Genomic DNA, 118,576 nt, shown 5'->3' with positions numbered 1-118,576 from the left:
TTTAAAATAGTTTTGATAAATTAAGAAAACTCACCTAAATAACAAATATTCCGCAGTTGTTTCCATCATTCTGCTTGCTACATTCACCTTAAAAACCCATCTAGCTACATGTGTAATCTTTTTTTGAACATTAAGAACCTAAATGCTCAACTTCAAATGATTTTCAATGTTTCGAGCTAAATCATCTATTTTGACCTTGCTTAAACCTGAAGTCGAGTCAAAAACAACAAATTGACGTTTAGTAAAGTCTAAAATTATGAAAATCCAATGATCTCCGTTAAAAATAAGAAACAGAAAATAAAATCCTTTAAAGCTAACTTTTTAATAAGATTTATTTTTCCATTCTGTATGTTTGTTGTCGTAGATTTCTAGTAGAGAAGTTGAAAAAAAAGTACTTGTAGCATCTTTCATGTAAAATACAAAAAATAGGAAATCCAACTCCTATTTTAATAAAACAAACAAACCAAAATTTAGTTTTTTTTAAGCAATTTGTTTAACTAACTGAGTTTAAAAAATTAACGTAGTAAATGTGATAAACAAACAAAAAATTTTTGTTTACAAAGTTTGATAGCTAATTTCTAAACGCTGAAAACTATTAAAAAAGAACATAGGTATACTTATGGCTACAACTTTTAGAAAATTTGTGCTGTAAAAGTTGCATTAGAAAATAAACTTACATTATATCCAATCCAATTGTATGGCTTAAATCTTTTAAAGTCCTCTAGTTTAAGAAAAATTTCTGTAAAATAATACTTTTTAGATAAATTTTTTTTTCCCAATAATCATGTACATAAGTTCTGTTGACAACTTGTACATAACTGCTGGGCCCTCATTTTTCGCCAGTCATATTAAAAAGAATTTATCGGTTATAATGTGATACATGTATATATTACAAGTGCTTTAAAAACTCACTTGATGGTTACTTGCAACCTTGAAGTTTGATCAAAGTAAGTCCTGGACATGACATTAAACTGTTCTGGTGTATGACTCGATAACCGAAAGGTTTTTTCGTGCACCGGGTCCTTGGACCAAACTTTTTGAGTGTTTTTTTTCGCTCAATAAACAACAAAATTATCTTTTTTTTTGACAGTCTTTTTCCATACTGCCATACTTGCGTCTAATCGGTGTTTTTGTTGGTTCCTTACCTTGTCAATTTTCATTCTAACCTTCTTCGTAACTTTTCTGCAACTTGAAAGAGTATTATACTTCTTTATCTTCCCATTTAATTTTTAGACAAATCAGTGAGAAATCTTGTTATTCTGAGTTTCCGTTGGTTGGGAAAAATATTGTGTTTAACCCATTCACACCATGATTCTACAATTGAACTTATTGATCTATTTCTTTCACTGTTAGAATTTAATAACACCACAACGCACTAATACCCATAAAATAATCATTTAGGTATACAATATACTCTGGAAGATGAAATTTGTTTAACTCACCGGCCTTATCGGCGTTCAGTTCTTTTTTAACATTTTCAAATCTTCAAGAAAGTATTGTTTGAAACTACCTTTTAATACATTTTGGAAGTTTCTATCTAATAAATAAAAGTCCATGTTGTTTATGTTATCTTTCCTTTCTTGCTCGTCGTTTATCGTGTTTAGACCTTCAAACTTTTCTATTAACTGTTCGTACGCATCTTTAGTTTTATTACTAGATCTTTTTGGAAAACTTACAAAACATAAGTTTTTATAATAAAATAAAAGTTCATCAAGTGAAAATGCCGTTGGCATTTTTGCAAACCCACGTTGACACAATATTTTTACCTCAGATTTTTTTGTAATTGTCTTCAAGATTTTAATTATTTAGTTTGCCACATGGGCAGCACAAATGTAAATGATCGTATGTTGAAACTCTCTTTCTTAATTTAAAAAATGAGCCATACTTTTTCTAAATAAAACTTCAGATGCACATCGTTGATGCTATTTGACAAAACAAGCAATTGTGCCCAGCAGTAATAACTCTGGACTCTAAAAATATGTCTTTTGATTAAATCACTGAACGATCTTTTAAATTTATTTAACCAAGTCTGGAGGGACTCGGTTGTTTGATTGTCAGTTAAGTATTTTGTTAATGGCAAAGGTCAAAACCCAGTTTAAATAACTCCAATATGTTAAAAAATTTCCTGTTGGTCTTTATTAAATTTTTTAACAGTACCACCTGTAGCATCGAAACATCTAGCTAAAAACTATCGGACTTCATAAATGCCAACAAAATCTTCATAGCCTCACTCTTTTGGCAAACCATACTAAAAGGAAGCTAACTGAGAAGGCAGATGTAATTTTTATGTACGCCTTCTTGATGGATTTTTAGCTAGCTGAGAAAATAGTTTTTTCTGATGTTTCATTTGTCGAAGAGTGCCAGTTTTAGGTATTCTTGTTAAGTTTCCTGCACTTATCTATTTAAGTTTAGCTTTATCAGCCAAGTTTGCCATATATTCTCTGTATGAATTGTTTACCTCATAATTATTTTATAAATCTCCAGTTGTTTGATGTCTGTGAATTTCATCTTTTAAATGCTTCACTGTATCAATTTGATTAAATAAAAACGTAGTAGTGTTTCATTACTTAACACAAAATTGTATTTACAACAAGTTTTATATAGACATTTTACAGTGAAGTATAAGTTTTTACTATAGCCTTCTATTTTTATATTTTTTTGTAAGATGACAAGCGTAATTAACTTTGAAAAATTCTATGTATAACAAGTTTTGAATTGAAATAGAAAAGTTTCCTAATGAATCATACACCTGGCTTTTTTTAACTGTAATCGCAAAAGTTTCTGGCATTTTTTAAAAATTTTCTTTAAATCTCTTCTTCATTTTCACCTTGACTTTCTTCAGTGACTTCAATCTTTTCTTCCATTGCATTATTAGTTTGAGTTTGTTCTGTCCCTTCAATCTGTTTTCCTCAGTTGTTTCATGTTCAACACCCCACTTAAAGATCTTACATTTAAAAGGTTAGAAATTTCCTCAAAGTTTTTTTTTCCAGTTTATATTTCAAACCATCAATCTTATTTTTACTTGGTTTTTTATATGTGGTAAAAACATAACTTTTTGCAATCTGATAATCATTTTTTAGTGAACTCTAAGCTATTGCTTTCAATGAAATTGACGAACATGTCAAGAATGATGTTTTTTACTTTCATTTTGTCTAACTTAGCTAATAATAACTGGTAGCCTTAACTGGTAGTATTTAGAAATGGAATTAAGTAATATTCTATTAACAGTTCAAACTCAAGTTATTATAACTAAGTTAACTACTTTACCCTACCAGTTTAGGTTATACTAAAAATAATTCTAATTAGTATTATTACAATCATTTCTCGCGAATCTAAGCACTCGTTTGGTTAGTTTGGTTACGCATATATAATACTTAAAAAATACAAAAACAGTAATTTTTAAAATTTTCAATATTGTAAATTTATTGTATGTATTGAGTAAACGATATATTTAAATTTATAGGTATATATGTGAAAATTTTTCATAGTGACTTTTTTATCAAAATTTTTCATATTCCAGATTTTACCAGTTTTTTTTTTGCCTATTGTGTAAAGTTTCAATTATTTTCTAGTGTATATAGGATTCCAATTTTTTCTTTGTTACTATAATGAAAGGATGGTTTAAAGATAATTTAAACTAGTTGTTTAGAAATACACAGAGGGGATAGATTTTTTATCAAAAAGAGATTTTTAAATTTTTGGTTTGTGCCATCCATATGTTTTGTGCCTATTGAACTCTTTGACTTTGCCCTTATTTTTATAATATTCGATCCTTAAAATATTTATGCCTTGTAGTTTAATTTAAACTTAATAAATATCTTATTTATTTCTAGTTTGTTTCTTGCCAACATAAGCAGGGTTCGTGGGCGAAATTTTTTACATTTAGCCTGACTGAGACCAGTTTAGCCTGACATTTTTTCAAAGTAAAGAAATCCCCTTTAGAAGTCACTTTAGGTATTGGGGGGTCTTGATAAGTACTGTTGTAGTCTCCGACTTCAACCAGCGTTATCTCAAAAATATTTTGAGCTTTAAAATTTGCAAAAAGCAACTCATAGCTTAGTTACAATTCAATAAAATAAGACTAAATTGTGAAAAAGGTGACTGACCCCCGTATGCCCTTAACATAAAAAATTCAATGATAAGTTCTAAAATAAGTGTTACATCTAATCTATTACTAGTGTAAAACATTAATATATATTACTATACACAATTGTTCAATTTAATTAAGCACTAAGTAAAAACATTATAACCAGAAGATTTATAATAGAACAACGTGCATTGTCGTGTTTTATTAAAGTTTAAAATGAAACGCTTACACGAGTATTAAAATAAATAAAAATGTTTACTATAGTATTTTGACTAATACTTAAAACTGATACACAATTATAAATCCTAAACTCTAAATAAATACAGTGATTGTTGACGTCATATCAAATTTCAAAAGCTTAAACTTAAATTAAAAATAAACCTTTAATATTTTGTTCTTGAAAAGAAAAATGAATTGTACCAAAAATTTGTACTCCGACAAAACTTAGTACTTATATCTTAAAGCTAAGTTTTAGTATTGTGAATATCTCTAATAATTTAAAACAAACAGTAAATATATGAATAAACTCCTAAGAGTTTTTATCTAAAAGTATTCGGTATAAAGCGTTTAAATTAGAAATTAAAACAGTTCAACCAACTAAGCATTGAAAAACATAGCTGATGAAAACAAATTTAAACAAACAGCTAAGTTGTTGAACTAAACTGTAATGTTTAAACTGTATTTTTTTATGAACTTTCATAATTATAACGTATATAATTTACTCAAAACAAAATATGAAGATTATTAAAAATATATTAGAGATTCAACAAAAGTTTTTTAGTATTTATTTTTACAAATACTGACTGATTTTGTCTAAAATAACTAAACCTTTGTTTAGAAATAAATTCACATCTCAATTTGATCTTTAAAAAAATTCTAAATTATTTTATCAAAAATTGTCAAGCATTTGAACTGAGAAAAACTGAGATTCTCAAATTTTTAAATAAAAAAACTGATTTAGCCTGACGTTTTTCAATTAAAAAAAAAAAACTGATTAAGCCTGACTTAGCCTGATTTAGCCTGACGCGCACAAACCCTGCATAAGGTTTAACCTGTCATGCATGGTGTTAGAAAAAATCCTTTCTTAATTACTATGCAACACAAGTTTAATCTTAGGTGGACAAGAAATAAGGTAGAAACAAATACAGTAGCTTGCTTTTAGGAGAAAATGGTGTACTTCTTATAGCAAACTGTGGTTTCCATAGTCAAAATTGGCAGTAATGGATTGAGGAAAGAGTGCTTAACATTTTACTAGTTTCATAAACTATTTTTCTACTTATTTTGTTTATTATATGTCATGGTTACCATATTTTCAGGTCACTTAGACTAATCAGGATAATTCAGGTTAGCTTTAAATTTTCAAAAAATTTAGGTTACTTTGAGATTATTTTTATAAATTTTAAGATATAAGACTTTTGTAATACTACTTTTAGTCTTCTTATTAAATTTAAAAAAAAGCATTATGAACTCAGCGTTTTAATGCTAAAAAGTACCTATACCTAGTACCTACCATACTAGCAGTTTGTACCTAGGAAATGAGTAACTAGATAGCAGGTTACTGTATTATAAACCTAATGAACTTTTTTTTTAAACTTTTCACATAGATGTTTATTTACGAGCATAAAGTTAATTTTATAGGCAAATTTATTAATTTTTCAAAAAACATAAAACTTTAATGTCGATTATTTTCCTTATCTTAAAAGCTATCTAAAAATTTTTATTTTATTTTAGAGAACGCACCTTTGTCTTTAATTTAAAAAAAAAAATTTGGTTTGGGGATGGAATTATTTCATGGGGTCCCTCCAAAAATAAAGGTTTTTTTTTGGTTTTTTTCATTATTATTGTTTAGAACCAAAAAAAATTTTTTTTTTCCCTTATTTTGCATGTTATTTAAACTCTTAAATGTTTATTTTATAAATAATGTTAATATCTTTTATGATTTGGCCCCAAATCAAAATGATGTATATTACACTATCATTTGCCTTGGCCATTTCCTAGATAAAAAATTGATAAAAGGAAAAAACAAATTAATAAGAATGTGAATTACAACAAACTTAATTAAACTAAAGTAAATTAATTAAATTTGTTGTAATGCACGTTCTTATTAATTTGTTTTTTCCTTTTATCAATTTTTTATCTAGGAAATGACCAAGGCAAATGATAGTGTAATATACATCATTTTGATTTTGGGCCAAATCGTAAAAGATATTAACATTATTTATAAAATAAACATTTAAGAGTTTAAATAACATGCAAAATAAGGAAAAATAAAAATAAAATAAAAAAAATATTTATTTTTGGTTCTAAACAATAATAATGAAAAAAACCAAAAAAAACCTTTATTTTTGGAGGGACCTCATGAAACAATTCCATCCCCAAACCAAAAATTTTTTTTTTAATTAAAGACAAAGGTGCGTTCTCAAAAAAAAAAAAATATTTTTTAGATAGATTTTAAGATAAAGAAAATAATTGACATTAAATTTTTATGTTTTTTGAAAAATTAACAAATTTGCCTATAAAATTAACTTTATGCTCGTTGTTTATTTGAATGAAAACTATTTTTTTAAGCAAATAAATGGTAAAAGTCCCTAAACTGTAATAAATCAAATGTATCATAAGAAAACAGCTACTATAGTAGGTATATTTGCTACCTTCCGTTTTGTTACGCTCTTTTTCTGTGGATACAATGTGCGTAGATTCGCAAGAGGTGACTGTACTCTTTAAATAGTCAGCGTCTAAATTTTGCTAAATGTAACAAATTCAGCATAAGTCTTGTATAAAACTTAGAATGTTTAGAAATAAGTTTAAAAATATAACTTTATTCAACTAAATTTCTTGCTTAAACTTAAACAAATTTTTTAATTCTTATCTTCAATAGTTTTTAACATAACTATATAATGTAACTTTAACTTAAGTAGTAACTCAACAGTTAAAGTTTGCACAGTAATAACAAAGGTTGCTTAAGTGGCATGTAAAACTTATAATAAATGATATAGTTGTAAAAAAGTTATCGATTTCTACAAAAGCTAGTTTTTAGTATTTTTAGTTTCATAAAAAAGCAAACTTAAATTTAAATGATCTATCTAAATATTTCTCTTATTTTATCAGTACTTACTAAAAATGTTCAATACATTATAGCTACCAAAAAGATTTAATTTTAAATTATTACACCAAAAGTTGTATACTTAATACTTTAACTTAGTTTTAGTATAACTTATATTAAGTAATAACAAAACTAAACATGGGTAGAAAGTAACTTTAAAAATGTATTCTAAAAATTAAAAACCGTTTATTATATAATTAAAAAAGACTTTAATAAATAAAATTTGTTTAAATAAAGTTTGATAGTCAATTTGGGGGAATTACAGTATTTTATTACTAATTAATGAACTTTACAGCAAGATCAACAACAACAGCATCCGAGACAACTTACGACCGGTTTCGTCCTAATCAGGACTTATCAGGCAGGCAAAGTTGCGAGAAACCGCTGCTCAAATCAAACCAAGCGGGCTTAAGTAAAAAGCATTGAAGCGACCGTTTGTGGGTAAAGTTGAAAAAATTTACATAGCTAAATTATTCACAGCCCGTTAAGTATCTTATTACATAGTTTATTAAAATTATCAATTCGATTATGTTCTCACTAACAAAAAAAATTAACGTCATAGTTTTGAAATACAATAAATAATACGTAAATCACTTTTTATTTAAGTATTTGTTTAGGCTAGTATAGTTATTTCTAAGTTAAGTAGAAAAAAATAATTTAAAACATCACTCCTGACATGCTAGTCATCTTTACATGGAATTAGATCCGTCCTTTTTACTAAAATTTTATCTAAAATATCTTAAATATTTATCTGATATAAATAAGTCTATAACCTAAACTCGTAAGAGAAGGGTAATAAACTTTTATTGTAAAACTAAAAGTATATGATTTGTAAAGCAAAACTGTACTAAATAGTTTAGTTTTGAAATATTTGAATGAGGAATAAAATAGTTTAAAAACTTGTTTAAATACTATTCCGTCATTTCCGTGCAAATTTATTATAAACTTTTGCGATTGTCTGTTTAAGTAAGTCATTTATGACTAAACTACTTTTAGCAAAAACAGTTTTGAATAATTGTTTAGAAATTTTAAATAATTAAAGCTTTTTAACCTGCACGCACATGTTACTTATACTTTTAAGTTAAAATTATCTAAGTTAATGCAACTAAAATTTAAACAACAATAAAGTTAAGGATTGTTAAAGTTTTAAAAAAGTGAAAAAATTAGTTTAAAAATAGTAAATTTTCTCAGAACTATTTTTAAAATCAAAACCATTATATATAAAGTGCTATTTAATCTAGCCGTTCTGAAAATTTACTTTTTTTTTAATGACTAATAAACATCGACTAGACGCTTAACGATCTAATTAATAATAAATTACTAATACGTTTTATTACTGAAAAATTGATGAAAATTTGTCTCTGATGTTGATAAATAAAGTTCCCTTAAATAAAGTGGTTCAAAAACTTCGACTTTTTACGAAACAAATAGAAAACATCGACTAAAGACGTTGAAAGGTATAATTTAAAGAAACTACAATTGTTCAAACTCTGAAAACTTTTTTTATCGGATAAAAGTCTTTTACAGTAGTAAATGAATACAATACACTATACTAAATGTTTAACAAGAATTTTGTTATAAATACACTCCTTACTTTTATGATTGATAATTTTTAACACTTTTAAATTTATTTTAAGAATTTATTTTTAGAATAATAAATATTATTCTACGATTGTTGATCAGTACTTATCGTCGATAAATAACTTATTTTAACTAACTGTTTATTAACTTTTAAACTTTTGATGTTTTGTTTTTTTTCTTCGTTCTAATTTTTTTTTTTGTGTAAAAAATTCTATAATAAATTCACTTTTAAACTAGAAAAATGCTTGTATCATGTTAAGTATTGGTAACAAAAAATTAACAGAAATACCTTAAATCAAGGAATTTAAGTCAGTATTAGTTGTTAGTTATAGTAAATTATTACCTATTATTTTAAGGGCTCGTAATGCGTATTTAAGAGAAAGTTTAATTAAGCTTTATTATTTTATTGAGTTTTTTATTTTAGATTAAGATATTTAATTTGAATTTAAATAAGCTATACCTATTACAAATTAATAAACAATCAACTTCACCGCAAGATCAATAACAACAGCATCCGAGTCAATCCTTCGAACGGTTTCGTCCGAATTAGGACTCATCAGGCAGGAACAGTCGCGAGAAACCGCTGTTGTGATCTTAACCAAGCGAGCTTAAGTACAAAGTACTGAAGCGACCGTTTGTGGGTAAAGTTGAAAAAATTGACACAGCTTAATCGTTCACAGCCCAACGTCTCAGACATTGTCAGCTTATTGTAATATCAATAATTTGTCAATTTTTTTTTAGCTTTACCCACAAACGGTCGCTTTAGTACTTTGTACTTAAGCCCGCTTGGTTAAGATCACATCAGCGGTTTCTCGCGACTCTTCCTGCCTGATGAGTCCTAATTAGGAAGAAACCGGTCGTTGGATTGTCTCGGATGCTGTTGTTGTTGATCTTCCGGTGAAGTTCATTGTTTATTATCGATGGCTTAAAACATCTCAACGTTGTTGATGATGGCCTAAATAAATACTGGCTATTATAAATATCATCTTACGATTATTGATCAGTATTTATTATCGTCGATAGCATCCAGAAGGTTGCAGGTTTAAATCTTAGTGGTGTATTTTTTTTTTTGAACGAATTTTAACTTTATTTTATACAATGGTATATGTTGAAAATATAAATATATGTTTTTAATAAAAAGCGCTAATCCAAGATTGCTACTTATTGTCAAACATGTTAAATTTTAAAACGACTCCTTGGAAAATTTGAAACGTTTTTCAAGATTAAAGAAGTGTTTACCTTATTCTTTGAAACTTAAAAATAAAATAAAGCATAAGTCAGGGAAAACCATCTTAAGTTGATTAAGTTTCGTTTTTGTTGGCAGCTTAAATGATACACATGTTTAGTTATTTTGTACCCCAAAAAATAACTAAGATTTCATTACATTTTATAAATATTGTCATATCATAGTATAAATTCAGTATAAGTGAAATATACAAACCGAGGATTAGAATCCGTCCCCAAAAAATAACACCACCCACGATACTTCCCATCTCACTTAACTTTCGTACGTTATTTGTTTATTTTTTTTTACTTTTTTTTTAACCCTGACTCTTACCTTTTGGTCGATAAGCGATTTTCAGATTTTATTTTGCGGAAGAATTTAACAAATAATTAAAATTTACAATTAAATACTACAAAAGATAATAATTAAAGTTTTTGTCTCTGATAGTGTAGTTATAATTTACTAATTAAACATTTGAAGTTTAACTAGTTTTTTCCTTGATATTATAGTTTTAATATACTAATTATAGTAGGGTCTCCTTTTAATCTACAAAAGAACTTATTGGGTGCAGTATATAATAAAGGATTGCAGGGAACCAATTCTAGTCGGCAGGCTAGATTTACAAGAGCCATACTTATAAAAAGAATGTCATATCGTGCTGCGCAGTTAAAAAAATTAAGTAAAACAAATTTAAGAAAATTAAAAAATCATTTAAATAATTATTATTTAACATATTTAAAATATCTAATAATACGAATTTCAATTTTATTTATTGTTAAGTACTTAGTAGTTTCAAGTAAGGCTAAACAAAATATTACCTTAGTAAAAATAAACTTTAAAAAATATATAATGAAGTTAAATGGTTTAAAGTTTATAAAATACAAATTGACGTAATGTTTAAGTGTAAATTTAAAGTTTGAAAACTAACTAAATGTTAATGCTAGTACATATTACTGCTTATTGTTAAAAAATAGATTAAACCTTTTACAAAAACAAACGAACGATAAGAGCTTACAATCAGAGTTGGTAAAATGCTAATAGTTACTATGGTAATTCAGCAATGAAGCGTATAAACTTTGGTTTGTTTTAATTTAGTAATTTCACGCTCGAGTAAACAAAGCAGAGCTTTTTAACATGTCTGCTTACAATAATAAAATTAACCTTGTAAAATATTTGAGTTAATTATTACTTTAAAACTATTCAAATAAATATTAAAAAAGTCAAATCTAATAAACGATTTTTTTCTGCTTACATAAACTGCGCTTGAATGATTGAACAAATAAAGCTTTCAGAATATAAAGCTTAAAATAGTTCCAAGCTTGCTTAAAAATTAAAAACTTATTTTACTAGTAGTTATTTATCTATTACAATCCAGTGCGTTAGTATACAAGTATAAAAACCAGCGTCTAAATTATTTTCAATAAAAAATTCAAAATTTGGGGGTGCGCTGAACGAAAGGTCTTTTTATTTATTTTGGTCATTGGACCAATATGTCTTTTTGAGCACCTTTTTTTCAGTAAACAGTACCATTATCACAAATACTATAATAACTAATCTAGATTCAGCGATGTTTTGTTAAGACTTTTTAAAGTTTTAAAACAACTTTTTATAAACACAATATTCTATAAGAAATTATAAAAGTTAAAGTATAAACTCTTGGTATAGTTTTTTTCTAAAATAAAACAAGAATTTTTTCATTAAAATAAAAATTTAAACACCTTTAGTTCTTTAAAAACATTTGAGAAAAGCGTCGATAATTAAATAGTTTTACAAAACTTTCGGTTTACAATGAATAAAGAAGAGTATAACTTATCGTCTTTTTTCTAAATCTATCATTCAATGAATTCAAAAGCGAAGCTCACCGTTAACAAACCGTAGAGTAAAATTCATACTGATAGGTCGATCATACTTTTAAGTAGCGTTGGTGGACATCTTTTAGGCCAGTTTATCATACTAGCTAGACTCTAAGTATTAAATGACACTTAACTTAGCATATATTATAATATTTTTTATTAGATTTTAATCTCCTTGTTTTCGGTAAAAACCACTGTGTTTAGTGGTAAAAAATCCCCGGTAGTAGGATTGAAATTAATTAAAGTAACTTTCTGAATCTTACTGCCGGGGATTTTCTAAAACTAAGTACTGTGCTTTTTACCATATCTGCTTCCAGTCATCCCGAAGACAAGTTGAAACAATTTATAATAATTTTTTCTGGCTATCTAGGTAATCTAATGTCAAAAGTTATTAAGGGAGCAATACATTTAACAGCTGCAACAGCGTGATAAACTACTTGCCCTCAAAAAATAAAAGTTAAGAGCTTACCTAAATTTTGTTTAGGTAATTTTTGTTAAATAATTATAAAACAGTTAGAGAATATAAAAAACATTTTGGATTTCTTTTATTAAGAAATACTTTCTTAACTTTTCTTTTAAGTGGAAATCATTTCTCCAATCCAAAAGTTTAATTGTCACGAGGTGGTTACAAAGGTTTGATTTTTGGATTTTGTTTATGAGCATGTGTCAAAAACCATAAAAGCTGGATGATGCATCAATCTAAATCCTAAAACATTTTTTTTTTGCTGTAGATTATCACTTAATGATTAAGTCTTAATCTTAAACCAAGAGACTGCCAGTAACTTGAAGAATGAGCAATTTTTGTTTAAATGCAGTCTAAAAATTTTTTCAGTGTGATATTCTAAAAGTTTTATTTTTACATTCGATAAGGCTAAAAAAGTTTTTTATGTTTGACTAGACTTTTTAGACATGAATATAACTACTTATCTATTATCATTATAACAGACTTATTTATTAAGTTTTTTTTTTTTAAAGGTATAATTTGTTATAATTTAACTTGCTTATACCACAATTTATGAATTTACACATGTATATACGTGTAAATGCATGTTATATACATTTGGCTTTAAGCTGATTAAAATCTGGCAATTTAGACTTGTTTTTTACTATGATTTAAATTTAAAATTTAAATAAATTTAAACAGTTAATAATAATTATATCTATGTTGTTAACTATTAAAACATTTTTTTACAGATTTTACATAATTTTGTAAGCCTATACTTCAAATGAATTGTTAAAATATGCTTAATTTTTGTTTAAATACTAATACTAAACTGACGAGAGTTTTTGAAGTTTCTGTATAATAGAATTTAACAGTTGTGCAAAAGTTTCATACTATTTAAAATAATTTAATTATTGTAAAACAGTTTCTGAATAATGCTGTTCAAATGTAAAAAAGAGAATAAAATAAAGTAGTTCGAAATTTGTTGTATTGAATTACAGTAGGTAAATTTAATTAAGTAAAAAATTTATTGGGTTTAAAGTAGATTGTAATAGTTATAAGTTTTTACTTAAAAAAGTTAGAATTGATGCAATACTAAACAAACCGAGTAACACCAACAAAAATGTAGTAAATATTTTATTTAAAAGATTATAACTAACAACATAGAACATATTTGGATATTTAATTAAAATTATCTTGTTGGAATTTTACTGGCCAAGAACTAAAAAGGTGGTATTAGATCGAATGAAGAATTTTTAGAATAAAACTGATTTTAATAGCAATTTTTAGGGTACAAATGATCGGAATAAAAATAAACGGATGCAAAATAATTTTAGAAAATATTAAACGGATTAAATTTAATTTTAGAAGAAATTAATTCAAAAAGAAACGAATAGAGCTAAAAAAACTGATCTAGTGTTTATTGATTCGGTTAGGATTTAATATCGAATAAATCGTTTCTAACCAAAACATAATAAATATGATCATTTCTAACCCGATCAATTATAACCCGAGCAATTCTAACCGGATCAGTTAAAAAATTTCATTTGTAGATTTTTCAATAAGGATTTGTTTTGAAAATAAACTAATTTAAAAAATTCTTTATATAACACAATTTAGTTTATTTTGTCTCCGAAAAAATTAATGTTTATATTGCTTTATTAAACTTTTAATCTTAATTAATTTTATTCCAACTTATTATAATTTTTTTTAATAATTTTTTTTTATAATTCTGAAAATCGTGTAGTTTTAAAAAATTAAGATTAAGAATTTTGATATTAAGCAAAAAGTAAAAAATAAATAAAATAAATTGAGATCATAATAACTTAAAACAAAATTAGTATTAAAAAAGTTACTGTAAGTATAACAAGATACTCATTAAGTTTTGTTTTAGAAAAATCAATATAAGTTTTAATACAAAAAAAAACTTAAGGTTAGTTTGTTTATAATTTATATCATAGTTGAAAAAATAATAAAACTTAACAATTTTTTACTGATCGGGTTAGAAATGTTCGGAAGAGAAATGATCGAGTTAGGTATAACCGGGTTAAAAATGATCGAATTAGAAAAGTTCGGGTTAGAAATGATTAATTTTAGAATGATCAGGTCAGAAATAATTGAGAATGAAATGATAGAAAATCAATGTAATATGCTATCATGTGTTTTTAATTATAATTCATTTGATTATAATACTTTTCTCGTTGCAAATCGTTTGAATTAGAATTAAAAAGTAGGCAAGTATGTTGGTTGGAAAAGATAAGCTGAGAACTAGTTTTGTTTAGAAATTATAAGATAAATACTATTTTAGACAGAAAGTGATCAAGTAAAAATAAGTCAAATTATAATTGATCGAGTGCGACTTGATCAAAAATGAGCACCGGTTCCGTGAAACGACTAAGTGATAAATAAAACTTAACCTTTTATAAATAAAACCAAGTGTTTCTCGTCAAATGACACTGCTTATTACCTAATTAAAATATGTTTGTTTTTAAACCTTGTACTTTTATTGTAAGGATAAAAAAATTATGCATATTTAAACATAGTTTGAAACATATTTACTTACATAATTATAAATTTTGTGTCTTAATTCTAATACAAATTTATCTTTCACACTTAAGCTAAATTAGTCTCAACTAAATTCTATTTTAAAAACTGTTTTTTTTTACATGTAATTTTCATTTGCGTTTACTTTTTTTTTCATTTATGATTTGTGAACTATAATACAACTTTTTATCAATTTTTACTCAGAGTACTCATTTTATGTTATTTTTTTTAAACCATGACAATTTATTTGCATATTAAGTCGATTTGCTTCTTTCTTTTATTTTGCCAATCTTCAACGTATGATATCTTTCTTCTTTTTATTTTTTTTACAGCAGTAATTTTTGCTATGTTTTAATGAACATTTTTTTAATCGATTTAAATGTAACGTTCTTTGCAAAAATGGTACTTTGCAAAAGTAGCCAGCCATGCCTTTTTCTGAATACGGTAAGTAAGTTTAAAAATTATGCTTTAAAAAAACTATTTTATGTGTTCAGTTAAGCGTACTATTTAACATTATTACAGTTAATTATTTACTTTATTTAGATTAAGTAACTACAGTTATAAATAGCCATATTTAAATGTAATTGGTTGGTTTGGTAATGTTTTAAAACTTGAGTTAATAGATGCGACAAAACCCCAATTTTAGATAATTTAGTTGTTTCACAATCAAATTATTCCCCAGAAAACGTTTATTGTTGTAAGGGGTAGAGTTTGAGACTGATGTTTTTTTACCATAAAAAAATAAAAAAAAACATTTTCAACATTAATTACCTTTCTTTATACACAAAATTAGCTTTTGAGTGTCTAAAAGTCAAAACTTTGTTTAAAACTATACAAAATACAATTGTTTTTTCCAAAAATATTTTACTAACAATTCTTAATAATAATGTCACTTTATAGTAATAAAGTTTTTTGTTCCATTTCAACTTATATTTAAATGTTAAGTATTTTGTTTCTGTAATTTTCTTTCTGTATGCATTGCAGGGAAGTGTCTAGACTTTTTAAGCAAAGTAGCACACATTATTTATCTGTAATAGAGTGTTTTCTTTAGTAGCTTTTAATAAAATACTTAAGAAAATGAAGTATATGATTACTCTTATGTTATAGTGTTTTTTTAATGTATTGAAAATAAGTATTTGATTAAAAAAAACTGTAATATTATTAAACAACTTAAGTTAAAAAATTTTTTTTTTTTTGTTTCTTAAACTTATACAAATATTTTAATAACTAGCTTTCTCTGATAACTCTGATTTTCTCTGATAATAATTGCTACAGGATAACTCAAGATATTTTGAAATTTATGAAAACTTCAATTTACATCAGGATACTTTGATTTTTTTATTAACAAGAAGTTAGCAGTATGAAAGTATAAGTATGTAAGCGTAAAACATAATTTTTTAAAGCAATTTTCTTGCTAACTTTCAAGTACTTTATATTTATTTTTAAGATCTAAAAATTTACTTATGGCTTCTTCAGAGTCTAAACTTGCGGTAGGATGTATTTTTGACGATTTAAAGATTTTTAGTAATTATAAAAACACCTAAAAAAAAAACAACTCATACAACTGATTTGCGTAGGCTAATCGAATGAATTTTGGTTTTTGCAATTTTCTTGCTAACTTTCAAGTACTTTATATTTATTTTTAAGATCTAAAAATTTACTTATGGCTTCTTCAGAGTCTAAACTTGCGGTAGGATGTATTTTTGACGATTTAAAGATTTTTAGTAATTATAAAAACACTTAAAAAAAAAACAACTCATACAACTGATTTGCGTAGGCTAATCGAATGAATTTTGGTTTTTGCAATTTTCTTGCTAACTTTCAAGTACTTTATATTTATTTTTAAGATCTAAAAATTTACTTATGGCTTCTTCAGAGTCTAAACTTGCGGTAGGATGTATTTTTGACGATTTAAAGATTTTTAGTAATTATAAAAACACTTAAAAAAAAAACAACTCATACAACTGATTTGCGTAGGCTAATCGAATGAATTTTGGTTTTTGCAATTTTCTTGCTAACTTTCAAGTACTTTATATTTATTTTTAAGATCTAAAAATTTACTTATGGCTTCTTCAGAGTCTAAACTTGCGGTAGGATGTATTTTTGACGATTTAAAGATTTTTAGTAATTATAGAAACACTTAAAAAAAAAACAACTCATACAACTGATTTGCGTAGGCTAATCGAATGAATTTTGGTTTTTGCAATTTTCTTGCTAACTTTCAAGTACTTTATATTTATTTTTAAGATCTAAAAATTTACTTATGGCTTCTTCAGAGTCTAAACTTGCGGTAGGATGTATTTTTGACGATTTAAAGATTTTTAGTAATTATAAAAACACTTAAAAAAAAAAAACAACTCATACAACTGATTTGCGTAGGCTAATCGAATGAATTTTGGTTTTTGCAATTTTCTTGCTAACTTTCAAGTACTTTATATTTATTTTTAAGATCTAAAAATTTACTTATGGCTTCTTCAGAGTCTAAACTTGCGGTAGGATGTATTTTTGACGATTTAAAGATTTTTAGTAATTATAAAAACACCTAAAAAAAAAACAACTCATACAACTGATTTGCGTAGGCTAATCGAATGAATTTTGGTTTTTGCAATTTTCTTGCTAACTTTCAAGTACTTTATATTTATTTTTAAGATCTAAAAATTTACTTATGGCTTCTTCAGAGTCTAAACTTGCGGTAGGATGTATTTTTGACGATTTAAAGATTTTTAGTAATTATAAAAACACTTAAAAAAAAAACAACTCATACAACTGATTTGCGTAGGCTAATCGAATGAATTTTGGTTTTTGCAATTTTCTTGCTAACTTTCAAGTACTTTATATTTATTTTTAAGATCTAAAAATTTACTTATGGCTTCTTCAGAGTCTAAACTTGCGGTAGGATGTATTTTTGACGATTTAAAGATTTTTAGTAATTATAAAAACACTTAAAAAAAAAACAACTCATACAACTGATTTGCGTAGGCTAATCGAATGAATTTTGGTTTTTGCAATTTTCTTGCTAACTTTCAAGTACTTTATATTTATTTTTAAGATCTAAAAATTTACTTATGGCTTCTTCAGAGTCTAAACTTGCGGTAGGATGTATTTTTGACGATTTAAAGATTTTTAGTAATTATAGAAACACTTAAAAAAAAAACAACTCATACAACTGATTTGCGTAGGCTAATCGAATGAATTTTGGTTTTTGCAATTTTCTTGCTAACTTTCAAGTACTTTATATTTATTTTTAAGATCTAAAAATTTACTTATGGCTTCTTCAGAGTCTAAACTTGCGGTAGGATGTATTTTTGACGATTTAAAGATTTTTAGTAATTATAAAAACACTTAAAAAAAAAAAACAACTCATACAACTGATTTGCGTAGGCTAATCGAATGAATTTTGGTTTTTGCAATTTTCTTGCTAACTTTCAAGTACTTTATATTTATTTTTAAGATCTAAAAATTTACTTATGGCTTCTTCAGAGTCTAAACTTGCGGTAGGATGTATTTTTGACGATTTAAAGATTTTTAGTAATTATAAAAACACTTAAAAAAAAAAAAAACAACTCATACAACTGATTTGCGTAGGCTAATCGAATGAATTTTGGTTTTTGCAATTTTCTTGCTAACTTTCAAGTACTTTATATTTATTTTTAAGATCTAAAAATTTACTTATGGCTTCTTCAGAGTCTAAACTTGCGGTAGGATGTATTTTTGACGATTTAAAGATTTTTAGTAATTATAAAAACACTTAAAAAAAAAAAAAACAACTCATACAACTGATTTGCGTAGGCTAATCGAATGAATTTTGGTTTTTGCAATTTTCTTGCTAACTTTCAAGTACTTTATATTTATTTTTAAGATCAAAAAATTTACTTATGGCTTCTTCAGAGTCTAAACTTGCGGTAGGATGTATTTTTGACGATTTAAAGATTTTTAGTAATTATAAAAACACTTAAAAAAAAAAAACAACTCATACAACTGATTTGCGTAGGCTAATCGAATGAATTTTGGTTTTTGCAATTTTCTTGCTAACTTTCAAGTACTTTATATTTATTTTTAAGATCTAAAAATTTACTTATGGCTTCTTCAGAGTCTAAACTTGCGGTAGGATGTATTTTTGACGATTTAAAGATTTTTAGTAATTATAAAAACACTTAAAAAAAAAAAAAACAACTCATACAACTGATTTGCGTAGGCTAATCGAATGAATTTTGGTTTTTGCAATTTTCTTGCTAACTTTCAAGTACTTTATATTTATTTTTAAGATCTAAAAATTTACTTATGGCTTCTTCAGAGTCTAAACTTGCGGTAGGATGTATTTTTGACGATTTAAAGATTTTTAGTAATTATAAAAACACTTAAAAAAAAAAAACAACTCATACAACTGATTTGCGTAGGCTAATCGAATGAATTTTGGTTTTTGCAATTTTCTTGCTAACTTTCAAGTACTTTATATTTATTTTTAAGATCTAAAAATTTACTTATGGCTTCTTCAGAGTCTAAACTTGCGGTAGGATGTATTTTTGACGATTTAAAGATTTTTAGTAATTATAAAAACACTTAAAAAAAAAAAACAACTCATACAACTGATTTGCGTAGGCTAATCGAATGAATTTTGGTTTTTGCAATTTTCTTGCTAACTTTCAAGTACTTTATATTTATTTTTAAGATCTAAAAATTTACTTATGGCTTCTTCAGAGTCTAAACTTGCGGTAGGATGTATTTTTGACGATTTAAAGATTTTTAGTAATTATAAAAACACTTAAAAAAAAAAAAACAACTCATACAACTGATTTGCGTAGGCTAATCGAATGAATTTTGGTTTTTGCAATTTTCTTGCTAACTTTCAAGTACTTTATATTTATTATTTTTTATTTTTATACAGGTTTCAAACTTTCTTAGTCAGCTGGAAATATGTACAAAAACGTAGCTCTCGACGACCAAAATCCTTTTAATGGTAAAAAAATACTCAATCATTACATTTTAAGTAAGTTCTTATCAAGTAATAAACTTTGTGTAAAACTTTGCTGTATATACACTAGTATCATTTTAATAATCACTAGTGCTTAAAATTTATAATAAAACATACGATTGTTATAAAATTTACGGAATCGTAACAGGATTTCACGTTGCACTCGTTTACTGTTTAGATCTGATGAAAAGTTTTGAGCTAAAATCATAGTTCATTCTAGCGTTTCAGAGAAAGCTCTCATGGTCACGTGTTTTACTGATGCAACATTATTGCAGTTAAGATAAGGAGAAAATTAAGTGCAGACTAGAAATTACTGATGTAATGTTGCAATCTTTTTGATGTAATCACAGTTTCAATTACTGATGTAACGTTAAAATTTGTTTAATTAGGTATTTGTCCTCTATATATTGTATATGCATGAAGCATAAGAGAAGCATTGATATAAAGCAAAAAAAAATTATGGCTGTCAAATATGCCGTTAATAAATTCGGAAACACTGAGATATTAAAATAAATAAACAACTTTTAATAACTTTAATTTTAGGAGAACAAAGTATAGATAAGATAGCTACTGTTACTTTATAACAATGTTTTCATTTTTACAGGCTAGTTAGTAATTATTTCTTAAATCTCAGGCTAGATTTATTGACTTTATTAAATAGTAAAATCTTTTTTGGTTGTAATTTTAAGGCATATAACTTTGACTAACATCAATTTTGCGTAGTTTTAGTTTAATATAAGTGGTTAGTTATTAAATTTTTGGACACCCTGGTTTGTGTTTTTTTTTACCTAAATTTAGGTTAGTGGCAATCATAAATGAACAAATATAAACTTTACAGCAATGTCAATGTGTCTCGAGTATTTTCACAAAAAATATTTTTTTTTAATTAAAAACTATACTAGCTAATATAATTATAGTTAAGTACAGGTTTAATGTTTGTTATACTTGTATATTTTATATTTTAAATATTTTAATGTTGTAAGCTTACAACCTAAACTAAAGAGTTAAAAATTGTATTCAAAACTTTTTCTATAGAAAATACAGATAATTATTAATACAGTTATTTCCTTGATCTATTTAGTTATTTATTAAAAATATTAAATTTTAAATATTAAGTTTTTTCATAAAGTGCTTTCAAAAAAAAATTATCTTCTCTGTTTATACTGTTTGTTTTATAGCTTAGTTTTTTATTTTATAGCACTTTAAATAATTTGAAAATGCCTGTCAAAGTAAAGAAATTATCAAAAGTTGATAACATATTAAAAGACAAAGACTACCTAAAAAAAGTTGCAAAACAGTGCAATTTTTTGACTAAGTTAGACAATGATGAAAACCAAGCTTTTGAAACATTGTTTAAACAACTAGATATACAAAAAAATATTAAAACCAAGTATCACAAACGTACTCTAAAAAAGAGAATTAAAAGTATACTTTTCAAAAATGTTAGTTGTCAGTTAATGGATAAACCTATTAAGTTGAGAATCTTAAGTTGTTTGATGTAAAGTAAACTCCAATATTATATATTTATTGATAGCAATGTAATTCATTTAAACCAAATTTATAATTAAAAATTAAGGATGAGCTTCCTTCTGTAGCTGAAGAAGAAAATGTTAATACCAGTGAAGGAAAGAAATCAAGTGGAGATAGTAATGATGAAAATATACTAATTGAGCAGGTATAAATTAGTTATATGAATGTAGAGTACCTATTTTAATAAAAGCAATGTAATTCATTTAATACTTTATTTGTATGTAAACTTTAAGGATGAACTTCCTTCTGTAACTGAAGAAGAAAATGTTAATACCAGTGAAGGAAAGAAATCAAGTGGAGATAGTAATGATGAAAATATACTAATTGAGCAGGTATAAATTAGTTATATGAATGTAGAGTACCTATTTTAATAAAAGCAATGTAATTCATTTAAAACTTAATTTGTATGTAAACTTTAAGGATGAACTTCCTTCTGTAACTGAAGAAGAAAATGTTAATACCAGTGAAGGAAAAGATTCTAGTGAAGATGAAAATATTGAAAAGTTGTGGAATGAGCAGGTACAAATTAGTTAAATAAAAGTAGAGTATTTATTTCAATATAAGCAATTTAAATTATTCAAAATTTAATTTGTATGTAAACTTTAAGGATGAACTTCCTTCTGTAGCTGAAGAAGAAAATGTTAATACCAGTGAAGGAAAAGATTCTAGTGAAGATGAAAATATTGAAAAGTTGTGGAATGAGCAGGTACAAATTAGTTAAATAAAAGTAGAGTATTTATTTCAATATAAGCAATTTAAATTATTCAAAATTTAATTTGTATGTAAACTTTAAGGATGAACTTCCTTCTGTAGCTGAAGAAGAAAATGTTAATACCAGTGAAGGAAAAGATTCTAGTGAAGATGAAAGTATTGAAAAGTTGTGGAATGAGCAGGTACAAATTAGTTAAATAAAAGTAGAGTATTTATTTCAATATAAGCAATTTAAATTATTCAAAATTTAATTTGTATGTAAACTTTAAGGATGAACTTCCTTCTGTAGCTGAAGAAGAAAATGTTAATACCAGTGAAGGAAAAGATTCTAGTGAAGATGAAAGTATTGAAAAGTTGTGGAATGAGCAGGTACAAATTAGTTAAATAAAAGTAGAGTATTTATTTCAATATAAGCAATTTAAATTATTCAAAATTTAATTTGTATGTAAACTTTAAGGATGAACTTCCTTCTGTAGCTGAAGAAGAAAATGTTAATACCAGTGAAGGAAAAGATTCTAGTGAAGATGAAAGTATTGAAAAGTTGTGGAATGAGCAGGTACAGATATGTGTTAAACAAAATATTTATATCTTGTAATTCAAATTACTCAACATTAAAATATTTTTAGCAATCAACAACAGATGCTGAAGAAATCAACAATATATCTAATAATATAAATAAAGCAGAAGAGATAAATCCAGAAAACGTTAGTTTTATTTTTTGTTTTAAAATAAAAATGTATTTCGTTTTAATTATAGAATAGTTTTATAAGCTTAAACTATTAGGAGTACCTGGAACTTCCATACCTAGAAAAAGAATTAAAATATGACATTCAAAGAAAAGACATTGGACTTATATACAACGTTGCGACAGGACAACTAGCCCCTCAATATGCAAAAAATTTGAAAAACATTATTTTAACTAAGAACAGTCAGTGTTGTTTAAGAATTGATTATAGACATACCAAAAAACTTGGGTCGAAAAGAAAAAAAAGTCCTTTGTTTAAAGTTTGCGCTAGTTGTAAGAACGAGGGTAAGTAGCAATTAAATTGGTTTTAATTAAAAATTTTCTATTTATTTAATTAAATTCATATTTGATTTTTAGGTTGTCCTGCAAAATATCATATAACATTGAAACAAAATGGGGATGAAACTTTCCAATTAACTTCGATTCGCGAGAACGACATAATGCATTTAAAATATAAAAAGTCTTTTAGCCATGTAAAACAGCCCGAAAGGAGTGAATTGGCGAAGAGAATGCTAACGGAAAACTTAACTGGACATGACATTGAGAATGAAACTATAAAAAAGTAAGAAACTAATTAATCAATTTTGTAACGTGTTTAACAAACTTTTGTCTATAATTTTAGTGTAACCAACGATCAAAAAAAAGCCGGTAACATGACGAGACTTATAACAAGTACAGTTGCAAATAAAATTCTCTATGAGTTAAAAAGTAAGGAAAGTCTAGAATGGTTCACAGAACTCAAAGCGGTAAAATTAACTATGGCTTCTTGTGAAAAAGATGCTAAAAGAAAGTTTCCCGGGTTTGATCATATTCCAATATTTGTATTTAATTTTGAGATTTATTTAAATAAACTAACTATAATTAATAATTAGTTGTTTTATATAAAATAAAATATTTTTAGCTACGTGCAACAATTAAATTATGACGTGTTCAGTTTCACTATGTATACTGACGAAAGCTTCTTCATAACAAAAGAGCAAATGAAGAAAAGGCCGTTTATGTCGTTATTTCTTGATGCGACAGGGAGCGTTGTCAAACAAATGGACGGTATGAAAAAACGTCCGTTTTACTATGCTCTTTCGTTGGCAGGTATGCTATGTTTTAACAATAGTACCTATGTGTAGTAAAACTAGTTAATCACATACTATTTTATTTGTAGATGCTTTAGTATACAATTAGAGCTAAAGTTTTCTTCTACAGGTAATGGAAATAACAGACCGCCTATTCCAGTTACAGAGTTTGTTACTGCCGGGCACAGTCTTGAACATGTCATACCATGGCTTACGGACTTTTTTCTGAAACTAAAAAGGTATTATTTTAAATTTTCAACAACTATCTCTTTAATGTACAATAATTATATTATAAATTAAGAAATCTAATTGCAAATTCTAAACGTACAGGTTTACTAACTCCATGCCTTTTAAAATAGAGTGCGACTATTCGTGGGTATTCATACACTCTATTTGCAGAGCAGTTAATATTGAAACAATTGAAGCTTATTTAAAAAGGTGAATGCAAATATAAAATTTTAAAACAAGATATTTGATCATTTCTATTGTTTTTATAATATCTTCAACGACTTATGATGCTTTTTTAACTACGAATACACAAATATTACAAAATTTTTCATAATGTTTTATTCAATTAATAATCTATAGGTGTTGGAATGTAGTAAAAGAAGAAGAAACTTGGCCACGCAACAAAGTTGTCATTCATTTGTGCAGTTCCCACATCATTAAGGCAATTACAAACAAACTAGGAAAGTTGACAGCTAATAACGAGTTAAGAGAGTTTTGCACATTTGTATTTGCCAGGATGATAGACTCAACGAGTAAAAAGGAATTGACCAAATTATTTACTAATTTGTGCATTTTATTATTAAATGAAAATTTTGGGGATGATCAAAAGGTATGCATTATACATGAAATATGAATTTTTTTTTTATTTTTAAAATTAATATGATAAATTATTTGTTTTCTTAAAATATACCCGCTGTAGTTGTAAAAAACAATTAACATAAAACTACTAACTAAATGAAAATATAAATAATTTCAAGACCGCGTTAGAATATCTCAACCGCAAGATTCGTAATAAAAAAAAGGACGAAGAAAAAAAAGACAAACTTAATGAAAATAATAAAAAACAAGAAGGAAAAGGATATGATGAGTTTTGGCTGCAATACGATCTAAAAGAGGAAGAAGCTTGTAAAACAATGGCAGAAAAATCACCTTTTGGAAAACTATTTATCAAAATATACGAATTTTATTTAAATACTACAAGTAATGGCAAAGATCGTAATAAATCCCATTTGCCTGGTTTTATAAGAACTCTTGTCGTATTTTATATGCCTCTGGTTCCCTTGTGGACAGGGATGCTTCTGTATTCAGATAAAAATCGCCAAACAAGGTAATTTTTTTATTAAGTAATGAAATAGTATATTCTATAACATATTTACGATTTTTCAGAGATACGAACACATACGCCGAGTTATGGTTTCGTATACTTAAACACCAAATACTTAAGAAAAAAACTCGGCTTAAACCAAGTGAATTTGTTAGGATTCTTTATGAAGATATGAAAGGAAGGTACGTCAATAAATAATACAAACTTGACATAAATAAAGTTTTATCATTATTAAAAAAACAGATATTTCATGTACATGATGAGAAACCAGATGGACTTTGTGGACCTTGAGGAGTGTACTGGGAGAGATGGAACTTTGACATTAGAGGAGGTTTGGAACCGAGCAAAACAACTACCAGATCAAAAAAACAAAAAACAAAGTTCTAAATATTTTGCTCCGCCCAAAAAACTTGAAATAACTTCAAAGGTTCACAGAATATGTTTTGGTATAGAAAAAAAAGTGTTAAAAGTTTGTTAACTCTTGTTGTTTTAGGTATCAGGCATTTCAAAGTTGATAGAGAAAGGTAAAGGTAAAAAATCATATGAGTTAATCTGGTTAAATTTTCAGTTATAAAAACGACTATCTGCTACATATGCATGCTCAAGACTCCACAAGATACGAATTTGAATGAAGATGATTATATATGGGTTAGTTCATTGTTTTATGTATAATATAGATTTTCGCTGTAATATACAAACTAATATAAAAACCTAATTGTTTAACGTATCCTATCTTAGGTACAATGCGATAATTGCCAAAAGTGGTATCATAGTTGCTGTATTGACAATTTGCCTAAAGATATAGAAAATGTGAATTGGAATTGCGCATCATGTTCTTACTTGGGGTATATTGATAATTCACACGAGGAAAGTATGTAGCCACTGCATTTACTTTTCTGTTTCTATTTTCTGTTCATTTATTTTAAGCTAGGTTTTAATATAATTCACTTTTTTTTCAATGTAAACAGGTTCATTTTTAAGTCTAATTATTTTTAGATAATTTTTTTTATTATTAGTTTAATAAATATCTAATTCAAGTGAAACAAAAAACAAAATCAATAAATAAAACAATAATATTGAACTTTATATATTACAAATAATTACTTAAGTTTAAAAGTAATTATATTGTCGTATATTTTTATCTAAACTTTACTTTTATTTCGATATTTCTGCTTTCTGTACACAAAGTTCGATCTTCTTTTAAGCTTTATGTCTTAGCTGTTTTCTTTCATTCTTTCTAAAAAACTTCAACAAATTAATCTTTAATTTAACATTATATTTTTTTTACAAAACTATATTAATTCCAACCCAAAGCAAACTTGAATATGTTTTCTCAAGTGATTAACTCTATATAAGCGTTCATTTAAATTTGATTTCACCAAATAAAAATTCAATCGATTACCCTCAGTTGTATGAGTTGTTTTTTTTTTTAAGTGTTTTTATAATTACTAAAAATCTTTAAATCGTCAAAAATACATCCTACCGCAAGTTTAGACTCTGAAGAAGCCATAAGTAAATTTTTAGATCTTAAAAATAAATATAAAGTACTTGAAAGTTAGCAAGAAAATTGCAAAAACCAAAATTCATTCGATTAGCCTACGCAAATCAGTTGTATGAGTTGTTTTTTTTTTAAGTGTTTTTATAATTACTAAAAATCTTTAAATCGTCAAAAATACATCCTACCGCAAGTTTAGACTCTGAAGAAGCCATAAGTAAATTTTTAGATCTTAAAAATAAATATAAAGTACTTGAAAGTTAGCAAGAAAATTGCAAAAACCGAAATTCATTCGATTAGCCTACGCAAATCAGTTGTATGAGTTGTTTTTTTTTTTTAAGTGTTTTTATAATTACTAAAAATCTTTAAATCGTCAAAAATACATCCTACCGCAAGTTTAGACTCTGAAGAAGCCATAAGTAAATTTTTAGATCTTAAAAATAAATATAAAGTACTTGAAAGTTAGCAAGAAAATTGCAAAAACCAAAATTCATTCGATTAGCCTACGCAAATCAGTTGTATGAGTTGTTTTTTTTTTTTTAAGTGTTTTTATAATTACTAAAAATCTTTAAATCGTCAAAAATACATCCTACCGCAAGTTTAGACTCTGAAGAAGCCATAAGTAAATTTTTAGATCTTAAAAATAAATATAAAGTACTTGAAAGTTAGCAAGAAAATTGCAAAAACCAAAATTCATTCGATTAGCCTACGCAAATCAGTTGTATGAGTTGTTTTTTTTTTTTAAGTGTTTTTATAATTACTAAAAATCTTTAAATCGTCAAAAATACATCCTACCGCAAGTTTAGACTCTGAAGAAGCCATAAGTAAATTTTTAGATCTTAAAAATAAATATAAAGTACTTGAAAGTTAGCAAGAAAATTGCAAAAACCAAAATTCATTCGATTAGCCTACGCAAATCAGTTGTATGAGTTGTTTTTTTTTTTTTAAGTGTTTTTATAATTACTAAAAATCTTTAAATCGTCAAAAATACATCCTACCGCAAGTTTAGACTCTGAAGAAGCCATAAGTAAATTTTTAGATCTTAAAAATAAATATAAAGTACTTGAAAGTTAGCAAGAAAATTGCAAAAACCAAAATTCATTCGATTAGCCTACGCAAATCAGTTGTATGAGTTGTTTTTTTTTTAAGTGTTTTTATAATTACTAAAAATCTTTAAATCGTCAAAAATACATCCTACCGCAAGTTTAGACTCTGAAGAAGCCATAAGTAAATTTTTAGATCTTAAAAATAAATATAAAGTACTTGAAAGTTAGCAAGAAAATTGCAAAAACCAAAATTCATTCGATTAGCCTACGCAAATCAGTTGTATGAGTTGTTTTTTTTTTTTAAGTGTTTTTATAATTACTAAAAATCTTTAAATCGTCAAAAATACATCCTACCGCAAGTTTAGACTCTGAAGAAGCCATAAGTAAATTTTTAGATCTTAAAAATAAATATAAAGTACTTGAAAGTTAGCAAGAAAATTGCAAAAACCAAAATTCATTCGATTAGCCTACGCAAATCAGTTGTATGAGTTGTTTTTTTTTTTTTAAGTGTTTTTATAATTACTAAAAATCTTTAAATCGTCAAAAATACATCCTACCGCAAGTTTAGACTCTGAAGAAGCCATAAGTAAATTTTTAGATCTTAAAAATAAATATAAAGTACTTGAAAGTTAGCAAGAAAATTGCAAAAACCAAAATTCATTCGATTAGCCTACGCAAATCAGTTGTATGAGTTGTTTTTTTTTTAAGTGTTTTTATAATTACTAAAAATCTTTAAATCGTCAAAAATACATCCTACCGCAAGTTTAGACTCTGAAGAAGCCATAAGTAAATTTTTAGATCTTAAAAATAAATATAAAGTACTTGAAAGTTAGCAAGAAAATTGCAAAAACCAAAATTCATTCGATTAGCCTACGCAAATCAGTTGTATGAGTTGTTTTTTTTTTTTAAGTGTTTTTATAATTACTAAAAATCTTTAAATCGTCAAAAATACATCCTACCGCAAGTTTAGACTCTGAAGAAGCCATAAGTAAATTTTTAGATCTTAAAAATAAATATAAAGTACTTGAAAGTTAGCAAGAAAATTGCAAAAACCAAAATTCATTCGATTAGCCTACGCAAATCAGTTGTATGAGTTGTTTTTTTTTTTAAGTGTTTTTATAATTACTAAAAATCTTTAAATCGTCAAAAATACATCCTACCGCAAGTTTAGACTCTGAAGAAGCCATAAGTAAATTTTTAGATCTTAAAAATAAATATAAAGTACTTGAAAGTTAGCAAGAAAATTGCAAAAACCAAAATTCATTCGATTAGCCTACGCAAATCAGTTGTATGAGTTGTTTTTTTTTTTAAGTGTTTTTATAATTACTAAAAATCTTTAAATCGTCAAAAATACATCCTACCGCAAGTTTAGACTCTGAAGAAGCCATAAGTAAATTTTTAGATCTTAAAAATAAATATAAAGTACTTGAAAGTTAGCAAGAAAATTGCAAAAACCGAAATTCATTCGATTAGCCTACGCAAATCAGTTGTATGAGTTGTTTTTTTTTTTTAAGTGTTTTTATAATTACTAAAAATCTTTAAATCGTCAAAAATACATCCTACCGCAAGTTTAGACTCTGAAGAAGCCATAAGTAAATTTTTAGATCTTAAAAATAAATATAAAGTACTTGAAAGTTAGCAAGAAAATTGCAAAAACCAAAATTCATTCGATTAGCCTACGCAAATCAGTTGTATGAGTTGTTTTTTTTTTTTTAAGTGTTTTTATAATTACTAAAAATCTTTAAATCGTCAAAAATACATCCTACCGCAAGTTTAGACTCTGAAGAAGCCATAAGTAAATTTTTAGATCTTAAAAATAAATATAAAGTACTTGAAAGTTAGCAAGAAAATTGCAAAAACCAAAATTCATTCGATTAGCCTACGCAAATCAGTTGTATGAGTTGTTTTTTTTTTAAGTGTTTTTATAATTACTAAAAATCTTTAAATCGTCAAAAATACATCCTACCGCAAGTTTAGACTCTGAAGAAGCCATAAGTAAATTTTTAGATCTTAAAAATAAATATAAAGTACTTGAAAGTTAGCAAGAAAATTGCAAAAACCAAAATTCATTCGATTAGCCTACGCAAATCAGTTGTATGAGTTGTTTTTTTTTTTTTAAGTGTTTTTATAATTACTAAAAATCTTTAAATCGTCAAAAATACATCCTACCGCAAGTTTAGACTCTGAAGAAGCCATAAGTAAATTTTTAGATCTTAAAAATAAATATAAAGTACTTGAAAGTTAGCAAGAAAATTGCAAAAACCAAAATTCATTCGATTAGCCTACGCAAATCAGTTGTATGAGTTGTTTTTTTTTTTTAAGTGTTTTTATAATTACTAAAAATCTTTAAATCGTCAAAAATACATCCTACCGCAAGTTTAGACTCTGAAGAAGCCATAAGTAAATTTTTAGATCTTAAAAATAAATATAAAGTACTTGAAAGTTAGCAAGAAAATTGCAAAAACCAAAATTCATTCGATTAGCCTACGCAAATCAGTTGTATGAGTTGTTTTTTTTTTTTAAGTGTTTTTATAATTACTAAAAATCTTTAAATCGTCAAAAATACATCCTACCGCAAGTTTAGACTCTGAAGAAGCCATAAGTAAATTTTTAGATCTTAAAAATAAATATAAAGTACTTGAAAGTTAGCAAGAAAATTGCAAAAACCAAAATTCATTCGATTAGCCTACGCAAATCAGTTGTATGAGTTGTTTTTTTTTTTTAAGTGTTTTTATAATTACTAAAAATCTTTAAATCGTCAAAAATACATCCTACCGCAAGTTTAGACTCTGAAGAAGCCATAAGTAAATTTTTAGATCTTAAAAATAAATATAAAGTACTTGAAAGTTAGCAAGAAAATTGCAAAAACCAAAATTCATTCGATTAGCCTACGCAAATCAGTTGTATGAGTTGTTTTTTTTTTTTTTAAGTGTTTTTATAATTACTAAAAATCTTTAAATCGTCAAAAATACATCCTACCGCAAGTTTAGACTCTGAAGAAGCCATAAGTAAATTTTTAGATCTTAAAAATAAATATAAAGTACTTGAAAGTTAGCAAGAAAATTGCAAAAACCAAAATTCATTCGATTAGCCTACGCAAATCAGTTGTATGAGTTGTTTTTTTTTTAAGTGTTTTTATAATTACTAAAAATCTTTAAATCGTCAAAAATACATCCTACCGCAAGTTTAGACTCTGAAGAAGCCATAAGTAAATTTTTAGATCTTAAAAATAAATATAAAGTACTTGAAAGTTAGCAAGAAAATTGCAAAAACCAAAATTCATTCGATTAGCCTACGCAAATCAGTTGTATGAGTTGTTTTTTTTTTTTTAAGTGTTTTTATAATTACTAAAAATCTTTAAATCGTCAAAAATACATCCTACCGCAAGTTTAGACTCTGAAGAAGCCATAAGTAAATTTTTAGATCTTAAAAATAAATATAAAGTACTTGAAAGTTAGCAAGAAAATTGCAAAAACCAAAATTCATTCGATTAGCCTACGCAAATCAGTTGTATGAGTTGTTTTTTTTTTTAAGTGTTTTTATAATTACTAAAAATCTTTAAATCGTCAAAAATACATCCTACCGCAAGTTTAGACTCTGAAGAAGCCATAAGTAAATTTTTAGATCTTAAAAATAAATATAAAGTACTTGAAAGTTAGCAAGAAAATTGCAAAAACCAAAATTCATTCGATTAGCCTACGCAAATCAGTTGTATGAGTTGTTTTTTTTTTAAGTGTTTTTATAATTACTAAAAATCTTTAAATCGTCAAAAATACATCCTACCGCAAGTTTAGACTCTGAAGAAGCCATAAGTAAATTTTTAGATCTTAAAAATAAATATAAAGTACTTGAAAGTTAGCAAGAAAATTGCAAAAACCAAAATTCATTCGATTAGCCTACGCAAATCAGTTGTATGAGTTGTTTTTTTTTTTAAGTGTTTTTATAATTACTAAAAATCTTTAAATCGTCAAAAATACATCCTACCGCAAGTTTAGACTCTGAAGAAGCCATAAGTAAATTTTTAGATCTTAAAAATAAATATAAAGTACTTGAAAGTTAGCAAGAAAATTGCAAAAACCAAAATTCATTCGATTAGCCTACGCAAATCAGTTGTATGAGTTGTTTTTTTTTTTTTAAGTGTTTTTATAATTACTAAAAATCTTTAAATCGTCAAAAATACATCCTACCGCAAGTTTAGACTCTGAAGAAGCCATAAGTAAATTTTTAGATCTTAAAAATAAATATAAAGTACTTGAAAGTTAGCAAGAAAATTGCTTTAAAAAATTATGTTTTACGCTTACATACTTATACTTTCATACTGCTAACTTCTTGCTAATGATTTTTTTTAAACTCAAACTGACTCAGTATAGTTTATAAAAAATAATTTTCTAAGTATGAATGAAGTTCAGTTTAAATATTTTATTATATTATAACCAATTTTGTTTAAAAAGTTCATTTTTATTAATTTTTATAAGTTATAAAAAACTTAATAATATTTTGTAAAAAAACTCAAGATAATTCAGGACAGTTTTTGGTTAATCCATATACTATTTCAAAACAAATAGTTGTAACCCTGTTGCTGTATCACAAAAAGAAGAAAGCAAAATTACTATGAATCAATCAACATGATTTTGCATTTTGAACCAATCATGGAAAACATATGCATTTAAAATGAAAGTTTAAAATTAATCTTTAGATTGAAAAAAAAACTTTTTAGAATTTTTCTTGTTTACATTGGAGTTGTAAAACTATTCTATATACAACAATTACCTCTTGTAAAATTATCTTACACTGTAGATTACTTTTAGCTTAATGATTTACTTGTGTCATTTCAGAATTTTTTTTGTTGTACACTTAATGTAATTGTTTTTCAAAATGTTGATGTTTCTTTTATACTAATGTAATGAATAATGCTTCTTTTTCAATAGAATCTGATTAGGACTAGATGTTGGTTAAATTCTGGTCAAATCAGACCTTAATTTGAAATATTGATTCAAGTATGTTTTAAAATTAATATCTTAAAGTGGTTAAATTGTACTACTAATTTATAAAATAGTTTGGTTTTGGTACTAGTTTTAACTAAACAATTTAAACATAAATATCTCATTTAAAAAAGGTTTATTAATTAATTTTGTTTAGCGCATCATCAGAATAATCTTGCTAAAAACTGATAATATTATGGTATAAATTTAGTTATTAAGAAAAATTTTGAAATGTCTAGTTAAAAATAGTTTAGTCATAAAGTATAAAAGTTTGTTTAAAAGGTTGAAATTAGAATTGAGTTACACTAAGCTGATTTGAAGTAATTTATAAGACAAAATTGCTAAAACAAAAACATTTAATATAGTAGAAATTTTTGCCTGAGACTAATTCAAACCTTTTAAACAGACTTTTATACTTTATGACATAACTATTTTTAACTAGGACTTCAAAATTATTCTTTATAACTAAATTTATACCATAATTTTATCAGTTTTTAGCAAGATTATTCTGAGGATGCGCTAAACAAAATTAATTAATAAACCTTTTTAAAATGAGTTATTTTTGTTTAATTATTTTAATTTATAAAAATTGTTTAAAAAAAATGTAAATAATTGTAGGCCTTTTTCTTTTTTGTCTCCTTTTTCTAAAATTTTTGAGTCATTAGTGTGTGAGAAACTGAGTGGTAACTTTCTGTCAAATGATTTACTGCACTGCAGACAATATGGGTTTAGAAAAAATAGTACGGCTAAGTTAGCAGTAGTTCAGATTGTTGAGGAACAAATTGAAACTGCTGAAAAAAAAAGCTAAATTGTTCTGTGTTCTTGGATCTTGCTAAAGCTTATAATATTGTTAATCATAAAATTTTAGTATCAAAACTTAAATGTTATAATATAAAATGCTCAATGTTTAATTTTATTGAAAGTTTAATAAAAGATAGCAGTCAGTCTACTGTTGTAAATAATGTTGTTTCTAAGCATGAAATTTTGAATGTTGGGACACCTCAGGGTTGTTGTTTTGGTCCATTGTTGTTTCTTGTGTATATAAATGACATATTTTCAGCTACAAATATTAAATTGAGATTGTTTGCAGACGATGCTTTCTTAGTTATCAACATTGTGATATTGACCATGTTAATGCTGTTATAAAAATGGAGTTAAAGAAAATTGATGAATGGCTGTGTAAAAATAGAGTGTTTATTAATTATGCAAAAACAAAATTTTTGCTGTTTAATATAACTGCAAAAAAGAATGAATTCAGTGTTAAGGTAAATGGTTTTGTGATTGAGCAGAGTGAAAATATTAAATACCTAGGTGTGGTATTAGACGATAATTTAAATTGGAAGGCACAATTAAAGTACCTTATATCTAAGCTTTTGAGAAGTTATTTTATGATGTCAACATTGAGATATTATTTGAAGTACAAGTACTTTGAAAATGGTGTACTACAGTTTGTTTTATCCTCATATCCAGTATTGTATATTTGCTTGGGGTGGTGCTGCTTGTTGTCATTTGAAGCCAATTGTTTATGAGCAAAAATGAATTATAAGGTATTTTTGTTTGCGAGTCCGCACTGACTCCAACAAATTCATTGTTTTTGAAAACTGGTATTATGAATTTAATGAGGTGTTTAATTTGCAAGTTTTTAAGTTGATGCAGAATAATTTGAGAGGATTTGAGGTTGACCACAGTTTTTTTTACTCCAGTAAGTATGGTTCATAAACATAATACAAGACATTCAAAAAATAATAATTTTTTAGTTGAAAAACCTAGAAAAGGGCTTGGCCTAAACTCCTTCAAGTAATTGGGCCCTAAGTTGTGGTCCAGTGTTCAAGAAAATTTTCAAAGACCTAATAAAGGATCAGTTTAAATAAACCAACAAAAAGTTCTTGTTAAGCCAATATACTGAGTAGGTTTGGATTGCTCTGGTTGAGTAATTTGCGTTGCATGCAGATTTTGCTTAATTGCTTTTGTTTGTTATTTTTTATCAGTTTCTCTTGATATATGTGTGGTCAGTTTTGTTTGTGTTTACTCTGATTATGGTTGGCTGATTTTGGTGTGTTGATGGGGAAATATATTTGTATGGTTGTGCATGATTGTTTATTTGCATTTTTCCAGTTTTGTTATATTTTATTTGTTAGATGTATATATTAATTACTGTTGCATAACTAAACGTTTTTTTTCTCTTCTTACTTTTATTAGGCTAAAATTAATTCTACCAATACAAGATTCACAAACTACATTTTTTCTTAATAGTTATTTTAAGTTTAATTTTGAGTAACATTTCAGTGAAATAGTTAGTTGTCAAGCTTTAAGATAGTTATTTGATGCTAATGTATTTATTATAAAACTGGTTTAGTGCATTTTCTCAACAACTGATTGTGGGTTCAATATGGTGGTGGTGATCACATGATTGGATTGTTGGTGTGATTATTTGTTGTAGTGCCTGTGAACACTTACTTGGGGATTTGAGCTTCATGATTTTCCCATTTTTTCTGATTTTTAGTGTTTAGATTTTAGCCTTGTGAGTGTTCTCCAAATGGCCTGTCACCAAGGTTTTTTTTAAATTTATTTAAAGATAGTTTGTTCCTTATTTTATTTTTGGATAGTTATAGTTGAATATTAATGGGGCAGGTAAAATTACGTATGATGTAACACACTCACTTTCCCCAGAGCATGTTTATTGTTGCAAGGGGTAGAGTTTGAGACTGATGTTTTTACCATAAAAAATTGGAATCTTTTATCTGGTAGATTACTTTTTATTTGTAAAAAATGTTGCTTTTTCTCCCTGAAATAATATTGACAAAACTATTTTATTTGATATATCTTAAAGTTTTTTTTCAAAAATAAAATTTTGTTATAGAGCTTAGTTTAATTTATTTTGCATGACTAATTACATAAAATAAAAGTACAAAAACGTTACCTTCCTAACTTTAACTACTATTGCGCATTTTCATTTTTTGAAAATAATCCTCATGTAAATTGTATGGAATTATAATCAAAACATATTCAATACGTTTTCAGACAACTTGAAGAAAGTTTCATGGAGACACTTATTATATTTCTGAAAATAATGAAAAATGTCAAAAATTTACAGAAAATCCAAAAATGTCTCCCATAATCTTTTTTTTTGTGATAACTGCTACATGTACAAAAAATTTCAGCCAAAAATTTTAAGGTCAAATTTTTAAGCTCCCATACAATCTTCTTATTATTATTAAAATGCAAAAACGGCAACGGTGGTTAAAGTTATTTTTTTTGTAATTTCATTTTATGTGATTTGCCACTAACAAACAGTTACATTAAGCTTAACTCCAAGGTCTGGGCAATAAATGCACAAAAGTTAACATTTCCACAAAAATAATATTTTTATTTTTAGGGAAGCATAATTTTTAATGACTTTAATTTAAAAACTTTTTAACACATTTTTACTCAGTTTGGCAAAATTGCTATTATTAATTCAGCATCATTCTTACGTTGTTTACTAGTGGCAGAGAGTTTGTTTTGTATTGATATTAAATTAAGAACAATCTTTTTAGTATCTCTTTATTTTTATTTTAATAAACAATAGTAGAAAAATTTTAAAACTAATATATAAATATTTTAGATTTAAGTCATAGTAATATGGCAGATCCAAAATATGCAAGTCTCCCAGGGATTGATGTTGAAAGCAAAGACATGTATGAATGTGGGGACCTGCCAGAAGATGATCAAAACTGGAAACCCGAAGAATTACAAAGTACCAGTGTTGAAAAAATTGACCTTGACACTCAAGCTGCATTTGAAAAGTTTACTGGAAAGTACTTGAGACACAAATCTAAAGCTGCTATCACTGGAATTACTGGAGATGATAAAGAGACTGTGCTTCAAAAGTATAACAGACTCAAAATTGAACTAACAGGTCTTGAAAAGCAAGTAGCTAGCATAAAAAATGCTAAAAATCAAGGAACAATAGATGTTAAGCTAGTTGAAAATGTTAAGAATCTTGAAAAACAGCTGACAAATAGTAGCTTAAAAGATTTTCAAAACAGTTACCTAGAACAAAAAGTAGATGTTGAAAAAGCTCTTAATTCTATAAAAACAATAAAAAACAAAGAAAAATCAAGTAATAAGCCAAAAAAATCAGATGGGTCTTTTGAAATTTATTTAAAACAGCAGCCTGAGGAAAGAATCATTGAAAAGCTTTTTCAATTAGAACAACGCCTTAACAAGTTGGAAACAACTGTTGGTTTAGACAAAGGAACTTCAAAAAACACTTTAGCTGAAACTTCTCAAACAAGTTCTTCACTTACAGAGGCTGTTGAATTAATGGAGACAAAACTTGGGTTACTAGATTCTGAAAAACTTCCTTTGATAGATACTAGACTGCAGTCTATACTTGTGAAAATCAATGAGATAAATAAGATAAAGAAAAGTGAAACTGCAGCTGAGAACAGCATTAAGATAAATGAGCTATACAGTATGGTACAAAAGTGGGATACATTTATTGGTGCATTGCCAAAATTTCAAAAGAGGTTAATGGATCTAAGTATAGTTCAGGGAAAGGCTTGTAGCTTTCTAAAAAATTTACAACATCTTGAAGATGTGCAGCAGCAAATCACTTCAAAATTAGATCAAACTGAAGATTGTCAAAAAAATTTGAAGGAAATCATAAAAAACAACCTGATTACCATACAAGGAAATATAAAAGAGCTCAATCAAAGATTTGACAATTTAAATGAGTAATAAACTTTGAAATCTTTATTTTCATTGGAGTTTAATGTTGTTGATATTTACAGCTTGATTATTTTTTTACACAAAGTATTAAAAAGGGATATTTTGAATTTATAAGTATTTCAAATATTTAAAATAATATTAAGTTTATACTACTAAAATCTCCAAAGATAGCTTGTAACAATTTAAAATCTAATTAGTTGAACTTTACATTGTCTTTTTTATTTAAAACATCATACTTTAAACTGCAGACTATGTTACTCAGTTTATATTAAAAGATTGTGTAAATTTTAATAACTAGTTAACAAAAGCTTTTATTAACAAATGTTTACAAAATTAATGTTTTTAAAGTATACATATATTTATTCACTAATATTGGTTATTAGTTAGAACAACAAAATTTTGTTTTAATAAATTATCTGTTTAAATATTCGTAAATACTTGCAAAATTAAACCAAACAAATAATTATGTAATTTGTATGTAGCATGAATCAGTTTTTTATAACTTATTACTTAAAAAATTTTTGGTGCAGAATTTTTTAGATTTATTACAAAATGGTTACTAGTTTAGAAGTAATTTTGTTTGTTCCCAACTTAATTGGTAGGTTGTTCGTAATTATCTTTAATTTTAATATTTCTTAAACTATACATTTTGTAATAATTAAATTTATTTACATTTGATATAACTACAAATTTATATTTATTTTTTACATTTATTTTTACGTATACAAGTGCATACTCAATAGAAACATTACTGTATTTACAAGTGATACACATTTTTTACTACTAACTAATTATGAGTTTGTCTGAGTTTTATCTTTGTACAAATTACATGGTCACTTTTGAATTGATCTAGTCTGACTTAAATAATTTTGAAATTTAAATAAGATAATTTTATACTAAGTACTTGTTTAAAACAGAAAAAAAAATATTAAAATAAGGGGGTAAGAGCTTTTTTGTTTACAAAAATCATATTGGTTTATAAGTTAAAGTTTTAAGTATAAACCTTAAGTCAGTTTTTAAAAAATATAGAAAATTAATTATCCTATGAGACAATGTCATTTTTGTTATAATTTACCAAAACAAGTGTAGAGACTGCAATTTTTTACTCTTAGTTTACTTAGAATTTGAAATGTTTACTAAAAGCCTATGTTCTCCTTAATTTATAAAGCTATTGACCTCAATTATTTTTTTGGGAATGTCAGGGTTCGTGCGCGTCAGGCTAAGTCAGGCTAAATCAGTTTTTTTGAAATAAGTTGAAAAGCGTCAGGCTAAATCAGTTTTTTTATTTAAAAATTTGAGAATCTCAGTTTTTCTCAGTTCAAATGCTTGAAAATTTTTGATAAAAAAAATTGAGAAATCATTTTAAGATCAAATTGAGATGTGAATTTATTTCTAAATAAAGATTTAGTTATTAAACACCAAATAAGTCATTATTGGTAAAAGTAAATGCTTAAAACCTTTTGATTTCTAAAACTCTAATTTAAGAATCTTCATTATTTTGTATTGAGTAGATTATATACGTCATAATTATGAAAATTCATAAAAAATACAGTTTAAACATTACGGTTTAGTTTAACAACTTAGCTGTTTGTTTGAATTAGTTTACATATGTTTTTCAGAGCTTAGTTGGTTGAACTGTTTTAATTTCAAATTTAAAGGCTTTATAATTATACCAAATACTTATTAGGTTAAAATTCTTAGCAGTTTATTCATATATTTTACTGTTTGTTTAAAATTATTAGAGATAGTCACAACACTAAAACTTAGCTTTAAGATATAAGTACTAAGTTTTGTGGGAGTACAAATTTTAGGTACAATTCATTTTTCGATACAAGAACAAAATATTAAAGGTTTTTTTTTAATTTAAGTATAAGCTTTTTAAATCTGATATGACTCAACAATCACTATACTTATTTAGAGTTTAGGATTTATAATTATGTATCAATTTTAAGTATTAGTCAAAATACTATAATAAACATTTTTTACTTATTTTAATACTCGTTTACACCTTTCATTTTTAACTTTAATAAAACACACAATGCACGTTGTTTTATTATAAATCTTCTGGTTATAATGTTTTTACTTAGTGCTTAATTAAATTGAACAATTGTGTTTAGTAATATATATTAAATTTTTACACAAGTAACAGATTATATATAACACTAATTTAAAACTTATCACTAAGTTTGGTACTTTAAGGGCATAGGGGGGTAATCATCCTTTTCACAATTTAGTCTTATTTTATTGAGTTGTAACTAAGCTATGAGTTGCTTTTTGCAGATTTTTAAAGCTCAAAATACTTTTGAGATAAAGCTGGTTGAAGTCGGAGACTACAATAGTACTAATCAAGACATCCTATACCTAAATGACTTCTAGAGGGGATTTTCCTTACTTTGAAAAAATGTCAGGCTAAATTGGTTTCAGTCAGGCTAAATGAAAAAAATTTCGCGCACGAACCCTGAATGTTACTTGCATTATTAAAAAAAATCCTATTGTGATGATGACAAAAAAGGCCATAACAACAAAAAAAGTCAATATTTTTTATTAAAAAATTTGTGTTAAAGTTTCTACAACAGTAACATTTATCTTTAAGTTATGATTTAACTAAGAAATTTTCAGAAAGATTGCTTAAAAGTTTTTTGATAAGATGGATTTTTGATACAACAGTCCTTGTTAACCCTTTTAACTTATGTTTGCCCTTCTATAAAGGTCCTATTTAACTCTTTAACTTTGTTCTCCCAGAAACTAATTTTTAATATAAGAAACGGTAAAAACCAACTGTCAGCTTAGTTTTTTTTTTTAATAAAAAGTCGATATGTAATAAAGTGGTTTACCACCCTTTGCCCTTTTAGTAGTTTATTTTGTTTGTACTCAACTTTTTGTAAAAATAACTTAAATTCCATAAAACAATATCAGAATAATTAATTACTAATAGTAGATTTGAAAGCTTAAGTAAAAGTATTGAATATTTACTAGCAAATAATAAACTTATGAGAGAATTTTATGAACCGTTATTTATTTATCAGCTACAAGACTATGAACTAATAAATTATTACTTTATTTTTAATTATTACAAAACTTGTCTTTTTGTCTGTAAATTATTTATATGATAAAATATAACTAGCTGATAAATAAACAAAATATCAGGTTATGTGCGTGTATTTCTCGCTCTCCTGTCATTTTACTTCATGACTACCGATTACATAATTGCATCCACTTGTTACATTGTTTCGGGCTTATTGGACGCCTTTGATGGTTACGCAGCAAGAAAATTAGGGCAGTCGTCAAAGTTTGGCGCAATGTTGGACCAATTAACCGACCGTGCGGCCACAGCTTGCTTAGTGGTCACTTTAGCTACATTCTACCCTCAGTACACATTTCTTTTCCAGCTTAGTATAGCGATTGACATTGTTAGTCATTGGATGCACCTCCACGCCAGTCAGCTGCAAGGTCGTGGCCATAAAACAATGGGTTTAGATTCAAACCCAATAATGAAGCTTTATTACACTTCAAGGGTGAGTTGATAAATGTTTTTTGATTGAATTATGTTAAAATTAACATTTGCACTCACATTATTAGAAAACAATTATACTTGATAATAAACAATATTATTTTTTAGATTGTTTATTCAAAAAAGTTAATTTTTGTTTTTATTAAATATTAGACATCTAAATTAGCTCATTTGTTTTTTTATTTATTTATATATTATCACACGTGGATTTATTTTAGAAAATATCCTTGAATATACTGATTACAATTTTAACAGTCACATATCTATTCTTTTCTATGTTAACATTTGAAATCTTTTATGAATTTAGTTTAAATTCAATTTAAGTTTTTTAGTTATAGAAAATAAACATACTTGCTGTTTTCAATTTTATTATAAAATTGTTTATAATTTTTTTAAATATTCAATCATGGTGAAACAAAATACAAAAGTTTAGATATTTATTTTTTAATTAATATTTCTAATCAGTCTTTATTTTATACTGCCAAAATCAATTTTTTAAATAATTAAACAATGGTTTTAAAGCATCTTTGAAATTGTTTTAAGTAGATTAAAAATAGCTTTGCACTAGAAATCATAACCAATATTGTAAATTTTTAATGTAACTTTTTTACTGTTTTATTGTAAAAAAATTTAAAAGATTTGTTTTATAGCACTAACAAAAAAGTAAAATTCAAATTAAAATTTAATAGAACACATACCCATTTAAAATTGTTTTAGTTTTGCACAAAATCTTGAGAAACAGAAAGTAAAATAATTTTTCTTGTGTTAAAATAAAAATAGCTGGATTAAAATAGCAGAGTTGCCACTTTACCTGGAAACCGGAAAAACCTGGAATTCGATAATTTAGGAAAAAATAGCATGTAAAACCTGGAGATGTTAAACCTTGAGAAAAAAAAACTGGAAAAACCTGGAATTTTAACAATTTTCACATGTTCAGTAGTAAAATTTCGATTTGACTCAAAAATCTATCATATAATTAAAAAATTATTGTCATCATCAAAAGTTTTTTTTGTTACAAAACATATTTAAAGTAGCTTAACATTATCTTTTCAATGTTTTTATACTATTTAACACAGTTTCCTACCTTAGACTTAACTTTAAGCTAAAAATAGACCCAAAAATGTCTACTTTTAAAAACCTGGAAGAAATTTTTATTTTTAAATTCAGTATGATATTAAACTTACAAAAAACTAAACTTAGATAAAAAGATTTTAAATACTTTAATAGATAAATAGTTCTTTTAAAAACGCTACATGGTGGATTTAGTAAAAGCCTAAACACTACATATCTTAAAAATGTAGTGAATAATGTTTCAGTTGTAATTTGAAAGAAACATAAGAAATATTTTTGCTAAAGTTTGAGTGAAGCATATGATTTTTCTTGTTTTTCTTTTAAAGGTTATTCAAAAAGTTAGTAAGTTTTAAAATCATAAAACTTTCTATGTAGTTATGGTGACAACATTTTAATACCATGGCTAAACTAAAAGTATTTACAGCTAACAAATTTTTCTATAACAGATGTTTCTATTCTTTATGTGCGCTGGCAACGAACTTTTCTTCTCAATGTTGTATGTTCTGAACTTTACTGAGGGATTCCTAGTTTCAGGTGTTGGTATTGTCAGGATTTTGATGTATGCTTCGGCTCCTGTTATGCTGGTAAAGTCACTTATTTCTATTGTCCATCTCATTGAAGCGTCTGTAATGATTGCAGCAATTGATGCGCGAGAAATTAGTGAGCAGCGTAAAGCTAAATAAGCTTCATACGATTTTTAATTTTAATTCGATAAAAGCAACTATTTTTTATTAAGTTTACCGCTGCAATCTTTATTTCTGACGAATTTTTTTCTAATGCAGTCTTTTTTACTACCTAAAATCATTTATAGATGTTTAAGCTTTTTAGTTAAGATATTGATTTAAAACTTACTATTGTCAGTTGTCCACCTGCTTGTGTTATTGATGATTAAAATGTATTTGGTTTAAAAAATTATATTTTGTTTCAATTGTTATTTTTCTAAAATAAGTTTTATAAAGTAAAAAAAAAACTCGTGTGTTAATTTTTTGTTGAGATGTTCTCAATTTTTTGTATAGTTCTATAAATGTTTTCTATAGTATTGTCAAAACAGTTTAGTTTTGGCATGAAATTTAGTTTGTATATTTCAATTAAAAATATCAACTGTTTTAGATTTATTTTCAGTATCAAATTTAGTATTTAAATTTTTAAACATAAACTTTAGTATTAAGAAATTTTCTTTTAATTTTAGTAACTTTTTTTAGTATGTTTTTTTTTTTGAATTTTCATAGTTGTTGTAATGTTCGTATAACTAAAACTATTGATCGAGGTAAAAAGCATTGACATTTTTTAAAATTAGTGAAAGTATTTTCATGTATATTGCTGCAGTTTATTTAACATCCTATTAGACGGAGATAAGTTTAAAAAGAGATGTAATTATTTAGTAGTTGTATGTCAGTTTTTCGGTAAGAGCTGCTTTAGTTTTTAATATAGTTTTCTATCAATCAAGTATATTTTTAATTTATGTGTTTATTAAACTTGCTTATAAAGCATGTTGGTTTTATCAAGTTTAAACTTTTAATTTACAAATGATATAGCTTTTAAATAAAACAAGTTTTTAAACAGACCAAGACTGACAGTTTTATTATGTCAAAATATACTTACTAATAACTTCTTAATAATTGATAAATTTAAATAGAAAAGCACAATTAAGTCAAAACTGTTATTAAATGTTGATCAAATATATCTTGTTGTGCAGTAGTTATATATTTAAAAATATTATCGTTATTTAAATGTTTATATCGAACAAGTTTTTTTTTGTGTACCAAAAGTTTTTTTTTCTGCATTAAAAATATCGTACACGCGTTTAAAGTTGACTTTTGTTACATTGTGTTTATCAATTTTACTAAATACTTATAAAGTGAACTATAAAAAAAAAAAAACTAATACTGTTAAATGAGTTTAAATAAGTCTTAAAACCATTGTTTTAATTATTATCAAAATATGAAAACGTAGCACTACACAGAATATTATAAGGTTAACTATTGTTGGATTTTAAAGTAAATATTATCGGAGATATCTAATATAAAAATAGCTTGTGTTAATTGCAGTAAATTTATCTTACTAACTTAGTTGCAAAAATATCAAAATAAGAGTTTTTATAAATGCTTGTAAATTTTCCGCACTCTTTAACGAAAATACCACGAGTCACCACTGGACCCAGATGATTTATTATAAAAAAACATTTATTAAGTTTAGTAAAACTCTTTTTTTAATATATCTTTCGCAGCAGCTAACTTGTGGAATGTTTTATTATTACTGATGATCAACAAATTATAAACCATTCAAATCAAGGTACATTTAGGTTTTTTTTAATAAAGATCCACAGTAGGCCAGAAACGCGCTGAACTAGACATAAAGAGTAAAACTTAGTATAAAATCAATGATTTTAAACCTTTTCAAAAATTTTTAAAAAGTTTTTACTAAATCAAATTATACCAATCGAACTCTTCAAAAAAAATTACCAGACTTTAACAGGGTTTCCAAAAAACCTGAAATTTAACAATTTCGGCAAAAAAAAATTGGATTTATAAAATTCTGAAAAAAAATCTTGAAATTAGAACAAAAATCATTAAATTACCTGGGATTTTTAACCATTTTTACATGCATTCGAATTTCGATTAGATACGAAAAATCTATAATAAAAATAACTTTTTTTAATATTGTTATTAAAAAAAAATTCATTAAAAAACTTATTAAAAGTAGCTTTTTAATGTTTATATACTATTTGAAACAGTAATTTTAACTTAAGTTTAATTTTATACTTAAGATGGACCAAAATTTGTTTTTTAAAAACAAAGAAGATATTTAGAAAACCTATAGGAAATTTTCAAAAAAAACTTTTGGAAATTTTTCTTTAAGAAGTAACCTTCTTAAAATGTTTTTGCTGTCTTAATTTATTAAAAAAAGTTGCTTAATTTAACAATCTAAAACCAAACTTTTAGTTATGTAATTGTTGTGTTGTAACAGCTTGTAAATGGTTAATAGATGTTAAGTGTAATATTTTGATAAGTAATAAAAAACTTTGTAAAAAGGAATTCTTTAGGGTATTTTTGAAGAAAACTGTCTAAAAACTTTATTAAAATGTATTAAGTAACAAAAATATATAGCTTCATTCTTTTCAAAAAATACCTTTTTTTTAAACTAACGATAAAAAAAATTAAATAAAAAATACAATCAATTTTAAAATTTTATTCTTTTAAAAATAGTAAGTCAGAGATATCAGATTAAGCTACTTTTTAAGAAAACTTTAAAATATCTCCTTTCAGTAAAAAAAAGTTTGAAATAAAAAATATTCTTAATTGGTTAATTAAAAAGAAAAAATTAAAATAATCCCTTCTAAATAAATCAAGGAATTTTTTTTGCAGAGTAATAAAATCAGTTTTTAAGTTATTAGAGTTCGTTTTTACATGACAGTAAGTTAAATAGTTCAATTAAGTAAATGTTGTTACTTAAAAAAAGTTAGGTTTAATCTTAAAAAAGTTCATCTGTTTTTATTAAGCGTAATTTATAATTACATAAGTTAATATATTCTAAGTGCTTAAATTAAAAATTTTAAATTTTAGCATTTACAAGTCGATTGCTTCAAAGAAAAAAAAAACGTGGCTACGAAATTGCATCTAGTTGACATTTGTGCTTACCAAGATGAGTAAGGCCAATTGAAAATAAATCTTAAAGTATATAGAAGTGACTATTTTTTTGCTCATTATAATTTTGCAGTTTTACGAAACCTGTCATAGTTGTAACAAACTTAAAAAGTATTTATAAAATATATAAGAAAGTGCAATGCACACAGACAAAGTTATGTTTTTTATTAAATTATTAAAAATATAAACTGTACCATACTTTCACTGTTTTACATATTCTTGTACTTTATGGTTTTTTTTAATAAATATCAGAGATTAAACTTAAATTTAGCAACAATAAGTGTTTGTATTATTAATAAGGTAGATCACTAATATTTGTAAACTGAAATTATTAGAAATTATAAATAGGATATTAAGTACACAAATAGGTAGTATAACTCTAAAAATACTAATATTTTTTTTTGGTCAGCAACACTAAGTATAGTATGAACATCTTTATTTTTAGTTAATAGTTTATAAATAGATTTGGAAAATAACAATAAAAAATTACAACAATGTATTTGTTAATTAAAAAAATTGTTTGATGTAAGAAAATAATTGCATGTTATGATTATTTTTTTTTATAAAAAAACATTGAAGATTGCTGTAATTTTACAACAAAGACATTTTTTTTACGGAACTTTCATTTTTACTGCTTTGACTAATAAAAACTTCGCAACCACGCTTAAATATATAACATATACTTAAACTTTATCATTTGTTATCTCATATACACAAAAGACTTTTCAATAGTTTTTTTTAAGGTACAGTAAAACGTTTTACTAAACAATGTTGTAATTTATAGAGTAATAAAAAATTATAATAATTAAGTTCTTGTAAGGAAAATCTTTTAATGTTATATCTTGAGAAACTCTTTTAATGACTTTTATAAATCATTTTTAAATCTTTTATATCGTCGTGTCTTTCTTTTTAATAAAATTGTTTAAAGTAATCTATTTAAACGGTAGCTCAAGTTCTGATCTTTAAAATCGTTACCGTTATTGTGAATCTTAATTATAGTAGTTGCCAAAATCATATACCGAAAAATTTAAGGGGTAGCCACCCATACTGTAATCCCAAATCTAAGTAAAGCTTTAAATGAACAGAAAGAATGAGAAATGTTAACATTTTATCTATTGTCAATGGATTAGTGTAAAAAAGACCTTTGCACACCATTTGCTTATAGACACTGTAAAATTTTTAACACTAAATATAACTCATTCTCTTAAATAAATTAGCCATTTGATTATTTAAATGTTTATATTATATTAATACTAGTTTAATGTGCTTAAGTAAACTAACCAGTAATTATTTAAGTGTTTAAGTTATATTAATACTAGTTTAATGTGCTTAATAAACAATTGATTTTATGATTTATTATGGTGGTAGTGATCACATGGTTGGATTGTTTATGTGATTTTGATTGTTTTAGTATCAATAAAAACTTGCTTGGGGATTTGATCTTCAAGATTTTCTGATACTTTGTGGTTTTTAGTGTTTAGATTTTAGCCTTGTAAGTATTCTCCGAATTGGTGTCACCAACCTTTTTTTTTAATTGGTTCAAAGAATAAATTTTATTTATTTAATTTTGGCTAAGATAATTATATGAATTTGTTTAAAAAATTGTGTTTTTTATTTTTAAATGTTTTTAATAGAACTAATGCCCTTTAAACAATTTTTTTTACAGTTGTTAAATATAAAAGAAAATGGATCTTCTTAGTTTACCTTTAGAAGTTAGAGCAAAAATAGCTGAACTAGATTTGGAATTATCTGAAGGTATGTTGATTATTTTATTTAAATTTTTAATATGCCAATTCTTATAGTTACTAGCAGCGTGATTATTTTACCTTGAAACCTGGACTTGAAAACTTAATTAAAAAACCTTGAAGTTGATATTTTTTAAAAAGCTTGAAAAAATCTGTAATATTGAACAACTTACATATGTAAAACAATAATATTTATGTTACTTAAGAAAAACATATTATCAACAGTAAATAATTTTAAAGTAACATCACAGTATTTTTCAGTAATTTAAAACAATTAAAAATATTTTTTACTTTATATGTAGATTTCTACTAAAATTCCAAAAAAAACTAGTACTTTAGAAAACCTAAAATAGATTTTAATAAATCAGTGACATTGTGTACTTAAGTCACTCATGCTAACTCAGGCTTAATCAAAGTTTTTTTTTTGTGAAACATACTAAAACTAAGTTGGTTTTTTTAAACTTTTCTTGATATCTTTAGAAATTTTGTGTTTTGATTGAAATATTTATTCATTTTGTTTTGTAAATGTTTACAACTAATCATGCTTACTCAAACAACTGTAATTTCAGGTGCAGGACTATTGAAATTCAGATAATTCAAATTTTTAATAGTTTTTAGTTATTGATTATATCTCTCCTAATAAATGAAACAAAAATATCATACCATCATATTCTTGTTAAATAAATCTACATGCACATTTTTTGTTTTCTAAAATTCAAACTATTTTTTTGAGATTTTGCTAAAACATTTTTATTTTTAGTTATTTCAAAAACTGAAATTATTCATTATCAATATATTTACACTAGTTTGTTGAAATTGGTTCAAAAACTAATTCTAAAAAGGTGGTTACTTTGGTGGTGGTTATTTTACCTGCAGACTGTACTAGTATATATAATATTAATGATATTGCAAGTATAGTAAAACATAATTGGAAGAATAAGCTAACTGAAAAAATAATTTAAGCAACACAATAAAAATGAAACTCTTTACTTAGTAGCTGCAGACGTTCAAGGTTTCTACCCTAATTTGTGTTGAGAACTAATAAAAGAAAGTATTTCAAATGCAGTCCAAAAACGCACAAAATACACCCAAAGAAACCAGAAAAGTTCTGATTGACCTCACAATTTTCTGTCTTGAAAATATTGTAGCTAAAAACGGCAATTCCTTCTACAAACAATCTAAAGGAATTATAAATGGTGACAACAACTCAGTTATAATTGCAAATATTGCGCTGCAACACGTTATAATGCCAATTAAAACTACAATAAAAACAACAAAACTCTTCAAATGCTACATTAATGATAGTGTCTTTTTGTCTGAGATATTAGACGTCACGTTAGATGTTACGGATAATGAAAATCATTTGAATAACACAATCTAAAGCTAGTTTTTAGAAAAATATCTACACAAATTGATGGTGGCAAACTGGAGTTTTCGGATATCAACCACGTCATTGACAAGACAGAATAGGCGGCTTTTATGTAAAAAACTATATAAAACCAACAGCCAAAAATTGTGTATTTGTAAATGGAAAGTCACAACATCCATGCTCCATTTACAAATAAATTGTATTCAGAGTGTCAATAAGACTTAGGAGATTGTTTGAACCTGACAGTGATTATCTAGAAGCAATAAAGTTTTTAAAAGATAAATGTTTTAAGTCTTGCTTCTGCAAAGCTTTAGTTGATAATATGATTGAAATTCTAGCAGAATTAAAAGATAGGTTTGGACCTCCAATGAAGAAGGCAAGAGAAATTAACGAGAATATAAGTGTTTGGACGACAAGCTTTCCAAAACTAATAAAAATCACCAAGAAGGAAAGAGAATTGAACCAAAATGTTTTAGTGGTATATAAATGTCCCTAAACAATTGCAGCACTATTAACAAACTATAAGATCCAAGCCGATGAAAATAGTGTTGCAATTGGTGGATCTCACCCTTGTGGAAAAGTTTACTATGTGACTGAGGGGAAGTAAGGGGAATAGTGAAAAAATAAATAACTTAATAAAATCAAAAAGCGGTAAAATTATTGAATTGAAAAAGAATTTGAATTGCAATTTTAGAATTTATGCTGCAAAGTGCAATGTCTGTGATGAGCACTATGTGGGACAGAAAATTACGTCTTTTTCCTAAAGATTGCGCTCTCACAGACATGACTGGAAAAACATTAACCCAAGTAAGACAAATGATCAAGCTGCACTCAAACTTCACTATGCCAACAAACATCTAACATTGAGCAAAACCTTTGAAATAGCATATTCAATCACTTTTACAGACTCAACAAGCAACCATATAAACTTAGCTTATTTAGAGAGTAAATGGGTCAATTTATTACAAGCAAGTATAAAAAAATAAAACAATTCTGCCTTTTTATAGATAATGGCAATAATTTTATAACAATTAGTTTTTTAATAAGATAGTTTTACTAAGAATAGTTTTTGTTTCAGAAAAGTTTTTAATCATTTGTTTATTTTTTATAAAATGTTTACTTGAAAAACAATATTATAAGAAAAATAGTTTTTTGTTAAAACAATTTAATTTAGTTAAATATTTTATTTAATATTTTTTTAAACTTAGGGTTTGTTTCAAAAAAGTTAATTTTATTCATCGATAAAACTACTTCTTTAAGATAAAAAGTTTGTATAATACAGTTTATTATTAGTTTAGGTTTTTATAATTACTTTAAGTATTGTTTGGGAAAAGTTTTTTATCTTTATTTCATCAATAACTGTAACTATTTATTAACAATAACTTAGATCAAACATTTCCTTACTTAGATAGTTTTTAATGTAAGATTTATATTGGAAAACTGTTTGTGTTTATGTTCATTTCATTTGGATTTATTTTTACATACAAAAATATCATTATAATGTTAAAAATCTTCTAGTCTTTATAAATTTAGTTTTATACACAGTTTTGAATTATTACATCATAATATATTTTTTTACTATTATTTACTTATTTGCATAAATGTGTTTCAGTTCAGTTCTATAAGTTTATCATAAGTTCACTGAAGACAAACTTTTGTCTGAAAGAGTTTTGAACTAAAGTAATATGCAATAAATTTATAGATTTTTCTGACTAACGTTTGATTTTTTTCTAAATATTGATGCAGAAGAAAAATCACAAATAAAAAATTGACTGTTTCCTGGACTGATTTGAGAATTTTATATAATTCTTGTGTATACTTTTATAATTAAACCTTTTTTTTTATTTGAAAAATATTGATTAGTTTTTAAAATGTGGCCCCTTAAACATAAAAAAAACTTATGTTGTCAGAATTTTAGTTGTCTGTAATTGAATAGTTACTAACATAATTAGGTTTAAGCTAGATCACAAAATTGTTTTTGCCTAAATCATAATGTTTACTTTTTTTTCAAAAGAAAGTTATAATCATGTGTAAGTAAGTTAAGCCTTGTTAAAGTTTTGTATAAACAAATTAAGGCTGTTTGATTAGATTTATATTTCTTTTTTTGTTGTTTCAAGTTGATATCCTTGATATTTTTGCAAAACTACTAATATCTGCAAAAGTATAACTTATATATTACTTTTAATACTCCCTAATTTCTAACTAACTTTAACATTTTTTCAACAGTTATTTCTAACCCACCTAACTAAAACTTTAAGTTCACAAACCTTATTTTTATGAAATAATCCTTATTGTTAAATTGAAGTTTTTAAATATAAGGGTATAAGAATTTAATATTATGTTTGAATAGTGTAATAATAAGAGCTTTAAAGATATGTGGAAAATAAGTTATTGAAAACTAACTAAATTTTTTTGTAGCATTTTAAAGTTTTTATAACTTGTTTAAGAAACATATTTTTCAAATGCAATGACTAATTAAGAAAAATTTAATTGTAGGTGACATCACTCAAAAAGGTTATGAAAAAAAGAAAGCAAAACTGTTGAGTCCTTACCTAAACTGTGCTACTACAGGTTCATTCTTCTATAATAAAAAGCTAAATACAAATAGTTGGTATTATAAAAGTATTGTATTACAAAAATTTTTCAGTACAATATAAAAAAAGTTTAAATTATCTTGTTTTTATTATTGAAATTTTGTTTACAATTGTTATTGTAAAATTATGATTTAAAAATTGAAGTTTATTTAGATATAAACATAAGAATGGTATACTGCTTTTTTAGTTAAGATTATAAGTAGTAGCCCTATTATAACTCAATTGTTAATTAAACCAAGAAAATTAAAAAATTAGTAAATTAGAATAGTAGCAAACAAAATAAAACATAAAACAATTATACATTAGCATTTTAAAAAGCTCACTTACTAAAGTTACTTTCACTCCATAATGTGTATTTTTTAAAAATTTGTGAGATATTTTTAAATTTACTGTATTTTGCTTCAATAATTGGTAAAAGTAACACCAAAAAAACTGCCAGAAAATTCGAAAATTGTTGTTCTTGTTTTAAAAAAATAAAAGAATAAATTTACTGAAATTAATAAGTATTGTATATACTACTTTTAAATGTAATGTAACTTTCCTTCATGTTTTATACATTATTTACTAGGGTGCTTATAATATATTGACCTTCGATTTTTCAGCTAGAAATTTTTACATTTAGCAAATACCACAAAAATACCCTATGAAAAGTTATAGATGATTTGAAGTAACTTTTATATTAGTGAATTCTATTTTCTGAAAATCACCCCAATGCAAACTTAAAAGGACTTAATAAATTCAACCTTAGAGTTTCAAGCTGGAATTTTTTACATGTGGCAATTATCACAAAAACACATTGTGCACAATTTTAGATAATTTAAAGAAAGTTTTATGGTGGCAATTCTTCTTTATTTGATGTAGTTTTTATCAATTTTTGTAAGTTTTTTGAATATTTTTTAAATCAAGAAGTTCCACTACAAAAATTTCTTCAAAACGTTTTAAAATGTACACAATCTGTTTTTGTGATAATTGTAACATACAATAAAATATCAGCTAAAAACTCTAAGCCCGCTTTTTTTGGGTACCATTTTGTTTAGATTGAAGTGGTTTTCAGAAAATCGAATTACGCCAGGGTGAAAGTTTCTTCAAATCATCTAAAATTTTGCACTGGGTTTTTGTGGTATTTGCTAAGTTTAAAAAAAATTCCAACTGAAAACTTAAAGGTTGCTGTAAATTAAGCACCCTATTAGTCACATAATATTATAAGAGTTAATTTAACACTTAACTGTTGTTCTTTAATTATTCTAAGAAATCTACTTTTGTTTTTGTTTGTTTATAGAATTGTATACAAGTTAACCCAAGAAGTTTAAATAAAACACAGAATTAAAAAATAAAAATAACATCACGCAAGAGAACAGCACATCAAGAGATCAATATAACCAAAAAAAAGCAAATTGTTACAAAAGAAATAGAAGAGATGACAGATATAGATCTAGTTAGTATTTACAATTAATTTCGTAAATCAAAACTTCTGCTATTATTTGTAGCTGCTTCCTTAAAGACTAAGTAAAATTTGAGCTTAAAAAAACTGTTTCAGATTGAAAAGTTTCTATTTTTTTTTATTGTGCGTTTACTTTTAATTAAATATTCTATAGTTTAGTTTTTGTCAAATATTATTTTTGGTCATGTTTATATGTGTTAAGTATTACACAAAACTCATCTTTATATTTTAAAATAAATTTTATTTTGTACTTAAATAAACATTTAAAACATAGGGCATTAGGGGGGTCCAACATTTTTTTTTTACAAAAACTATCATTGGCTCATATTTGAAAGCTTAAAGTATATACTTTAGGATATTTTTTACAGAACAATGAGATATACTGAGTTTGTAAAAAAATTAAATACAGCTGTATGGAATTAAAAATTTTAAATGTCAATTTTCTCTAAAATTTACTAAAAATCTATCTCCTCCTTTATTTATAAAGAAAATTTAGTTCAAATTTTTCAGGAAATGTACTTTTTAATATTACAAACAACTTGTAGGAAGCAGATTTTTGAAATCGAGCCATATTATGACAAAAAAATATTTATTTTGGATAGTTTTTTTTTACATAAATAAAAATTTTTTTTTCTACAAGTTGTTTGAAATTTATTAAAGTTTACTCTGACAAAATTTCAAAAAATTGCTCAAAACTGAAGGAGAAGATATATTTTTAGTTAAATAGTTTATTTTTGTCCTTTTAGTTTTTGCCTCCCATAAAAAAATATTGAAAGCTCTAGGTTTTATTGCTTATATCTCAAAAAATAATTTGAGTTACAAGCGGTAAAATGTAACAAATAGCTAATTTAATTATATAAAAAATAGATTGATTTGAAAAAAAAGTAACCCTCCTATGCCCTTAAATATCTTTTCTGAATATGTAATACAACTAATATATAAATAAGTATCACAAACAATTACAACAAGTTTTACTTTACTAGACTTTGTGCTAACAAAATAAGTTAGCTAACAGAATTATATTGATTGTATTTACTATTAGATATTCACACGGAAGCAGTAAATAATGCATTAAAGCAGAAAAAACAAGGAAAAAGAGTACCAGTACTTCCTTTACCTGTAAAAAGAAAGAGCATTTACACAAGCATGAACGTCAGTTTTCAGGATAGCAGCGGTTTGTTCTTGAATTTTTCTTCATGTGCAAAAAAAATATTTTGTCTGCTCTAGTTGTTTATCTTAGGTTTTAGTTTTAGAATAGAGGCATTTAAGTGCTGTCTTACAATGTATACTGTTTAAAAATTTCTTATGTATAAATTCTACTATCAAATTTTTAAAGTTCGATACAAAAATAATCTAATTTATTTAAAGACGATGACACTTCTCGTAGTGGAACATCGAATAATATGAGTACAGTTGATAGTGCTACATCAATAACTTCCAAAAATTATAATATTAACGATACCGTAGAAAGTACTGCTAGTTCCAACGGGTAAGTAATTGTGTTTTTTAAAAATTTATGTTTAAACCATATAAGTATAAATTCTAATAAAGTAGTATTTATTGAATATGTAAAGTATTTTACTACTTCAACAACTAAAGCATTTTTTAGTTCAAACTGTGGAAAAAAGTCAACAGAACATGCCAATTTTAGTTTAAGAAAAAATTCTAAACTACAATCAGCAAACCCTTCCCCTCAACCTACTAGGCGACTTCTACAACAATCAACACCTCCAGTCGTTAGTTGCCTTTAAATTTCACCACTAATGTACTATTTAAACAATGTGCAAATAAAAATAGTTTATTCAAAATAATTAGAGACATGATACAAAAACTTATAAAAAACCATAATAAAAATGTACTGTTAGTTTTTGCATTGTAATTGAAAAAATATTTTCTATTGAAGTTAATGCCATTTTAGTTTGCGCCTCCCATAAGGATCCTATTGTTGCCTCCAACTTTGACCTGCTATATCTCAAAATTTATTCTGAATTTTTAAAATCTGTAAAAAGCATCTTGTAGCTTAGTAAAAACGATATAAAATAAGATCAAAATTCAAAAATAGGTGTTTAACCCCCTCCCTATGCCCTTAAGGGCAACTATAGTATATTAGATCAAACAATTAAGCATTTAAATTTTCCAATTTAGACTGGGTGCACGACTATTCAAATTCGGACAATTCGAATTCCGACAATTTAAACTCTAAAATATATATAAAAGGGCCACAACTTGAAAATAAGAAATATTTGAACAAAAAAAAATACATATGAAGGTCTAATTAATACCTGTTTATTAAATTTAAGATATAGACATATGCAGTGAAATAAAAATAAAATAAATTCATTAATTTTTTTTTAATTTGAAAACTTTAATATTAAAAAATTACACATTTTTTGTTATAATTTTAGATAAAAATGCTTATCATAAATTGCTTCCAATACAATCTTTAGTGTCAAAAAAGTTTGACCCTTAAAATGTAAACAATCGAATTTGTATTATAAAAAGTAATACATATTTTTTTTAATACGCTTGTTTATCTGCCCACTAGAAAATAATTTACAATAAAATGGTATTAGACTCATAAAATCTACTAAAATAGTTTTATAAATAAAAGTGTAAGTTTTGTTTTTTACTTGAATGATTTTTTTCATAACAAAATAAAGTTACTTTTTGTTATTTACAATTACAAAAAAATAGCCCTCCCCCCGAAGTAGTAAACAAGAGAATAATTCACATGAAACAACAAAGCATATAACTCCGCTAACCCAAAAAATTGCTGACATCATGCCACAAATATTACCTGGTTAGTTCAAATTTTATCTTATAGCTAATAATTTAGTATATTTTGCTTATTTTTGGAGTTTAATTTTACTGTATTGGCTAATAAATAGATATTAGCAACTCGCCTTGTGCCTTAGAACGATATTGATTAAAAAGAAGTGTATAAAATTTTAGAAACTGTTTAAGGTATATTTTAGTACTAGTTTTAAGTTTTTACTCTTCAAAATATTTTTTACAAGATCATTTATAACAAAATAAACAAAGTTTTTACTTACTGGTTAACAATAAGGATTAAAGTTAAAAAAATGTAAAGATAGACTTTTTAAATAGATATTTTTTAGTATTAAGATAGAATGGTAGTTTAGTAAAACTATCAAAGCATTTTGAATTAAATTATCAACTGTTTTTTTTTGAATTACAAAATGTATTGTTCTGTAAAATTGTTTTAGAGCTTGTGAGTTTGATGCTAAATGTTTTGCCCATTTATCTATGCTTTTGTTTTAAATTAAATAAATATGCGTTTAAAATTATTAGATCAAAGTATGGTTATTGGTTATATTTATAAATTCAAGTGTAATGTTTTTGTGATTAAAAAAGTAATTTGTTTTACTACGTCAGAATTACTCATGTGTTAGCCAAATTGTTTATAGCCATATAATTTACTGTGTTATTGAATTCCATTAGCAGGTACAATTGAACTCTTTATAAGTTACGTTAAAAAACCCTTTGAAAATACGTATGAATAGAAAAAAGATGCCTATTTTATTTCTTAAAAGTAATTTTTTTTTGATTATTATTTTTTTAACATTTCGATTAAAACTTTGACATACCTTTATTTAAAACAACTGCATCAAAAATGTTATTTTAGTTATACGTTGGTTGTAAAATCAATAAAGTACATAATTCTATAATTAAAATAAAGTTTTAATTTTGTTGCTTTATTAATTTGCAAAAAGTTTGTTTAGCTACAAGCAAGTTAAGCTATACTATTTAATGAAAAATGAAATTAAAAATTTATGTGTTTTTATAAAATTAAAAATTATTAGATCAGCCACCTGTATGATGAAAAATAGTTCATGGATAATTTAAGTTTAAGTGTCTTTTTTGCTTTGTATTTAAATTAATTCAGTAACCTGCCCTTGTGTTCACAAATCAAGATATCCTACTGCTTGTTGAGCTTTCACTTTTGAACCAAATATTTTTCTTCAAAAATTAAGTTGAAAATAAAGTAGCTTACTAATCATGTTTATGGTCACTTTCAATTACTCACTTAAAACGAGATTTTGTGTTATTTTTTTTGTTATTACATGTTCTACCATAAAGTTTTTCTTAATTTTTAATGTTAGTTTTATTTATTAGGTAAAAAACTATCATTGCGTAGAGTTGTACATGTAACGTATTAAATTTTTACTTAAATATTAAACTTTTGATGAAAACATTAACAATTTAGATTAAAAATTAAAGTAAGTGTTTACAAATTTGTTGGTGCTTATTATATTATAAGTTTAGTTAGACCGAATTAATAGTATTAAAATGTAGTACAAGTTATTTTTAGCAGTCTAGAATTGTGTTGTCAATTTTGCTTTTAAATGAGTTCTTTGAAAAGAAAGATTGTACAGGTAGCTAACAATGATAATAAAAAAGGAATTATAAACAATTATTCAGAAAGTGAGTACTTTTGTGTGAAAGTTAAAAATAGTTATTTTTAGTTTTAATTCTGCACATATACTATTTTAAATATTCAAGTTTTAGTACTTCAACGAATGTATGTTTTATAGAATTTTGTATGTACAGATTGTGCAAGCAGATATTTTACTTACATATTTTCTTAGTGATCTTAAATTACTTTATAGATGTATAGAAAGCCTAAATTTATTGCGCCGGAGGTACAAATAAAAAAATAAATTTAAGTAAGTTCAGGTAGACTTAAACTAGTTTTTCTCAGTAAGTCTGTCGATGACTAATATTTAAATTTTCATAATAAAGAATTTTCTAAAATTTAATAAAAAGTATGTTTTATTTATAATAACCACTTTTTGTCGCTTTTTATTTAAAATTTGTTAGAAAAAAAGTATCACTGTAGTAAATCTTTTAAAATTTTTAAGTGATGTCTGATAAAGACTTGAGGTCTCTAGCTTTAAAAATAAGAAGGAAGATATATTTTTAGTGAAATGTTACATTTTCAAGAAATTGACAATATAATAATTACAGCTTATACAATTTTATCAAAACTTTTTAAGAATTTAACTATATCCATATATTTATTATTTTTCTATGGTTATAAAATATGACTTACAATAATTACTTAAAAATTTTTTTACGAAATCGAATGTTTACTTTTATAAAAAAAATCTTGCTCCCCTATCCTCTTTATAAAGTTATCAAAATTTCAACTAAAAATGGTTTATATATGAGTAATTTAAGACTAAAGCAATTTTAAATCTTTGTACTATATAAGAATGTTGTAAGATTGTGATATTTTGTATCAACAATATTTTTTTTTACAAGCTGTTATTTCATAAGCTTGAATCACTGCTAGATATAAACAAATAACAAGATTATAAAAAAATAGATTTAAAAAAAGAATAAAAATGAACTTGCATATTATAAAGTTTATTTTAAGGAGGACGTCCTTTTCTGCAACATCCACCCGATGTTGCTATTGTAAACCCTAAAAGTAACGTCATATTGGGAAGACTTCGTACAAATAATAAGAAGTTATTAAAAAATGTTGATGCTGATGAAGGTATTATTATTTTTGGATATATATGTATAATGTATACATTATGAATATTATTTTGTTGTTTTTGCTAAATTGTATTTTTTGATTGAAAATTGTTTTGGTTCTCTATGAAACTTATGTTGCAGAGATAAATTTTTGTTTTATATGAAAAACTAATATTTAAAAAAATTTCATACAGTTGTTTCAACGCTTAAAGGCGTTTTATCAAAGCAAAGTTTCTCTGTGTCAAACAATTAAGACATTCTACGAAGTTGTTTAAGGTTTCCAATAAAGAACTTAAATTTTTTTTGAAACCTTTTACAACTCCGTAGAAATGTGTTAATTGTTTAACACAGAGAAACGTGCGTCTGTTCAATAAAGAAAAGTACTGTGCAAGTTACTGTTATTATAGTATATTTCAGCGAACTTGTTTTGTTAGGATCTTTGTTAACAAACTATTAGCAATTAATTTTTAAATGTTTAAGACTTTAATAATTTTTAATTATTGAAAAAAAAAGATATTAATTACAAAATTTTTTAAAAGCAATGGTTTTTGAAAAGCATATATCACTTGAACAACTTTATGTGTCATATAATAATAAACAAATAAAAAAATTGTTACTACAGTCTATGACCTAGGCAACTAATTATTAATTATTTTTAGAAAATTATAAGGTTTAAACTAGTTATTAATAGTAAGATTTTTCTATTTAAGTAATAAAGCTTAGAATATACTCTTAATTAATTTATGTATTAAGTTTTTAGATATTTCAACATACATTAAAGTATTTTACTAAACTTAAATAGTTACAGATTTTTTAGCGTTTATAAATAAAATTAAAAATTAATATAAAATATATTATTGTAACTTGTTTTAAATTAAACAATTTAAAGTTCTCGACTTAAATGTATTTTAGGAGATTTTTATCCAATTAAATAATGATATTAATTTTAACAATTTATTACTAACAAAACAATGTTTCACTCCTATACTTGCATATAGGAGATCCTCAGTTGTTGTAAACAGGTCTGAAATTAATTTTTTGAATAAAATAAATGGAAGTAAAACAAAAATAAAAAAACTAATGGTTTAAGAACAAAAATAAACCTTAAATATACTAAACTTGAATAAAAATTAAATGCGTATGTTACGCCTTTAAGAATTTTTCTGGTAATATAGACTAAAAAAAAAATTATAATGTTATATACGTTAAAATAGTAAGACATGACTCACATTGAAGTTAGTTGTCAAAAACAGAAATAGAATAATAAACACAACATTTGCAATTGGTAATGATATAAACAGACTTTTGAAATTTAAAGATAAAGATTTCTAACATAGATTTATGACGTAACTATATTGTCGTTTAAATTAGTGCACAACTTGAATTAGCATATTTTAGCTACAAATTTAAAAAACTTTTTGTTAAAATGCCTTATTGAATAAAGATTATATAATCAAAAGTTTTAATTTTGTATCTTATTTTGATGTAAAAGATTTTTTTTCTTGGGGCGATAAAAACTCTTTACAATTACAAATAATACAACTTACTAATTAACGGGTGCTAGTTTAAGTTTTAAATCAGAGCTTTTGAAAATGTGGACAGTTTGCAAATAGTTCGTACCTCTTATTTAAGTTGACTTTTTTCTTAGCATTGGCTATCTCTATATTTTTTTAAAATACAGGTTTTGCAGATGTTATGTATGCTTTTAATTTCCCCGATGTGGTGGAGGATGCTCCATTTTATGTCGTAAGTGATTTCAAATGCCAAATGTATTTTGCTAGTTCGGTTCCGTTATCTTTATAATTTTTGAAACTGTTATTGTGGCTGTACCATCTATTTTTAAAAGTGTTTCCGGTCGAGCAAATATAATATTTTATTTCCTTTGGAGATGTTATTGTAACTTTGTAAATTACAGTTTACAGTTATTTTTGTTTAAGATTTTTTTTAATGTTTCGTTTTGCTTGCAGTGTTTATTAGTTATCTCGAAAAATGCTTTGCCGATATTAGTTTTTACGGACTGGCAGAACGGAGGATTAAAGTAAATGATTTTCCTTGGTCGGTTTGTTTTCTTTTTAGTTTGAGTCTTTACATTATCTGTATATTTTAGTTTATGTTTGAAGTTGGCATTGTTTAAAGCGTTTTGGTATGTGGCTACGTGGTTGTTAAATATTTGTTCATTTTTGGAAAGTTTAATAATTCTCCTCTCAATCATCGCTGGGAGGTTCTTTTTTATAACTTTAGGATGGTTTGATTTGTTATTTATATATCTTACTTCTGAGTTTACTTTGCGGTATAGTTTATATATATTGTTGGTCAGGTTTAAAGTTGTATCTAAGAAATTACATACGGTAATTACATACGGTAAGAAATTACATAAGTAATTACATACACTAATACCCCATCCTGCAACTGCCGATCAAAAAATTCCTGCCCCCTGGATAACAATTGTTTAATAAAAAATGTAATTTACAAAGCTACGATAACATCTCCAAAGGAAATAAAATATTATATTTGCTCGACCGGAAACACTTTTAAAAATAGATAGTACAGCCACAATAACAGTTTCAAAAATTATAAAGATAACGGAACCGAACTAGCAAAATACATTTGGCATTTGAAATCACTTACGACATAAAATGGAGCATCCTCCACCACATCGGGGAAATTAAAAGCATACATAACATCTGCAAAACCTGTATTTTAAAAAAATATAGAGATAGCCAATGCTAAGAAAAAATTCAACTTAAATAAGAGGTACGAACTATTTGCAAACTGTCCACATTTTCAAAAGCTCTGCTTTAAAACTTAAACTAGCACCTGTTAATTAGTAAGTTGTATTATTTGTAATTGTAAAGAGTTTTTATCGCCCCTAGAAAAAAAAATCTTTTACATCAAAATAAGATACAAAATTAAAACTTTTGATTATATAATCTTTATTCAATAAGGCATTTTAACAAAAAGTTTTTTAAATTTGTAGCTAAAATATGCTAATTCAAGTTGTGCACTAATTTAAACGACAATATAGTTACGTCATAAATCTATGTTAGAAATCTTGATCTTTAAATTTCAACAGTCTGTTTATATCATTACCAATTGCAAATGTTGTGTTTATTATTCTATTTCTGTTTTTGACAACTAACTTCAATGTGAGTCATGTCTTACTATTTTAACGTATATAACATTATAATTTTTTTTTTAGTCTATATTACCAGAAAAATTCTTAAAGGTGTAACATACGCATTTAATTTTTATTCAAGTTTAGTATGTTTAAGGTTTATTTTTGTTGTTAAACCATTAGTTATTTTATTTTTGTTTTACTTCCATTTATTTTATTCAAAAAATTAATTTCAGACCTGTTTACAACAACTGAGGATCTCCTATATGCAAGTATAGGAGTGAAACATTGTTTTGTTAGTAATAAACTGTTGAAATAAATATTGTATAATATATACAGAGAAATTAAGTAAACTTTATATATTTTGCAATTTAAAATGTTAGTCTTGTGTAAAAAACTATTATAAAATATTGTAATTTTTAAGATATTTCCGTGACTAAAGTCTCAGCTAAAATTCAACAGCTCTTAATGACATTGAAGGTAAGTTAATTGTTTTTTTGTTTGTTGATATGTAAATTTTTAGTTATCTTAACTACTAGATAATTTTTTACCTTTTTTAATCAAGGTTGCCAAAATCTGGAATCCTAAAAAAACTAGGAATTTGACTACTTGGGCTAAAAAAAACATGGAATTCGAGAAATTAAAAAAAAGGCTTGAGTTTTGAACAAAAGTCAATAAAAAACCTGGAGTTTTAAACTGTTTTTACAGGTTAAGTAGCGAAATTTCGATTAGATACGAAAAATCTATCATAAGGTTTAATTTATTTTCAATATAAAGTTTTATTCAATTAAATAACACATTTAAAGTAGCTTTACGGTATCTTTTGAATGTTGTTATACTATTTAAGACAATTTTTCAACTTAAGTTTAATTTATACTAAAAATTGACCAAAAAATTGTTTTTTTTAAACCTGGAAGAAATTTACAGAAAACTTTTGGCAACCCTGCTTAATGCTTTTGTTATAACGCTTAAAGCTTTATAGTTTAATGGTACAATTTCAAAGTTTAAAACTGTTCTAAACTGAATAAGAAGTGTCTTTTTTTTGTAGCTTAAATTATATTACGACTCTGTTTTCAGAGTAAATTAGTTATAGTTTTCTATCTTTGTTGTTTTTATGTTATTACAAGTTAAAGAGTTTGATAGTTAAAAATAGCTTCATTGATAAATAATTTTTCCTTTTATTACAACTAAAATAATATTTGTGTGGTTCTTTTATTTAAAGTCATTAATATGTTATAAGTTACTTATGTAATTACAATCGAAAATTTTTAAGTCAAACTTTTTTGGGCCTTTTTTGTTTTAAGTCTTATTCTAATAACGGCTTAGTCTGTTCTTAGCTCTAGGACAATACTAGTTTTTTGTTAAAATTTAGTTTTTTAGTATTTATTTATGTTTTTTATTGAACTATGTTTTATGTTATCTGTAAAACTTTTTAAATATTATTGTTATTATAGTCATTTAAAATATTTTACCAAAAAAGTTAATAAATTAAGTTGAATGATAAATTTATTTGTGAAAAGTCTATTTCTAACAATATATTTCTATAGACTTATAACATCAATTTTGTTTTTGCTTAATTAGCCATTACCTATTATTACTTGATATATATACATATCGTTATTTTTAAATAGTGATTAAGTTTAGAAACTAAATTTCTATAAAAATTTCTATCACAATGTTTTTTTTTTGTTTATTCACAATACAAAACAATGAAATTAAAGTTTTAAACATTTAGTTGTTCTAAAACAGAGACCAAAGAAGAAACCACTTGCTGAATATTTCCAAGATGACGAGGTAAAAGTTCAGACAGTTGTTGAATAAAAGTTAAATTTAAAGTTAAAGAAAATAAATTAAGTTTCCTGTAAAGTGGTTTCTATAAACAGTTGAAAGTGCAAAAGTAACAAGTAGATTAACTTTCTTCATTACTGTTGATTAAAAAAAAACCTTTTAAGTGTTTTTTAAAATATCCAATAGTTAAAGTTAAGATGCTTTATTTTACTCGAATGTGTTAAAAATAAAAATTCGGAATTGTTTTAACATTATAGATTTATGAATAAATATTTTTATCATGTTTTATGACTATAAATCAATCAGGGCTGTCAAAAAACCTTGAATCCTGGAAAAATTTGAAAATTGGAAACTTAGACTGAAAAAACTAGAAAAACCTAGAGTTGAAAAATTTTTGAAAATACTTCGAGTTTAGAACAAAAATCTTTAAAAAAACCGGAAAAACCCGAAATTTTAAACTATTTTTACATATTAAGTAATGAAATTTTGAATAGACACAAAAATCTATCTTTTAGATGGAATTTTTTTGTCATCATAATATTATTTTGTTAAAAAACATATTTAAAGTAAGTTTTTTACACTATTTTTTCAATTCAATAATATTTTACACAATTTTTTACCTTAAACTTAATTTTATTCTAAAAATAGACCCAGAGACTTTTACTTCGGAAAACCTGGAAGAAATTTCTCAAAAACCTTTTTCAACCGTGATAAATCCATATGTAGCCTTGTTTTAAAAATGTTGGTCTTGTTTTGTAAAAATTAATCCATCATGCATTTTTAAGCGCTTTAATAAATGAAAAGAAACTTTCGAGTTTTAACCGATTTAAGCAAAGAAATAGTACAATAAAAATACTTTTGATTATTAAAAGAATAAACACTTTAAAAAGCAGAGTTAAAAAGTAAAAGAAAACAGAAACACTTTGTTTATACATTTTCAATTTATACACTTTTATGCACATCTCATTGTTTGTAGATTTTTGGCTCGCGAATTCTAATGAATAGCGATTCTATAACTGAGAGGTGGTATGTGTTTATTGCTCTAGATAAAGTTTTGAATCTGCTATCAATTTTTTAAGCTCTAACTTTTTTTCTAAAGTATACTAAGATAAGTTTATTGAAACCGTTTTCTTATGAGCAACTAAGTGAGGATATCATTATTTTATAAGTAGGGGGCTAAATTTCTCAAAAAAACTTTAAGGAGCTCATACTGCGCTTGGTCTGCAACTTTTTATAATTAACGGGTCAGATTTAGTAGAAACTTTCTTTTCATTAACAGATCCGTTAGAAAACAATCTTCTTGAGCAACTGTCTATAATAAAATTCTTTAAAGCAAAAATGTAATGACGACATAGTTAAACACTGCTATTGATTAAACACGCGAGTTTTAAGTATTTATTGATAGTTTTTTATGACTTATAACAAACATTTTCAATAAATATTTTCTTAAACAGCTAATTTTTTTTTAAAAATCAGTTACAGAAAGTAATTAAGCAGAAACGGTTACATGACAACTATAGTTACGATATATTGTATTCCAATAGTTTAAATTCTTATAAAAAGTTTTCAGGGGTCATATCTTAAAAAATAGCTTGAAAAAAAAATCAAATAAACAAATTGATAAAAATTATGAAGATATAAAAATCTAAAAAGAAATAATAAAAGAGAATATTCTTTAATATTTTCAATCTTAAATGTATGATATAAATTGTCAGAGTTTAAATAGTCTTGCATATGCAAAAACTATAGAAAATGCAAAATTGTTAGCTTTACTTATTCTTTTTGTAAAATCATTAAAATATTTGAAAAAATTGGTGGCATAATGCTGTTTTTGTTTTTTCTAGATTTCATAGTTTTGTACATCAGTAGAGTTACTTAGAATTACTTGCATACCTGTTCATCATCAACCTTAAAAAATAAAACTTTTAGATAGTTAGATTACTTTGTTAATCACCATTTTATAGGAGGATTTGTTAGAAAGCGTATTAAGTGACGAATCAGTACCAACAAGTAAAGGAAGTGTGACAAGTGTTAGAGATGGTGAATCAATCAGTAAAACAAATACAAGTTTACCTCATTCACTAGAAGCTGCTATTCACAGGTAAAAATACGAATTATATTTAGTGGTTATGCCTTATGAAAATTAGTTTAAATAACAAACCTAACCTAAATGTTTTTGTGTTAATTTAAAATAAATTAGTTTCTTAATAATTTTAGTTAATAAAATAACCTTTAATATTAAGTTAAGTATACTATAAAACTTATTGTTAGACTTTTATAATCTTTGCTTATGCCGAAAAGTCTTGAAAAGTTCAAAAGTTAGAAAAACTATTTCTTGTTTGAATGTGATATCAAACACTCAATTACTTATATAACTACTGGGTTGCCAATCACTAAAGATAGTTTTTTTTTTGTAAAATTCAGCCTAGTTTGATGTTAAAAAACAGCATCGAGTTGTTTTTCTTAGTAAAAAACTTTCAAATTATTACTTTTAACATATTTACGATTCCCACTTGTCAGAAAAGTGAGAATTTTCAGGTAAAGTTCAGAAAATTCGATGTCCTGAATAAAGGCTTCAGAATTTTTTAAATAAGGAAGTTTGCTTTTTCAGATGTCAAAAATTTCCAAATCTAAAGTTTATTTAATTTTTATTTTGAAGCTCTTGACATATATTTTCAAAAAGAACTCTCAGTTGTTGTATAATTATTAAGTAGTCTTGTTCATTTCTAATTTAAATGAGGGGGGTTTAAATTGAAATTCAGTTGTTGTGGTCACTTATGTTTTTAATACTTTAAAAGTATTAGAAATTAGTTTAATACCACATTTATTTTATAATCCTGTATTATCATAAAGCTTCTGTTTGCATATACCCACTGATCATACCAGCAAACAGTAAATTATAGTAAACTGTTTGACGATTGACAACTGTAAGTTTCTCCAGTTGCAATTAGCCGATGAGTTTCAATAAAAATAAATCCTGTGGTCTTATGATCCAAGTGATGTTATCAAATTCTAAGTTAACTTGTTTCCTATTGTAGTAGATATTTTAGTCAGTAAAAAAAAGAAAATTAAAAATTTTGTTCATACTTGTGTTTATTAGTAATAGTGTAATTTTAAACCTTCCAGTCAACTAAGTTTTTTTTACTTAGATTTGGCAGTGCAAATCCGAAGTCGATGTGCCTAAGTCAAGTTGATATGTCTGGAAAAATATCTCAAACACTTACCTATGGTTTAATATTATGTAGTTATTAAAATTATTTACTATAATAGTTTAGTTGTTTAATGATGATAAATGTAATTTTATATATTGAAAATACACAAATATGTTTAAAGTTTAACTTTAAAAAATTATGTTTAATCTTTCTGTACTGTATAGTTTAATATAACATTAGACTATATATTCGCTTAAAAACACTCACTTATTTTAGACTGTAAAAAAGTTTTTATTGAGATATATATATTTTTCGTTATCCTAAAATAAGTCAAAACTTATGCGAATTGATTTCTAATATATATTTATGTTTAAAAAAATGCATACTATGGTTAGGTGTCAAATATGCACATAGCATCACTTTAGATGTCACTTTGACTGGTTGCTGTTTGTGAAACTAAAATAAAACTAAATTAAAGAAGTATTTTTGGAAACATAGATATGGTTTATTAATAATCTGTTCCAATTAAACTATAATTAAAATAAATATAAGGCCATAGAGGGGGACAACATTTAGAAAAAATAGCACTGAACCTTAGGTGAAAGCTATAATTATATGCTACATGATACTTTTCACAGAATAAGGAAATATTAATTATCTTTTGAGATATCATCAGTTGTGTAAAACGTTTCTAATATAAACGTGTTGAAGAAAATTTTTCATTGTCGATTTTCTCTGAACTTTGAAAAATCGACTAAAAATCTAGCTTCCCTATTAATATTTTTGTCAATTAACCTCAAATTTTCAGGAAATGTTCCTTGCATTAATAGAAATTTTTTATCGTAAATAATCAAAATAATTAGAAATTAAGAGTTCTATGACCAAAAAAATAATCGATTTTATATTTATTTTTTTTAATTAAAAATATTTTTACAATTTCTAGAAATACTCCTTGTGTTTAAATACTTTTTTAACAATGAAAAATCTGAAACTACAATAAGTTTAAATGCTAACACACATATCTAATATAAACATTGATATATAGTAAAATGAGCTACACTTCAATTATTCTACATACTCAAAAGTAAAAAAAAATATTCAATAGATATGTTTCTAATCTGATTAAGATTTAATTGAAAAAGTCTCAGAACGATTGTTTAAAAAATAAGACAGATTTTTAATGAAATAGTATTTTTTTTGCGTTTCTACTTTACCTATTAGCTCTTTACATTAGTACACTCATATCTAAAAAACTAATTTCAATTTTAAAAAACTGTAGAAAGCAACTGCTAGCTTAGTAAAGGATTTTTTAAATAAGATCAACATGTAAAAAAAAGTGGCTTTAACCCATATGGCCTTGATTTTAATCAAAATTGAATTTAAATTGAAATAGTTTTACAAAAAACATAATTCAAAATCGGAAAAAAAAAAGTTTTCTTTTGTTTTTTTGCGATAAAATTTTTATTTTTTATCAGTTTTGTTACAAAAGAATTTTATAAATATTGCAAGGAACATTTCCTGAAAGTTAGAGGTAATTATCTCAAAAACCGTAGGAGAAGATATATTTTTAGTGAAATAGTGTTTTTTCGTCTTTTAAGTTTGCGCTTCTCATAAGGAACCTATTGTAGTCTCCGACTTTGACCAGCTATATCTTAAAGATTATTTTGAATTTAAAAAATCTGTAAAAAGTAACTTGTAACTTGGTTAAAACTCAAAAAAAAAAAACTAATTGTAAATATAGCTATTTACCTCTTAATGCAATTAACCTTGAAGCATTTTTAAATTATACCATATTGAAGTTTAATTTTGAGTCAGATACAATTATAGTTTTATTAGTATTAAGTAAAATAAAAATAAAGATTTACACACGATTCAGGGACACATTTTAAACCTTTTCAGACTACGTTTTCTTTTTTATTTTGATATTCTTTATTTGTTTACTACCAGGTCCTAATATCACTATTGAGTTATTAGCTATAAAATACAACGTCTTTTTTATTAGAGACTATGATGGCATTTTAACTTCTAATGGCATTTAAAAAACAATAAAAACTAATAGAAAAGTTTTAAAATCTTCTACCATTTTTATACAAAAAAAAATCTTGTAAAGCATAACTTTACTATACTTAAATTTTTAAATATTATTACTCGCTTAAATACTTATATTAAAAAAAAACTTAAAAAATTACATTTATCTACCAGTTTTTTATATAAAAAAATGTGTTCGGTGTAAATAATTTTGAAGATGACATTAATATACTTTTTAAAATAAACTGAAAATATTATATATAATGCACTAAATGTGCTTAAAAAATTCAAATTTTAATACTATTTAAAGCTAACATAAGTTTTAAACACTGAGAATTGAGCAAGATACGTTATTAAAATTATCAAAATATCCTTAAAATGCATTTGGTACTTGTTTGTTAACAGTTATTTATATGTTGTATATAATACATAAAAATTTTAAACTGTTTATTTGCAATCTTTTTTGAACAAATCAAAATTAGACTTAGTTTGTGTGGTAAGGGTTTTTTCAATTTTTATTAGCTTTGATTTGTTTTTAATTCAATTAAGCTAATTTAACAGTGTAGTAGTTTTGGTTTTACTCTAATTTAAATAAGCTTTTAAAAATTGTTCAAGCTTAAGAATGTGTTCCAAGATTCTTATGTTAATGCTGTTATACTGTTTAATTAGGTTTATTTTATAGTTTACAAGTCAGTTTTAAAACGTATGAGATATGTGTAAAGTTAAAACTTTGTCTTAACTTTGTATTATACTTTAAATATTGTTTGTCACGATTCGTAAGGAAATTAGTTTACAGTAATTTTAGCAAAGAACTTACTATTTTTTGTATAGAATGTCTGCCCTGATTCGCGTACAAATAATGTTTTTAATTTCTATTAGTTTTAACTTTAACTTACAATTTTATGTTATTCGAACTAAGTATAGTTTGTTTATAGAACAATAATTTCGAAGATTGTGTATTTGTATTTTATTTCTGTTTTTGTTTTACAAATAAGTAAAGGTCACCAATAAAACGATTTAGATGAATACAAATAAAAAATTAAAAAATTAAATATCTAAAAATGATTTTATTCGTAGAATTTTGTGTTATTTTAAATTTTATTAATAAGTAATGAACTTCAATTTTAATATAACACTAATTTAGAACTATGGTTTAATAATTTCTATTTCAAACTATTAAAATCCCAAGAGTATTCCAAGTGAAATGTTTAAAACAATAAAATATTTTTGTTAGATTTATTGTCAGCAGTTAAATCGTCCTGAAAAATAAAATATTATTATAGTACTTTTTGAAAGAGATGTTGCGTTTTACAGCTATAAACAAATATTTTTTTTTGGGTTCGGGTCCCAATGACGGCATTTCGTAGTAGTTAAACGTTGTAATTTCGATACATTATAGTCGTTAAATATATCAGAAAAAGTAATATAAAGTTATTAAAAAACTTTATCAAGTTTTTAACAACAAAAATCTATAAAATTGTTTAAAAGTTTTCTAATTTTTATTGATACTGAAATATTTGATAATTTAAATATTTATATTAACTATACTGAATATTTATTTTGTCCTAGACAAGTTATGAAATTGAAGTTTATTATTAATAAGTTATGATGAATATATGAGTCTTTATCTTTGTGCTAAAAAAGTTAAAAAATGCAGGAAAACTTTTGTCTCGAATGAAAAAAATTGCATACACATTACTTCAAAAGAAGTATGCAAATTTACAGCCTGGCGATAAAGTTGCTTTAGTGTTTCCAAATAGTGAACCTATTAACTTTATGTGCACATTGTACGGTTGTCTACTCGCTCAAATTGTCCCTGTGGTTGTTGAAGTTCCTATGAGCTCTAACGTGAGTTGTAGAAACTTTTTATTTAGATAAACAAATTAAAAGTTAAAAAATTAAAGTAATTTTATTTAGAAATAAGCTCAAAGATTTAAAAAATATTTAAATTATTAAATAGTATTTTGAGGATTTTGGAAAATAAATAAGCTAGAGCCATGTAGTTAAGGTTTTATTCTGCATATCTACTGCCTGGAAAGCTCTGCTTTTGTTCTAAACTTCTATGCTCTGAAAAATTGATATTAATTCTGTCTCAGAAATCTTTGTAACAAGTCGTAACGAATTTCTAAACCTTTAACAGATACTGAGAGAGCATATATATTCATGTTTATCATGAAGGTTTTTTATGTCTACTTTTTATAATTTTCGGTATGAAATTTTGTCAATATAATCTATTTTTGTTTATCATCTCCATCATGTTCCCTGTAATAAACTTAAGACAAATAAGTTTTAGCTAGTCTACCGAGCTTTACGGCTGGATTATTCTCAAGTTCCTTATCAATTTATTAGATCTAGTTATTTTTGTAAAAAGTGTGTGTAGGATATATTTTAAAAATAACTTTATTAAGTTAAGTTTTTAAATAGTTTTTTTTAACTCTTTGTTTATGGTTGTACTGTTTTAAAATATATTAATACTTAAATAATATATAAAGTACTGTAAAAAAGTTAGTCATAGCTTAAGTTATGAATTAGTTACAAAAAGTAATAATAAGTTTTTATGAAGTTTTGACTAAAAGAAAACTTAGACCAAGCTAAATTTATTAACTTCAATTTTTTTTAGTATAGTGGCCGGCAGCTTGTTTTTGTCTATTTTATAGAATTATGACACAAAGTTTAGTAATGAAATTAAAATGAAATTTATACAGCAGTACTTATTATTCATTGCTTAATCAATACCAAATCTAAATTTAATAAAAGTAAACTTTTATATTTAATTTAAATAAAAATTAAGCGTGTCAGGCCCACCGACTGTGAATAATTTTTTACCAAATCTGAATTTATTATAAAGTTTAAAGTTATTGTAAATCATTTCTATTAAAAAATTGCACAGGATCCTGGAAGTGCAAGATTAGGATTTTTATTAAGTAATTGTGGAGTAAAAACTGCCTTGACATCAGAGTCTTGTTTTAAATTACTACCTAAAAATGAGAAGGGAGAAATTCATCATCTAAAAGGTTTTTTTGTTTTTTAAATTTTTGTATTTTTTCCTCAGCTCTTAAAAATTTTTTGAGTCTCTGATTTGTAAAGCAAAGATTTGAGTAAAAAAATTTGAAAAACGTAAGAAAATATCATTAGAATCAGTTGCATAATGTTCAATAAAATAAAATAAAAGCGAATCTATTTTACCTATGAAAATTAATTAAAGTATTTAATTTAATTTATCAACAGTAGAAAAGTTAAAATTAAATAGAATTTTTTCTTGTTTTTTTTTATTACAAATATATAAATGTCTTCAATTCTGTACAGCGACTTTTAATTTTATTATTTTTTATACAAAGTAATTGTATTGATAAGTTAACATTGTTTTTATTTTTGTTGAAAAAAAAAAACAAAAAGAGTCGGTATAAAAGTTTACTTAAAAAATGCAATTAGTGATTAAAACTATTTAAATTAGTTGTTTAAGCAGAAGTGCAACAAAGTTTGATTTCTAAATAAAGTTATAAATTTAATTTTGTTTAATTTAAATTTTAAAACTATTGATCCTAAGGTTGGCCAAAGCTTAACTGGATTTTAACAACATCACGTCATCTGTCCAAGCCGCCGTCTAATTGGGAAGCGACAGCGCCTTCAGGTGGCAACTCCTTATTGTACATCGAGTATAGAACTGTCAAGCACGGCTCTGTTGTTGGTGTAACTCATACTAGAGAGGTGATCCAAAAACACTGCACGTCAGTTGTTATTTAAATTATCAAACACAAGTTACAAAAAAATCAAAAAAAAATATCTAAGTTATTCTTGTTTTAAATAAATGATTGTAAAAATTTTTTCTAATTTTGTATTTATTCCGGCAATGAGAATATTATTTACAAATATTATTTTTCCTAGTTATTTTAGTTAATACTGGTTTTATTTTCACATCACATCTATAGTTTTATTTTGCTAATTGAAGAAGCTGCTTTTGATTTGTAAGTAATTAATACGATCGTAATTTCGAGTTAAAATATGTTTTAAAAGTAATTTATCGACCGTATAGGATAATTTTAAAAACTAAGTTTTTATTGTTTATATTGATCTTTAATTGTTTACTACAGTGTTTTATTTTAGGACAATTATAACTTCTCTGTAGTTAATTTTTTTTATTGTTCCAATTATAATTATTAACCTATATCTTAGCTTAAATTTTATTTACCAGAGGTTTTGTGCATTGTCTAGTATCTATAAAACTGTAAATTAAGAATACATTAGTTATTTTATTAGAATAAATTTTTAAATGTAAACATAAATGCTTTTAGACTATATTTGTTTAGCTTTGTTTATTTTGTTGACTTAATAGTTTTGTTAATATTCAAATTTGTTTTACTCATTTATTTATAGTGTTTTTATTAAAACAATTATAGAGCACTTGTATCAGCACTTAGTTATAACAAATCTGATGTGTTAGTGAATTTACTGGATTTCAAAAAAGGTTTTGGCCTCATGCACGGTTTTATGGTGGTAAGTTGAAATTTTTACATAGTTTTTAATACTTATTTACTTTATTTTAATCTAAGTATAAAATACCGTTTTTTTTTAATTTGGTACAGTATTATAAAGTTGTGTAAAATATATATAAAGAACGACAATTTTATGTGACAAACAAATAACAATAACTTTATTTTCTAGCTTTAAGATGCTTTGTATAAGTTTTTAGAGTACTCTGTACAAAACTTGAATGTAAAAATAACTTTGTAAGATCTAACATGATTTTAAAAGTTTTCTATACAGAATGTATTCTTTTAAAACAGAATAATTTTAAGTGTTTCTGAAATAACATTACTCTATCGAGTATTTAAATTAAAATCTTAACATATTTAAAAAAAAACAGGAAACTTATTAAAAACTTATCTTAAGTTTAATTTAAAGATTTTTTCTTTTTCAAAAGGCATTTAAAATCAGTTCTTTTACATTGTATAAAACTTCATAAGCTAATGTTGCTTTACAGAAGAAGTATTTTTAAAACTTTGAGTTTAAACGTTTTATTGGATATATATTATGCTCTTACGTACTAGCTTTTATACTTGAAAAATACGTTCAACTCTTTATTTTTTCATTATAATTGATAGCAAACATTTTTATAATTTTTAATTAATCTGTAAAAAACACTGTTAGATACTCTAAAACCCTTAGCAAAAAAGTTTAAGTTTTAATCTTCAGCATTGTCTGTTAATAGTTTTTAATTTACATATATTTTTGTTTTTGAAATGAAAAACATCAACAGAGTGTGTTTATGGGCATGCATGTGTACAGTATTCCATATTCCCTAATGAAGATTAATCCTATATCCTGGATGCAAATTGTTACCAAGTATCAAGGTTAACTTACTGATATAACTACAATACGCTTTATTAAAAAGTAACTCACTTTACATGTAAAAATTTGGTAAAAAGCATTTTTTTAGATACTACGAAACGTTTTATATACTTTTTAGTAAGTTAAAGAAATGGATTGGTTGTAAATGAACTTAAGTAAAACTTTTAGCTTACAGTTTTTTTTAACAGCATCAATAGTTCTTGCAAAATCAAGGGATCTTCATTGGACACTTTCTGTTAATAGTAAGCAAATTAACAACGTAGATATGAAAACTGTTAGAATGATGCTCATTTCAGATGGAGCTAATCCATGTAAGTTTATTTAGTAAAAACTAGTTTTTAAAAGTTGTATAACCCTTGAATAGATACGATCACTCAAAAATTTAACCTTAATCTATTTTTGCTAGAAAGTTAATACTGTTAAAAAAGTTAGTAATAATCTAATCGCTACTTTTTTTTTGGTTTTTTGAAATTGAATACTTTTTAAAACATCTAATAGTAAAATATTACTTTTAGGGTCAATAGGAGCTTGTGAATTGTTTGTAATGGAACATGAAAAAAGAAATTTAGACAAAAAAGTTGTGTGTCCGTGTAGTTGGTCTCCAGAAGCTCTCACAGTTGCAGTTAGAAGGTTTTTATTGTTTTGTTTATTGTTACTTTTTAATATCTTAATCGCTTCAACCTTAATATAAATAATTTTTAAGTAATAAAAAGCTTTTAAAGTATATACTGTATAATAGGGTCCGCGTAATAAAAGAAAAAACAAGCTTCAAAAACTGTAAATAACTCAATAAAAGTCAGACTATTATAAATAATCATAAATATTTTATGTTTTAAATCAAATTAAGAGCACTATTCAAAATATTTATACAAAAATTCTGAATTTTATTTGTTTTTCACAGGTTGTTTTTAAGCTAAAAATATGTCGCAGGTTTTATACTCTGTATTAGGGTGGGCAACGTAAGATCCGTGGTCTCGCGACATAATTTTAACTTGAAAACAACTTGTGCAAAAGAAATACTTAAGCTTTTTAAAAGATACATTTAAAACGTGCTTTTAATATGTTTTTCAGTAAAAAGTAAATTTCATTAAATGATGATTATGTTATAATTAGTGATGTACCGGACCCGGATCCGAACTTTTTTTTCAAATTAGAATCCGGCCGGAACCGGATCCGGACTTTTTTTTCAAATTAGAATCCGGCCGGAACCGGATCCGGACTTTTTTTTTCAAATTAGAGTCCGGGCGGAACCGGATCCGGACTTTTTTTTCAAATTAGGATCCGGCCGGATCCGGATATCAGACAAAAATGGCAATATCCGGCCGAACCCGGACCCGGATAGTGAATCCGGTACATCACTAGAATAAACTAGCCTGAGTCAGAATGAGGTTTTTAAAAACTAAAAAAAAAAAAGAACTTTAATCTAATAATAAGTAGAACAGTTAGTCACAAGGTTTACAAATTTAGGTGTTATTTACAATTAAAAATCTGAAATCAAGTACTTGAACAAAATACACTAGAAATTTACAAAATATTGAAAACTGGATCAGCTCAAACTCATTCAAAATCTAAAAGAAAACTAGCCTGAGTATTTATATAAAACTAAACTAGCCTGAGGCAGTCCAACATTTTTTAAAATTCCCAAAAATTTTCAAACTAGCTGGGTTTTCACTGTTTAAGTCAATAAAACTAGCTAGAGTGAGTATAAACAAGCCTGAGTCAGAATGAGGTTTTTCAAAACTGAGAAATTACTTTAATCTAATAATCAGTAGAACAGCTAGCAAAAGTTGACAATTTGGTAGTAAATTTGTGGACTATATGTGGTACACTTAACTTAGTACTACCCATCATAATTAAATCCTACCTTATTTAATTAATATCTAACAAATACTAAATTCTAACTGAGACTACTTTCTAAAATTAGACACGACAGTTTTGAGTGATGAATCTTTTATATAAAACACAACAAGAAATACTAGCATATACAAAATTATCAATTACTTTGGTAACACTTTAAAAACTGGAAGCTATTTAAATCTATATCAAAAGACTTAAAACAATAAACTAAAAATTAAATAAAACTTTTAGTAAACAAGAAACTGTAAAATTTTTAATAAACTATTAAACTATAAACCTGGATTAAATATTTAAACAATTAAACACCTGTTGAAATATTAACTTTTAAAACAAAACACTACTTACAATAAGCATTCACAAAAACGTTCAAGATATTTTGTTGCTTCAAGCTACACACCAAACTAACTAACTGATTACATATAAACTGCCTGTCATGTTCTGATGTTTTGTTGCATCAGTATTTAGTTTGAAACATTTCGTCATATGATTCTCATTGGCTTGTACATTCAACCGTTTTAACTCTAAATATTCTCTGAGCTCAACTTTAAACAATAAATAATGCAAGTATTCATTCCAAAGTTTTCAATTTTACAACATATGTAAGAGTTTCATTTCATTAAATGTTTATTTCATAGTTTAAATGTAAACAAATGTAAATTAGTCACGTGTACAAAATGAGCCAACCACGGTAGGTGTTTGATTTTAACTGACGAAAATAACTCTTATTTATTTACTCAGGGTTTGTTTTAAAAAAAATACTTTTCAGTATGCTCTTTTTTACTAACTAGATCCGGGTCCGGACTTTTTTTTCAAATTAGAATCCGGCCGGAACCGGACCCGGACTTATTTTTCAAATTAGAATCCGGCCGGAACCGGATCCGGACTTTTTTTCTAATTAGAATCCGGCTGGATCCGGATATCAGACAAAAATGGCAATATCCGGCCGGACCCGGATAGTGAGTCCGGTACATCACTAGTTATAACTAAACTTTTAATGAGTTTTATACAGTACAATTTTTAAAATAGTTTTTTTTTGGTAGATATTGGCTGCCGATTAAAAAAATTGTCTACCCCTCAGGAGTATGTAACTATTAAATAGTTATACTTATTTATAATAGTAATAAATACTTCTCAACAAGTCTTTAAGTAATAAATTAAAATTAGCAATAAATGTATGTAATATTGCTAAGCAAATAAAAAATTGATTGAAAGGAACATTTTACTCCATAAAATCTTAATATTTATTAAAGATAAAAATCAAAGAAATATACGATCCTCTAAACGCAGAAAAGTTGTTTGAAAAACATTAAATTAAGTAATATTCTTTACTGCTATTTCTAATTATTATTTTATATTGTTTTTGGCTATTGCAATGTAAAGTAAGGTAGAATATGGTTTACTATTAAACATTAACAGTTTTGAGTTAAAAAGATACTAAAAAGTACATAAATTGATCGCTTTGTTGAAATAAAAACTTAATTTAGACCAGGAACAGACGCATTGAAAACTGCAATTTCACTTTCACATCTTTCATACAATATTGTTAAGGAAGAAACTAGTGGAAATCCTTCAGTTGTTTTACAAGACTGCGGTAATATACTGCCAACTAGTAAGTTTCTGCCTATAAGCTACAATAACCATACAAAAATTTTCGTCAAAAAATGTTCGTGTTTGTTAATGAAGTGATTTTTAAATGTATGTTACACATTTATTACTCAAATTATATTATTAAATTAAAAATCATCAACTAATTTTGTAAAATTTAATATTGTTTTTAAAGAAAGTTTGTTAATATTTAAAAACTAGTATATACTTCGAAATAATAAAGTTTTATTTTAACCAGCCTCTGCAGCAGTTGTGTGTACTAATGACAGCAGTTTGTGTAAAACTGATCAAGTCGGAGAGATTTTACTGACCTCACAAAACAAAAATGACATAACTGTTGAAAGAAATGTTTATGGTTTGTCTAATATATACTTTTTATTTAAATTAAGGATATTTTATTTCCAATTAATTCTTAATGCTAAAATTCATCTAAGAATTTAATTTAGCGGTCATCATTTATGTACAAGTATATATTTTACAGGTTTTCTACGCGTCAAGCTAATTTAAGCTAGATCAGTTTTTAGGAAATTATGGCAAAGCGTTAAAATTTTTCGATTAAAAATATCTGAATTTTTAAAAAGTCTCTGAAATAATTTTTTAAGTAGATTATTAGATTTCGTATTTCTTTTTGTATAACCATTTGGTTTATGTACCCTTAATTTTACTAAAACTAAGAAAAATTATTAAGCTTTTAGAATTTGTAATTACAAATGCTTTAAAGTTTCTGAATTAAAAAATAAGTTTGAGAACAATTTTCCTTTGATTAAAAAAAAGAATTAATCTATAAATAAAAAAATGTTTTTTTGTTTGCAAAAAGTAGGGATTAGTCAGTTTCTTACTTTAAAATTGACGCATTCAGGAATTATTTGCCAAGAGGCGAGTATTATTAAGTGAGTGTATCAGTGTTGCTGTAGTTTAAGTTCTTTAACAAGCTTAAGATTGAGTGAGTTAGCACTCTGAAAGTAAAATGTTTACTTTGTCTGTAAAGTAACAATTCAAGGTCCGACAACTCAAATTCTAAAAGGTTTTATAATCCTCTGCTATTATAGTATTGTCTGATAACACCTTGTTAAGCTCTGGATTACTTGTACGAGTATGCCTATTAATAATTGACGTCTTTTCAGCCGATTGTGCACGCCTAGCGTGCTTAGAAACTAGCTTCGTGAGGCTAGAGGCCGAAAGTGTCTCATTTTTTTTACTAGTAGTACTTATAGCTCATTAAGAATTAAATGTCTTATTAGAGACTAAATAGACAGGAGTTATTTAAACTTAAACTAGTGTTATAATAGTCTTATAATAGAACTTAATATATAGTTTTGATATAAGCTAGTTAGTACTTATTTGACTTAGTCTTTAGTGATTTAATATATAATTTGTTATAGACTAGAAAGTAGATATATAATTTAGCTTTGGTGATCTTAATGTATAGCTTACTATATAATCTTAATGAAAAAACAAAACAATATACTAGCACTAAAAATATAAAATTTACTTATCTGCCTTCTACCGATATTATATTATAAAAAATATAATATTATTATATAAAAAATAGCTAGTCAGCACTCACTTTAAATTAAAATTATAAATAAAGCGATACAAAAGAACACTCACACACGTGCAAGTCAGAGCTCGACGGTTTGCTTGTACGGCACTTTTCAATAGTATTATTAGCGTTTGTTTTCAGTTCTCAGTGATTCTTACTGAAGCCAGAGCGAGTTAGGACCTGAAGTGTATAAAACGTTTAAAAATCAGCTTTGGTTGAGAAATTTATATTTGAGAAACAGTTGTCAAAAAAACAATGAAAGCTGGAAAACAGATGGTAATAGATATACACTTGCTTAAGTTTTTCGTCGGTTCTTACAGAGGTCAAATGACCCACAATAGAAGTATAATGCTCGAAAAAATAGTTGGTTTTAAGCGACCAACGAAAGACAAAAAGTGTACAGAAATATAATTGCTTTCGTTTCTCAGCGGTTTTTATTGAAGTCAGTTGACTACAATATAAGTGCAATGCTTTGAGAAACAGTCGCCAAAAACAATGAAAGCTGAAAGCGTATAAAAGCTAAAATATAATCTAGGTTACGTTGACAACTAGACCGAAACACGTTCTGGTAAACGTTTTTTTAGGAATCGTTTGTTACTAAGTCAAAAAATACATGCTTCTAAAAAAGTGAAGTCTTGTTCACAAGGAATCAAAAAGTGCCTGCTAAAACAAAAAAGCGTTTGCTTAGAGTGTAACTAATTGTAATTAATTTCGCCAACAGTAATAGTCATCCAGAACAAAAAATGAAATGAACTTGCAAGTCTAAAGCGCACTTGCTTTAAACAAAAACCTGCGACGCTTAACTACGACGGAAGTTTTAACATTTTATGTTTTTTTGTTTAAATTTTATTGTTTTACGCCGTTTCACTGCAGAGCAGCTCATCAGACACAAATAAAGCTGTAAAAATAAATACAGAGCGATGAACTAAAATAAAACTAAAAATAAAATTAAAATATTACTAACCACTAATATTTTGTTAATAAAAATAAAACATAGGTAAGCCTTTATATTAGTATTTGGTTAATTTGAGTTATTGTTTAAGTGGTGTAATATACATATCTATAACAATAAAAAGATAAAAAATTTAAGTTAATTGGGACAAAATTAAACAACTATGTTTCTTATACTAAGCTTTGAAAAATTTAAATATTAAGGTTTGGTAGGAAAGTTTTTTTTAATGGCTTTTTTCTGAAAAGGCTGTAAGTCAAGGCAAAAACATATAAACAATACAAAAATAGACATTACAAAAAAAAAAAAAGTTAAAACAAAATCAATTTAGTAAATGCGATAATATTAAAAAAAAACCATAAAAAATGAACTTAAAATATTTCCTAGGGAATTGTTGACACTGTGTAACTAGTTTATTTAGGATTTTTTTTAGCATTTGCTATGTATACTCGTTCCAAGTAGCATTATGAGCTCTTTAAGTTTTGTTTTAATTTGTTTAATTATTTTTTGTCTTTTTCATCTAATTTTCATAAGTATTTGGCAGTTTTAACATTCTAATCAAGAATATTCAAAAAAGTGCCATTTTCAAGCCGAGCTCGGCTTTGTATAGAATTACGCTACAGTAGTCTCTCTTCTAAGTCTATTGGAGAACAAGCAGACTGTGCTTACAGTTTGATCATACCAATTCAACCATCGAATCACAAACTTTCGGTAGACTGAGACCTGGGGCTCGTTCAGATTGAGACTCGTCAGTCAGCCGCAACCGAAAAACTTCCAGTCGTTAACCTACAAACAGTTTATGATATTTTATCACGAAGCAAGCGTTTGCTGGCATTGAATGGCAGGTATCACTAAGCTGGTATTTGCTGGGTGACTTTAGGATTGTCTTTTGCAGCGCATCGTTTAAAACATTGTCCACGTGGCAAGACAGCAAGTACGCTCGTATTAAATATCCCAACTTGAAATTGTCTCACGGCATTTAAAAGTCAAGGCTTAGGCATTGTAGACTTTCGCCGATGTTTTCTTTAATCAAACTCAAATTATTTTATACTTTACTGGGACCATAAACTTTTAAAATAACTTGAAATTGAAAAAAAATGATTCAAAAAATATTCATAATAAAAGTCTACACCTTTATAACTAATTAATAGGCTACATCGTTTCACCGGATTATAAGGCAACCAACCAACCAAAATAGTTTAGGAACAACTATCAGTAAAATTCAAGGCATGTCAGTCTAAAATAGCAAAGTTTCGCGTAGAAACTCTAATTTTTATAAGAAATTTATGATTTAAACAGGTTAAACACTAAGTTTGAGTGTAAGTCTGACTAAACTTTGTGTAGTTGTTGTATAAAACTTAAAGATAAAGAGTTTTAATAATTCATTAAAAGCTTTTAAATAGTAGTCAACTAGTTGTTTTAAAAGGATCTCATTACTATGGTTTGAAAGGAATGTCAGATAAAACATTCTGTTGCAAGTTAAAAGATGAACATGATGATAGAAGATTTATTAGAACTGGTCTTGTTGGTTACATTGCACCTGTTAGTTTTTTGATTTATTTAATGCTTGCATTTTATTTTTGTAGCTCTGTCTGACATAGATATAGTTTATTCTATATCATCAAAATATTTACATAAAATACCGTACCCAGTAAGTTAAAATATATAAAGTAAGTTAATAAATGATAACGAGAACTAAAATAACATTATTGGAACGGGTGTAATGAAATGGGAACCGCTCAGTTCCAACCCGGCACAATTCCCACCCGATCAAATTCAAGGGTTAGGATTGAGGGTAACAGTGATAATAAAAAGTAAATTAGTTAACTAAGATTTTTATAATTAAAAAAAATATATAAATTGATTGGGATTTGTACGCTGGTGGGAATAGTAAGTATACCAATAAAACTACACAAATTTTCAAGACACACATCAAGTTATATGATAGTAATATAACTTGATTGTTTTAAAAACCTAATAAATACACTTTTAAAGTTTCGTTATATTCATCATGCAACAATTTGCCATACATTCACTGTTCATTTGTAGTATATATTTTAAAAACAAAAAAAAATCATTTTATAGCTAATTTCTTCAGTGTACAGTGTTCTACTTATTTTTGCTTAAAGTTTAACATGTTTGGCAGTATAAATTGTTATTGTGTTTTATTATATATAAACCAGTTTAGCTCATAAAATGTTGCTTATATTTTTATATTTCAGTAACGTGATATGATGTTGTAGTATTTATGATCTAAATAAACTTTTTTTATAAAGAACGGCAGAATGATGGTAACTGGAAAAGTTGACGGTATAATCAGAATATCCGGTAAAAATCACAATGCCGACGATCTTGTTGCCACTGTGCTTGCTATTAATTTTGTCAGAATAATACACAAGGGAAGGTTAGACAATTGTAAACTAATTTAAATTAAGTTTTAAAATTATCTAGTTTATAGTTTATACAAACTTAAACTGATATATCATTAGACATGTAAAAATAAGTTTATCAGCTCTTCATATTTTTTTGTTTAAAGTCTATAACGTTTAAAATATTAAAATTGTCAAAGTTTGTGTTTTTATAGTATGCTTTCAATAAGAATTACTAGATCTTATCTAATATTGTTAGGATTGCTGTTTTTTCTGTACCGGTGTTAAGAGATGAGAGGCTGGTTATTATCGTCGAGCAGAAACAAAATTGCAGCGAAGAAGATTGTTTTAAATGGATGAGCTCAGTTATTCAGGTAAGTATTTTTACTATTGTAAAGTGAATTCAAGTTAATTAAAAAAAATAATTAAAAACCAAATTGTTTACTTAATACAATACTCAATTCTGTCGATTATTATTTGAAGCTTTTAAAAAAAACACAGGCGATGGATACAGTGCACGGTGTTGGGGTTTATTGCTTATCACTTGTTTCACCAAATGGAATACCTCGAAACCCGTTGGGTGGAATTCATTTGACAGAAACCAGATGTCGATTTTTGGAAGGTAATCTGAAGCCTAGGAATATTCTCATGTCTCCACATCAGTGTATTTTAAATTTGCCAAAGCCTCGTACTAAGCACAACGATATCGGTTTGTGAAAAAATTCTCCTATACAAAAAAAGTTTAAAATTTAAGTACCTAAGTTTATATACCAATAGTAATGAAAAGTAACAAATTTATAGTTTTATCAGCATAATGATTTATTTATAATTAAATTGCAATCGTATAGTCAAGTAGAAACTTAAATTTAACCCTGTATTTAGGGAGCCGTTTGTTAATCCATATAATTAAAGTTTAAGCAATCAAAAGAAGTAAAATGTTTACTTAATTATGTAAGATTATTTTTTTTCGAACTTATTTTTTCTTGTTCATAAAAATATTTAATAGCATACGCAAACTTAGTCGTGATAGTTCTAAGTTAATGTTAAAGTTTTATTCGTGTCAAAGTTACAAAAAATAGATTAAATTTTGACAGGGTGCCGATCTACATAATTCTCTATTTTCAATGTGGTTGTATAAAATATATTCTTGTTTATTAATAAATATATATCCTTTAAGAGATGGGTTATATTGTTCTTTTGAGACTTAGTTTTAATAATTTATATTATTTAGATTGTTGGTGTCACTGACTATACAAAAATACAGTAATTTCCTCTTGAGTACGTACTTTGAACTCATCCTAAAAGTGCGTACTAATAGTTTATACTATACATAACTATTTTTTAATTTCAATGCAAAGTACTACTTAGGTCATGTATATATTTTAAAATTACTTTCATTCCACTTAATTTTTAAAATTACTGATTTGAATTTTTTTTTGATTTTCCACAATATTTTGAAAAACTTTATAAATAAAAAACTATATAGTTTTGTATTTCAAATTACTCAAAGTATTTTTTTAATGCTAATATCATATTTTCTTATTGGTTAATGGCTACACTATCTTATTAGTTCACAGTAAATGCAAAAATATTTTAAACTTGTATTGGCTTCATATTATCTTATTAAAGTTAGTTTGTTGGCCACTTTAAATACATTATGATTATGCTACACAAGGAGTTCGTGCTAATTTTGAGATAGTAAAAAGAAAAGTTAACAAGTATTTCTCTCAAACAGTGACGTACACCACAAACACTAGTTTTTGTAGCATTGTATAATTATAAACACATATAAGTTATATTGTCCTTTTCAAGGGGATGCGTCGATTCGATGAAGTATAACTGAGAATTGATTTGCTGACACCAATTATATAACATCGTTGCATTCTAAGAATGATAACGAAATTTTTCAAGTGCCAACGTCCTACTACTGACTTTTGGCACATATACTTATGATAAATCAACTATGGATAAGAACTTTTAGTTTAACCTAAGTATAAGTCCGTTTGTAAAGACGTTGATTTGCGTGTATTCAGTTTTGAAGTTTTTTGTAATTGTATTTGGTTAAATAAAACTCTTGATCACAAGAATTTTAGAATTATTAATAATAATGTTTTAATACTAAATATTTTTCCAAAAAACAAATGTTGTAGATAAAGCATTTATAAACTGTTATCTAAAGTTAACTTTGTAGCATTTCAATACTCATAAACATATATACAATTGTTAATCATTTTATTTTAAGCTACTTCTAAAGTGACTATTAATTGCCTGTAAATTTAGTTAAGATAAAAAAACTGTAATTATTTGAAAATTTTTGATAATAATACTTAAAATGTTATCAAATACTAAGTATTGTTATAACGTGTGTCTTTACAAAGTTGTTTTACTTACTTGTGAAATAAGAAATATGTTATCTTTCAAAATAAGTGACTTATAAGTACTATATTTGACATCAAAACTTAAAGGTTAAAAATAAGTAGTAATGTTTTATTGTTAAAAATACAACCCAACAAACAATGAATAAGCAAGTAAAGAATAGACGAATAATAATATTTTCCGCATTCTGACTTTTATAGTAAGACAAAGTGATAAAAAGCCAATAAATGTTTGTCTTTTTTAAAGCTGACACCTTAGTTCTACGTTACATAGTTCACAATACAAAGTACAGCGGTTTTTGATATTTTATTAAAAAAAAATTAAATACTTAAGTTTTTTAAATTTGATTTAGGTAGTTCACCCTAGAAAAGTGTACGTCAATATTTAGTGTAAAGTTTAGATTTGTAGCTGACTGTAAAAGTTTTATTTCCTTCATATATTATCCACTCAGCATATGGTAGTAAGTCTATATAACAAATTATTTTTTCTAAAAATCTGATAAGCAGTTTTTGCAAAAATTAACTTAAGGTTTTGTAGTTACTGTAATAATTGGTGTGTGTTAATACTCGAAGTATACACTTTCATTCTTTAAAGTGTAAACAACCTTTTGTAGGACCTGCTTCAATACTACAAGGGCAAGTAGTTAAAGGAGTAAGATTAGCAGAAGCTTGTGGAATGACAACTAATATGTCTCACGATGATACACTTCAATACAGTGGTACTAATATAAGCAAAAAAAGGGAATATCTTGCTGAAATACTGAAATGGAGGGCATCTAACACACCTGATCATGTTTTATATAACATTTGCAATAACAAGGTTTCTAGTAAATTAGTTCTTATCTCTAACTGACAATTTATTTTTTTTATAGTTTTTGAATTGAATTAAAAAGTAATTATTTGAATAGTACACCACAAATAAAATATAATTAAGTGTCAGTTTTACCTTGTCTTATAAGACGAATAAGTTTTATTTTACAATAATTATAAAATGCTTTAAATCTACTTTTTTATATTGTACTAACTTTTATTTTTTGATACGTTTGTATTTATAAAAAAATGATTATTCTATTTATAAGTCAAATTTGAAATTATAATTCAATGGGTTTTATTGGAAGTAAAAGGAGGTAAGTAAGGATAGTAAACGTTTATATAGTCTGGGTTGATTCCGCTTGCGCTTAGTTGAATGTAGTTATACTATATTATTTAATAATGAAATGTTGATAAGTTTTAGAATGTATATTATTTACAAAAACTTCTTTAAGTAATAAATACAAAAAGCACTACTGTAATAGAACACTACACGAATTGATTCCTTGTTCAGGTATATTTATATTTTCACTATAACAACTTTCTGTATGCATAATTTTTTAAGGCATATGTATAAATTTTTTAAAATTTTGTATCAACTAGATCAGGGTTTCCCAAATTTTTTCACAAGGTCCCCTTTAAAGAAATAAAAAAGCTATGGCCGACAAAACATCTCAAAAAAGTATCCTTAAATAAACCTAATTTTTTTAGCGCATCACCATCAACTTCGAAATGTCTATTATAAGTTTAAAAACTACCCTTAAATACACCTGAAACCTTTTTTTTGCTCTTCATCATCAACTTCAGAATATCTAGTGTAAGTTTGAAACTATGACCTCATGCCCCCTAAACTTCTGTAATTGCCCATAAAAGAGCTATATGAACCACTTTTGGAAACCGTGATACTACTAAGATCAAAAAGAATCTTTATGTTATAAGTGGGTGTGCTAGAACATCAAACAGTTTATGTTTAATTGGTATTGAACATAACAAAAACTACATGCGTTGCATAGTTACTCACATCTTTCAATATAGATTTTAGATTATCTCATAGTAAAATCATTACATTTATAATACTACTGTATGTTAATAATTGCGTTTTTAGTTAACTTCTATTAAGTAAAACATTACAAAAATATGTTTTTAGGTTGTTAAAATTTTAAGGATAAATTATACATATCCTCTTGCATGGTCTTCTTAAGTATCCTACTTTTATAATCTATATTACAATGTTTCATAATTATTTTGATACATAAGTAAAAAGTTTACATCTTATTGCTTGTATGAAGCAATTCTTCTATTTTCTTAAAAGTTTGATTGGAATCTGTTACAATTATTCGATTATAACATTATTATAGGGTCAAATTAGCAATTCAGTTACTTGTGCCCAACTTCACAAACGAGCAGATAAAGTTTCTCAACTACTTTTTAACGAATTTTCTACAGGTAGTTTAGATAGATTTTAAAATTATATATTTAAACTTAAAGGTCAATTGTTTTGATTTATTTGATAGTAATTAACAAAATTAAAAAGAGTAATTTTATTTTTAAAATATTTAGTTTTAAATTTCAAAATTTTAATTACATAAACTATTTATTTTACAAAAATTATTTATTTTACAAAAATACTAAAGTTTTTATTTATATAGGTTGAAAAAGTTTTCATTTTTAGAGTGTAAAAAGTTTTAATTTCAACATTTAAAATACTGTCAACGCTTACTGTCATTAAAGTTTTATTCGTCTATTTATTTTTAGGGGATGTTTGTTGTGTATTATTACCACCAAGCATTGAAATGATTCAGTGTTTCTACGCTTGCTTGTTTGCTGGATTAGTACCAGTTTTAGTAAAGCCTCCTGATGCAAAAAATAAAAGAAATACATTAAGTCACTTAAACTTGGTACTTGAAGTAAGTTTAAATCTTTAAAAGTTGTAGCATAATTAAACTTATCAAAACAAATTTAAGTACTACCAAATTCGTAAAAAAAAGCAATCAGTTAGAGTTAATTTGAGCATTATACCTGAGTGTTCCATGTTAGTTTTTTTTTTGTTTTGAAGTAATAGCAAATTTTATTTTTGTATACAATTGTATTCGAAGTAATTATTTTCGAAGGAATTTGTACTCCCTATTACATAATCACGCGTCGCTTCTGCTTATATTGTTTCTGAGTTATACTAATGCAATGACAAATATTTAGAATAGTTAGTATAAAATATGTAACATCTGCATTAAGAAATCTTTCATAAACTAAAACATTAAATTTATAGAGTCCTACTTAAAATTAAACACTATGTACTTTATTTTGATTATAAAATCAATTTATTGTTGTACAAAAATTTTAATACAATATTATATTTCAAAAAGTTTTACTCGTAGGAGTCAAATTTTTAGATATAATATTTTGGCACAATAAATATCCTCGTTTATAAGTTTTTTGTATTAGAAATTAACAATTAAGTTTTTAGTTTTGTTTAATTTAGCATTATCTAAGTTAATTTTTTTACCAGATTTAACTCATATAAAGGTTGGAGTAGTACTAGATTATTTTAAACAGGCATCAAAAGCATCTGTTATATTAACATCATCGAGTTTGATTCGTGTTCTTAAATCTAAAGACTGTCAGCAAATGCAACTGCCAACACTTGTAGATATGGATGAAACTCCGCGCAAAAAGCTAGTAAATTACACGCCACCTACTAACGAATTAATTGCTTATATTGACTACAATGTAAATTCATATCATTTTGTTGCTGGAATGAAAGTAAGTTGATACCTTGATGTTTCTTATTAAATTTAAATAAAACTTGTCTTTAATCACATAGAACTAAATGTATATAAAAAATATGTCAAAAAACCTTCAAAGGTTTTATATAAACTCACTATTTTTGTTTGAAATACTTTCAATCCGACCTCAGCAAGCAAATAAAAAAATTGTTTGCTTGCTAAAGACGGTTTAAAAGTGCTTTTTCGTTGAAAGTTATCTGCTATGTAAAAACTAAGGGTATAAAAAGTATAATTTATAAAACAATACAAATGCATCAAAAAAAAGCAGAAGTGAAACAGCGATTTAAGCGCAAAAAAATACTAAAACTCAGGCTGGTTACTAATTATATAGTTTTTAATTCAAATAAGTTAATGTGTTTGTTGAGACTAGCAATTAGCGCCGTATAGCTATAATATACTTATTATCAGATAAACAAAATCAAAGTATTTTTTTGTAATTATATGTAGATTTTGCAACAAAATCTTCAGCAACAAATTAACTTTTTTTGTTTTCTTAAAAAAATCATATACATTCTTCAACTTAATGGTAAGAAGACATTACACAAAATTTATTTTGATAAAATTTATTTAAATGCTAACTTACACCCATAAGGGCTCATAAGCTACATTTATTCTTAGAAATTGAATTAAAGTGCATTTAAAACATTCAAATAAGCATAAATAAAGACTAAAGCTTCTTACAAATTATATTATATCTCAAAAAAAAAACAGATAATATAAATAAATTTAAAGTTTTAATCAAACTTAAAAATATTACATATATTGCTTCTAAATATTTGTTTAACAATTTTAGTAACTATTTTTGTATAATTTTTTTACTGTTGTTTAAAGCATTTTTAAGTACTCGTCATATTTTATTTAGTAGTATTACTAAGTATATTCATTTTAAGCTTAAATTAAACTAAAATAATAATTTCCATGTAAGAAAAGTTCGAAAGTTAATCTAAAGTATAAGTTAAAGTCTTCGTTACCTAGTATATAAAGCAGTTTTACGATTAAAATATAGGGAAAAATGAGTAAAAACAAATTTTGAGAAAGGAATGGTTATTTTTCACTATTATTATTTTTATCAAATGACACTACAAAACTCAATAATATTTTTATATAATTAATTTTTTTGATTTTGCATGTGGCAACCATTTTGACATAGCTTTTATCGGTCTATCAATAAGGCTCTATACCAGGGTTTCCCGAACTATTTTTCAAAACGCCCTCTTAAAGAAAATTAAAAAAGCTATGGCCCCCTCTGACAAGATTTCTTAAAAAATTACCATCATAAACACCTAAGACCTTTTTTTGCTCTTCATCATCAAATCCAGAATATCTAGGAAATCCAAATTACGACCTCATGGCCTCCTGTGACCATTTTGCTGCTTATTGCCCACTTTTGGAAACCCTGTTCTATACTGATTGATTGTTACTATGTTTAGAATTGTCAGTTATGCCTTATAAGATGACGTTTCGTAATAGTAAAATAACATAAAACTATTTTGTTAATTTTATTAAAATCCACAATTATTTAAACTTGTGAATACTGTAAAATTTTGTTTTGATCATTTGGCAAAAGTAGTTATCAACTTTCTTATTATGTTTTTTATTCCAAGTTTTTCATCTATTAAAATAAAGTTTAATAGTTAAATAAAAATACTAATGGTTACATAAACTAAACTAATGATGCATATTTTTTTTGCTACAGGCTAGATAGTAGCTTAATTATTTTATTTGTAACTTTAAGTAATTTAACATAATGTATATTAAAAATAGCAGTGTGTGAATTTAGTTCATACCTTAGCATTTTATTTTATTTCTCAATAAACTTTATTTGTGTTAAAATCATACATCTTTTATTTTTCTTTAAAATGTTGTTGCAGATGTCTCATAATGGAGCTGTGAGATTATGCAGGTCAATAAAACTTCAATGTGAGTTCTACCCATCAAGGTCGGTGGCTTTATGTATGCAACCATACAATGGAATGGGTATTGCACTATGGTGTCTTAGTGGGTTAGTTTACTTAAATAACTCATTTTTTAAGCTAATTTTCTGTTTCATATTTTTAACAACTGTTTTAGCTTTAACTACGCTTGAAACTTACAGTTCGTAAGAAAGTATTTGAAAATTCATAATTTACATTATTCAATTTATCTCATTTTTTTTAGGTTTAGCTTAGTTCCTAGATTAAAAATTTAAAAACAGTTAGAGAGTTTTTTTTTTAATTGTTTTAACGAAGGAAAGATATACATTTAATAATTAAGTTCTATATGAATAACGGACAATTTTCCTCGTAAAACTTGCTAACTGGCCAAAAAATAATAAAAAGTTTTCCGCAGGCCACAACTATTCAAAATAGTTTTAGTAATTAAAAAAATAACTAAAATCAAAATGTGATAAAATAAACTATAATACAGAACCTGTAAATTCTAATCATTAAATAAATATTTGAATTGTAAGTTTATACCACATAATTTTAGAAATTAATTTAGAAAAGTATTTTATTAGCTGAAAGATACATTGTTGGCTGCAGTTTGTCGACCCCTGCTTTCGTGCAAAGTTAAAAACTCAACAATTTTTAAAACTGAAGTTTAAAACAAATGCAGTAATAATTAAATTTAAGGCCAATATTTATTTAAGTGTGCACAGAATTTAAACAATTTTTCTAAAAACAGGCCTATTTTTTTTTTTTTTTCTGAGAAGAGTTCTTTATTAATTTTATCGTATTGTTTACTAACAAATTATATTTAAATATGGAATATTAAATTTTTTATTAAAACTTATAGTTTTATGCAGCCTACATTCGTTTTCTGTACGAAATCAATTCATTTTAACAAACACCTGACAATATTAAATTTTTCATAAATTGTTCAACTATAAAAAATAAAGAACAATGATCAGTGACAAAAATTTAAATTTATAAATTTAGTTTGTAATGATTTTTTTTTATATTTAAATTCTTTTTAGCATATACTCGGGACACCAATCTATACTACTACCACCTTCAGAAGTTGAGAATAATGCAGAAGTCTTTTTGCAAATGCTAAGTCAGCATAAATGCAGAGATGTATTTATTAATTACAATGTAATGAAAATTTGTGTGGATCAGTTAGCACCTCAAATACCGCATTTAAAAGTTTGTTTTTTTATTTTAAAAACTGAAACTCTATTATTTTAGTTTCTTATATTATAATGACTTAGTTTGTACTAACTAAATTAATTTTTATAATGTTTAAGTATAGTTTATACTATGCATAGTTGTTTAGAATTATTTTAAAGCACTTAAACTGTATATCATTAATTCCTTAAATATTATTTCACTAATAATTTTTGTATGTTAATCATTCAAGTAGTTTAAAATGTTCTTAATAACAATAGTTTAACATTTACTTTTATACATTTCAGTAAATAGCAACTGAGTTTAACTTATACTGAATAACTGTTTAGTTTTTTTTCATATACAATTTTAGCAGTCTTACTGAAGTCTTAATCCAATAAAATCTTACCTTATTTCTTTTTTTTAGTGTAAAATATTTTACGACAATTATTTTTTTTCTTTAAAATATTTTTAGTTTTGTTAAAAACTTTTATTCATTAAAATAGCAACGAGGAATATCTTTATCACAAGTACGAACTTTGGTAGTGGTGACTGAGGAAAGACCTAGGGTTCAACTTTCTTCAAACTTTACTAAACTATTTAGAGATCTTCAACTAATGCCTCGAGTTCTTTCTACTTCATTTGGATGTTCAGTTAATCCAGCTATTTGCTTACAGGTTTTTAACAATATGCTTTAGGTTACGTTCCGAATTTAATGTACTAAATACTTTAATATTCCTTACAAATATATATTTTACAAGTAAATAGTTTAAAATACTTGAAATATTTTCGCAGTCGTGTCATCTTTAGATATTATACTAACACATGTTTCTATGTTTTGGTGTAATGAAGAAAAAAATACTGTACAGTTTGTTATTATTATATATTCCAGTGAACTTGATTCGCTAGGATCTTTTGTTAACAAACGCTTAAACTTATATTTTGAATAGTTTTATATATACATATATATAAGATGTAATGTTAAAAGGCGTTAAATCCTGGAGATCCTGATAAGCTAAGCTTATCGGAATATATACCACAGATGTTTTTGTGTAAAAACTTTATTCCAACTAACGGCGTTTCACTGCTCTCAAATAAATTTAAAAACAGATCTACGGAGTCTCAAAAAAGCTTTTTTGAGACTCCGTAGATCTGTTCTTAAATTTATTATATATATATATATTAAGGTGCTGATTTTTACAGCTTCTTTTGATTTTCCATCTGGAAAAAATTTTATGTTTCGGAAATATCATAAAAACACTCTATCATACAAATATCATACAAAGATTTAGATGATTTGAAATAACTTTCACCTTGACACCAACCGATTTTATAAAAACCAGCCCAATGCAAAATGTATGGAATCCAAAAATGCGTCCTTGTAATTTTTAGCTGATTTTTTTTTGCATATGACAATTATCACAAAAACACATTATTCTCAAATTATGACGGTTTGAAAAAAAAGTTTTATGGAGGCGCATCTTCAGGGTTCGTGCGCGTCAGACTAAGTCAGGCTAAATCAGGTTTTTTTGAAAAAAGTTGAAAAACGTCAGGCTAAATCAGTTTTTTATCTAAAAATTTGAGAATCTCAGTTTTTCTCACTTCAAATGCTTAAAAATTTTTGATTAAAAATAATTGAGAAATCTTTTTAAGATCAAATTGAGATGTGAATATATTTCTTAATAAAGACTTAGTTATTAAAGACAAAATCCGTCAGTATTTGTTAGAATAAATGCTTAAAACATTTTGTTGAATCTCTAAAAAAAATTTCAGAATTTTCATTGTTTTATTTTTTTTTCGTCTTAAACTGTAAACAATGTGTTTTTGTGTTAGTTGCCCCATGTAAAAAATTCCAGCTTAAAACTCTAAGGTCGCATTTTTTGATACCCATACATTTTGCATTGAGGTGGTTATTATAAAATCGGTTGGTGCCAAGGTGAAAGTTTTTTTAAGTCTTCTAAAACTTTGTACAAGGTTTTTTTATGATATTTCAAAAACATTTTTTTTTGCCAGAATCTCAAAAGTAGCTGAAAAAATAAGCATGCTTATATATATATATATATATATATATTTATTTATTTATTTATTTATTTATTTATTATTTATTTATTTATTTATTATATAATATTTATTATATATATATATATATATGAATATATTTATTTAATTATATAAAAACTATAATTTAAACAGCTGTTACACACATTGAAATGTAAAATTTCATGTGATCGTCAGTAAGTTACAGTTTATTATAATAGTGAACAGAAATTTCGATTTTAGAATTTTTTATAATAATTATGACGTAGTAATGGTACAGTTTATTGTACGATTAGTTGAATTTGAAATACGCTGTGGATGTTATTCTATGCTTTTTAGGAAAGTTTAAAACGGTTATTTTGGAAAAATGTTTTAAGCTATTAGAAAAATTTTTTAGGCTGTTGGGAAAAATGTTATAAAATGCTATAAAATACTCGTGTTTGCCGCTTCGATTTTATTTTGTTTTAATATTTAGTTGGTTTTAATTTTGTTAAAAAAGTATTTTTGATAATGGATGCATATGTTTTGTCTTTCGCTTTTCTTGTTTAGTGTTACGTTCTTATCTGATTTTTCGATTTCTATTTTTTCTAAGTTACAAAGTTTGCAGCCGAATTTAGTATTGAATTTTAATTTTGTCCTGTTTAATATTTCCCATTTAATTTTGTGGTCTGTATTGTTATCTTTTAAGTTCCATATGTAATTCGCTAGTTCTGTTGTGTGTCTTTTGTTAATATTGTTGAATGATGATTTGTGGTTTCTGTATCTTTGTTTATCCCTTTAAATAACGAATGCCTAGTGTCAAATATAATTTATAAAGCAACAGTAACATCAAATAAAACAACAAAGCAGTATATAGGGTCGACAGGAAATACCTTTAAACAAAGATACAGAAACCACAAATCATCATTCAACAATATTAACAAAAGACACACAACAGAACTAGCGAATTACATATGGAACTTAAAAGATAACAATACAGACCACAAAATTAAATGGGAAATATTAAACAGGACAAAATTAAAATTCAATACTAAATTCGGCTGCAAACTTTGTAACTTAGAAAAAATAGAAATCGAAAAATCAGATAAGAACGTAACACTAAACAAGAAAAGCGAAAGACAAAACATATGCATCCATTATCACAAATACTTTTTTAACAAAATTAAAACCAACTAAATATTAAAACAAAATAAAATCGAAGCGGCAAACACGAGTATTTTATAGCATTTTATAACATTTTTCCCAACAGCCTAAAAAATTTTTCTAATAGCTTAAAACATTTTTCCAAAATAACCGTTTTAAACTTTCCTAAAAAGCATAGAATAACATCCACAGCGTATTTCAAATTCAACTAATCGTACAATAAACTGTACCATTACTACGTCATGATTATTATAAAAAATTCTAAAATCGAAATTTCTGTTCACTATTATAATAAACTGTAACTTACTGACGATCACATGAAATTTTACATTTCAATGTGTGAAACAGCTGTTTAAATTATAGTTTTTATATAATTAAATAAATATTAAGCTCCAATTTGATTTGTCGAGCACTATCGATCAGAACTTTGTATAAAACCTTTAATTATATATGAATATACATATATTATTAGATTTTTAAATTTTTGCTCAATAGTGCTCGACAACTTAATTGATGTTAAATATTTTTTTGATTATATATAAACAACACTTTTATACGGGTAGCTGTCTAAATTGTACGAGCGTACGAAATTGCACGAAGATACTTTTGCACGAGGGCATAAAATTGAACAAAAATACTTTTGCACGAAGGTTCACTTTTGAACGAAGACACTTTTGCACGGATATTATTATTTTTTTTAAATTATTTTACTAATTTATTTTTTTTAACACGGTTACTCCTAACCCTTACCTGAGGTCAGTAACTTTTTTTATTATTAAATAAATTATTAAATTTATTTTTATTCATTAAAGAATACCAATATTAAGTTCACCTAATTATGCATTTTTCATTAAAATTTGAATAATTAAAGTTTATTTATTTTTTTACGCATCAATAAGTTCAGATTCACATTACTGCCAATGTCTAAATGTTGTTTACTTTTTTGAATTTATTTGACAAGGTCAGCTAACGCTCACCGAAACCAGGTAAAAAACCAAAGCAGTACATAAACATTTGTTTTATTATTATTAAATTAAATTTATTTTTTTCTATTTGTTTTATATTTTTTCTGTATTTTTTACTCTAGTGCAAAAATGTAACTCGTGAAAAATTAACCCTTGGAGCAAAATCGTCTTGTGCAATTTTGAGCCCTCGTGCAAATTTGGCTTCGTGCAATTTCGTTCTCGTGCAATTTAGTAACCTCGTGCAATTTTATCTTTGTGCAATTTAGACTCGTTCCCGTTTTATACAGCTGTTCCGTACTTAGCTTACTGCACGAAAACCTTCATTATAACTTATAAAAATTTTAAATTGTAAATTTCTGTTAAACATGTTTAATAAACTTAAGCTTTACTGAGGAGTATATGAGATAGAAATATCTCATATACGAAACAGCTGTATAAAACTGTTGTTAATTATATAATTAAATAGATATATGTATATATATACATATTTTATAATTTAATATAAAATATTTTATGGTGCCTATTTTTAAAGCTTCTTTTGATTTTTCAGCTAGAAAAAGTTTTTTGTTTCGGAAATATCATAAAAATACTCTGTACAAAATTTTAGATGGTTTAAATAAATTTTTACCTTGGCACCAACCGGTTTTCTAAAAACCACCCCAATGCAAAATTTATGGGATACGAAAATTGTGACCTTGGAGTCTTAAGCTCAATTTTTTTATATTTAAAACGATTTAAAAAAAGTTTTATGGTGGAATTTCTTAATTTTATGTAATGTATCTTTTAGTTTTTTTTTTGAATTTCCAATTTTTTTTCTAAAAACAAGAAATTCTACCATAAAACTTTCTTTAATTCGTTTTTAATTGTTCACAGTGTGTTTGTGTGACAATTAGCCACATATAAAAAATTGAGCTTAAAACTCTAAGGTCGCAGTTTTCGGATCCCATACATTTTGCATTGTGGTGGTTTTTAGAAAATTGGTTCGTGCCAAGGTAAAAGTTTCTTAAAATCATCTAAAATTTTGTACAGATAGTTTTTATGATATTTCCGAAACATAATTTTTTCCAGCTGGAAAATCAAAAATAGCTGTAAAAGTAAGCACCCTAATACATATATGTATATGATGTAAAAGGGTTTATTTCAAGATGTAAAACTTGAAGAACTCGAGTTTCGTGCTTATGCACTGATCAACTTCTAAACAAGTTCAAAATAAAAAAGCTGCCAAAGCTTTTATGATTTCTTATCTACAAATTATTAAAACAAATTTACAAACATCCTAAATTTAAAAGTTCCTGAAGTTCAATATTTGATAAGTAATTTTTATAGTTAATCTTTTTAAACTAAATATATGTTTTTTTTGTCTTCAATAAATGAGAAAAGTTTTATTTACTGTAATTAGTGAAAATTTGGTTTTTAATGTATCCATGTACTACATATTTAGCACTAACAGGTAATTTGAAGCTATTTTACAGTCATTATCAGAAGTTTTTAACTTTTAAAAGAAAAATTTTTAATTTTGTGTTGTTAAGATCTTCTAAAAACTTAAACATATCACAAAAAACGAATTATTTTTGTCCAGAGTTTGTTATTTGTATCATTAAGAAGGCCATGGCTCTTTTAAATTTTGCTACATTAATTTATAAAATACTTTTTAAATTAATAAAAATTTATTAATTTAAAGAAAAATAAATTATGAGTTCTAGAATTTTAAAAATAAACATTAAATTCAATATACAACTTTTTTATTTTAAATTTACAATTTGTACGAGTTTTATAGCACATAATAATCAGAGTTGCCACAAAGTTAGGAAAAACGAAAAAAAAAGACAAAAGTCAGGAAGAAATAAGGGTTTTTCAACAAAGTCTGGAAATTTAATATAAACATGCTTGGAATAAGAAAGTTTATCATCATTAAGAACTGCATTTTGCTAATGTTTTTTTTCTAAAAAAATTTGCATTTGCAAGTTATCTTTTTTCAGAGTCTAATTGAATTTTTGGAATAAATTGAAATCTTTTATTATCTGCATTTATCTTTTAACTTTTTGGTAATTTTCAAATCGATTTTAATAAATGATTTGACTTGAAAGTCAGGATTTTTTTCAGTTTGATTTTTGGCAACCCTGAATAATGTAAGCTAAGTTTAAAGAAAATATAATTTTTTAAGCTTAATTTTTATTGAAATCTGAAAATAAAGTATTTGATGTAGTCTTTAATATTTTTAGAAAATATTTTATATGTTTTGCGAAACGTTTATATTAAATATGTGTGTACTAACCTTATTTAAACTTTACTTGTTTTATTTTGTAACAAGTTAGGTTAGACTTTACTTCATGTACATAAGAAAATTGAAAATAGTTCAATAATGAAAACTTATATAATTTTAAAGTTGTTTTATTCATACCAAACTTGAAAAACGAATATTAACACGATTTTAATCTTTCTTTAACATGTTAGTCTCTTGTACGACTTACATAATGTGTACAAAGCTTATGTTTAATCAAAACTTCGATGTTATTTTGAAATATCAGTTTTTTTGATATAATTTTAAAACTTTCAAGTTAAAAAAAGAAGTTTTGTAATTGCTTGTTAATAAATAGAGTCTTTCTAGTTAATCTCAAAAGCTCTGCAAAAACGTAACTATTTTTTAATTTAACTAATTAGAAGAAAATTTTAAACTTGAATTAAAACATGTTTTTCTATTTAAGTGGTATAAACTTTTTAATTTATGATAATTTTAAAATCTGTTTTATGATTGAAGCCAAATTTTAACTAACGTTCTTTTATAAAATAACTTTTTTGTTCAAAAAGAATAACTATTATTTTGTATTTTTAGTTTAATAATTTCTATAGTTGTATTTTTTTAAATTAAAAAATCAATCAGCCGGACAAGCTTGGTAAATTATCTGAAAAATGTATAGCTGACGACGCAGACTCAAAAGTGGTTTGTTGTTATCGCGTAATAACTTTATTTCATGTAGTTATGTACAACAATATATGTCAATGATAAAAATCTGCTATGTGTTATTTTTTTGTTGATATGTATTTACATATAATATTTTATTCGTGTAACATAAGTTATATATACTTGTTTGGTGTTTGAATTATTTGTTTGTTATCGGATAAATTTTTCAAATTGAAATATTTATCATATCAAGGTCATGCATTAAAATTGATCACAATTTTAAAAATTTTAGTTTTTAAATACTGCATATGAATTTGAAAACTGTTACAACATTAGAAAAATATATTGTAAATGAAGCTCAACAGTTTTTTTTTCTTAATGTTGAGTTATATATGAATCTATTTATAAGCAATATCATATTTTCTTCTAGTTTTAACATGTTAGCTTGTTCCAGAAACTTCAAAAATATTTATAAAGTATGCAAACTTTTAAAGATAATTGTTTTAGCAATTTTATGTATTTTTGTTTACCAAATACCGTTCTATCCAAGCATGTATTCTCTCTTTGAGAAAAATCTTAATTATTTATGAGCTTCGCTGATAGCTAAAACAAAATCGTTTATCTAAAGCAAAAAAAAAGTATGTTTTTGAAAAATTGAAGTATTACTTTATATTAAAAAATGCATTGTTTTTTTTGTTAAAGCTTTTTAAAATAGAATTGAATATTATAGTTTAGTTAGTTGCATTAAATTTGTCAGGGTTCAAGTTATCCTGATCCTTCAACAGTGTATATCGACTTGAGAGCACTAAGAAATGATCGTGTCTCGCTAGTAGAAAAGGGAAGTCCACATTCTTTGTGCCTTATGGAAACTGGAAAAGTTTATAAGTTTAATAATTGAAGCTGTAAATTTAAACTGTATGCTTTAGAAGTAGTAGGAACTTAGTTGTGAAATTAAATATTAAATCTAATAAGCACATTACTTTTATTTTATTTTCAAAACAAAATAACAAATATTAAAGACCAAACCCTATTTACGATCTTACTTTTCTTATTAGTTTTTAATTACTTAATATTTAGTTAAGTTTTTATTTAAATTAATTTTAAGATATGTATACAGTGAGTACTGAGTAGGTGTTAGGTTTTCACGGATAACCTTAACCATCTGACCTAATTCCTAACTTTACCAGCTGCTTAAAAATTAAATACAACTTCTACCCTTGACTTAATTGTTCTGAGTTTTAAAGAAAATGATCTATTAACTGATAAATTTGAACTACAATATAAAATTCATATCCCTTTATATAAAGGTAATGTAATTGCTGCCCGTTGGATTAGTTCCCTAATGCAAATTTATCCGAATTGCGGTATATTTTTACTATAAAGTTTTCAATTGAAAAAATGTAGTTGATAGGTAACTATTTTACACATAAACTACATTTAAAACAAACATTAATGTATTTTTAATATTCAACTTTAATGTGCCGTTTAGAAGTAATAAATTAACTATGCGTGAATATGCACAGAATATCAGTTTATTACAATAAGTGATTCGCAAATACAACAAACTTTCAAAATTAAATTATGTTGCTATTTATAAAGACTACTTTTTAAAAGTTAGTATAGTAGTTTTTTAAGTTGAGGCCTCCTAGAACTGTTAAAAGTTTATTTTACTTACAACTGATATTTTACATGATTATAACTTATTTAGTTATCTCATCAACTGTATATGTAGCATTTTAGGCCGGTTAAAGTAGTTAAAAGAATAAGTCTTATAGGAGTTGTAATATTAATTAGTCCTTTTTATTTATATATATAAATGAATTTATCTAAATGCAAACTTTTTTATAAATCAAACAATAATTTTTTTGTTTGTGTGATTTAAAGTTGTAAGGGGTTTTTAAAATCTAGAGCTTTGAGAGTTAATTATGATACATAACACTAAGTAACTCATACTAAAAGTTAATGAGAAAAGAACTTTGTTAGGTTTAAAGTACCTCTCTTTATATTGTTTAAATAAAAATATATCCTCAACTTCACGCCAAGACATTGTTGAACTTTAGCGAATTAGTGAACACAATTTTTTTTATTATAGTTAGTGCTCATTTTTTATTGAACTATATGCTATCTTTATATGCTATCGAAACAAATATCTTTCACTTTTTTGTGGATACAAATTAATTATAAAAAATTTGTGAATTTCAAAATTTTTCAAACTTAAATGCTTTAAAATAAACCCTTGACTTTTTTTCTGAAACATAAATTTTTACAGATTTTACCAGGAGTGAAAGTTGTGGTAGCAGATACTGCCACACTCGGCCAATGTGGTGACAGTAAACTAGGTGAAATTTGGGTTGCAAGTGATCACAATTCCCAGGGATATCATCATTTAACAAACCAAGATAAATCTACCTTAAATCAACATTTTAATGTTTGTCTATTGTTTTATATCTTAAATTTTCAAATAAAAATTTTAGTATGATTTTTGTTGGACTCTAAAGTTTTTAATTAGTAATACAAGACGGTGAGATTGTTTTAAGTCATTTAGACAGTATAGGGTTCAATCAATTTAAAAAAAATTGCAAACCCAAGATAACACTATATAAATTTAAAACTAAAACATACTTTAATATATATATAATCAGCTTTGTAAAATGTTTGCTATAAAACTCTTCATAGTAAAATAAGACTCTTATTTATTTTTTAATTAAAACTTATTAACTCTATAGCTAAATTTTTAATGATAGAAACCTCAATTTAAATATTTTTATATAACTTAAAAAAATTTGCTTTAGTTATGTAAAGTTATTTAGAAATATAAAGCTTAACATTATTGAATACATCTTTATAAAACTTTCTGTAATAAGTAGACTTGAAAATTTTAAGAAAGTATTTATGTAGGCACGTTTAAAAACCGGAGACACAGGTACAGACTATGCAAGAACTGGATATCTTGGTTTTCTCAGAAGAACTGAAGTTACTAATGCTAGTGGAGGTTTGTTTAACTTTTTTTATACTTTTTTTTTAAATGAATCGGTATTTTTAGATTTATCTTTTAAATTTATGTTTTTAAAGAATACTGTGCTTTAAATTTATAGTTAAAAATTTAAATATAAATTACTAAAATCGAAATAAACATTAAACATTGTGTGTTACTGCTTTCCTGTTAAATAAAACTTATTTGTTTTTGTCTTAATAAAGGCATTTTGGGTATTGCAGAATTTATTTTCTAAATCTTTTTAAAAGTTAGTTATAGTTTAGTATACTTTATTTTTGTTATACTTATGTGTAAATTAAATTAGACTCAACTTATATATTTTATTAGAGTAATCGAGAATTTTAAAAATTATTCAATGTTGTTAAATTATAAATAACATTTTAAATGTACAGTTCTTGGTTTAAACAACAAGAAAATACTTTTAGCTTTTAAGCTTGACATTAAGATTGTATTTATATTACAAGTATAAAAAACAGTATTTCTAACCTTAATTGAATTATGTTTCTTAAGTTCTATATTTGTTTTGAAGTTACAGTAAAATAACTCAGTTTTTGTATGACTTTTGGAAATGTAATTTCTTATAATGTTTAACAAAGCATATTATTTTTGCTTTTAAGCTGGAAATAAAACGTGTTTAAAATGAAAACAAAAATATGTTTAGTAAATCATTAAAAAAATATAATGCTCACTAAGCTTTTATTTATTTGGTAAGAAAATATTTCAGATTACAAATTCAAAATTTCACTAAAATTGAAAAAAAATTATTACTTGAGCTCTTATACTTTAATAACATTAGCAATAAATTTTTGTTATTACAGATAGACATGATGCGTTGTATGTAGTCGGATCAATGAATAACACGTTAGAAGTTTGTGGTATGAGATATCATCCTATCGATATCGAAAACAGTGTAGTTAGATCTACAAACAAGATTAACCATTGGTTTGTTGTTTGAACTAAATTTATAAAAGTACTAAAGATTGATTTGTCCATAATCTTTTTTTACTAAAAGTAGTTTAAAACATGTATTTATTTAATGAAGTCATTGTTAGGTTCGTTAAATTATTTATTAATACTGTTTTTTTAATGCAATTAATAAGTTTTGTACATTATTGTTGTTAGTAATTAAGTTTTATTGTTTTTGCAAACTGTACTCAAACTTTGTTTTAAGTTTATTTAACCAAAAATTTATATATAGAAAATTTGAAGAAAGAAATAATTACTGTTTAAAATTGAAATTTTCAGTTTTACTTTGCGCTTAATCAATCGTTTGTGAGCGTATTTTAATTGCATGTATAAATAATGTTTTTATAGATTCAAGTATATCAAATCTTAAATAATAACAGTGCAGTCTTCCATTCAACAAATTTGCTAGTTGTAGTAGTAGAATTGAACACTGATGAATCTCATGCACTTGATCTCGTTCCAATGGTTTGTTTTTGCTATTCTTTTAATTTTCAAAACTAAAGTTTTGAATTTCATTGAATTAAAAACTTTACTTTTTAATTGTCCTTTATTTGTTATGTAAAAGCTTTAAACTCATGAAATACATATGTATGTTAAGATTAGTGATGTACTGGACTCACAATTTCGGGTCCGGCCGGATCCGGACTTTTTTTTTCAAATTAGAATCCGGCCGGATCCGGATATCAGACAAAAATGGCAATATCTGGCCGGATCCGGATAGTGAGTCCGGTACATCACTAGTATAAACTAGCCTGAGTCAGAATGAGGTTTTTAAAAACTGAAAAAAAAAGAACTTTAATCTAATAATAAGTAGAACAGCTAGCCACAAGGTTTACAAATTTAGGTGTTATTTACAATTAAAAATCTGAAATCAAGTTCTTGAACAAAATAAACTAGAAAATTACAAAGTATTGAAAACTGGATTAGCTCAAACTCATTCAAAATCTAAAAGAAAACTAGCCTGAGTTTTTATAAAAAACTAAACTAGCCTGAGGCAGTCCAAGATTTTTTAAAATTCCCAAAAATTTTCAAACTAGCAGTGTTGCCACTGTTTACGTCATTAAAACTATCTAGAGTGAGTATAAACATAATGAGGTTTTTAAAAACTGAAAAAAAAAACTTTAATCTAATCATCAGTAGAACAGCTAGCAAAGGTTGACAATTTGGTAGTAAAGTTGTGGACTGATTGTGGTACACTTAACTTATTAGTACTACCCATCATAATTAAATCCTACCTTATCTAATTAATGTCTAACAAATACTAAATTCTAACTGACACTACTTTCTATAATCAGACACGACAGTTTTGAGTGATGAATCTTTTATATAAAACACAACAAGAAATACTAGCATATACAAAATTATTAATTACTTTGGTAACACTTTAAAAACTGGAAGCTATTTAAATCTATATCAAAAGACTTAAAACAATAAACTAAAAATTAAATAAAACTTTTAGTATACAAGAAACTGTAAAATTTTTAATAAACTATTAAACTATAAACCTGGCTTAAATATTTAAACAATTAAGCAGCAGTTGAAATATTCACTTATAAAACAAAACACTACTTACAATAAGCATTCACAAAAAAGTTCAAGAATTTTGTTGCTTTAAGCTGCACACCAAACTAACTAACTGCTTACATATAAACTGCCTGTCATGTTCTGATGTTTTGTTGCATCAGTATTTAGTTTGAAACATTTTGTCATATGATTCTCATTTGCTCGTACATTCAACCGTATTAACTCTAAATATTCTCTGAGCTCAACTTTAAACAGTAATTAATGCAAGTATTCATTCCAAAGTTTTCAATTTTACAACATATGTAAAGAGTTGCATTTCTGAAATGTTTATTTCGTAGTTAAAATGTAAACAAATGTAAATTAGTCACGTGTACAAAATGAGCCAATCACGATAGGTGTTTAATTTTAACTGACGAAAATGACTCTTATTAATTTACACAGGGTTTGTTTTTGAAAAAATACTTTTCAGTATGCTCTTTTTTACTAACTAGATCCGAATCGGCCGAATCTCTGTTAGGATCCGGCCGGAACCTGATCCGAACCTCTTAAAAAATCAAGATCCGGCCGGAACTGGATCCGGACTTTTTTTTCAAATTAGAATCCGGCCGGACCCGGATAGTGAGTCCGGTATATCACTAGTTAAGATAGTTTGAAATCATCACAAATTTTTAACATACTTAATCACCCATTCAGAAGCTTATTGGAAATCAATTATTTTAAAACTTAGTTTTTTTCAATAAACTATTTATAAAAACTAGAACACTTAATCAAATCGCATAAATCATAAAATTCTTATTTTTAAAGGAGAAACCAAACAAAAGATGGCTAATTTATAAAATTATAAAGCCAATTAACATACAAAACACTTTCGATAGATAAATAAAAACACATGGTTGCCTCAGACTCAGACCAACTAGAACTTTTCTAATAATTTAAAATAAACTCAGGATGACTCTGTATAGTTTATTTTGACTAAGACTAGTTTTTAGGACGAAGTGAGTAGCAACCTTTAAAATTTATATCTTATTGTGGTCTTTTACCGTTATTTGCCAAAAGTGCATATATATATATACTTCTGTTGTTATGTAAATGCTGAAATAGAGAGGCTCTCTACAACGAATTGTAGGTGCCGGTGTATATTAATAAAACACAATGTTTTACAAAAACAATTGTTTCACTATTCTGTTAAACAGAACAAATCTTCAGTTTGTTTATTGTGATAGTATTTTAAAACATAAGTCAAAGTGTACATGAAATTAAGCGAAAACTTTAAGGATCGTTACGTCACTAAGTAAATCATTAAAAAGTTTAAGACACACTAAAATTGCTTATATGTTCAGAACTGTTTAAAATAAAAGCTTGAAAAATGCTTACAATTACTTGAAAGTTCATTTCGTTTATTTAAAGCTAGACTTGAGTTAAATTTTGAGATCTCGTGTTTTTTCCATATTGCAGAGAGTGCAGCCATGTTTTAAATTGAATTTGTTTTTTGTTCGTGCTAAAATTTCCTAGTTAATGCTAAAATCTTTATTTATATCCTTCAAATCCCAGATATATTTCGAAAGCGTATTTTTTAGTCTGTATTTACTGTTGTTAAAAGAACATTTGTGCCGTGTGCACCTACTTTTAAACGATAAACCTGATGAGCCAACATACTGCTTACTTTTCTCTGATGTTATTACCGTCGCTCTATAGATAACATTTGTTAATAAACAATTGCCATCCACCATGCATTTATCTCTGCAGTTGCATTGCTTTCGTTCCTTTGCTTTATCTTCAAACATTTTGCGATTATGAGACATTATCTGGCTCTTCATGTTTGGCATTTACAAGTGCAAAATTTTCAGCAGTTTTCTATTGTAAATTTTATGGTACGGGTGCGTTGGGCCAAAGTTTCGGCTAACGATTCCAGGAACTGTTTACCGATTTTTGTCTCTACCGACAAACAAAATGGTAGCGTTAAATATAGGATATTTTCCTTTTGGTCTTTTCCCCGTTACCAGCGTTATATTTTAAATCGTGATTGTGACCTCCTTTAATTAACGCTTCCTGGTAGTGCTGTTTCGCTTTGTTAAAGGAGCTCCCATTCTTAGATATGGTTGTCAACCTTTTGTTGATGGATTTAGGTACTTGATTGACAACATATCCAGGGTGGTTTGATTTGACATTGACATAGGTCGCTTGGAAATTTGATTTTCTGCACGGTGCATAAGTGTCATTGCGAAGTTCTAGCTCTACATCCAAAAAATCAGTTCTTACTAGATTGGAATCTATAGTTATTTGTAAGTCGAATCTGCTGAACACCTTTCTGAGTCTTTTTGAAAGCCGCTCAATAACTGGACCTAACTTATTTTCTACGATCGCTAAGCCATCGTCTCTATAAATTCCAGAATTGTTCTGCTCAAAGATATTTTTATTGATTTTTACCTTGATTGATAGACACCTTGATTTTTATAAGTTGGTCGTATTTTATAGAGTTTTATCTGAGCTATCAGACATTTTTAACCGCTTCAAAAAAATTCAATAAAAAAATTTGAGATATGAGCGATCAAAGTTGTTGACCTCAATAGGTTCCTTATGGAAGGCGCAAACTAGAAACGCAAAAAAAGACCATTTTACTAAAAATATATCTTCTTCTTCATTTTTCAACCAATCTTCTTCAAATTTTCACAGAAAGTGTATTATTAAATTTTAAAAAGATTAACTGCAGGAATTTTTTTAACTCTGAAAAATAAAAATTTTTATAAAAAAAAACCACCTATTTTTTTTGTTTTTTTTTTTATATAAATTTTTATTTTTCAATATTTTTTAAATTCAAACATTGAAAGTCTTTTAAACTATAAAAAGAACGTTTCCTAAAAGTTTGAGGTCTATAGCTTAAAAAATGAAGGAGAAGATAAATTTTTAGTGATTTTTTAAATTTCCGAGAAAATTGACCCTGAAAAATTTGCGGTCCATACGTTTGTATCGGAAAATTTTTATAAAAATTACAATATTAAGTTAAATAAGATTTTTAATTCTATAACAACTGTCTTCTAGATTGTACTTCAAGCTTTCATATAAAATCATATGTTATTTTTAGTGAAAAAAAATGTCGGAACCCCCCCTATGCCCTTAAGTTCTCAATTCGTTTACTTACCATTTTTTAAATTTTTTACAGGAAATCTTCAAAATAAACTATCTATAACTATAATAAACCTGTAAGAATATTTTAGTTTTAAGTGTCTCAAATCTTCCCTTGGTTGTGTGAAGTTCTTTGTGATTTTTTTGCCTTTATCGATCGTTTTAAATAAAAAAGTTATTTTTATTTAACAAAAAAATCTACAAATTTATTAGTAAACGTTATATTGTCTAAAGTATTTTCAAAATCTTCTTCAGTAGACAATTAGAACTGATCAGTTCTAATTGTCTACTGAAGAAGATTTTGAAAATACTTTAGACAATATAACGTTTACTAATAAATTTGTAGATTTTTTTATAATAAACCTGGAAAACCCTGGAGCTTGAGAAATTTTGAAAAAAAGGAAAAACCTGAAATTTTAAACAGTTTTTACATGCTAAGTAGTAAAGTTTTGATTTGATACAAAAATATATCATATAGATAAAAATATTTTGTCATATCAAGAAAATTTATTAAAAAACGTATTCAAAGTAGGTTTGCAGTATCTTTTCAATGTTGTTATACTGTTTAACACATTTTTTTACCTTAAACTTAATTTCAAACTAAAAATAGACCCAAAAACGTATATTTTCAAAAACTTGCAAGAAATTTAGAAAACTTGGAAGAAATTCAGAATACTCGGAAGAGTTTTCTAATAAACCAGTGGCCACCCTGTAAAATAATAACTTTTAACAACAAGTCTATAACTTAAATAATCGCAACAAGAACTATATTTATATATGTTTTTTTTAATTATGAACAGAAAAAAAATACACATATGTATAACTTTTTACTAAAAAGACATTAAATAAAACTAACAGTCAGTTTGATCCTTTTATTTTGTAATAATAAACTTTTAGTGGCTATACCTTAAAACCCTTATATAAGCTAATTTTGAATTTTGCGAAATGTAGTTGGTCCAAACTTATGACCTTACTACGTTTTTAATAGAATTAACAATGAACTGTTGTTTAGGTAACTTCCATAATATTAGAGGAGCACTATGTTATACCAGGAGTTGTTGCAGTAGTAGATCCAGATTCAATACCAATAAATTGTTGGGGTGAAAAGGAACGAGTTGTACTTAAAAATCAATTTTTGTCTGATGTTCTTGATCCTATTTATGTCGCCTACAATATGTTAGTTGTTGTTTTAGTTGGTTATTCATATTTGAATTTATCGCTCTTATCTGCTTGATAATTGTGTTTGTTAAAATAGAATTATAGTTAAGTTTAAAAATGTATATACTTAAGTTGGTATTTTCAAAATAAAACCATTTTCAAATGAGTTACATTTTAAGTTTCTGTTTAAATACTTCAATAACTTTATTATCTGTTTAACGAATTTTATTTACCGCATTTAACTTAAAGTTTTTAGTTTTTTATTCCTGTTTAAAAATTAGTTTTCTTCTCAAGGGTTAACTGAGTATGATATTATTTTACATTTTAGGTAAAGTTTACATTCAGCTGCTCTCAAACAGACGAATACTTGCGTCTCAAATGCGGTATTGAAGAATAAAATATATATTTTGATATTTCCTAATAGGGATTAATTATTTTTGAAGCAGACAACCTTTTCTCTAAAATTTATTTAAGTTTTTTCCGAACACAAAAAATTTCAAATGCTATTTATTTTTAAAGTTTATACCAAAACACAGTTTTTAAGCCATTTATATTGTTTTTAAGTCCTTCAACTTTTAGATATGTATTTGTAAGTTATTTTTACAATCATTTTAATTTTTTGTTTCCATTTGAATACTTCTTTTTAATGTTATTTAGTTTAATATAAAACATTTGAATACAAATTAACAGTAAATGCATGGTGCAAGGCTAATAATATTTTGAAGAATTCTTTATTTCATTTAGAAGGTGTTTTTTTATTTTTAAATAACTACATTTGTATTTGTATGAGAATTAAAAGAAATCAACTAAAATAAAATCGTGCATGAAAGTCTTTATTTAGATATGGTTTTTTAGTTTTACTTTATACGTTTACTCCGATACAAAAATAAATATCATTTTATTTAAAAATTATGTATTGTTGAAAATTGCAAGTTTTTTCGTTTGTGTACGAAATTTTTGTTACTAGTATTTTAAGAAAATATAAACTGAAATACCAAAATTTAAATTATTATAATGCTTTTATTAAACATATATTTTAAGCGTCAACTTCAAAGTAGTTCAAATAAATTAAAGTTTTAATATTTTAAATACCAATTAATTTAATATTGTATAAGGAATTTGAAAGTAGGTTTACTTAGTTGTTACAGTTCAGTTAAAAACTGGTTAACCTCAAGTTTATCCTCTTTCTATCTCAAGTTTATTCGGCTTAGAATTTTTCACAGTCAATGTATTTAAGATATAAAGTTATTACAAAGACTTTTGTTAAGATATAGTTCGGAACATTTTTATCAACGCTGTAAACACCTACAATAAAAGAAAAGAGTTAACGGTAAATTTTTTATTTAACCCCAGTCAACTCTTTAGTTTAAGTCAAAATAAAGAACAAGAGTCAACTATTTTTTGGTGATTTTAAGCAAAGTTGAGATATTTTGTGCCATTATTCAATAAGCACTAGATTGTACCGCATGACCATCAATAACAGTTCATGTGACATTCTGCAAGCTGGTTTAGTTCTCATTAAGAATAAATCTTTGGTTTGACTGATAAGACGGTTAATCATGACTATGTGTGCCTCATAAGGACAAAACCAGATCACAGAATGTCACTAAAACACAAAATAAGTAAATGTGTTTTGTTTGAATACTACAAAATTAAATTAAAATTTATATTGATGTGCTCAAAACGTACCACCATACTCTTTCCACTGCAGTTGCAAGAAAAAATATTGCTTTAAAGCCATTGAAACGAATGTAACCCCTTGTAATAAAATATTTTTATTTATTAAAAAAAAATAGATAAACTTCAAAGCGTTATTTATTTTTCCTAGTGTTTTAAATTGTTTGCGTATATTTTCTAATCTATAAAACGCACAGCGTTGTTGGCGCTTAGGAAGCTATAAAGTTCTGAAAAAAAAAGACAAATGAACAAAAAAGAAAGAAAAACAGAATGCGGAGAACAATATATTTTGATACGCCCTTTCTAAAACAATTAAACGAATATGTAAAAAATATATTTAGAACGAACAGACAAACTAAAAAAACGTTCTATTAAAAAGCAAGTTAATAAATAACAATGATTTTTAAATATCACATATTCGCATGAGTAACATTATTATGATAATAAAAAGACAAAAAAAAAAAGCTTTAAACACATACCGAAAAAAAATAGACTAAAAAAACAATATATATTTTCTGGTCCAAAGACTCATGTATGTTTAAAAACAAAAGCTTATTAAAAAGACAATTTTAAAATCAAGAGTAAAATTGATTAAAGAAACAAAAACTTTTTTGGGAACACAGAAGGTTTTAATAGAACCAGGTGGTACGGTAACAATAATGAAATTTAAACTTAAAGGAAACACGGGACGGAACTGGATATGAATAGAGATAAAAAAACATAATAACATTTGTTATGGTATCAACTTGAACATTATACACCATCTTAAGGTGGTAAATAACTCCACATAAAATCTGCAATACCTGTATTTAAGAGAAAATAGAGATAGTAAAAGCTGATAGGACGAATAGTTTACATAAAAAAGTCAAATAATTTATTCGTATCCACAATTAAAGAAGCTATATTTTTAAAATTTTCATTTTTGTACCAACACAAAGTGCTAGGTTTTCAAAAAATAACTTGTCTGTTTATGTTTAAGAATTTATATATGTATATTATTGTAATTTGCTTATAAAGAAACAATAGAAAGTTTTCAACCTAACTATCTTATAAGAGACAAATTAGATTATTTTATTTTTTCAGATTTTTTCAAACAATATGGTATCTCTATACTAAAATATCTAAAAAGATAAAGTATGCTACGAAAAGAAAATTAATCAACTTTACATTAAAACTGCTGCAATAAATAACACCATAAAAAGTTCTACTGGTAGTTTTTGGAGCTTTGTTTTTGTAAAGATTCAAGAAAAAGCGTCAAGGTTTATTATAAGAACACCCTGTTTTTGATTTTTATTTGTAAACACGTATAATCAAATGTATATAAATATAAAAATATGTTTTATTATCAGTGTTTAATAGAGTTTATTTACAAGCAGAGGTAACGTTCTTATTGAAGTAGCCCTTTTACATTAACTCAAAACTGTTATAACAACTTTCTTCAAAATTGAGGGCATTTTCTATCGACTCAGCGCAATTTAAGAAGTAAATACATATCAATGCAAAAACTCACAAGCATATGCGCAAAAATTTAGATTGCGCCAACCAAAATACCCCATAGCATAGCAATATTAACTACCATTCTACAAGCTAATGTAAACCTAGAATGAAACTAGAACTAATGTTAAGTTTACTAACAGAATATAAAAAATTGTTTTTCTTTACATCATGTTAAAACTTATAAAGTCGTTTAGAGACGTTTTTTAGACGTTTAGTAGACGCTTTTTTTAGTACATCTTCGTTTAACTTCAATTACAAGTTTTATTTATTAATAAGATGTTTATACAATTAATTTACGAGTTGTAAAAGGTTTGGAAAAGTACCTATAACTTAAATAAAGGTAAAGCAAAAGTCTGCAGCTTGAAATTTGAAAGGTACTTCTCTACTAAAGAAACAGTTTTTAAAACATCAAAAAATAAGTTTTTATGGTCAAAAGTTGTACAATTAGGCTCTTTACTTAATTAGCAGTGTATACTAGTGCTCTATTGTTGTTTGTTTTATCAAGCTTTTCTGTTTAAATAGTATTTTTATATAGATAACTACAAATATTAAAAATTAATGGCGGGTCGGTGAAAAATATTTTTATACAGTGCGGCTCAAGAGTAGGTTTTTATAGAAAAATTGGCCCTCATTTTAACAAAAGGCTACCGAACCCCTGGCCTAGAAACTTTTTCTTGTGTGTTTAGAAAAGTTTATTTCCAAAAACTACCAGTAGAACTTTTTATGCAGCCATTTATTGCACTTTGAATTTTATTCTTAATAAATACTGCAGAATATTATATATACATATAATAAATTACTCTTCTCCATCTTTATTAACTAAGTAAAAACTATAAACATTTACTAAGTATAAAAGCGCTTGTTAGTAATAATGGCCCACTTATAGCTGAATTTACTAAGTGTGGTTAGCTTACAGGACTTGGATATGTACAAAACAACAAAATAAAACTTATTAAATGCAGCAAGTTTAAAAAAAAAAACTGTTGTTTTATTTTTTTTCTTCTCTTTCCTTAGTTGTTACTTGTTTTACGTAGTATCTAAGAAATTTAAGATCGTTACCTTAATGCACTTGCCGGAAAGCACATCAACTTAGATATCAAAGCTTTTCAAGGCCATACTGGCAAACGACCAGCTTACTGTTAGGTAGAGTCTCTGATATGTACTACTCACTTATTTTCATAAAATATTAAAAATGACTGAGGCTCGTGTAAGGCCAATACGATTTTGCATTTTTGTAGGTTTTTTTTATTGCCACCTAATTCTAGTCTACAACGGTAAGTAAAAAAAGTTAATTTTTACTATGCAAATTTCTTGCGTTTCTTTCCAAAAAAGCAAGTTAAGCTAAAATTTTAAATTTCTTTTTAAATTTTAATTTTTTACTTATGGAAGTTACTACAAAAAATATACAATATACACTTTATTCTGTATGTATGTTGTTAAAAACAATATACTTTTGAGAGTTCTGGTTTTAACAACTTAAAAATATTGTACTTTTTGTCTCTAAGTTTGAAAAACTTAACTTAAATATTTCAACTTTACGCTAGTAAAAAATTATGGCTGCAGTAGTACGGTTTTAGATTTATTTTTAAATTATAGCTATTATGAAAATGAGGTAAAGTAATAATACAGCAGTACAAAAATAAAGTCTAAACAACTATCCCTAAACCGTGTTATTTAAGCTCTTAACTCTTATTTCTAAGTTCTAACCAACCTTATCCAAAAAAAGTAACAAAAAAATTTATAAGATACTATTTATTAAAACTTAAATTAATGAGAAGTCAAGATTAAGCCAATCAAAAGCGCTTAAGGTTTATTGAGCTAGAATGAAGCTCAAAATATTTGGTACTAGGACCTTAGCTTACATTTTGCAGCTGTAAGAAACTCTGCATATCATTATTCATTGAACGACAAAAAAATACGCTCAAAAAGTTTGGTCCAAGGGCCTGGTGTACAAAAAACCTTTCGGTTATCGAGTCATACACCAGAAGAGTTTAATGTCATGTCCAGGACGTTACAATTTTTATTTTACTAGTTCTAATTAACCTTCCGTATATTAAAAAAAATTTGCTGTTTAAAAACTTTTAAAAGTTTAAGACTATTTGATAATAATTCTCAACTCAAACAGTACAATTTTAAAATGAGAAAGCTTGAATGTCTTTGCACTTTATTAATACTTTAAATATCAATCTTAAAAACTAATTATTTCTGTTAATACAACACATAAAAATGTTACTTAAGTAACAAACTACCCGCATACAAACTTAAGCTTTAATATAATACGCTTTTACGTGTTTTACTTTTGTATCTACAAGTAATGTATTGCATACAAAATAAGCTTTTAACTATCTTCAGTTATAATATATGTTTTTTTGTAGTTACAAAAAAAATTTTGCATAGAAACTACTTGTATTTTAAATTTATAAGTTGTTTATTTACCTTTTTTTTTGTTTTTAACTACTTTTTATTATCTTCAACTGACCGAAAGATCTCCTTGATCTTTACACAAAAATCACTCTAAAATAAGGAAAAATTTGAGTCATTTTTCTTGACTTGAAAATTTCAAAACACAACAAATTCTTTGTTTTTTGGTTTAAAAATAAGTTTTTTACAGAATTTTGAAAGCTAAATGCTAGAGATAAAATAAAAAAATAAGTTTTTTTAGTTTGGGTTTCTTTATTTATTAAATAAAATAAAAGGGGATACTTAGTTTTGTATACAAATAAAGTTAACTTTGAATTCGATTTAAAGTTTATAGTATAATAAAATGTTATAGTATAATAAAATAATTATTATAATTGAATAATTTTACAGTTTTAACTTAAGCTTTAACTAGAAATAAGAGCAAGTAAAAAAAGTTGTTAAAAATAAATTTTAGAACCCTTATGGCTTGTTTATAGTATTATATTAATAATTCTGATAAACAGCTTAAAATAAATTAAAACTTCACTAGGTTTTGTTTTTAAACAAAATGAGAGTAGTCTCTTTAAATTTATTTTAAAATGAAATTGGTTATTTATGCCTTATTTTAGTTTATCTGTCCGCTGGGAGGGCCTGGCTGCCCCGACGGAACAGATACTGCCTCTGAGTAACTTGAGATCATCTTAATATACTCTTACTTACAATATTAGGCAGTATTAGAATATCAAATATGCATATCAACATAGGGAATATAAATATATGGAATTAATAACAATACTAAGAATAGTATGAACATTTAACAGGATCTAACAATTCTAAATTATATATATAAATACAGGTAACTCGAACTACCACTAATATACTAAATAAATTATTTATTATTTTATCACTAATAATTTATTATAAACAACTATTTTTTACTAAATTTTATTATTGAACAAATTAGAAATGTTAACTTGCAAATAAAGAAAATCAAGAGAAAATAACAGCATTTAAAAGATAGCAGTTCACCACAGGTTACATTAATTTCTCTGAAGCCTTAAAATGTTACTTTCTAAACATATAATGTAACTCTCCAGCCCTATCATTAAAACTCTGCCCATATAAAAAAGTGTCTTAAAAAAACAACAAATTTTATCTACTGTTACGTCATATCTTTTGATTTTAGCGTTCTTAGAAATATAAAATTATTTTGTACTTTTTCAAATAATAGCCTAACATTACACTATCTTTTCTAAAAAGTCTAGTTTAGAATTTCTGCTAGGGTTTTCTAAAACATTTCAGGATCAACCAGAAATTAATTAGAATACAAAACTTTAAAATATGTGTTAATCTTGTACACCTTTTAAAGTTAAAAGAAAATCTAAAGCAACATAATATTCTGAACTCTCTATACAGCAAACACTTCAAACAGAAAATTAAATAAAAATATGATCACTAGCACCAAAAAAAATATATACTGAAAAAAAAAAGCATGAAGTGTGTTTAATCAATTAAATTACAAAAATAAATAAATAGGAATACACTGCTTTCAAGTACCAAAAATTGAAGTAACGTTTTAACACTAAAAAAAAAAATAAAAGCATAAAAAAATTTATAACTTACATTTGAAATCAAAAGTTTATAACAATTTTAAATCCACAACAAAAAAAATGTGGTGCAGTATATCAATTAATTGGTAAGTGAACAAATATAAATAGGAATATATTGCTGTTATGTACCTAAAAAATTGGAGTATATTTTAACACTAATTTCAAAAATAAAAACTTAAAATATAGAAAATTTGGTGTACTGAATGCAATTAAACAACTGAACTATAATAAAAGTCAGTTTAAAGATAGTCTTCATTAACAATTGAAATCTCTATTGAAACGTGAATTTAAGTGTATTACTAAAACAATATAACTTTACAGAGGAAATGATTAAATTAGTTGTTGTTTACTATTTTTATGTATCAAAAATTTTAAAGTAACATAGTAGGTTTAACTCAAAATAAAAAGATTAAAGCATAAAAATTTAGTTTTATACATTTTAATTTAAAAAAAACTCTCAGCAAAAATTTAGAAATATCATTAAGTTACAGTGTTAAACTTGCAAAATGTCACCCAATTCTGCAGCCAATTAGGATTTCCAAAGCTTCATTTCACTGACTCTCCTTCTCAGATCAGTAACCCGCTGCTGGCTCCAACATCGTTGCTCCTCCACAGGTCATCTCCACGGTCTTAGCCTGGTTGTCTCCCGCTGTGCAAGTTACAAAACTATTTCCTAAGTTATGAATAAAACACACTTTGAATAAATGAAATTTACTTTATTCTAAATAATAATTCTTAGTTCTGAAGAAAGAAACTATTAAATAACGACACAAATAAAATCTAAAAAAAGTATTAACAATCGTAAAGTTATAAAAAATACTAACATCAACTCCGCGATGTAGACGTTTTCTTGATTCTAGAAACTCGGGAATAAAACGTTGAACTTAATCGTAACTTGATCGTAACGCGGAATAACTAAGCAACTAACGCTTATTTTAAAGACAAACGCCGATATATACGCGTCGGAATGAAATTAACTCCCTTGAGTTGTTTTGGGAATTGGTAAAATTGTTTTGAGAAAGCTTATCATTGATTTTATTGTTACTTAAAATTTCATATTTATTCACACGCTTTTAAAATAAGAAAATGAAATGCTAATATCATTACAGAACTGAAAATTTTTCAATCTACCCTTTTCAATAGTTCTTGTAGATAACTAAATAGACTAAAAGAACTACCTTTATCTTTTGTTATTTTAAATAAGGAGGATTATATAAACAAAATGAATGCTATTTTAGATGACAAATCTAAATTTTTTAAGCTAGGCCTGGTTGAAAAAGCTTACTCAACTGTTAAAATTGAGAAAGCTTTTTAAAAGAAACTCAGAAGCTGGTATGTTAAAGGTTTTGTAAGTAAATTTCAAGGTTCTGTAATTAATGTTTGTTGTTTTACTTATTTTTATTTACAAAAAATTATTAATCATATTTAATATAATTGCAAAAAAGTTCTTTTAAAAAAGTTCTTTACTACTTTTTTCCAAAGGTTAAGAATAAACTATCTAGTTTGTAGTGTAAAATAATTGACTTGTTTTAATCTTAATACATAAAACTTGTAATCTCACAACAGTCAGTGAGTGTAAACTTGGTAAAAAGAACATGACAACTTATACGGAAGAAGCAATAAAAGACGTGATAATAGAGCATAATATCGTGAGGTAATTAGTGATTTTTTCTTGAATATTTAGCAACGGTTAAATATTTTGAGTTAGTATTGCTAGACTTTTATATGAGTTGCTTTATATTATGATTCGTTATTTTATTTTATACTTAACTTTATCTAATATAAACTTAATAACAGCAAATGTTGTATAGTTTTATAACAGTCGGATTTATGTATTGTATCTATTTTTAATCTTTAATTTACAATAATCTATAGTATTTTTTTTACTTAGGGGCGTAGCGTGGGGAGGGACACTGGCGCATGCGTGCCACCCAAAAAAGAAAAGAAGTAGAAAAAAGAATGTAATATCTTTATCTTTTTTTGTATATTTTTTCTGCTTAATTTGTATTTTTTCAACTATGTTTATCTAGTATTCGAAAAGTTAAACGAAATTTTGAATACAAATTAGTGACAAGTTAGAGAAATTACCCAATAACTGATTAGGTGCGCAAGCGAAAGTGCGCACCGATGTTGATGGAAAAATCCATAAGGAAAAAATTTATAACTTTATAACTTCATAAGAATTTAGACTCAAAAAGAACGCAACTAATTAGTGTACCGCAGTAGTATAACCTTATGACAGATTTTTCTACAAAAAGTTTACAAAAATACGTCATGCTTAAAGTAAAATTAAAAAATTTTACAAGTTTTTTTTTATGCAACAATAAATGTTAAGACTACTGCTATTTTTCTAAACATACAAGAAAAAGCGTGTCTATCTATAAGAAATAAACTTTGTTTGTGATTTCTATTTTAAAGAAATACAATCAGATGAATTAAATTTAAAAAGTATACTTTTAACTATTCTACAAAGTTGTAATAAATTGTAATGACAGTTAAAAAGTTGGTCTGTTTTAACTTTTGTGTAACTTTATTTAAATTATGTGCAATGAGGTGTTGTTATCACTGTTGTATTGTATATTAAAGAGGTTAATATTTTTTCTAAATAAAACAGATACTTTCGTTTTATTTAAAATATTCATTTTTAAAGATATAAAGTTTACTGTAAGTAGTAAAAACTATTTTTATTTATTTAGTTTACATTTTTGCAAGTTTAAGTAATTCTAATTAAATTTTTTTTTTTTTTAATCGTTTAATTTTGTAATGTATAATTCTTTTTTCAAACAGTTACTTTGAACTTATTTTACTTAATGAATTTATTTCAGTTATATTACTTATAAAAAGATATTTTTATAACTAATTACAAAAGTTTTAATTTAGGGGATTTTTTGAGAAAACAATTTGTGCACCCTTACCAAAACAATTGGCTGATACCACGCTACGCTACTGCTAAACACTTGTACATATACCTACTTTAGCTTCTATCCTTTCCTTACAGTATTTTTTATACAGAGCTCCGTTAAAGTGTGTTAACCCCTTAATACAAAGAAACATGTGTTAGTGTAATAAACAATGAACTTTACCGCAAGATCAACAAACGATCAACTGTTTAAATCTGTAATTACTATGTATTCCAGTGAACTGGTTTCGGTAGGATCTTCATTAACAAACGCTTGAATTTAAATGTTGGATAGTGAAAGAGACATATTATTTTAAAGATATGTTCCGAGGACAAAAAAGATAAAATATTCCACATTTTCTTTAGGTTCTACCAACAACCCAATAAACCAAAATTTAAAAATATATATATACTTTATCTCTATCATTCAGCTAATAAATTTTGCAAAAAAAAATGCTTTAAAACTAATGGATAAAAAACATTGTTGTGTTTAAATATTTTTAAGTCAAGAAAAATTATTTGAATTAACACTTGTGTTAGAGTGGTTGTTGTAATCTTT

The 118,576-nt window shown here is 25.6% G+C and overlaps 4 protein-coding genes across 4 annotated transcripts; all 4 read left to right on the top strand.

The window, feature by feature from the left end:
• The first annotated feature begins 21,024 nt into the window (after positions 1-21,024).
• LOC145836617 (uncharacterized) lies at positions 21,025-25,724 on the top strand. Its single transcript, XM_082944405.1, has 19 exons — positions 21,025-21,093; positions 21,384-21,482; positions 21,571-21,669; positions 21,758-21,856; positions 21,945-22,043; positions 22,132-22,230; positions 22,319-22,417; positions 22,506-22,604; positions 22,675-22,752; positions 22,832-23,078; positions 23,151-23,355; positions 23,416-23,592; positions 23,695-23,882; positions 23,994-24,102; positions 24,194-24,301; positions 24,452-24,701; positions 24,850-25,199; positions 25,440-25,576; positions 25,690-25,724. The coding sequence occupies exons 1-19, from the start codon at positions 21,025-21,027 to the stop codon at positions 25,722-25,724; spliced, it is 2,646 nt and encodes an 881-aa protein (XP_082800531.1).
• A 10,578-nt stretch (positions 25,725-36,302) lies between these two features.
• LOC145836181 (dynactin subunit 2-like) lies at positions 36,303-37,670 on the top strand. Its single transcript, XM_082943996.1, has one exon. It carries the CDS (start codon positions 36,341-36,343, stop codon positions 37,439-37,441), a length of 1,101 nt encoding a protein of 366 aa, XP_082800122.1. The 5' UTR covers positions 36,303-36,340; the 3' UTR covers positions 37,442-37,670.
• Positions 37,671-37,870: 200 nt separating this feature from the next.
• On the top strand, positions 37,871-43,771 carry LOC145836182 (CDP-diacylglycerol--inositol 3-phosphatidyltransferase-like). The gene is made up of 3 exons (XM_082943997.1): positions 37,871-38,030; positions 40,580-40,947; positions 42,461-43,771. The coding sequence occupies exons 1-3, from the start codon at positions 37,985-37,987 to the stop codon at positions 42,695-42,697; spliced, it is 651 nt and encodes a 216-aa protein (XP_082800123.1). The 5' UTR covers positions 37,871-37,984; the 3' UTR covers positions 42,698-43,771.
• A 3,551-nt stretch (positions 43,772-47,322) lies between these two features.
• On the top strand, positions 47,323-108,745 carry LOC145835612 (disco-interacting protein 2 homolog C-like). The gene is made up of 39 exons (XM_082943285.1): positions 47,323-47,413; positions 51,269-51,343; positions 52,688-52,801; positions 53,850-53,981; positions 54,176-54,296; positions 54,417-54,543; positions 55,502-55,607; positions 58,209-58,331; positions 61,852-61,907; positions 63,177-63,221; positions 65,180-65,316; positions 66,365-66,444; positions 70,053-70,243; positions 71,286-71,409; positions 71,943-72,123; positions 72,793-72,889; positions 73,653-73,746; positions 73,933-74,055; positions 74,260-74,374; positions 77,086-77,210; positions 77,445-77,561; positions 81,125-81,240; positions 81,975-82,102; positions 82,327-82,441; positions 82,569-82,776; positions 85,057-85,262; positions 86,611-86,698; positions 87,008-87,159; positions 87,806-88,012; positions 89,907-90,037; positions 90,992-91,160; positions 91,628-91,798; positions 98,926-99,045; positions 100,438-100,596; positions 101,067-101,160; positions 101,982-102,105; positions 102,510-102,594; positions 107,789-107,952; positions 108,263-108,745. Exons 1-39 carry the CDS (start codon positions 47,344-47,346, stop codon positions 108,264-108,266), a joined length of 4,794 nt encoding a protein of 1,597 aa, XP_082799411.1. The 5' UTR covers positions 47,323-47,343; the 3' UTR covers positions 108,267-108,745.
• Positions 108,746-118,576: the final 9,831 nt, after the last annotated feature.

This window comes from Thalia democratica, chromosome 5 (assembly GCF_965202585.1).
Source record: "Thalia democratica chromosome 5, ktThaDemo2.hap1.1, whole genome shotgun sequence".
Taxonomy (NCBI): Eukaryota; Metazoa; Chordata; class Thaliacea; order Salpida; family Salpidae; genus Thalia; species Thalia democratica.
Note: the sequence above shows the minus strand (reverse complement) of the source record. Positions and strands in the feature narration are given on the sequence as shown.

What these genes read in the sequence shown, in the direction of transcription:
- LOC145836617 (XM_082944405.1), top strand. Translation starts at nt 21,025, where the DNA reads ATGCCTGTCAAAGTAAAGAAATTATCAAAAGTTGATAACATATTAAAA. An exon ending in AAAAGTTGTGGAATGAGCAG is followed by an intron (nt 22,231 to 22,318) that starts GTACAAATTAGT and finishes GTAAACTTTAAG; the next exon opens with GATGAACTTCCTTCTGTAGC. An exon ending in AAAAGTTGTGGAATGAGCAG is followed by an intron (nt 22,605 to 22,674) that starts GTACAGATATGT and finishes AAATATTTTTAG; the next exon opens with CAATCAACAACAGATGCTGA.
- LOC145836181 (XM_082943996.1), top strand. Translation starts at nt 36,341, where the DNA reads ATGGCAGATCCAAAATATGCAAGTCTCCCAGGGATTGATGTTGAAAGC.
- LOC145836182 (XM_082943997.1), top strand. Translation starts at nt 37,985, where the DNA reads ATGGTTACTAGTTTAGAAGTAATTTTGTTTGTTCCCAACTTAATTG. An exon ending in GTTTGTTCCCAACTTAATTG is followed by an intron (nt 38,031 to 40,579) that starts GTAGGTTGTTCG and finishes ACAAAATATCAG; the next exon opens with GTTATGTGCGTGTATTTCTC. An exon ending in AGCTTTATTACACTTCAAGG is followed by an intron (nt 40,948 to 42,460) that starts GTGAGTTGATAA and finishes TTTCTATAACAG; the next exon opens with ATGTTTCTATTCTTTATGTG.
- LOC145835612 (XM_082943285.1), top strand. Translation starts at nt 47,344, where the DNA reads ATGGATCTTCTTAGTTTACCTTTAGAAGTTAGAGCAAAAATAGCTGAA. An exon ending in CAGTTTTCAGGATAGCAGCG is followed by an intron (nt 53,982 to 54,175) that starts GTTTGTTCTTGA and finishes ATTTATTTAAAG; the next exon opens with ACGATGACACTTCTCGTAGT. An exon ending in ATCCAGCTATTTGCTTACAG is followed by an intron (nt 91,799 to 98,925) that starts GTTTTTAACAAT and finishes TAAATTTGTCAG; the next exon opens with GGTTCAAGTTATCCTGATCC.